Source organism: Rhinatrema bivittatum, chromosome 8 (genome assembly GCF_901001135.1).
Source record: "Rhinatrema bivittatum chromosome 8, aRhiBiv1.1, whole genome shotgun sequence".
NCBI classification, from domain to species: domain Eukaryota; kingdom Metazoa; phylum Chordata; class Amphibia; order Gymnophiona; family Rhinatrematidae; genus Rhinatrema; species Rhinatrema bivittatum.
In genome coordinates, this window is record NC_042622.1 from 218495247 (window position 1) to 218638605 (window position 143359).

At 49.8% G+C, this 143359-nt stretch overlaps 1 protein-coding gene across 4 annotated transcripts; it reads right to left on the reverse strand.

Annotated features, from left to right (window-relative positions):
- Positions 1 to 31407: 31407 nt before the first annotated feature.
- Positions 31408 to 112874, reverse strand: LOC115097458 (cold-inducible RNA-binding protein-like). Of its 4 annotated transcripts, none has more exons than XM_029613302.1 (8): positions 112753 to 112874; positions 111873 to 111978; positions 104478 to 104584; positions 82584 to 82698; positions 63806 to 63890; positions 63640 to 63701; positions 61194 to 61275; positions 31408 to 31566 (listed from the first exon to the last, which is right to left on the reverse strand). In XM_029613302.1, exons 2-7 carry the CDS (start codon positions 111976 to 111978, stop codon positions 61271 to 61273), a joined length of 480 nt encoding a protein of 159 aa, XP_029469162.1. In that variant the 5' UTR covers positions 112753 to 112874; the 3' UTR covers positions 31408 to 31566; positions 61194 to 61270. The 4 variants fall into 4 exon arrangements, with proteins under 4 accessions (XP_029469162.1, XP_029469161.1, XP_029469160.1 ...); XM_029613301.1 differs by having other exon boundaries at positions 63640 to 63704; XM_029613300.1 differs by lacking the exons at positions 31408 to 31566; positions 61194 to 61275 and adding an exon at positions 62634 to 63301.
- Positions 112875 to 143359: the final 30485 nt, after the last annotated feature.

Below are 143359 nucleotides of genomic sequence, written 5' to 3' on the forward strand. Positions count from 1 at the left end.
CGGGGGTCCGGAAGGACCTCCTGCCGTCCAATCGTGTTCGTCTATGGCCGCCGCCATTTTTCGGCGCCATTTTGGAAAATGGCGCCGGCTGAAGACAACAAGATTCAGTAGCAGGAGCCCGTTCCGGACCGCTGCCGTTCCGGACCGCCGCTGGACCCCCAGGTTATTTAAGTCATTTGGGGGGGGGGTTCGGGAGGGTGGGGGATTTAATTTAAAGGGTCGGGGGTGGGTTTTAGGGGGTTTTAGTGTGCCGGCTCACGATTCTAACGATTTATAACGATAAATCGTTAGAATCTCTATTGTATTGTGTTCCATAACGGTTTAAGACGATATTAAAATTATTGGACGATAATTTTAATCGTCCTAAAACGATTCACATCCCTACATACTACTCTATGTGTTTCCTCCGTGGCCACTCATAGGAAAGGTGTTGCGGCAGATCAAGGCACACTCGGCGGACGTTGTTCTGGTGGTGCCCGAGTGGCCACAGCGCCCGTGGTTCGCAGACCTCCTGAACCTGGCTGTAGAGGAGCCTCTCCATTTCCTGTATGTTCCAGACCTTCTGCACCAAGGACCTGTGTGTTTCGACCAGGTCGATCGCTTTTGACTAGCGGCCTGGCTTTTGAGAGGTAAAGGCTAAGATCTAAGGGCTACCCGGAACCGGCGGTCGCTACTCTATTACGCTCCCAGAAGACGTCTACTTCCTTATCTTATGTTAGGGTCTGGAAGTTGTTTGAATCATGGTGTCTGGACCAGGACATGGTTCCTACGCGAGCGACCGTGCCGGATATCCTTCTGTTCCTGCAGGACAGTTTGTCTAAGGGTCTTTCATGTAGTTGCTTGCGGGTTCAGGTGGCGGCGCTGGGTTCCTTACTTGGTTTGATTCAGGGGAAACCAGTGGCGGCTCATCCTGATGTAGCGCATTTCCTGCGAGGGTCGAAACATCTGCGGCCTCCGATTCGTCAGCCTTGTCCGTCCTGGAATTTGAATCGTGTTCTTCGGGCCTTGTGTGGCGCTCCGTTCGAGCCTATTCGCAAAACCACCTTGAAGGATTTGACACTGAAGGTAGTGTTCTTAGTGGCCATTGTTTCGGCGCGTCGGATTTCCGAGCTTCAAGCTTTGTCGTGCAGGGAGCCCTTTTTGAGGATATCTGAGTCAGGGGTATCCTTGCGTACAGTTCCATCCTTCTTACCCAAGGTGGTTTCTTCTTTCCATGTCAACCATTCGGTTGAGTTACCATCGTTCTTGCAACTCGATGATTCGGATCCTTTTGGCTAAGGACCTCCGTAAATTGTATGTGCGGCGCATCCTGTTACGTTATCTGGAGGTAACTAATGCGTTTTGGGTTTCCGATCATCTGTTCGTGCTCTGGAGTGGTCTTCGAAGGGGCAATGTGGCGTCCAAGACTACCATTGCACGATGGTTGAAAGAGGCCATCAATTCGGCGTATATGTTGCAGGGTCGGTCCCTGCCTTTGGGGCTGCGTGCCCATTCTACTCGCTCTCAGGCCACTTCTTGGGTGGAATGTCAACATATCTAGGCGGAAGAGATTTGCAGGGCGGCCACATGGAAATCTTTGCATACTTTTTCCCGGCACTAACGTTTGGATGTCAAGGCTCCCGGTGCGGGAGGGTTTGGAGAAGGTGTGCTTAGAGCGGGCCTCTCCGGATCCCATCCCAGGTGAAGTGCACTTGGGTACATCCCAGGAGTCTGGACTGATCCGGGTACGTACAGGGAAAAGAAAATTAGGTTCTTACCTTTGATAATTTTCGTTCCTGTAGTACCACGGATCAGTCCAGAGTCCCACCCAGATAAGTGCTACTATCGGGAGAGGCCATAGTGTACGCGCTGCTGTCTGTTTGATATTTTGCTCCTTTTCTGTCTGTTATCGGTATCTTGGGTTCGTTTTCCCAGTTGGGCGTTGAGAACCGGTAATGAGGATTCTGTTGGACTGGTGTTGGTCCTGGTTAGAAGGTTTGTTAGCCAGTTTGATTTGTGATTTTCCTGCTCTGACATTAAGAAATACTGCCAGACTGTAGGTGGCACCAGCCTAGATATAGGCGGAGTTTCTGTTTGTAAACTTCTGTCTCCATCTGCTAGAGGGGAAGCCAAACCCAGGAGTCTGGACTGATCCGTGGTACTACAGGAACGAAAATTATCAAAGGTAAGAACCTTTGATAATTAACCCAAGTGAGAGAAAGGGCTTTATCATTGGCTGGGCCCATACAGTTTTATATAAAACTGTTAAATAAATAAATAAATAAATAAATACTATGGAACACGATGCCCCCCGAACTCAGACTGCAGAATAATCTCAAAACTTTTAAGAAAAATCTAAAAACATGGCTGTTTAAAAAAGCCTTCACTAAAGAGTGTGGAGGGTAGAGAATGAGAGTACAAGGTAATGCAGATGAGAATGAATTTAATCAATCCTACTTTTAAGAAGTAATATTTCAAAGCGATAGTAACTCAATAATATACCTGGACTTGACCAACATTACTCAAATAATGATTTTATTTATGAAATTGTAACCGAACTTTATTGGAATTATCTTCAACTCTTGGGAGTGATGGCCTCCACCATCGACATGGTACCCTGGGAGTTTGCGCACCTGCGGCCCTTGCAGGCGTCTCTCCTTTCCCGTTGGAAACCAGTCTCGCAGGAGTATCAGGTGGTCCTACCTCTTCCACCGACTGCCAGGGAAAGCCTAGAGTGGTGGTTGGTCCCGTCGCACCTGGCTCGCGGAGTCTCGCTCGAGGTACCCAATTGGGTGGTGGTGACCACCGATGCCAGCCTCGTGGGATGGGGCGCCGTCTGCGAACGCAGCACCACGCAGGGGACATGGACACCGGCGGAGGCGAAGTGGCCGATCAATTGCCTGGAAACAAGGGCCGTGCGCCTAGCTCTTCAGCGTTTTCTTCCCTTGGTCCGGCACAGAGAGGTAAGGATTCTCTCGGACAATGCAACCACCGTGGCCTACATCAATTGACAAGGGGGAACGAGGAGCAAACATGTCTCCCTTGAGTCAACGCTTCTGATGGCGTGGGCAGAAAGTCATCTCGTCCGAATCGCGGCCTCCCACATCGTCGGGGTGGACAACATTCAGGCGGACTACCTGAGCAGTCAACAGCTGGACCCCGGAGAATGGGCGCTCTCCGACGAGGCGATGCTTCTCCTTGTCCGCCGTTGGGGGACCCCGCGCCTGGATCTGATAGCGACCCCCCTCAACGCCAAGGCGCCACGCTTTTTCAGTCGCAGAAGAGAGCGCGGCGCGGAGGGGGTGGATGCCCTAGTTCTGCCATGGCCGTCAGATCAACTGCTCTATGTCTTTCCGCCTTGGCCTCTGGTGGGAAAGGTTCTTCGCAGAATAGAACACCATCGAGGCCCTGTGATTCTCGTGGCCCCGGAGTGGCCCCGGCGGCCATGGTTCGCAGATCTTCTGCAGATGACAGTGGACGGCCCGATTCGGCTGGGTCATCTTCCTCATCTGCTGCACCAGGGTCCGATATTTTTCGAGCAGGCAGAACTCTTCTGTCTTGCGGCCTGGCTTTTGAACGGTACCGCCTCCGCCGCAGAGGCTACCCGGAGGCAGTGATCTCAACTATGCTGCGGTCCCGTAAACCTTCCACCTCCGTTGCCTATGTCCGAGTCTGGAAGGTCTTCGAGGTTTGGTGTTCCAACCAAGGGGCTTGACCCACGGAGGCGACTGTTCCATTGATTCTCCAGTTTCTACAGGATGGCCTGGATAAGGGACTCGCCTATAATTCGCTCCGTGTCTAGGTGGCAGCCCTGAACGCCCTGGTGCAGAAGGTCAGCGCTCTTCCTCTTCAGCCGGATATCGCTCGCTTACTTAAGGGGGTCAAACACCTACGAACACCAGTCAGGGACCCTTTTCCTTCCTGGAGCCTCAACCTGGTCCTACGGATGTTGTCGGGCTCACCTTTTGAACCACTTCGCGGGGCTACCATTAAGGACCTGACTCTCAAGATGGTTTTTCTCGTAGCCATCTGTTCCGTCCGCCGCATCTCGGAGCTGCAAGCTTTGTCCTGCAGGGAACCATATCTTCGATTCTCGGACTCGGGAGTCTCCCTCCGTATGGTACCATCCTTCTTTCCGAAGGTGGTGTCGTCCTTCCATTTGAATCAGACGGTGGAACTCCCGGCGTTTGCTCCAGAGGAACCAAGGTCTCTTTGTCATCTAGACTGTTGCGATTCCGGGTCGGCCCCGGAATCGCTACTCACTCTGTCGGGGTCCCGCGTTGGGCCCGCGCTCCCCGGACCTCCGGGGACCTCAGCCACCGCAGGCTCGGCGTCCCCCCGCCTCGCCCGGGCCTGCACTCGCTCCTGCCAGGCCCTCTTCGCTGCGTCGCAGCAGCCGGCGTTCCTCGGCGGCTGGCCCCGCCCCCTAGACCCGCGCGCGCATCTCTGAGCTAAATTTAAAGGGGCCAGCGCGGGAAAAGGCAGGGGAAGCCTCCGGATGACGTCAGACGCTGCAGGGTATTTATACCCTGCGGCTCAGCCAAGACATTGCCTTGCAACGAGGTTCTCAGGTCCTGCCTGCTCCCAGTTGCTCCGTTCCTGGTTCTTCTCTTCGTCTCCTGCTTCCTGACTCGGATCGGCTTCGGTGACTCCCTGGTTCCTGACTCTGCTTTGGCTTTCGACGATTCTCTGGCTTCTGATCCCGGACTGGCTTACGGCGAACCTCTGGCTTCTGACCCCGGACCGGCTTACATTGACTCTTCGGCTCTCGACCTCGGACTGGCTTACGGCGATCCATTGGTTCCTGACTCTGGACTGGCGAACGACGACCCCTTGGCACTCAACCTTGGACTTCATCAGATTCGGCCCCCGCGGGTTCTCCTAAGTCCCAGCGGCCGGGTTCCTACGGGCTCCTCCTGGGGGGACTCCGGCTTCCAGGGTGAATCTCCTAAGTCCCAGCGGCCGAACTCCTACGAGCTCCTCTCGGGGGAGGATCGGTCTCCAGGGCGAAGATCTTCCCGCTACTGGACCAGCTCCGTCGTCTCCTCTCTCCTCGCCAAAGCCCTTGGTCGCATAGGGCTTCCAGAAGTTCCTCCCTCGGCCAGGCCCGAGCCCATCTTTGCCGCCTCCCAGTCGGGGCCACTGCTGCCACCACCTACAGCAACTTCTCCTCTGGTTCCGATCGGCCCAAGGGTCCATGAGTTCAACAGATTGCAAGGCCATGGACCCGGCGGACCTCGCCGGCCTTAAGGCTATTCCGGGCATTGCCCAGAAGCTTCAGCAACAACAGTCCTGCCTCGATACCCTGATGTCCACCGTCCAACGCCTGGTGGATCGAGTTGAAGGCGTCTCCGCGGCTCGCCCTGCCGCATCCTCATCGCAAGCTTACACGGGTTCCCCAGTCCCAGTCCAGATGCCGCCGCGGTATGCAGGGGATCCGAAGACCTGTCGAGGATTCCTCAATCACTGCTACATCCGTTTTGACCTCCTTCCTGCGCAGTTCGCCACGGACCGGTCCAAAACGACCTACATCATTTCGCTCCTGGACGGGAAACCCTTGGCCTGGGCTTCTTCCCTCTGGGAGCGCCAAGACTCCCGGTTGAACAACCTTGTACTCTTCGTCAAGGCCTTCCGGAGGATTTTTGATGAGCCATCCCGGGCCTCCACGGCCGCCTCAGAGCTCCTCCAGTTGCGACAAGGTAATCGCCCCCTAGAAGAATATGCAATGGAATTTCAAACCCTGGCCACTGAACTGGCCTGGGGGGAGGACAGCCTACACGGGATATTCCTGGAGGGTCTTTCCCCTCGGCTCCAGGATGAACTCGCGGCCCGGGATCTCCCGGACGACCTCCAAGACCTCATCGAATTAGCCGGACGAGTGGATCGACGCATTCAGCGTCGTTTCCGAGAGCGAAGGTCTGTGCAGGGACCGGCCGTCCGTCGTACCACGCCACCTCGGGCCCGAGCTCCACCTCCTGTGACAGCTGTCGTCCCGCCGGAGGAACCTATGCAGTTGGGCTGAGGTCCTCTCTCGGCTGAAGAACGAAGGCGTCGACGCTCGCAGGGCCTATGCCTCTATTGTGGTGGTAAGGGGCATTTCCTGGCTCGCTGCACAGAGCGTCCGGGAAACGCCAGAACCTAGAGTCTAGCGGGGAGTTGACTCTAGGCAGTATCTCTCCGGACTCCCCATGCACTGTTCCAGCTAAACTCTGTCTTCCTGGAGGAGGGTTCGACACCCTGGCGCTGCTCGACTCTGGGTCCGGGGGGAATTTCATCCTCCGTGATCTGGCGCAACAACTGCAGCTTAAGATCCTGCCTCAAGAACCTCCCTTGCGGGTATCATCTATCCAGGGGGTTTCCCTTCCAGGGTCCATTACTACTCGTACGCGCCCTCTCCAGCTTCAGGTCGGGCTCCTTCATAAGGAGGAGATCTCTTTCCTCATCCTCGAGAGATCCATTCACCCGCTCGTCCTCGGACTGCCCTGGCTAAGGAAACACTCGCCAGTAATCGACTGGCATTCGCTTCAGATCACGTCTTGGGGACCAGCCTGCTCCCACAGTTGTCTTCCGGCTCGTCCGCTTCAGACGCTTCCACTTCTGACAGCCCCGCTAACAGTACCACCACAGTATCAGGCCTTCCGGGATGTCTTCTCTAAGGAGAAGGCTGAGCTACTTCCTGAGCATCGCCCCTTCGACTGTGCGATCGACTTACTGCCCAATACCACGCCTCCGCGTGGTAGAGTTTACCCTCTGTCCTTGCCTGAGACCAAGGCCATGTCTGCTTACATCAAGGAGAATCTAGACCGAGGATTCATAAGACCCTCCAAATCCCCCGCAGGAGCCGGCTTCTTCTTCATGGCCAAGAAGGATGGGTCCCTTCGGCCCTGTATCGACTACCGGGGCCTGAACCAGATCACCCGACGAGACCGCTATCCATTGCCCCTCATTCCGGAACTCCTGGATCGGTTACAGAGGGCTCGCATCTTCACCAAATTGGACCTTAGAGGGGCGTACAACCTCGTACGGATACGACCGGGAGACGAGTGGAAGACCGCCTTTAACACCAGGGACGGCCATTATGAGTACCTCGTCATGCCATTTGGCCTCTGCAACGCCCCGGCCGTGTTTCAGAATTTAATGAATGAGGTGTTGCGCGACCTCTTGTACACCTCAGTAATTGTCTACCTGGATGACGTCCTGATTTTCTCACAGAATCTTGAGGAACATCGCCAACATGTGCGCCAGGTGCTGCTAAAATTACGGGAGAACCGACTGTATGCCAAGCTGGAGAAATGCCAGTTCGAAGAAGAATCCTTGCCCTTCCTAGGGTACATCATCTCCTCGACTGGTTTCCGCATGGACCCCGATAAAGTTGCAGCTATCCGGAAGTGGCCACAGCCGATGGGAGTAAAGGCGCTCCAGCGCTTCTTAGGCTTCGCCAACTTTTACCGTCACTTCATCCCACAGTACTCCACCTTGGTGGCCCCCCTTACGGCCCTCACACGCAAGGGCGCCGATGCCCGAAACTGGACTCCAACCGCCGTACAAGCCTTTCAGGCTCTAAAGGAAGCTTTCCTTCAAGACACCTGTCTCCGGCACCCGGATCCCGCACGCCCGTTCGAAGTAGAGGTGGATGCCTCCAGTGTGGCTGTAGGGGCCGTCCTGTCCCAGATTTCTAGAGATGGTAAAGCCGACCATGTTCCTATTTCTCCCGGAAATTTTCGCCTGCCGAAAGGAACTGTGGTATCGGGGACAAAGAGCTACTGGCCATCAAGCTGGCCTTCGAGGAATGGCGCCAGTGGTTGGAGGGGGCCCAACACCCAATCGTAGTGTATACGGACCACAAGAACTTGGCGTACCTATCCCAAGCACAAAGACTCAAACCCCGACAGGCACGCTGGTCACTCTTTTTTAGCCGGTTCAATTTCTCCCTCCGGTACCGACCGGCGGCCAAGAATATTAGGGCGGACACCCTCTCACGCACTACAGAAATAGAAGATTCTTCTGAGACTCCTCAGTACATCCTGGATCCTGCGAAAGTCCAGTTGGCTGCCACTGAACTAGTACCCGATGGTAGGACGGTGGTTCCCCTCCGCTCGAGGAAAAAGGTGCTAGCTTGGGCGCACGACTCGCTGACAGCGGGCCACCCTGGAATCTCCCGGACTCTGGAACTACTAACCGAGTTCTATTGGTGGCCACGAGTAAAGGAGGATGTCCGCCTATATGTCCAGTCTTGTCCCACGTGCGCACAGCAGAAGCCGTTACCAGGCCGTCCCTGGGGTCTTCTCCAACCACTCCCGATACCTACGGAACCGTGGACTCACCTCTCCACGGACTTTGTGGTAGAGCTGCCCCCGTCCGAGGGGAAAACGGTGGTTTGGGTCACCATTGACCGCTTCTCGAAGATGGCCCATTTTGTGCCACTGGCCAAGTTACCTACGGCCCCGGAGTAAGCCGAGCTGTTCATCCGACACATCTTCCGCCTGCATGGCTTGCCGCAGCACATCGCCTCGGATCGAGGACCCCAATTTACGGCGAAATACTGGCGGGCGCTCTGTCGGAAATTTGGGGTTCAACTAGACTTGACCACGGCGTTTCACCCCCAGGGCAACGGCCAAGTGGAGCGCACGAACCGTACCCTGAAAGCGTTCCTTCGAGCCTTTGTAGGGGAACAGCAGGACAACTGGGCTGCTCTTCTTCCCTGGGCGGAGTTCTCTTACAACCGCCATCGACACTCCGCCACGCAACAGTCTCCCTTCAAGATGGTTTATGGAAAGGTTCCCAAGCCACCACTACCATTATCAGTCTCTACCTCCTCGCCAGCGGCGCAACTGACGGCCAGCCAGATTCAGCAGCTTTGGCACTCCACGCAAGAGAAGCTACGCCACACCGCCGCACGCTTCAAGGCTTACGCGGACAAGTCTCGGCGATCCGCTCCAGTGTTTCTGCCCGGTTCCAGAGTGTGGCTCAGTACTAGGAACATCCAGCTCCGGCTTCCATCCATGAGGCTAGCGCTTCGTTACATCGGTCCCTTCCAGGTAGCCGAACGTGTTGGCGAGGTTTCCTACCGCCTACGCCTCCCATCTACCCTCCGCATACATGACGTCTTCCATGTCTCTCTCCTCAAGCCGGTGGTCCTCTCCCGCTTTCGTCCTTTGCCACCGACGCCTACTGCTGTCACTGCTGACCCTGGGGCCACGTACACAGTTAAAGAGGTGCTGGATGTCCGGTTCCGACGTCGTCGGTGGGAATACCTCCTGTCTTGGGAAGGATATGGCCCAGAGGAGAATTCCTGGGAGCCCTCTTCCCATGTTTTGGATAAAGACCTTCTTCGCCTGTTTCATGCCGCGCACCCAGACAAGCCGCGGCCCCCCGGGAGGGGGCGTAGGAGGGGGGGTACTGTTGCGATTCCGGGTCGGCCCCGGAATCGCTACTCACTCCGTCGGGGTCTTGCGTTGGGCCCGCGCTCCCCGGACCTCCGGGGACCTCAGCCACCGCAGGCTCGGCGTCCCCCCGCCTCGCCCGGGCCTGCACTCGCTCCTGCCAGGCCCTCTTCGCTGCGTCGCAGCAGCCGGTGTTCCTCGGCGGCTGGCCCCGCCCCCTAGACCCACGCGCGCGTCTCTGAGCTAAATTTAAAGGGGCCAGCGCGGGAAAAGGCAGGGGAAGCCTCCGGATGACGTCAGACGCTGCAGGGTATTTATACCCTGCAGCTCAGCCAAGACATTGCCTTGCAACGAGGTTCTCAGGTCCTGCCTGCTCCCAGTTGCTCCGTTCCTGGTTCTTCTCTTCGTCTCCTGGTTCCTGACTCGGATCGACTTCGGTGACTCCCTGGTTCCTGACTCGGCTTTGGCTTTCGACTATTCTCTGGCTTCTGATCCCGGACTGGCTTACGGCGAACCTCTGGCTTCTGACCCCGGACCGGCTTACATTGACTCTTCGGCTCTCGACCTCGGACTGGCTTACGGCGATCCATTGGTTCCTGACTCTGGACTGGCGAACGACGACCCCTCGGCACTCAACTTTGGACTTCATCAGATTCGGCCCCCGCGGGTTCTCCTAAGTCCCAGCGGCCGGGTTCCTACGGGCTCCTCCTGGGGGGACTCCGGCTTCCAGGGTGAATCTCCTAAGTCCCAGCGGCCGAACTCCTACGAGCTCCTCTCGGGGGAGGATCGGTCTCCAGGGCGAAGATCTTCCCGCTACTGGACCAGCTCCGTCGTCTCCTCTCTCCTCGCCAAAGCCCTTGGTCGCATAGGGCTTCCAGAAGTTCCTCCCTCGGCCAGGCCCGAGCCCGTCTTTGCCGCCTCCCGGTCGGGGCCACTGCTGCCACCACCTACAGCAACTTCTCCTCTGGTTCCGATCGGCCCAAGGGTCCACGAGTTCAACATAGACGTCAAGCGTTCCCTGCTCCACTACCTGGAGGTTACGAATGACTTCCGGGTCTCCGATCATTTGTTTGTGCTCTGGTCAGGGCCGAAGAAAGGGTCCCCGGCATCGAAGACGACCATTGCGCGCTGGATAAAAGACGCCATTTCAGCGGCTTACATTGGAGCGGGTCGGAGTCCGCCTCTGGGCCTTTCAGCGCACTCTACGCGCTCTCAGGCGGCGTCCTGGGCGGAATCTCGTTCTGTCTCTTCTCAGGAAATTTGTCGTGCGGCGACGTGGAAATCGCTGCACACCTTCTCCAGACATTATCGTCTACACCTGGCGCTGGAGTCCTCCGGACACTTTGGCGATCAGGTCCTCCGAGCAGGTCTCTCAGGACCCCACCCGAATTAGGGAAGCTTGGGTACATCCCACCATCTGGACTGATCCTGGTACGTACAGGGAAAAGAAAATTATTCCTTACCTGCTAATTTTCGTTCCTGTAGTACCATGGATCAGTCCAGACGCCCACCACTCTGGGTTTTTGGCTCCTGCTCGGGTTCTTACGTGTAGCTGTCTCTCTGTCTTTCTATGTCTCTCCCATCTTACTGATTGATGTTCACAGCTCCTCACAAGTTGACTGTTTGTGGCCTCGTTGGCTGGTTATAGTTATCAATTTTCTATTCATTCCTGGTTAAGGGTTTTTGATCCAAAATGTTTTTTGCCTTTCTTGGGCTTTGCTATTCGTTATACTGAGCTCCAGCAGAGGGTGTACTGGTCTATATGGTGATGCCCTCAAACTCTGGTCTGACTCCATCTGCTGGACGGGGGACATAACCCACCGTCTGGACTGATCCATGGTACTACAGGAACGAAAATTAGCAGGTAAGGAATAATTTTCTTTTTTCTTTTGAAAATTCAGGCTTCATACCTTGTACCTGCAACCATTGCTACCTTTCACTTCAGATCCAACTCGAAATGTTAGAGAGATTTAAAGCTAAAGAAAGGGCTACCACATCCATATACATTCCTTATAAGAAACTATTTACAGTCCCACTAGTTGTTTATGCATTTCCAATTCTTCTACTTTAACTATTAGACATTCCTGTTCATACCCCAGATCAGTCCAGACAATTAAAACGTTTCAGGCACTGATACATAACCGAGAGCACCATCTGCAGTCCTTCAATATTTCTGTGTCTCCAGCAGATGGTAGAGATACAAAACCTGCAGTCTGAACTTCAGTTAAAAAAAAAAAAAAAGAAAGGAAGATAGACGGGAAAAGATAAGAAGTGAAGACTGGTGCTCCCAGAGGTGTTAGGTTCCTTCATGGGCCATCCCTCTGGTTATGCAGGGTGAGCTGGCAGGTGTTGGTAATCCATAGACAGGCTCGACCTTTGATTTCCAGGGGGAGGGAAAGCCAGGGGTCCTGGTTCCTCACTCCCCCTGAGGCCTTCTCACCTGCCCTGTTGACTGGACCAGCCGGGAGCACCCAGAAGCAGGAAAGTATACCTTCCCTTTTTCTATCTGGGTTGCTCGGTGGGTGTCTTAAAAATAAAAAAAAGGGGGGAGTGCAGGCCTTCTTTTGGCGGTCAGCTAAGCAGCGCGAGTAGCATCGGGGATAAGAAGGCAAATGCACGTGGCTCGGCTTCAGTACCCGGGCCAGCACCAGTAGCAGCGTTGTAGTTTTTTCTTCCCGCTTGGGGCTATTTTTGGCCACAGGCCGCAACGCAATTCAAGGCACCTCCCGCAGAGCGTAGGAAAGTTTATCGGGCCTGCAGCTTGAGCAATCGCTCTTCAGTGGGGCCTTGCTATGCACAGACTATGCCTCTGGAAGTGAAGGGAGCTCAGCAGGCAGAAGCTACATGCAGTCGGCAGGTCCTATCCACGAGGCCCCAGGAGGGTTGAAGGAGATGGCAGCCATTTTGCCTCCACATGGCAGGAGGTCTTAATGGATAGGGAGTTCAGAGACACCCCCCCCCCCCCCCCCCGGTCTGTTTTCTCCAGTACAACATGGGTCTGGAGAGGAGAGAGAAGAGACAGGGGAGACATGAGAGGACTTGGGAGGACAAGAAAGACAGTGAGTGTGCCGGGTTTTCCACAGATTTTGTGTTATTGTTCCATGAGGCCTATCTTGCTAAGAAAGAAGCAGCGGGTAAGCAGTCAGCCACCCAGAAGTCCCATAGTTCGGCTAAGAAGCCTCAAGCTGAGGTGTCCCCCCAGGTCAGTGGGGGCATTCTTCGCCTGCTGGGCCTGGGATGCTAGGGAGTGGAGAACTCTTTGGAAGGTTCAGAGGGAGACTCTCCTCAAGAAGATTCGCGAGATGACCTGGGTACTGATCCAGGCACTGATGGGCAGTGACCCTGATGTGGAAGACATTCCTCTCATGGACATCAACGACCCTAGGGTGGTGAGATTGTTCCGTAAGGAGAAGTTGTGACCTCTCATTCCCCAGGTGCTGGAAGAACTGGGAATCAAGGTCATGCAGGAGGATTCGGACAACGAGAGTGTGAATCCGGTATTAAACAGGCTGCATGGACTGCCAAAGCTTTCCCTTTGCCGAAGAAGGAGAAGAAGCTGATTGACCAGGAATGGGATTTTCCCAAGGCAGGTATGAAGATGGCCAGGTTGTATCCCTTGCCAGAGGACACTTTGGAGGTTTGGAAGCTTCTGAATGTGGCTGCAGCGGTGTCTGCTGTGACCAAGAAGACGACCATTCTCATGGCAAGTTCTATGGCACTAAAAGTTGTCCCAGACCGGAAGCTAGAGATCTTGTTAAAAAGGCTGTTTGAGATCTCGGCTCTGAGCTTTAGAGCTGCAGGTGCAGAAGGCGCAGAAGTTGACATTGGGGACCTCTACTGATTCCAGCCAGGAGGCTCAGTTGAAAGCGGGGGTGGCCTGTTTGGTGGATGTCCTGTATGATATGGTTCGGACTTCAGCCAGGAATATGGTGTCCGCGGTAGCCACCCGAAGTCTCCTGTGGTTACGTAATTGGTCAACAGATGTGTGCTCAAAAGCACAGCTTTGTAATCTCCCCTTTAAAGGAAAGCTGTTGTTCAAGGAGGATCTGGAAAAGCTGATGAAGCATTTGGCGGAATCATAAGGGAACAAATTGCCCGAAGATAAGAAAGCGAGCAAGACTACCTTTCTGCCGCATGCTAGCTTTCGGGAAATGAGGAGTTTTCATTCCAATAGGAGTTCTTCCGGATCCACGCAGAAGTAGGGTTCAGGAAAGCAACAGTCCTTTCGAGGGTCACGTAGACTGGACAGAGATAGCTCCGAACAGGTTTCCAGAGCTGCTAAGTCCGTCAAATGAAGGCGGGATGGTCCACTCCTCCCTGGAAGGTATCGGAGGAAGGTTGTCACATTTTTACGAGGAGTGGACCAGAATGATTTCCGATCAGTGGGTTCTGGAAGGGATAAGGGACAGCTGCACCTTAGAATTTTCGTGCCCCATCAAGGAAGCTTATGTGGTGTCCCGTTGGGCTTCGCCCATCAAGAAGACGGCAATACAGGACACATTAATAAGGCTACAGCACTTGGAAACCATTTTCCTGGTTCTTCAGGGAGAATAAGGTCAAGGAAGTTATTCAGTTTACTTCGTGGTTCCCAAGGAGGGTTCCTTTCAGCCCATGCTAGATCTACAAAAGGTCAATGCGTCCTTGTGGGTGCCATGCTTTCGGATGGAGATTCTGTGGACAGTGATTGCAGCAGTGCGCAAGGGGGAGTTTCTCACATCCTTGGATCTAACGTAAGCATATTTGCACGTTCCCATCTAAGCAGATCATCAAATGTTTCTGCGCTTCACGGTGCTAGGAGAGCATTTTCAGTTTCAAGCACTTCTCTTCAGGCTGGCAACTACACCAAGAATGTTTACGAAGGTGATGTTGGTGGTGGCAGCAGCCATCAAAATTGGAAGGGATCCTAGTTAGGGATGTGCATTCATCCAGGTCAATTAGGCAGTTTCAACGAAAGTGCCTAATTCATCCTGGATCAGGAAGCCTGAAATCCGAAGGAATTTTTCCCAAAATTTCAAGGAAAATTTCGGGAAAAATTCATTTCGGGGTTAGTGTGCACTAAACCGAAATTAGGGACTCCCCGAATTTTAAAGGCCTGAACCACGGGAAACCAAAATTTCCTGCGGCGGGCCGATAACGCAGCCGAAGCACATCCCTAATCTTAGTGCATCTGTTCCTGGACGATTGGCTCATTCGGGCGGACAGAGATGTAGTATCACTGTTCAAGCTGACGAATTACAGAGTGCATAAAGTCCCTGGACTGGGTGATAACCCTGGAGAAGAACCACCTGGAGCCATCTCAGTCAATAGAATATCTGAGGGTGAGATTCAATACCCCTTTAGGCAAGGTTTTTCTTACCCCAAAGAGGGTGGTCAATTTGCAGGCTTAAGTTGTTCAGCTGCTGAATCTGTCGGTTCCCATAGTCTGGGCTTATTTACAAATGCTAGGTTCCATGGAGTCTACCCTGGAATTGGTGCCATGGGCCTTTGTTCACATGCAACCTCTCCAAAAGGGGCTCCTGTCCTGCTGGATTCCCCCTCTCCAGGGGGAATCCAGATCCAGTCTCTCATGGTTGTTATCGTGTCTCGATTTGGAGAAAGGAGTGGATCTGTAGGTTCAGGATTGGGTGGTTGTGACCATAGATGCCAGTCTCAGTGGTTGGGGAGCAGTATGTCAGGGATCAGTGGCCCAAGGGCAGTGGTTGCTGGTGGAGATCTCCTGGTCAATCAACTGTTGTTGTGGGAACATTGGAGGCGGTCCCATCTCTGGGATTTCGTGTACCCTTGGGCCACGACACCGCCGCAGAGGAGCTCCAGCAAGCGCCGTGGCAGGCAAGGAGTGTCCAAGCATGGGCTGAAGATTCAGGAATGCTGAACCCTAGCCACTTCCGAACCTGATCGCATAAAGAGAGATCCAACAACACAATGTTGGTCTCTGGAGTAGCCCTCCAGCCACTCGAGAGCCCTTTCGGACCTGCCGCACGGGAGCAGCAAATGCGACAGGACGGACAGTGGCTGAAGGGCGAAGACATAGACGAAGACTTGAACACTGGAAACGTGAGAGCTTCACGAAGAAGACAAAGACTCAGGTTGATTGAAGAGAATTTATTGCCACATCACATGCCCTACACAGCCAAGTTGGGCTGGTCGCGGCTGGTGGTTCCCCACTCAGGTTGGTTGAAGGAGACGAAACGAGACTCAGGTTGGTTGGAGGTAGTGTGAGGCAGAACTCAGGTAGTGTGAGACGAGACTCAGATAGGTTGAAGGAGAGGATCTGAGATGGGACTCAGATAGGTTGAAGGAGAGGATCTGAGATGGGACTCAGATAGTTAAAGAGGTCTCCGGAAGGCTGAAGAGAAGGTCTGAGATGAGACTCAGAATTGGTCGAATAGGAGGACTCTGAAAGAGTCACAGTGTTCACAATACTGTGAAGGTACTGTCACACCATGCGCCCTACACAGCCAAGCCTGACTGTGTCGCGGACCATGCTGATGGTTTCCAATACAGACTGCTAAAAGATTCAGGACGAAGACTCCGATGAGACCTGCACCAAGACGCACCCTCCACAGCCAATCAAGGCCAGGCGCGGACCATGCCAAAGGAACAGGTGTAGAGCAGAGTTCATTTGTGAACGGAGGCAAGCACAATGGACTCCAAAGGACCCGGACATTACTCAGGGAAAGAAGAGAAGCTCAGAGACAGGACTCAGAGCCGGAATCACAGAGGCGGGACTTGGTGCAAGGAGGATTAAAAGACGGGATCTCTGGAGGTTGTGCTGCCGAGGACATTAACATCAAGATGCATGAAATCCGGATACTTGAAGACCTCGGAAGATGAAGATCAGGATGTGAAGACATCGGACGAGAAGACAATGGAAGGTCAGAACATCTGGAACACAGGCTTGACGAGACGAGAGATCACAGGAAGACGAAGACGAGGGATCCCACATGGAACATAGTGCCTAGGAGAAGCTGGAAGACATGACGTCCTAAGGAGGACTTGCTCCAGACATCAGGGCTGGATCATGGACATCAGGAATAGATCACGGAACATGATTCGGACATCATTGAAGACTCCTGGACCGGAAGCTGGAATGGAGGATCCAAGAACAGTCCAACTAAGGAACTGAATCTTTGCGAAGGCAAGGGAGAATTGAAGCCAGGCCAATTTTATAGGGCTGAAGAGGAGACTCCTTGATGACATCAGAGATGCGCCACTCCCTCACTGTCCCTTTAAGAAGGGAGAAGAGACATGGCTTCACCCCTTAGGAAGAAGGGGCAGGACCTTGGACAGCGATCCTGCTGAGAGGAAGACTGCAGGAGCAGGAGCTAGGCCCCGAGATGGTTGGCGACTTCCCTGCAGCAGAAGAGGGACCAAAGACGGCTCCAGACGCCAGGCAAGGCCGGGGATGATGGCCCTCTCTCCATGGAGGGTTCGAGGTAAAGTCGGTGGCCTCCGGGCCACATGGGGATGCCTGTAGGCAGCCTCCTGAATCCAGGTCAGCACCCGGACGACTCCCTGCTGCTGGGCAGTGAGAGGAACCTTGGAGGTCTCCGGACCGCGTGGGAACGCCGTCAACAGGCCCCAGAGTGCAGGGGTTGCACAAGTGCGGCTCCTGCCACGAAGGAACAGCAGCAGCGATGGTTCCCTGCCGCAGGTTGCTGCAGAGATGACTGTCGGCAACCTCTGGGCCACACGGGCTGTAACGGAGGCGGCTCCAGTCACGTGAGGATAACGTCGGCAGCCCAGGCTGCAGAAAGAGCAGTAACAGCGCAGCTCCAGCCGCACTGAAGAAACAGCAGAGCAGGGAAAAGGGGAAAAAAAAAGGTGAGATACTGCCCAAATGGGGCAGAATCGCAACAATTGTCTGGAAAACGAGAGCAGTTTGCAGGGCGATACTTGTCTTTCTTCCTCAGATTCAGGGGCGAGCGGTGCAAGTGTTCTCGGACAATGCGACGACAGTAGGCTACCATCAATCATCAGGGCAGAACGAAGAGTCATTTAGTGACTCAGGAGGTTCAGAAGCTCTTTGCCTGGGCAGAGTGACATCTAGCAATATAAGTAGCTTCGTACGTGGCAGATGTGGACAATGTGCAGGCGGATTATCTCAGCAGGCAACAACTGGACTCGGGAGAATGGATGCTGTCAGCAGATGCCTTTGCCCTCATTCGGCGCAGGTGGGGCAAGCCCCAATTCAATCTCATGGTAACTCGGAAGAATACCAAGGCAAAAATTCAGCTCCAAAAGGTATCGATGCTCTGTTACAGCCGTGGCCAGTGAGACTTCTGCTGTATGTATTTCCCCCATGTCCACTTGTAAGTAGAGTGCTACGGTGCATCGAACAACATTTAGGAAGAGTGATCCTGATGGTGTCGGAATGGCCGCGTCATCCTTGGTTTGCAGATCTGGGTCAGCTGGCAGTAGATTGTTCTGTCCAGTTATGCCACCTAAGGGAATTGCTACATCAAGGGTCCATCTTTTTGGAGCAGGCGAATCACTTCTGTCTAGTAGGGATGTGAATCGGGCTTCGGACGACTGAAAATATCGGACGATATTTTCAAAATCGTCAGAAATCGGGGGCTCCCCCAAAATGATAGGAAAACCCCACGATATTGATCATGGGGGTTCTCTTATCGTTTGGGGGGAGGGCGGGAAAAACAGCACACAAAAATAACCCCTAAACCCACCCCGACCCTTTAAAACTAATCCCTTAGCTTCCCCCTCCCTAACAACCCCCCCAAAAACTTTTTACAGGTACCTGGTGGTCCAGTGGGGGTCCCTGGAGTGATCTCCTGCTCCATGGCCATCGGCTGCCACTAATCAAAATGGCACGATGGCCCTTTGCCCTTACCATGTGACAGGGTATCCTTGCCATTGGCCAGACCCTGTCACATTTTAGGAGCACTTGTTAGGCCGGCACCATCTTGTGCTCCTACCATGTGACAGGTGCTGACCAATGGCACCGGTAGCCCCTGTGACATAGTAAGGGGGCAAAGGCTATCGGCGCCATTTTGAATACTGGCAGCCGACGGTCCGAGTGCAGGAGGTCGCTCCCGGACCCCCGCTGGACTTTTGGCAAGTCTTGTGGGGGTCAGGAGGGTCCCCCAAGACTTGCCAAAAGCCCCTGGTGGTCCAGCAGGGGTCCGGGAGCGATCTCCTGCACTCGGGCCATCGGCTGCCAGTAATCAAAATGGCACCGATAGCCTTTGCCCTTACTATGTCACAGGGGCTACCGGTGCCATTGGTCAGCACCTGTCACATGGTAGGAGCACAAGATGGTGCCGGCCATCCAGTGCTCCTACCATGTGACAGGGTCAGGCCAATGGCACGGATACCCTGTCATATGGTAAGGGCAAAGGGCCATCGGCGCCATTTTGATTAGTGGCAGCCGACGGCCCGGGAGCGGGAGATCGCTCCAATGACCCCCACTGGACCACCAGGTACCTGTAAAAAGTTTTTTTTTGGGGGGGGGGGGTTGGGAGGGTGGGGGAAGGTAAGGTATTAGTTTTAAAGGGTCGGGGTGGGTTTTTTGTTTGTCGGCTCGGGCGCAGCCGATAAACAAAACTGCGATCGGGCCCAATGAAAAAAAAAAACACATGTGAATCGGAACCGGAATCCGAACCGATTCCGATTCACATCTCTACTGTCTAGCGGCCTGGCTTTTGAGAGGCAGGGCTTCTACTTTAGGGGTATTTGGAGCCTGTGAATCCTACTCTGCTTCAGGCTAGTAGGCCTTCTCCTTCTTTGGCATATATCCGAGTCTGGAGAGTGTTGGTGTGGGGTCCATAACACTGATCCTTTGCAGGTGGATGTTGCCCAGGTTTTGGCCTTTTTGCAGGATGGCTTGTTAAAGGGTTTAGCCTATAATTCTCTCTGAGTCCAGGTAGCAGCCATGGGCTGTTTCCCAGAGAGGCATCAAGGATGGCCGCTAGCATCTCATCCGGACATAGTACGTTTTCTTACAGGAGCAAAGGATTTGCGTCCTCTGGTTCATAAGATTTGTCCATCTTGGAATCTTAATTTGATTCTTCGGGTACTGTGAGGGCCTCCTTTTGATCCATTAAGAAGGGCATCCTTGAAGGACCTCACCTTGAAAACTGTGTCCTGGTGGCGATTTGTACGGCTCGGCAAATTTTGGAGCTAAAGCAGAGATCATTTTTGTGGATTTTAGATGGAGTCTCATTGTGTGCAGTACCTTCCTTTTTACCCAAATTTGTGTTGGCGTTTCATTTTAGCTAGACAGTGGAAATACCAGGCTTTCCGTGCCTGACATCTGATTCGCCCCATGTGTAAGGGAGCTTCGCCTTTTGGATGTGCATCGGGTCCTATTGCGGTATCTCAAGGTTACAAATGACTTTCAGAAGTCACACCATCTCTTTGTTTAATTCAGTGGACCAAAGAAGGGTTGTAAAGCGACTATGCGCATGATTGCGAGATGGTTGAAGGAAGCAATTATTTCGGCCTATATCTGTATGGGTCAGTCAGTCCTGGAAGAGCTGCGGGCGCATTCTACTAGGGCTCAGGCAGCTTCCAGGGGGGAGTGTCAGTTGGTGTCTCTGAAGGAGATTTGTCAAGCAGCAACTTGGGTCTACTTTGCATACTTTTACTAAACATTACCATTTGGATATTAGGGCTCCAGAAGAGGCATCATTTGGTGAAAGTGTGCTGTGTGCGGGTCTTTCAGGTTCCCACCTAGTGTAGAAGGGTTTGGTTACATCCCACTTGTCTGGACTGATCTGGGGTATGAACAGGAAAGGAAAATTGGTTCTTATCTGATAATTTTTGTTCCGGGAATACTCCAGATCAGTCCAGACTCCCATCCCCTTGTTGTTGCAAAAGACCCTTCCCACTTCTGGATGCCCCTGGTGATGCAGAATTTGAATGAGTAATGCAGAATTTGAACAAGTTTGTACTTAGTTTAAACTATTTTGAGATTGGTAGTTTTTTCTTTACCTTAAGTTAAGTGTTCGGTTTTGTTGGGGGTTCCAACTTATTCCTCAGCTCAGTAGGGATGTGAATCGTTTTTTGACTATTTAAAATATCGTCCGATATATTTTAAATCGTCAAAAATCGTTAGAGCCGCGATACAATAACAATTCCCCCGATTTATCGTTAAAAAATCGTAAATCGGGGGGAGGGAAATGGGGAGGGCGGGAAAACCGGCACACTAAAACAACCCTAAAACCCACCCTGACCCTTTAAAATAAATCCCCCACCCTCCCAAACCCCCCCAAAATGCCTTAAATTACCTAGGGTCCAGAGGAAGGGTCCCGGTGTGATCTTTTACTCTCGGACCTCCGGTGCTTGTAGAAATGGCGCCGGCGCTACCTTTGCCTTGTCATATGACAGGTCAAAGGTAGCGCCGGCACCATTTTGTTTTTGTCCCCCGAGGTCAGGAGCGTAGGAGATCGCTCCCGGACCCCCGCTGGACCCCCAGGGACTTTTGGCCAGCTTGCGGGGGCCTCCTGACCCCCACAAGACTTGCCAAAAGTTCAGCGGGGGTCCGGGAACGACTTCCTGCATGCGAATCGTTTTTCCGTACGGAAAAACGATTCGCGGCAGGAGATCGCTCCCGGACCCCCGCTGGACCCCCAGGGACTTTTGGCCAGCTTGGGGGGGCCTCCTGACCCCCACAAGACTTGCCAAAAGTCCAGCGGGGGTCTGGAACGACCTTGTGCAGTCGAATCGTGTTGTCTACGGCCGGCGCCATTTTGCGCCGGAGAAGGTACAGAGAAGGGCAACGGAACAGCTCCCCTATGAGGAAAGGCTGAAGAGGTTAGGGTTGTTCAGCTTGGAGAAGAGATGGCTGAGGGGGGATATGACAGAGGTCTTTAAGATCATGAGAGGTCTTGAATGAGTAGATGTGAATCGATTATTTACACTTTCGAATAATAGAAGGTCTAGGGGGCATTCCATGAAGTTAGCAAGTAACACATTTAAGACTAATCGGAGAAAATTCTTTTTCACTCAACGCACAATAAAGCTCTGGAATTTGTTGCCGGAGGATGTGGCTAGTGCAGTTAGTGTAACTGGAGCAATCAACTTTGAATGCAACTCCCTGGCTGAAACACTCAGCCTTGCTAGGAAACAACACGGACACCAAGTTATTCCAGTGTCTGAGGCGGCTATAAGGCGTTCCTAGCCAAGTTCACCACTCAGCCTAGCTCTTGCTCTGCGAGAAGCCAGGTGACTCTTTTCTAATACATATATGGAAAACCAAGTTGCCCCCCCCCCCCCCCTGTGGAAGGACGCCACTTTCACCACTATGACCTTAGAGAAGTTCCCGGGCACAGTGGCCAGCTGGCAGGGCCTGAAACTGATAAGGATGTCCCAGAATAGCATACCGCAGGAACCATCGATGTTCCTGATGAATGGGAATATGTAGAAATGCCTCCATCAAATCTAGAGATGAGAGAATTTCGGGGACGCCGGAGAGAGCGGCATGAAGATGCGGCAGCAGCCATCTTCCCAAAGCTTGAGAGAGAATGAAGAAAAGTGAGGCACAGAGGTCGAAGCCGTCTGAGACCGACGAACGCAACAGTTCTTGAACCTGGGTAGTACATGTAGATGGGGACACCAGGGAGGTCGGTGGTTGTTGGCGGAGGCCGCCATTCTTCCAATGATTGACGATGCAGCAAGAAAAGAGGTGAGCATGATAGGGCGCAGACGTCTGCGACTGATGGGCGCAACAGTACCTCCCTTCTTAGGGCCCCTCCCAGGAGGTTTTGGTTTCCTAGAATGGGAAACATGGAATTAAGAACATAAGAAAATGCCATACTGGGTCAGACCAAGGGTCCATCAAGCCCAGCATCCTGTTCCAACAGTGGCCAATCCAGGCCATAAGAACCTCACAAGTACCCAAAAACTAAGTCCATTCCATGTAACCATTGCTAATGGCAGTGGCTATTCTCTAAGTGAACTTAATAGCAGGTAATGGACTTCTCCTCCAAGAACTTATCCAATCCTTTTTTAAACACAGCTATACTAACTGCACTAACCACATTCGCTGGCAACAAATTCCAGAGTTTAATTGTGCGTTGAGTAAAAAAGAACTTTCTCCGATTAGTTTTAAATGTGCCCCATGCTAACTTCATAGAGTGCCCCCTAGTCTTTCTACTATCCGAAAGAGTAAATAACCGATTCACATCTACCCGTTCTAGACCTCTCATGATTTTAAACCCCTCTATCATATCCCCCCTCAGTCGTCTCTTCTCCAAGCTGAAAAGTCCTAACCTTGTGTTAGTTGTTCCATTCCCCTTATCATTTTGGTAGCCCTTCTCTGTACCTTCTCCATCGCAATTATATCTTTTTTGAGATGCGGCGACCAGAATTGTACACAGTATTCAAGGTGCGGTCTCACCATGGAGCGATACAGAGGCATTATGACATTTTCCGTTTTATTCACCATTCCTTTTCTAATAATTCCCAACATTCTGTTTGCTTTTTTGACTGCCGCAGCACACTGCACCGACGATTTCAGTGTGTTATCCACTATGACACCTAGATCTCTTTCTTGGGTTGTAGCACCTAATATGGAACCCAACATTGTGTAATTATAGCACAGGTTATTTTTCCCTATATGCATCACCTTGCACTTATCCACATTAAATTGCATCTGCCATTTGGATACCCAATTTTCCAGTCTCACAAGGTCTTCCTGCAATTTATCACAATCTGCTTGTGATTTAACTACTCTGAACAATTTTGTGTCATCTGCAAATTTGATTATCTCACTCGTCGTATTTCTTTCCAAATCATTTATAAATATATTGAACAGTAAGGGTCCCAATACAGATCCCTGAGGCACTCCACTGTCCACTCCCTTCCACTGAGAAAATTGCCCATTTAATCCTACTCTCTGTTTCCTGTCTTTTAGCCAGTTTGCAATCCACGAAAGGACATCGCCACCTATCCCATGACTGTTTACTTTTCCTAGAAGCCTCTCATGAGGAACTTTATCAAACGCCTTCTGAAAATCGAAGTATACTGTATCTACCGGTTCACTCTTATCCACATGTTTATTAACTCCTTCAAAAAAGTGAAGCAGATTTGTGAGGCAAGACTTGCCCTGGGTAAAGCCATGCTGACTTTGTTCCATTAAACCATGTCTTTCTATATGTTCTGTGATTTTGATGTTTAGAACACTTTCCATTTTTCCTGGCACTGAAGTCAGGCTAACCGGTCTGTAGTTTCCTGGATCGCCCCTTGAGCCCTTTTTAAATATTGGGGTTACATTTGCTATCCTCCAGTCTTCAGGTACAATGGATGATTTTAATGTTAAGTTGCAAATTTTTACTAATAGGTCTGAAATTTCATTTTTTAGTTCCTTCAGAACTCTGGGGTGTATACCATCCGGTCCAGGTGATTTACTACTCATCAGTTTGTCAATCAGGCCTACCACATCTTCTAGGTTCACCGTGATTTGATTCAGTCCATCTGAATCATTACCCATGAAAACCTTCTCCATTACAGGTACCTCCCCAACATCCTCTTCACGAAAACACCGAAGCAAAGAAATCATTTAATCTTTCCGCGATGGCCTTATCTTCTCTAAGTGCCCCTTTAACCCCTCGATCATCTAACGGTCCAACTGACTCCCTCATAGGCTTTCTGCTTCGGATATATTTAAAAAAAGTTTTTACTGTGAGTTTTTGCCTCTACAGCCAACTTCTTTTCAAATTCTCTCTTAGCCTGTTTTATCAATGTCTTACATTTAACTTGCCAACGTTTATGCTTTATCCTATTTTCTTCTGTTGGATCCTTCTTCCAATTTTTGAATGAAGATCTTTTGGCTAAAATAGCTTCTTTCACCTCCCCTTTTAACCATGCCGGTAATCGTTTTGCCTTCTTTCCACCTTTCTTAATGTGTGGAATACATCTGAACTGTGCTTCTAGAATGGTATTTTTTAACAATGACCACGCCTCTTGGACATTTTTTACTTTTGTAGCTGCTCCTTTCAGTTTTTTTCTAACAATTTTTCTCATTTTATCAAAGTTTCCCTTTTGAAAGTATAGCACAAGAGCCTTGGATTTGCACACTGTTCCTTTTCCAGTCATTAAATCAAATTTGATCATATTATGATCACTATTGCCAAGCGGCCCCACCACCGTTACCTCTCTCACCAAATCCTGTGCTCCACTGAGAATTAGATCTAAAATTGCTCCCTCTCTCGTCGGTTCCTGAACCAATTGCTCCATAAAGCTATCATTTATTCCATCCAGGAACGTTATCTCTCTAGCGTGACCCGATGATACATTTACCCAGTCTATATTGGGATAATTGAAGTCTCCCATTATTACTGCTCTACCAATTTGGTTAGCTTCCCTAATTTCTCTTAGCATTTCACTGTCCATCTCACCATCTTGACCAGGTGGACGGTAGTATACCCCTATCACTGTAGTCTTCCCTGACACACAAGGGATTTCTACCCATGAAGACTCAATTTTGTATTTAGTCTCATGCAGGATGTTTATCCTGTTGGACTCTATGCCATCCCGGACATAAAGCGCCACACCTCCTCCCGAGTGCTCCTCTCTGTCATTGCGATATAATTTGTACCCCGGTATAGCACTGTCCCATTGGTTATCCTCTTTCCACCATGTCTCTGAGATGCCAATTAAGTCTGTCATCATTTACTGCTATACATTCTAATTCTCCCATCTTACTTCTTAGACTTCTGGCATTAGCATACAAACATTTCAAAGTTTGTTTTTTGTTTGTATTTTTATTCTGCTTTTTAATTGATAGGGATAAGTTAGAATTTTTTAGCTCAGGTGAGTTTTTAGTTACAGGCACTTGGACTACTTTTCTAATTATTGGAACCTCACTGTCGGGATACCCTAATTTTAATGCATCATTAGTATCCTTTAAAGATACCTCTCTCCGAACCATGCGCTGCTGAGCGACTGTCGGCTTTCCCCTTTGTTCCAGTTTAAAAGCTGCTCTGTCTCCTTTTTAAAGGTTAGCGCCAGCAGTCTGGTTCCACCCTGGTTAAGGTGGAGCCCATCCCTTCGGAAGAGACTCCCCCTTCCCCAAAAGGTTCCCCAGTTCCTAACAAAACTGAATCCCTCTTCCTTGCACCATCGTCTCATGCACAGATCAACTCCTTGTTGAGGATGTTGCTTGTAGGCTCCCAACTATTCTCCTTGGGTCCAAATCCTTCCCAGGACATGAGGTACTCCTAGCACCTTCCGTGTTTTCGCACATCCAGAATATCTTCGACCTGATAGGTGATGTCCTCTTCTGCAGAGTGAGGTTGAGGTGTCTTCTTAGAAAATTCTGATAGGATGAGTGGTTTTAGAAGAGAGATGTGGAAGGCATTGTGGATGCGAAGTGATAAAGGTAACTGTAAGCTGTAAGTGACGGGATCCAGGCGGCAGAGGACTGTGAAAGGCCCAATGTATCTGGGCGCAATTCGAGCAGAGGGCAGTTTTAGGCATATGAAGTGGATACTGAGCCATACCTTGTCTCCGGGTTGAAGCTGCGGAGCGGCTCGATGGTGTGCATTGTAAAACTTCTTAGCCTTTTGCCCAGCCTTTAGGAAGCGTTCCTTGGTGTGCTGCCAGAGTTGATGCAGTTCTTGTGCCGAAACCTGGCCTGCAGGAGAAGATACCGACAGTGATACTGGTAGAGGTGGCAGAGGTTGTTGTCCATAGACTATTTGGAAGGGTGATGACCCTGTTGAAGCTTACAGATGAAAATTCAATGCAAATTCGGCCCAGGGGAGCAACTCGGACCAATTGCTTTGCCTGGAATTAACATAAGCTCGTAGGAACTTCTTTAGCATACGATTCATCCATTCTGTTTGTCCATTTGCCTGCGGATGGTACACGCTGGCAAGATTCAGGGAGATGTCAAATTTCCTGCATAGCGCTCTCTCCAGAATTTTGTGGTGAACTGGACTATTTGGTTGGAGAGGATGTGTTTTGGCATGCGGATAAAAAGTTTCGCCAGTTCAAGAGTTGAAGGTAACCCAGGTAGTGCCATGAAATGGGCCATTTTAGAAAAGCGGTGTACTGTGACCCAGATGGTATTGTTGCTGTCGGACAGTGGCAAGTCAACGATGAAGTCTGTGGCTATATGTGTCCATGGTTTGCTTGGAGTGGGCAGTAGTTGGAGAAGGCCCCAAGGGTGACCAACTGGTGGTTTCTGTCTAGCGCAGGTAGGACACGACTCCACATAGGCCTGAACATCTTTTTTCATGGAGGACCACCAGTAATACCTTTGCAGAGTGGCTAATGTTCTGGATTGGCCAGGGTGTCATGCAAGTAGAGTCATGGGCCCATCTGTGTATTTTCTTCCCGTCGGAGCTGAGCCGCCACCACTACCATCACCTTGGTGAACGTGCGGGGGGGCCGTGGCGAGACCGAACGGAAGAGCCCTGAACTGAGTGCCTGCCCAGAATGCAAAACCTGAGGAACAGTTGATAAAACGGATGAATGCCGATATGGAGGTAAGCTTCTGTGAGATCCAAGGAGGCCAGGAATTCGCCTGGACGGACCGAGGCAATCACGGATCGAATAGTCTCCATTTTGAAGTGTGTAATGCGAAGGCATCTGTTTACCCCCTTCAAATCTAGAATTGGCCTTGACGTGCCGTCCTTCTTTGGCACGATGAAGTAAATCAAGTAACGGCCCACACCTCACTGACCGGGCGGCACGGGGGAGATCGCTCCCAAGTCTTCCAGGCGTCAAAGGGTACCCTTTACTGCTGCGCACTTTTTGGACACTTGCAGGGCGACACCAGGAACTTGTCTGTCGGGGTCCGTGCAAAATCTAACGCGTAACCGCGCTTTATCACGCTGAGGACCCACTGATCAGACGTTATTTTGGCCCATTCCTCGGAAAACAACTCCAACCTGGCTCCTACGTTTGGAACGAACGACTGGAGCTGACACGAGGGATGGACAGACCTTCTCATTGGAAGGCCTTGGACCCCGGTCCCGCCAGAGGTCCCCCCTGACGACCGAACCGTTTCCCACGAAAGGACTGCGGCCACGAGGATGACCGGGAGGAACTTGAACGGTAGGAGGGACCGGAGGACCTCTTGAGGCCGCTACTTCCTGTTTCCTCGGAAACGGGACCTACTGGGGAAAGAGGACAGAGTTCGAGACCTGTCTTCAGGCAGCTTAAACGCCCTATTTTCCCCGAGGGACAACATCAAATCATCTGTTTGCCAAACAATAGTTTCCCCTTGAACGGCAGCGCCCCGAGGTGAGCTTTGGATGACCCATCCGCCGCCCAATTGCGGAGCCAGAGGAGACGGGCCGAAACCATGGATCTGGACGACGTACGGAGGAGGTCGTAGAGGGCATCGGCACTGTACGCTATTGCCGCCTCCAAACGATCTGCCTGTGTGGCCTCCTCCTCAGAAAGGTCTACATTGGCCTGGAGGACCTGTGCCCAGTGCAAGCTGGCCCGCAGGGCAAAGTTACTGCAGATGGCTGCACAGACCCCCAATGCAGACACTTCAAAAATCTTCTTAAGCTGCAGCTCCAGCTTTCTATCCTGTATGTCCTTGAGAGCCGTGGCTCCTGTGACTGGAATCGACCGCTTCGTCACTGCGGACACCGCCACGTCTACCTTTGGCAGCCGCAAGAGCTCCAGCGCGTCCTCTGGTAACGGGTAGAGCTTATCCATGGCTTTACTGACCTTCAGTCCCAACTCTGGGGTATCCCATTCGCGGAACAAAATATCCGAAGCTGAGAAGTGGAAAGGGAAGGCCACTGCTGGCCCAGTGAGCCCCAATAAGACCGGATCCATTTTCGCTCCCGGTCGAGATACCACCGTTGGAGCCTCCACCCCCAGCTCCTGGCGGATAGCCGGGATAAGCGGGGACAATTCTTCCCTCTGAAACAGTCGGACCACGTTCGGGTCATCTCCCTCAACAGCCGCCGCTCCATCAGCCCCTTCCGGGGGTTCCTCGGACGGATCTGCCTCGTTCGGTGACGTGGAGTCGGTGTCAGTGTCTTGAGGGATGCCCCGCACCGAGCATTTCCGCTTAGGTATGACTTTCGCACTGTACTACAGGCAACTATATTATCAAAGATTGATTACTGCAATGCTTTGCTACTTGGGCTTCCTAAAACTACAATTCAACCCTTGCAAATTTTACAAAACGCAGCTGCCCACATCATCACCGACACAAGCCGCCATGAGCACATCACTCCAGCGCTTCAATCATTACACTGGCTACCCGTGGCATCCAGAATAATATATAAATCCTTGACGCTGATTCATAAAGCCACCCATAACAGAGATATGAACTGGTTCTCTGATCACCTTCAATTCAAAACATCAATCCGCCCAACCAGATTCCAGCATTTAGCTAAACTGAAGATCCCTGCACCCAACCTGACTAATCTGTCCACTACAAAAGAACGTTCTTTCATCATTGCTGGATCCAGACTATGGAACACCATGCCATCAGAATTACGACAGGAATGTTGCTACAAAAAATTTAAACAAAACTTAAAAACCTGGCTATATAAAAAAGCCAACTATTCTTGAACTGAGTCCTTTGCGTTCTAGTTTAATCCCACAGACACTCATATTCTGATATTTATTCTCATTATACAAAGTTTACATGGATTTGTATTCTTTCAGTTTTAATGTTATAATGTAAAGCAATATGCTGAATTAATGTTTGAATGTAAACCGAGGTGATGTTACTTACGTGCCCCGGTATATAAAAAACCCGTAAATAAATAATAAATAGGTGGGGCTGGGGTACCGCTCGAACCCTCTCTGGATTTCCTCTGCCGGATCCCTTCGCGGGACATAACTTTCCCGCTTTTTGTCTGCGTCTTTTATGTTTCAGGACTTGGCGCAATAAAAGCGCAAAATCCGAAGAAAATGAGGACTCTGAGTCCGAAGACGCCTCGTCCGCACTGGTCTCCACCGGGGACTCAAACCCCCCCCCCCCCCTCCAAAGGCCGTTGCTGCGGAGAAAGCGCAGGAGGCAGGCCGCCATCACCAGCAGCCTCCCACGCGACTTCCCGCCTGTAGCCAAGATGGCCGCCACTCCTGCACTGAGGGGAAAAAGCTCTGCAGACGCGGCGGCAGCGATCGCGCCACCCGGGACCGGTCCCTCACCTCCTGAAACACAGACTGAACAAATACCATTGCGGGAAAGATGTGCGCCGAGCCGCAAGTGCGGCAGACTGACCGCGAGGGAAAACAAATTACCACAAAAATTAATTAAAACTTAAAATAAAACTAAATTTAAATCCAAGTCCCTTCGAGGCGCCCCCCACCCGAAGAAATGGAGAGCTGGCACAAAGAAAAAAATTCACTTTTTTTTTTACCAAGTTTGCCGCTGTCCCCGGTCCTGAGGCTCCTGCTCCAGCAGGGGTAAGTGAACCGGGCTCCCCGGTGTCACCCCCGTTGCAGGTACTTAACCAGTCGGGTCCTCGACCCTAGCAGCAGCCTTAACCAGGGGGGGGCTGGTCCCCTCAGAACCTTCTAACCCCGCTGGGAGACAGGACAGACTGGGACCTTCTCTTCTTCCTATTACTTATTAATATTCTTTTATTTTAGTTTTTTTTTTCCTGTCAAAACCAACAGCAAAGAAACCAACCCTGACTATCTAACCCAGGGCAGGCAGAGGCTGTGACTGCACCTGCACCATCTACTGGAGACAGAGTAAGACTGAGGGGCTGTGTGAGGCATGTTACCATATATGGCTATGCCCGATAGGTCTTGCTCTGTCTCCATCTACTGGTGCGGAGTCACAACCCAGGTGTCCTGGACTGATCCTGGTACATACAGGGAATGCCATTTGTTGGAGTCAGAAATGCTGAAGGTTTACAGAGGGTGCACCAAGTTATCAGGGACCGCCCTCAGTTTTTGCTCTATCTGCTGGAACATAAGAAAATGCCATACTGGGTCAGACCAAGGGTCCATCAAGCCCAGCATCCTGTTTCCAACAATGGCCAATCCAGGCCTTAAGAACCTGGCAAGTACCCAAAAACTAAGTCTATTCCATGTTACCATTGCTAATGGCAGTGGCTATTCTCTAAGTGAATTTAATAGCAGGTAATGGACTTCTCCAAGTACTTATCCAATCCTTTTTTAAACACAGCTATACCAACTGCACTAACCATATCCTCTGGCAACAAATTCCAGAGTTTAATTGTGCGAAGGGGGACATAACCCACTGTCTGGACTGATCCTGGTACGTACAGGGAATTTTTTAAGTACCACCTGTCCAGCACCTCTGGGTCCTGAACCTATTGGGGGGAGTGAGTCTGGCTCCCTGGTATCACCCCCAGTATGTGTTGATCAAAGGGTCCTCAACCCAGAACACTCACAGCCTCTAACACCAGTGGGGGAATATTGGGGGGGGGGGGGGGGGGGGGGGGGGGGGGGGGGGAGATGATCCCCTCAGGACCTCACAACCCCGTGGGAGGCAGGAGACCGCAACCTGCAGGAACACACTGGTCTGTCTCCTGAAAACTGTCCCCATTTTATTTTTAAACTTTTGCCTAACTCAGTCTGTAGGTTTTGCACCTCCTCTGCCTGCTGGAGACAGAATACTGCCAGACTGTAGGTGGCACCATCCTAGATAGAAGTTTAGCAACAAAACTTGGCCCTGTCTCCATCCGCTAGAGGTGTGTGTGTGTGGGGGGGGGGGGGGGGGGGAAGGGAGGGGGAGTAAAAACCCAGGAGTCTTCACTGATCCAGTTACATACAGGGAATTCTTGTTATTCAAATTGAGGTGGGAATTCCTTATACTATGGTAAAATATACACACTTCACAAGATTCAGGGAGAACTTTATTCTTTGGCCAAGACCTTGAATTGTTGGGTAGAGATTTCAATTTTACTCTTTCCAACACTTGATAATTCTTCTGGGCTGTGTCAGGTTCCCCAGCTATTCTAGGGCAAAAAAACTTAAACTGCAGGACTGGAATCTTGTGGATGTCTGCAGATAGCATTATACTCTTTTCTACACCACATAATTCTTATATCAATCAGGTTGTGGGAGCTGACATTGGAAAAATATGGTCAGATCTGGCCTGACCTCTAATTTAGAGACAGAGAATGTATTGGAGGTTGAATGATACTTTATTGCCTGATAAATTATGTTCTACAACAGAAACTTTCAGAATATATATTCAGAACCATGTTGTCTATAATGTAGCACCGACTGTTCTTTGGGATTGCTTGAAGGCAGTGTATAGTGGAAGGCTGATCTCCAGGGCATCCTGCAAGACAAAGCAGAAAGAAAAAGGTTAGTGTGGCATTTAATAAAATTTCCCCATTGGAAATTCAAACAATCCTTGTCAAGACATTTTGATACAATTGAAAAAGGCTAGGGAGGACTGTAGCTCTTTATAGTATAAAACTTGGAATTAGTAAAACATTTTAAAGGGGATAAGAGAGAAATTGGCAGGAAAATTGAAAGTTTGATTTTGTGCCATTTAAGTTGTGAAAATTAAAGGAAGGAATGGCTACATAGTGACAGGTAGCCCAGAAATTAATGGAGAAATTACTTATTTGATAATTTCGTTTTCCTTAGTGTAGACAGATTGACTCAGGACCAATGGGGTATAGTGTACTCCTAATAGCAGTTGGAGACCGATCAGATTTCAATCTAACGTCAGCCCCTAGTACATATACCTCTGCAGGAAGTGCAGCTCTTCAGTATTCTCCTCGAAAAGCATTGTGGATATTTGTGTGACTGACTAATTTGATTAACTTGAATAGCTTTATAACTTGGTTAAACTTTGTAACTTGATCTGGTTGAATTTGCTATAGCTGGAGACCGCCAGTATACTCATCTGGAAAGCGTTGACACCCAGTAGGGTGTGTGTCCTAGGTGAATGAAAACATGGTTTACCCTTTAATCATTCGAAATTCCATGCACAACAGCAGCCAAGGGTGGGATGCTGAGTCCATCTGTCTACACTAAGGAAAACAAAATCAGGTAAGTTAATTTCTCCATTTCCTAGTGTGTAGCAGATGGATTCAGGACCAATGAGATGTATAAAAGCTACTCCTGAACTGGGTAGAGGCTGCCCGTGACCCACTTAGTACTGCCCTTGCAAATGCAGTGTCCTCCCGAGCCTGGACATCCAGGTGGTAGAATCTGGAGAAGGTGTGGATGGAGGACCATGTCGCTGCCCTGCAAATCTCAGCATTCTGGTTTCTGCCCAGGACACTGCCTGGGCTCTAGTAGAATGGGCCTTGACCTGTAAAGGCGGTGGCTTGCCTGCTTCTACATAGGCCGCCTTGATGACTTCCTTGATCCAGCGGGCTATGGTTGCCTGCGAGGCTGCTTCCCCTTGTCTCTTCCAGCTGTGAAGGACAAATAAGTGGTCCGTTTTTCATATGAGTTCCGACATTTCCAGGTATCTGGATAGGAGTCTGTCGATGTTGAGGTGGTGTAGACTATGAGCCTCTTCTGAATTCTTCATCCGGCGATGGTAGTGAGATGGTTTGGTTAAGATGGAAGTGTGACACCACTTTGGGAAGGAACGAAGGGACTGTGCATAGCTGGATGGTTCCCAGGGTGAGCCTGAGGAACAGCTCACGGCAGGACAGTGCTTGCAGTTCCGAAATGCAGCAGGAATGCTGTCTAAAGGTTAACAGGCGGAGGGACAGACCTCAGAGGGGCCTGAAGGAGGCTCCTGCTAGGAAATCCAAGACCAGGTTGAGATTCCAAAGAGGTACCAGCCACTTTAGTGGTGGGCAGATGTGTTTGACTCCTTTCAGGAAGTGTGAAACATCTGGGTGAGAGGCTATGCTGTCGCCCTCGCTCTTGGAGCTGTAGCATGTCAATGCGGCTACCTATACCTTGGAGTTTAGAGACCCTTCTGTAGCCCGTTCTGCAGGAATTCCAGGATCACGGGAACTTTAATTGAAAGTGGTATGATGTCGTGGTCTTTGCACCAGGCTTTGAATATTCGCCAAATCCTTATGCGTGCTCAGAGTAGGGTGTCGATTACAGCCCCTGAGTATCTGCTCTCTCAATGGCCAGGCCGTAAGAGAATGTGAGTTGGATCCTCGTGGAGGATCGGTCCTTGTTGAAGCAGGTCTGTGTGGAGGTAGTGGCAGGGGGGGTCCCTGTCAGTCTTCTCTTGTCTGCTTAGCATGGTCTTCTTGACCAGTCTGGGGCCATTAGAAGTACTAGTCCCCTGTGTAGCTGTATCTTGTGGATGATTGTGTCCAATAGGGGCCATGGCAGGAAGGCGTATAGGGTCCCCCGCCTGCGGCAGAAGTACCTGGATACTTGGGCGTTGGACCGGTTTGCCAGAAGGTCCATGTCTAGTGTCCCCCACCGGTTCACTATCATTTATTTATTTATTTATTTGCACTTTTTGTATACCGACATTCGTTAGGCAATCATCACATCGGTTGGAACGCTGCCAGCGACAGCTTACATTCTCCTGGGTCTAGACTTTCTCTGCTGAGGTAGTCCACCGTGATGTTGTCTTTCCCAGCGATGTGGACGGCTGAGATCTCCTGGAAGTTTACTTCTGCCCACATTAGAGGGTCAATTTCCAGAGACACCTGTTGGCTTCTGGTTCCCCCCAGACGGTTGATGTAGGCCACTGTCGTGGCGTTTTCCGACATTACTCTGACTGCTTTGTCTCAGAGTCTGATCGAATTGCAAGTAGGCTATTCTGACCGCCCGCGCTTCTAGGCGGTTGATGTTCTACTGCCCTTGGGCGGTTAACTCCTCGCAGTGTGCTCCCCATCCTCAGGCTGGCATCTGTGGTGAGCAGGGTCCAGGTTGGTGAAGATAGCCTTGCTCCCTGGTTCAGTTGGCTGCCCTGCAGCCACCACTGTAACTGGGTCAGGACCCTACCTGGGAGTGATAGACGAACGGCGTAGTTCTGAGATAGTGGATTTCATTGAGAGAAGTGAGTGCTGTAGGGGGGGTCTCATGTGAGCTCATGCCCATGGCACTACTTCCAGTGTGGATACCAGACTGAGGACTTGTAGGTAATCCCATGCTGTGGGGCGAGGTTTGCTCAGGATTTGTAACAGGTTCCTCAGTTTTGATCTCCTTGTGGGAGTCAGGCTGACCTTTTCTTCTGTGTCGAATCAGACTCCTAGATATTCTAGCGACTGTCGGGTCGATACAGTATCGTTCGGTCGAAGATTGCCCGTCTGTAACGTGCTCGGAGCGCACAATTCGGGCGCGTAAGGCGATCCAGTCTCCAGTTTCACGCGTCCTTAGCACTTCTTAAAACAGACGCATAACCCTTTCCGCACGGGGCATGTAAATGAACGAATTAACTGTATAATGCAGGAATTAGCTACTCCCCTCCGATACCGTAACGCGCGCTCAGATTATCTCCTTAGTAACCCTGAGCTGGTTCCCCTCTTGTGCTTGTTCTGAAAGGACTGGTTCCTGCCTGTAGGACGGGGCGCTTGATAGTTGCTTCTGTATGGGTTGAAGTGTTGTGAAGCTCTGCCTCTGGAGGCCTGGGGGAAGGATCGCTGGTTTCTTATTCCTGTCCTCCAGTAGGTGTGGCAATTGGGGGGGGGGGGACATGCCCCATTTGTGGGCCAGTTTCTCTAGTTCACTGCTGAACAGAAGGGATCCTTTGAAGGGCATTCCATTCCCTGGACAAAAGCTGAAGCAGGGTAGGGTGGGTAGGAAAAGCCCTTGTTGGCGGCTGCAATCCTGCTAAAACAGGGTCTCCCTTCTTTCCTTGAGGAGTGGTCACCGGAATGTCCGGCAGAGGGTCAATGTCTAGGCTCCTGAATAATGAACGGTATGAAAGGGTCCAACTTGTCCCTGTGGAAGATCAAGTACTCTCGGATCGTCCCCTTTTGCCTGAGCCGCTGGTAAAAACTAATCCAGGTCGGGATCCACACCTCCCACCGGTGGGTGCACCACTCGGATCCTGGATGTGCCCGATCTCCCATGCCCTGGGAATCCCCCGCTGGAGAAGAGTCCGCAAGCCTAGGGATTTTGGGAGGAGGGGGGCCTGGTGCTGGTTCCTGTGTCTGGCTCATCCAAGCCAGATTAGCACTGTGCATCAAAAGCACAAAATCCGTGGTAAACTGTGTAGCCCCCATGGGAGGCCGAGTCAGGGGGTCCCCAGCCAGAGGCAAAGTTCCCAAAGGCGGTACCGGAGTTAAATCGCTGGTAGTGTCACCAAATCACCATCCTGATCCTCAATTAAAATGGCCACTGTTCCCTCACTAAGCGGGAACGGGGCAGATTGCTGCCCCTCAAGAGCGCGAGTGAGCACGAAACTGGGCGCGTCAGTGACAGTGAGGGACCCCCCCCCCCGGAGAGGCACTTTAACACAGTCCCTTGCGCAAGAGCCTCAACCCGGGCTCCCCGCATGCACTACACTGGTACGATCGCGGCATCAGGGGTGGAGGAAGGGTGCCGCGCGGCAGACAGATCTGACAAGATGCGCTGAAAACTGCGGGAAAATAGCCCGCCGCGGCAAGGAGGCTGCCACACTATCCGACCAGAGAAAGTAATGTAACAGCGACAACAGGGGTATGGCGCTTCCCTGAGTAAACTGCCCTGAGGAAAGCACCTCTCAGGGGCAGTGGAGGCTGGACTACCAGCGTGCACCCCCAAGAGGAGAGCCAGGGATTCACCTGTAAATAAAATATACAGAACACGTACCCCACAAACAATAGAGGAAGGGATAGAGACTTCAAGAAAAGTTCAGACTGCAAGCCAGTTGCTGAGTGGCAGAAGTCTCTTTAACAATTACCAAACTTGATCCATCCAAACAAATACAAGACAAAAAGCAAAGTCCGTGAAAATAAAGGAATCTAATGGGGAACCAGAGGTTCCACACTCGCATCTGCTGGAGTCAGAAAGATACAGAGGTTTTCCAGAGGGTGCACTGGTGTATAAGGGACTGCCCTCTGAAATTTGGTCTGACTCCATCTGCTGGACTGGGCACATAACCCACTGTCTGGACTGATCCGGGTATGTACAGGAAACTGCAATGTCAGTAAAACTGTCTCTGGAATGAAGGCAGTCTGGGCTGATCTGGGTACATATAGGGAACAGCATTTGATTACATTAATCTAGATATTTATTTATTTTTGATTTTTATAAACAGACGCTCCTATATAATATACATATCGCACCGGTGTACAATGAAACAAAATTGTCGCCTCGGGGGCTTACATTTAACAAATAACAAATAAAATTTGCAAAATATGCTAGGATGCAAATTAAGAAAATTGGTTCTTACCTGAATTTTTGTTCCTGTAGTACCACAGATCAGTCCAGACTCCTGGGTTTTGCCCCCCCTCTTAGCAGATGAGGCAGAAGTTTACAAACCAAAACTCTGCCTATATCTAGGCTGGTGCCACCTACAGTCTGGCAGTATTACTTAATGTCAAAGCAGAATAATTCAAGCAAACATCTCCAACTATATAACTATTAACATAGATACCAGTTCACAACTCCCCAATTGGGGACAGAACCTGTGTCACCCATAATGGACAAAGACAGCAACATATTCTGATTGAAAATGCACAAAAAACATACCGCACTGCCTCTCTCGGCATCAGCAATACCTCCGGGCAGGACTCTGGCCTGATCTGTGGTACTACAGGAACGAAAATTCAGGTAAGAACCAATTTTCTTTTTCCTGTATGTACCCGGATCAGTCCGGGCTCCTGGGATGTAGCAGAGCTTACTTGGGATGGGATCCGGAGAGGCCCGCTCTGAGCACTCCTTCCCCAGACCCTGTTGGTCCTGGAGCCTTGACATCTAGACAATAGTGCCTGGCAAACGTATATAATGATTTCCAGATGGCCGCCCTACAAATCTCCTCCATAGAAATATGGTGACATTCTGCCCAGGACGTGGCCTGTGAACGAGTAGAATGAGCCCGAAGACCCAATGGTAGAGACCGTCCCTGGACCATATATGCCGAACTGATGGTCTCTTTCAACCAACGAGCAATGGTAGCCTTAGAAGCCATATTACCCCACCTAGGACCACTCCAGAGAACGAAGAGATGGTCAGAGACCTGGAACGCATTGGTCGCCTCCAAGTAGCGCCGCAATGTTCGCCGCACATCCAACTTAAGGAGATCCCTAGACAACGGATCTGAACTGTCTAGCTGCAAAAACGACAGCAGCTTGACCATCTGATTCACATGAAAAGAAGAAACCACCTTGGGCAGAAAAGAGGGAACTGTACGCAACGACACTTCCGTCTCAGAAATACGCCAGAAGGGCTCTCGGCACGATAAAGCCTGCAACTCAAATCCTTTGCGCCGAGACAATAGCCACCAGAAGCATCACCTTCAGCGTTAGATCCTTTAAGGTGACTCTACGAATAGGCTAAAAGGGAGCTCCACACACGCCTTAAGGACTATATTCAAATTCCATGACTGACAGGGCTGACGAAATGGGGGCCGTAAATGCTTCGCCCCCCACCCCCAAGGAAGTGCACCACATCCGGATGAACCGCCGATGCCCCTTGAATTTGACCGCACAAGGATCCCAGTGCCACTACTTGCACCTGTAATGAACTACACAAAAGGCCCTTAGTCAAACTGTCCTGCAGGAAAAGTAGGATATCCGACACGGTTGCCCGAGTAGGAAGCACGTCTCGAGTAAGGCACCATGATTCGAATACCTTCCAGACCCGCACATAAGACAACGATGTAGAGACTTTTCGGGAATGTAGAAGGGTAGCTACCACCGCATCCGAATATCCCTTTGCATGAATATTCTCCACCCCGGCAATGTGAGAGGCCGCTATGCTGTCCAGATGCTTCTCTGCCCATGCTATCAATAGCAAAGCTTCGGCCACAACGGCTTGGCTCTTGGTCCCCCCCCCCTGCCGATTGATGCAAGCCACCGTGGTCACGTTGTCCGAAAGGACTCTTGACAGCCTGACTGCGAATTATTGGGAGAAACTCTTGCAGAGCCAGCCGGACCGCTCTGGTCTCCCAAGACGCCTCCCTCGGGGACCACTAACCCTGTACCGACTTCTGTAGACAGACTGCTCCCCAACCATACAGGCTGGCATCCGTCATGATTACCGTCCAGGCCGGGATCTCCAGGGGCACTCCGTGACTCAAATTGTTTGGTGACAACCACCAATCCATGCTGTCCCGGGCCACCTGGGTCAGTGGCAGGTGAAATTCTTCTGATACTGGGTTCCACCCAGAGAGCAATGCTGACTGTAAAGGCCGCATATGAGCGAAAGCCCAGGGGACCAATTCCAGCATGGAAATCATTGATCCCAACACTTGTAAATAGTCCCAGATGATTGGTACCTGCTTGGATAACAATCTTTGAATTTGCCCCTGCAACTTGACCATTCGCTCCTGCGTTAGGGACACAGTTCAGATGGGTGTCGAACAAAGCTCCCAAAAATTCCAGCGACTTGAGGGAACTAGATGACTCTTGGAGACATCGACTATCCAACCCAGGGCATGCAACAACTGAAGCACCCTCTGAACCGCTGGCATGCAACAACTGAAGCACCCTCTGAACCACTGTTCGACAGAGTGCCTCCGACTTGGTGCCCGAATTCCTAATGCAGAGACTTCAAAAATCCTCTTGAGCTGTATTTCCAGCTTCCTATCCTGTAAATCCTTAAGCGCAGTACCTCCCGTCACCAGGATGGTGGTCTTTTTTGTGACCGCAGCCACTGCGGAATCTATCTTCGGCATGCACAACATTTCCAGGGCATCCTCCAGCAAGGGATATAGCTTATCCATTGCCTTTGTCACCTTCAGCCCCAAGCCTTAAAAAGCAAATCTGAGGCCGAAAAATGTAAGGGAAAAGCAGAAGGCGGCCCCTTAAGTCCTAAGACGAATGGGTCTGTCACCCCGAGACGTGACTCTTCCTGAGGCACCTGAATCCCAATTCCCCCAGAATTTCAGGGATAAGGGGCCCCAACTCATCCTTCCGGAATAGCTGAATTACCTTCGTGTCATCCCCTTCTGTCTGTGAACCATGGGTACCCACGGGCCCCTGATCTGTCCCCATCAACCCCCCTTGGAGGCTGGGAAGGGAGATCCTGATCCCCTTGAGGATCCTCCGGCTCATCTGTATCTGTGGAAGTATCTGGATCTCCCCTGGCTGTCCGAGGCTGGGACCTGTCCGGGCCCCCTGTAACTGGGACGGCCTGACTGCTTCCCAGGTCTAGAGTCCGGAGAGGGATTATCCAGAGGCCTTTTTTTGGCCAGCCTATGGGCCTTAAAGGCCTTGTGCATTAATAGAACAAACTCAGATCCAAATGACGAATCAGAAGATGCCCCGTCGTCATCCCCCTCAGATATGCTGACATCCACCAGCCTCGCAGGTCGGCCCCCCACAGGGACCCTGCGGAATCGAGGGCGCCTCAGCTCCAAGGCGAAAAAATGGCTGCCATTCCCGCAGAAACTGAACTAGAGGGATTCAAAATGGCACCCGTTCCCGGGCTACCCAAGAACGGAATGCCGCTGACTTGACCCCGGAGGACCCGGCCTGCGAAGGCTTACCGCCTCGAGTCCCGATTGGGGCCAAAGACCCTCCCTCACCCCGAGACACAGGAGGAGCAAAGGCTTCTCTGGACAGCCACGCCTGCGCAGACCTGCAGGCCTGACAGGCAGAACGCTGCGGCATGCTCTGCCTCAGCGAGGAAAGGAGAGAAAGAAAAAACAAACCTCCCGCGATGGAACTCTGGGGCCCCCCCCCTGGCAGGAAAAAAGGGACCCCGAGAGAACAGAAGTAAAAAAGGAAAATTAGTTCTTACCTGATAATTTTCGTTCCTGTAGTACAGGGGTCGGGAACCCATGGCTCGCGAGCCAGATATGGCTCTTTTGAGGGCTGCATCTGGCTCGCAGACACGTGTCGCCATACTTCGCGGTTCCCCGCTGACCCAGCTGCTCCCCGGTCCTCCGCCGCCCGGGCTTAAAATGCTGTCAGCCCGGGCGGAACGCGGCAGGACAGCTGGAGTCAGCGGCACCGGCGTGCTCTCTTCTCCTCCCCCCCCCCCCGCGGCCCGGAAGAGGAAGTGGAGAGCATCGGGTGCCTGCGCGGGAAGAAGAGACCACACTAGCGTAGTCTCTTCTTCCGCGCAGGCACCCGATGCTCACCACTTCCTCTTCCGGGCCGCGGGGGGGGAGGAGAAGAGAGCACGCCGACTGGAGTCATCCGGGTGCCTGCGCGGGAGTCATCGGGTGTCAGCCGGGTGCCAGCGCTGGAGTCATCGGGTGCCTGCGCGGGTCTTCCCGCGCAGGCACCCGATGCTCTCCACTTCCTCTTCCGGGCCGCGGGGGGGGGGAGGAGAAGAGAGCACGCCGACTGGAGTCATCCGGGTGCCTGCGCGGGAGTCATCGGGTGTCAGCCGGGTGCCAGCGCTGGAGTCATCGGGTGCCTGCGCGGGTCTTCCCGCGCAGGCACCCGATGACTCCAGCGGCCCGGAAGAGGAAGTGGAGAGCATCGGGTGCCTGCGCGGGAAGAAGACTGCAGCGCGGCTCGGAGGAAAATGAAAATCTTCAACCGCGGCCGATGGGACTCCGCCTTCGCCTCCGCGAGGGCTGAAAATGAAGGAGGTTAGCGTTGGGAGGTGGCTGCTGCTGCTGCCGCGAGTTCCCGGGGGGGGGGGAGAGAGAGTGAATGAGCGAGCAAGCATGTGTGTTTGAGATCCTGTGTGTGTGAGTGAGAGATTGCATGTATGTGAATGATTGAGAGCCTGTATATGTGAAAGAGAGTATGTCTGTGATTGAGATCCTGCCTGTGAGAGAGAGAGCATGAATGTAAGTTTACCATTGGGAACCTGTATGTGTAAGTTTGTAATTGAAAACCTGTTTGTTTGAAAGAGTATGTGTGTATGATTGAGATCCTTTGTGTGTGAGAGAGATCATGTGTATGTATGATTAAGAGCCTGTGTGTATAAGTAAGAGAGAGATCATGTGTGTCTGTGTCTGATTGACAGCTGATTTAGGTGATGGAGCATGTGAGTATGTGATTGAGAGCCTGTGTTTAAATGAGAGAGAGAGACCATGTGTGTCTGTGTGTGATTGAGAGCTGATTTAGGTGAGGGAGCATGTGAGTATGTGATTGAGAGCCTGTGTGTAAATGAGAGAAAGAGAGGACATGTTTGTAAGCATGTGAATGAGAGTCTGTGTGTGAGAGAAAAAGACAGCATGTATTTATGTGATTGAAAGCCTGTGTGTGTGTAAGCGTGAAAAGATAGACAGCATGTGTGTAAATGTGTAATTAAGAGCCTATATAAGTGAGAGAGAAAAAACATTTGTATATGTGAGTGACTGAGAGCATGTGTGTATAGGTGTGTCATTGAGAGCCAGTGTGAGAGAGAGCGCTGGTATGTGACTGAGAGAGGAGAAAGTTCCAAGCAAACCACCCCACCTCCTGCTAATTCAGAACAATCTCAGGACACCTGGATATCAAACGTTCCCAGGTATGCAGAGCAAAAAAATTTTTGTATCCTTATTATTTTTCATTACTGGATCTTTGTGTCTGCTATTTTGAAATATTTTGTTGGTATCTGGAAATGTTTTATATGAGTTTTTAATTATTGGATATTCCACTCATCAGCCGTTTCGAAATATGTTCTTTTTGTTAGTACAGTTTTACTGCTGATGATTTTATATTTCTTGATTTGTTTTATAAGGATGTGTGATGTTTCTTTTTTCCTTTGTTACACTGCATACAGAGACTCTGGCTTGTTGCAGTTTCCAATTCAGTTTTTGTCTGCATGCTTCTTGTTATGCGTTTTGGTCTCTTTATTCTATGTTAGGTGAGGGACAGCACGTGATTCAGGTGAGGTTTTCTGCTGGCGTGTAGTTTCTGTGTAGGACTCTATAGCAACCTGACTTGGTCCGTTTTCCTAATAGGAGATGTATTGGTGTCTTAAGGCCTGGTGTAATATTTTCAGAGACTTATTGTACTTTAAAAGTGTGATCTTACATAAAATGCACACATTTACTTGTATTTAGTTTTAAACATATTGTATGGCTCTCATGGAATTACATTTTAAAATATGTGGCGTTTATGGCTCTCTCAGCCAAAAAGGTTCCTGACCCCTGCTGTAGTACCACTGATCAGTCCAGACCATTGGTTGAGCCCCCATTCCAACAGGTGGAGACAGACCAGAGTTCTGAGGCTAGCCCATATAAGGACGGAACCCACCCTGGAACCCTCAGTATAACCACTGTCAAAGCAGAAAAGGTATAAGATCAAGCAAGTACCAGGATAAATAGTAAATTTAATTTAAACCAAACAAAACCACAACAATTGAATTAACTGTGTAACTAAACGCACTTTTATCTCTACCCCTGATCACAAAGATGCTTCCGGTGCCTAACAGTAATTCCAGAAAAATGATGCAGGAGACAAAAATAGAGAAAAAACCTGTAAGAAGGAAAAAACCAGAACACAAAATGAATTCAAGCGGACAGAACAACAAGATTGGGCGGGTGTCTGGACTGATCCGTGTTACTACAGGAACAAAAATTCAGGTAAGAACTAATTTTCCTTTCCCTGTATGGACCCGGATCAGTCCAGACCATGGGATGTCCCAAAGCTTCCCTATAGAGGGTGGGACCCAGATAGTCCCGCTTGAAGCACCTGCCGACCAAAGGCTGGAGCCTGAACATAGAGTCTGTAGTGATGAGCAAAAGTATGACGAGATTTCCATGTAGCCGCCCTACATATTTCTTGCTGCAACACCGATTGAGACTCCGCCCAAGAAGTCGCTTGAGAACGTAAAGGAGCTTTTAGGCCTTCAGGAACTGGTCGGCCCTTGCAGATATAAGCTGAAGAAATCACCTCCTTCAACCAGTGATCGTAGCCTTAGAAGCTTGCTTCCCCCTGTTGGGTCCACTCCACAGGACAAAAAGATCGGAAACCCGAAAATCATTAGTGACCTCAAGATAATGCAATAAGACTCGTTTGACGTCAAGACGAAGATCACTATTACCAGACACCGCGATATCCTCTGGTGAAAAAGTGGGGAGTTCAGACTGGTTAATATGAAAAGTTGGAACCAACTTAGGTAAGAAAGAAGGTACAGTCTTTAGGGAAACGCCCAAGTCCGAAAAACGCAAGGAAGGGTATCTACAAGATAGAGCTTGAAGCTCAGACACTCTCCTGGCTGAACAGATAGCAACCAGGAAAACAGTCTTGAGAGTGGTACGACGAAGAGGCTCAAACGGAGCCGTACAAAGAGCTCAAAGCACCAAATTCCATGAAGGACAAATAGACCGGACAGTCTGCTTTAAATGCTTAGTGCCTCTGAGAAAACGAACTACATCCGGATGAGAGGCAACCAGCCGACCTTCAATGGTGCCCAGGAGAGAACCAAGAGCTGAGACCTGAACACGCAGAGCTAACCGAAAGACCCTTGGAGAGACCACGCTGAAGAAAATTAAAACCGCAACAGAAGGTGAGCAAGTCGAAACACCCAACTCTTCAGACATTTTCAAAAACCTTCCAGACCCCAACATAAGTAAGGGATGTTGATTGTTTGCGAGCCCTGAGAAGGGTGGCAATAACTTCCTCTTTATATCCTCTGCATCTCAAACGTCTCCATTCAAAAGCCATGCTGCTAGACAGAAGCGATCCGCCTGGTCGGAAAATACGGGACCCTGTCACAGAAGATGGGGCAGATGACCGAGACGAAGAGGTCTGTCCACTGAGAAATTCACCAGGGCCGTGAACCATGGCCGTCGGGGCCACTCGGGAGCCATGAGCATGACCGGACCGCGATGGAGTTCTATTCTCCGAAGAACCTTCCCCACTAACGGCCACGGTGGGAACACGTAGAGAAGAACGTCGGAGGGCCAGGGAAGAAACAATGCGTCCAGCCCTTCTGAACAATGCTCCCTCCACCAGCTGAAGAACCGGGGAGACTTTGCGTTGGCTAGCGTTGCCATGAGGTCTAGGTGACTAGGACCCCACCTGTGCACAATTAGATCCATCGCTACGTCTGATAACTCCCACTCGCCGGGATCAAGATGTTGACTACTGAGGAAGTCGGCTTGAACATTCTCCTTTCCCGCTATGTGGGAAGCTGCCAGGTGATCCAAGTGCCTTTCTGCCCAGAGAAAAAGTTTGCTGGCTTCTAACGCCATTAGACGACTTAGAGTTCCCCCCTGTTGATTTATGTAAGCTACTGTGGTGGAATTGTCTGATAGCACCCAGACAGCTCTGTGACGAATCAGAGGAAGAAAAAAAAACAAAAAAAAAACTTGAGGGCCAGGTGAACTGCTTGGGCTTCTAGGCGATTGATGTGCCACAGAGACTGGGACAGGGACCAGAACCCTTGAGTCATTTGAGATTGGCAGCAGCTCCCCAACCGGAGAGGCTGGCATCTGTTAATATGACCCAAGAGGGAGTCAAAAGAGGCATTCCCCTGAGAATTATAGACCAATTATAGACCAATTTCTTCGCTTCCTTTACCAGCTAAGGTAATTGAGGGGATTGTGCTTCAACAACTTACTAACTTTCTTGAGAAATACGACATCTTAAGTCCCCATCAATTTGGTTTTCGGCGAGGTCTCAATACAGAGCTTCTTTTGATCTCCTTGGTCGATTCCCTCAAAAGAGGTCTCGATCGTGGTGAACAATTCATACTAGTCTCATTAGATATTACTTCAGCGTTTGATTCTATAGATCATGAAATTCTGTTGTTTCGCTTGAGAGAGTGTGGTATTACAGGAACAGTGCTTGGCTGGTTTCAGAATTATCTTTCAGATCGGTCCCAGACAATTAAATTTAACAACTATGTTTGACGCTCAGGCTTTGAAGGTTGGGGTCCCTCAAGGCTCTGCCCTTTCCGCTATGTTGTTTAACATTTATCTGGCTCCAATAACTAAGCTTTTAGCCATCATTACTGATGGCTTCAAGTTGTATGCAGATGACATACAATTTTACATCAAAGTAAAGAAATCCTGGCAGGAAACAGTAGACACTCTTACATTATGTTTAGACACAATTAATCGCTGGTTGAAACATAATAAACTACTTCTCAATATTAATAAGACGACTATGCTCTTAATTCATCGATCATTATCCATTCCCATTCAGAATTCCTTGTCTATCAATAATATCTCATACTCTCTTTTGTCTCCGATTAAGAGTTTGGGTTTCTTGCTGGATTCCAATTTATCTTTTAAACCTCAGATCAGAACGCTTATCAAAACTGGTTTTTTCAAATTGCGTTTACTTGTTGGATTACGTCATTTGCTCTACAAGAGGGATTTTCTGACTGTCGTTCGTGCACTCATATTTCCGCACATCGATTATTGTAACGGACTTTACATTGGTTTACCAAAATGTCAAATTTATTCTATTCAGTTGTTAAATTCAGCTGCTCGGTTGGTATCCAATCTAAAACGTTTTGAGAGAATTTCGCCAGTGCTTTGCCATCTTAATTGGTTACCTGTTTCGGACCGGATTTCCTTTAAAATCGGTTTAATTGTCTTTAAATTATGTAACTCCAACTCGTCACATTGGTTTAATGCCTTACTGAGAATCTATAAACCAATGAGATGCCTGAGATCTTCACAATTAAACAATTTAGAAGTCCCTTCCATTCGTCAAGCTCGTCTGTTTAGTACCCGTGAGACCTCCTTTTCAATTGCGGCACCCTCTCAATGGAATTCAATCCCTATAGAATTGAGATCTATTGAGGACGTTAAGAAATTTAAATCATCCTATAAAGAATTTCTCTTAGCCCGTGCGTTTAGGTTGTAATATATTGAATTGATTCTCATTTTGTTTCTGTATTCATGACTATTGTTTTTGAAGCGAAAATGTTATTTTATTTAGATGTGATATCATTGCATTTTTTATTATTTTATATAATTTATAATGTTTGTTTTTTTGGTCTTTGTCAAATTTTTGTGTTTTATTATGTATGTTCATTTTGTATATCGCTTAGGCCTTTTGTGTTAAGCGATTAATAAATTTTTTAAATGAAAATGAAAATGAGAAAGTGAGCCGGGGAAAACCACCATTGTAATCTGGTGATGGTAGAGTCAGAGAGAGGGAGAATCTCCTGATACTGCTCTGATATCTGCTTCCAACGGGACAACAATGCTTTCTGTAAAGGACACATATGAGCAAACCTTTTTTTCAAGTTCCTACCTTATGCCTTTAACAATTTTATTATAAATGTTCTCTATTTGACTATGGAAATATTTTTTCCTGCTTTTTCTGTTTTATGTAAACCGGTATGATTTGCATTTTAATGTAAGAATGTCGGTATATAAAAATTATAAATAAATAAATAAATAAATGCCCAGGGGACGAGATCGATCGTGGAAGCCATGTTCCCTAGAACCTGGAGGTAATACCACGCTGTGGGAAGAGGGAGAGAGACAAAAATGTTCAACTGATCTATCAGATTGATTGTCCGCCAGTCTGAAAGAAAAAAGCTTTACAGATCCAAGTGTTGAAAAATGCGCCCAAAAATTCCAGCTCTTGCGAGGGCTGAAGAGTGCTTTTGGAGTAGTTGATTATCCAACTGAGAGATGTGAGAAGGGCTAAAACTGTCTACTGCGAGCGCACAGAGAGAGACTGACTTGGCCTTTATCAACCAAATCGTCCAGGTAAGGATGGACTAAAATCCCTTCTCGAAGAGCTGCTGCAACAACTACCATGATCTTGGTAAAAGTGCGGGGGAGCAGTGGCAAGACCGAACAGGAGAGCCTGAAACTGGAAGTGCTGACCTAGAATCTGAAAACGAAGGAACTTCTGATGTTCCTGACGAATGGGGATGTGAAAATAAGCCTCCTTCAGATCTAGGGAAGCGAGAAATTCCCCGGGACGAACCGCTGCAATTACTGCTCGCAGGGTTTCCATTTTGAAACAGGGAACCTTGAGGGCTTGATTGACCCTTTTGTGATCCAGAATGGATAGAAGGAATCTTCCTTTGGGAATGAAGTAAATTGAATATTGGTTGGCGCCCCTTTCATGTACCGGAACCGGAAGGATTGCCCCCAATTTCTGAAGTTTCAACAGGGTGTGACAAACCGCAGGCCGCTTGGAACGGCTGCAAGGGGAGACTATGTAGAGATCCAGCAGGTGTCTGGCAAATTCTAACGCGTAGCCGTGTTCTATCACATCGATGACCCAGAGGTCGGAAATGATTTTGGCCCACTCCGAGAAACACAGAAAGACGCCCACCTAAGTTTCGTGCGGAGGAATGGACCGGCCGAATCTCATTGGGGTGCTGACTTAGAGGTGGTGGACTGCTGATGGCCATCTCGGAAACCTAGACGGCCACGAAAGGAATGGGACCAAGACTAACCTGGATACAACCTCCCCTGGGGAAGGATCCATGGGCCCTGTTAACATAACGGCGATTCCCCCTGAAGCGAGTGCGAGTCGGGGGGGGAAGACTTAAGACTATTTGGGAAGGTCTTCTGGCAGCTTATGGACCTTGTTCCCCCCCCCCCCCCCAAGGACTTAAGCTGTTCCAGGTCCTCACCAAAAAGCAACTTGCCCTTAAAAGGAAGAGTGCCCAAAGGAAAATTAGTTACCTGATAATTTTCATTCCTGTAGTACCAAGGATCAGTCCAGACTGCTGGGTTATGCCTCCCGTCCAGCAGATGGAGTCAGAGAAAACTGAAAAGGCACCCCCTATACACCCTGGTGCGCCCCCTGCGATCCTTCAGTATAATCAATAACAAAGCAGAATGAAATAAGAAACCATTGGCTCAAAACTGGTGACTAGATCAAGATAAATATGAACTGTTGGAAAAACGAGGAAACCAGGCTGAAAGCCATGAAATACAACCATATGAAAATAGAACAAGTGCTTGTAAAAAGGAATCTGAAAAAACAGCCGCAGGACTCTTCACCGATATGGGTGGGCGTCTGGACTGATCCTTGGTACTACAGGAACGAAAATTATCAGGTAAGAACTAATTTTCCTTTCCCTGTACGTACCAGGATCAGTCCAGACTGTTGGGAAGTACCCAAGCTGCCCTAAATGGGGTGGGACAGACAGTCCCGCGCAAAGCACCCCGCTGCCAAAGGAGTCCAGCGGAGCGTGCACGTCCAAATCAGTAATGTCTAGCAAAAGTGTGCAATGATTTCCAAGTAGCCGCCCGGCAAATCTCTTGAGGTGAGAGAAAATCACTCTCCGCCCAAGACGCCGCTTGAGAGCGCAGAGAATGGGCTTTGAGACCCTCCGGAACAGCGCGACCGACAAATGTATGTAGAAGCAATAGTCTTCTTCAACCAGCGAGCTATCGTAGCCTTAGAAGCTTTAGCTCCCTTTTTTGAACCATTCCACAATACAAAAAGATGGTCAGACAGCCGAAAAGGGTTGGTAATTTCCAAATAACGCAACAGCGCCCTGCGAACATCCAACTTTCGAAGTTCCGGTTGCCTAGACGTATCCCTGTCGTCCATTGCAAAAGCTGGTAGATCTATCGTTTGATTGACGTGAAAAGCTGAAACTACCTTCGGCAAGAAGGAAGGAACAGTACGGAGCGAAACCCCCGAATCAGAAATACGGAGAAAAGGCTCTCTGCAAGACAACGCCTGAAGCTCCGATATTCGCCTAGCCGAACAAATAGAGACGAGAAAAAACGCTTTGAGAGTGAGATCCTTGAGGGTAGACCTTCGCAATGGTTCGAACAGAGAAGTACAAAGACCACGGAGAACCAAATTGAGGCTCCAAGAGGGACAGATAGCCCGTACCGGCGGTCACAAATGTTTAACTCCCTTTAAAAACCGTGCTACGTCAGGGTGCATGGCGATGGAAACTCCCTCAAGCTTACCACGGTAACAGCCTAAGGCCGCCACCTGCACACGGAGGGAATTATAGGATAAACCCTTCTTTAGGCCCTCCTGCAAGAATGCTAGAATATGAGACACTGTAGCCTGTCGCGGCGGCACATTCAAGTCCCGGCACCAAGAGTCGAATACTTTCCATACTCTGACATAGGCAACTGAGGTAGAAGGCTTGCGAGCCTGCAGAAGAGTAGTAATGACCGAATCCGAATAACCCCTCTCAATTGCCGCCTCTCAAAAGCCAAGCCGCTAGACAAAAGCGATCGGCCTGGTCGAAAAATACTGGACCCTGCCGTAACAGACGAGGCAGATGACAGACGCAAGGGGCCGTCCACTGCCAGGTTGGCGAACCATGGTCTCCTTGGCCACTCCGGAGCCACGAGAACGACCGCCCCACGTGTGATTCGATCCGTCGCAATATTTTCCCCACTAACGGCCACGGGGGGGAACACGTAGAGGAGAACGTGAGCGGGCCAGGGAAGAACTAGAGCATCTACACCTTCCGACCCGTATTCTCGCCTGCGACTGAAGCGAGCCGCTTTGGCATTCAAATGTGTCGCCATGAGGTCCAATCGTGGAGTTCCCCACCTTTGGATGCTGAGTCTGAGTGCCTCGGGAGATAGCTCCCACTCTCCCGGATCTAGCTGTTGTCAGCTGAGGTAGTCCGCTTGAATGTTGTCGACTCCGGGGATGTGCGACGCTGCAAGACGAGACAGGTGCTTTTCCGCCCAAACCATCAATCGGTTGGCTGAGGCTACTAGTTGACTTCGTTCCGCCTTGCCGATTTATGTAAGCTACTGTGGTCGCATTGTCGGACAGGACCCGTACTGCTTGTTCTCAAATCAAAGGGAGAAAGTGTTGTAGCGCCAGGCGAACCGCTCTGGTTTCCAAACGATTTATAGACCACTTGGTTTGCGGAAGTGTCCAACGCCCCTGAGTGGACTGAGATTGACATACCGCCCCCCAACCCGTCAGACTGGCATCTGTCGTGACAATGATCCATTGAGGGGGCTCCAAATCGACACCCTGGAGCAGATGGACTGGATTCAACCACCATTGCAGGCTGGTCCTGGCCGGGCCTAGGAGCGGTAAAGGCACCTGAAAATCTTCCGACTTGGGATCCCAGCGGGATAGGAGCGCCCCTTGTAGAGGCTGCATATGCGCAAAAGCCCACGGAACCAAATCCAGAGTGGATGCCATATATCCAAGAACTTGTAAATAATCCCACGCCACCGGCAGGGGGAGAGCTAATAGACGGCGAACATGAGCTTGCAAGCGCTCCATCCGTGCCTGAGGAAGGAAAACCTTGCCCAAACCGGTATCTAACAATGCTCCCAGAAACTCCAATCTCTGGGTGGGAAGCAGCCAACTCTTGGAGTGATTGACGACCCAACCCAGAGAGTTGAGCCGGAGAAGCACCTTCTGCACTGCTTCCTCGCAGAGATGCAGTGATTTTGCTCGGATGAGCCAGTCGTCCAAATACGGATGTACGAGTACACTTTCTTTCTGGAGACTCGCGGCTACCACCATGACCTTGGTGAAAACTCGGAGCTGTCGTGAGGCGGAACGGAAGAGCACAAAACTGGAAATGGGATCCCATGATCATAAAGCGGAGGAACCTTTGATGGAACTCCTGAATTCCTATATGCAGGTAAGCCTCTGTGAGATCCAATGAAGCCAAATATTCGCCTCTGTGGACTGCTGCGATAACGGAACGCAGGGTTTCCATCCAAAATCGCGGTATCCGTAACGCCCTGTTGACCTGCTTCAGATCCAGTATCGTCTGAATGTGCCTTCCTTCTTTGGGACGATGAAGTAAATGGAATAGCGACCTGTTCTTTGCTCGGCAGGTGGTACTGGTACTATAGCTCCCAGCGCTTGTAACAGAGTTATTGTCTGTGCAATCACCTGTTTTGCTGGAGAACCGCTGGGAGAAATGAGAAACAGGTCGCACAGGGGCCGTGCAAACTCCAAAGCGTAGCCGTAATGTATGATGTCGAGAACCCACTGGTCGGTAGTAATTCTGGCCCATTCCTCTCGAAAGTGAAAGAGACGTCCCCCTACCTTCGGAACAGAGGGATGAGCCAGCGTCCCTTCATTGAGCCGTTTTAGCGGCGGCAAGGGAATGTGACGCTGTTGTACGCGCTGGCCGTCTACCACGAAAGGAAGGAGTCCATGCTTGAGAACGTGTAGTAGCTTGTCTAGTAGCATAAGAGGAGGAGCCTCTACCCGAGCGAAATTGGCACTGGCCGCGAAACCGACTGCGGAAGCTGCCCGAAGACCGAAAAGACCTAGGCCTGTCCTCTGGTAACTTGAATACCTTGTTCTCCCCTAGAGAACGAATTGCTCCAACTCGTCCCCAAATAACAGTTTACCGCGAAAGGGAAAACAGAGTTGCGCTTTAGAAGACGAGTCGGCAGCCCAGTGACGTAGCCAAAGTAGTCTTCTTGCCGATACTGCGGAAGCCATGGAGCGGGCCGAAGTGCGGAGCAGATCATAGAAGGCATCTGCAGCAAAAGCTACCGCAGATTCCATGCGGTTTGCCTGCTCTGCCTCCTCCGGAGGTAGATCTTGTGACATTAACATCTGTTGTACCCAGCGAAGGGTAGCCTGTTGTACCATGCAACTGCAAAGCGCCGCCCGTACTCCTAAGGCTGAGACTTCAAAAATTCGCTTCAGTAAAGTTTCCAATTTCCGATCCTGGAGATCCTTAAGGGCCGTACCTCCCGTTACCGGAATGGTAGTGTGTTTAGCAACAGCTGTGACAGCCGAATCTACTTTAGGCACTTTAAGCAACTCCAATGAATCTGCAGGGAGCGGGTAAAGTTTATCCATAGCCCGACTGACTCTAAGAGTGGCCTCCGGATTATCCCATTCTCGGTAAATAATCTGAGCCAGCTTATGAAATGGAAAGGCATGCGATGGTGTGCGGAGCCCGGTCAATTCTAAGTCACCCGGCAGGGAATCCGACTCAATCTGGGGTACCGGGATCCTTAGTTCTTGGAGCACATGAGTGATCAAAGGATCCAATTCTTCCTTGTGAAACAACCGGAGAATTTGAGGGTCGTCCCCTTCGACCGGGTCCACACCCCCCATGTCAGTATCTGAAACTGGAGCGGGAATGTCCTGTGAGACAGGAGCTATAGCAACATGCTGCGGAGGCTTAGGGGGGAGGGCTGGATTAGGGTTTCCCAAACCCAGGTCAGTGGGAGCTGCGGAAGGTTTGCCATGTTTATTGGGGATAGGAGCAGCCTGTTCCCATTCAGCTTCGGCTTCTAGGTAAGCCTTGTGGAGCAAAAGTACAAATTGCGAGGAAAAAGGATGAGGCCTCTTTAAGGTATCTCCCTTGGCTCCCATAGGCGGCAAAGACATGAGCCCCGATAAACCGCGGGGCCGATGGGGACTAAGATCCGGTGGAGACAGGGGTGAGAGGTCCTCTCCCTCCTTCGATGAAACTGCCCCGTGATAGAGGTCACCTAAAATGGCCGACTGCCCCAAAATGGCCATCGCCTCCGATACCGGGGGCGAGGTGTGCCATGGTCTGCCCGACGCTGAACGTGCCTCCTGCCGCGGAGATAGAGAGATCCCGGTCGTGGCTGTCCTCCGCGAGGGACCCTCCCCCCCGGGAAGGCACAGGGAACAGAGTCCCTCGCGGGAGAGCCGGCGACCCGGCTCTCCACACGCAGTACAAACCGTCCCTCTAGGCATCTCTGAAAAGAGAAAACTGCGCGAAAGGGACCGGGTGACAAGCCACCCCTTCCGGAGACCACAGTGAGTAAGCAGGCAGTGGGCTAGAGAAAAAATATACACCTCTTTTTTGGGGGTTTTTTTTTTAAGTGCCTGTAGCGCTGCCACCAGCAGCCGTGAATAAACGTCAAAAGTCAAACCTTCCTCTTTTTTTTTTTTTTTTTTTTTACTTTGGAGCCTGCTGAGGGTGTAGCATACCCGTCTGAACTTTCTTCTCCGAGGAATTAAACTTCTCAGGAGGCGGAGAGGGAGAGTGACCGGCCCACCGATTAATCCGCCCCCTCCTCTCACTGGGCTGGGCAGAAAGAAAACTCCGGGAAAGGCTCCAGTCTGGACTGATCCTGGTACGTACAGGGAACTGAGCCTTAGAAGCATCAGCAGACCAATTGCATAACCAGAGAAGACATCTGGCAGATACTGCTGAAACCATAGCTTTAGCTTGACCCGAAGCAAATCATATAGTGCATCCGCACCATAGGCTATAGCACCCTCCAAACGTTCAGCTTGCTCAGCCTCTGCAGACGGGAGGTCCTGGGTGCTGAGTAACTGCTGCATGAGACTGCTGCAAATTGTCGTCCGGACACCAAGAGCTAAGACTTCAAAAATGAGTTTCAAATAAAATTCAAGCCTATGGTCCTGTACATCCCGTAGTGCTGTAGCGCCCACTACTGGAATGGTAGTGCGCTTTGTCACAGCGGTGACAGAAGAATCACCTTAGGAATTTTTTTTTTTTTGTTACTGATAATTTTATTGAAGTTTCAGTAAAACCACAAAATATGAAACACAACAATACAAAGCTGCAAACTCAAGAGCATCATTATCTGTGCCATAAACCCCCCCCCCATCCAACATCCACGTGCTCACAAGAAAAGGCAACAGTAGCCCAATTCCTAATACAAAATCAAAGAATGGAAAAGGAGGTAAGATCAGCAGGCAATAGAAAAGAACATAAATGATATACAGCAATGCGTACGTGGTAAACTCAAAGGTCAACCCAGCTCAAGACCCCGTTTGTTGCTTCTCCCATTGAAGGTATGGAGACCAAGCGGCTTGGAATTTGGAGACATCCGCATGTAGCGCCGCCGTAACCGCCGCCAGCTGACAAGAAAGATGAACTTTATGTTGTATGATTTGCAGCGAAGGTACATCCGCTGATTTCCATGCTTGCGCAATTGCCAACCTGGTTATAATAAAAACTTGATGACAAAAATGTGTGTGTTTCTTTCGGAGGGTCAAAGGCGGGTGATGAAGGAGCATAAAACTGGCTTTGTAAAATCCAGAGGCTCCGAGAAGGGTCTCCAACCAGTGAGCCACTGCTATCCACAATTCCCGTACCTTTGGGCATTGCCACCAGATGTGAAAGAAAGTCCCCGTACAGCCACATCCCCGCCAACATTGAGCGTCCATTGAGGGGTATCGCCGATGCAGAAGTTGAGGGGTAAGGTACCAGCGTGTAATCATTTTATAACAATTTTCTTGGTAGAGGGCAGAGACAGAGCACTGGCGTGCCTGCCTATATATATTATACCAGTCTTTTGGAGTCAATGTCAGGCCCAAGTCTCGCTCCCAGTGTCCCACATGAGGAAAGGGCGTCCCAGCAGGCTCTGCCAGAAGAGCATAGAGCTTAGAGATCATCCCAGTAGTTTTATCCACTGCAGTACATAGTTGTTCAAACTGTGACTTGCCCCTGCGTATGGAATCCATCATTCTGGGGGTGCGTAGAAAGTGGAGCAATTGGTTGCCCGCTAGGAAATCGGAAGAAGGTAACCGATAAAGAGTCTGCAGTTCTGGCCAAGTCATCAGAGTCCCTCCCTGAAGCACATGTTCGATGCGAGTTATCCCTTTCTTCCGCCAGGTGTGAAACACCCCATGCTGGCGTCCCGCAGGGAATTGTAAATGATTATAGAGTCCAGTAGTATGGTAATAATAACGATCACCCGCCAGTTTCATCTTCCATCGATCCCAGAGACGTAGCATAGTGTCCAGAGCCGTTTTCAGACCCATCGGAAGCCAGGTGGAGCGCGGCTGCCAAATAAGAGCAGTCAATGGAATGCCCCCCAGAACCTGCTCCTCGAAGGCGGCCCACTGTTTAGGAGATCGGCGACTATGCACATCGGTAATCGCCTTCAGTTGGGCAGCAACATATAGCCAAAGTAAATTCGGAACTCCAAGTCCCCCGCGGTCTCGAGGCTGAAACAGCAATCGTCTTGACACCCGGGGAGGACGCTTACGCCAGATGAAATCGAAAAGTATTTTCTGCCAGGAGCGGAGTATCGCAGTAGAAATAAAGATGGGGATGGTTTGGAAAAAATACAACAAACGAGGAATAACATTCATTTTAATAATGGCCACCCTCCCCAACCATGAATATTGCCCCCTGTCCCAGAGATGGAGATCCTGTCTAATCCGTCGCAGCAGCGGCGTGTAGTTAAGTCCAAATAATTCAGAAGGATGCGCTCCGAGGTGAACCCCTAGATATTTTAACACCTTTTGGGTTACCCTAAAGGGGTATAAGCGCGCGAGCTCGCCCATGACCGCCGGGGAGGCGGTGATATTTAGAATTTCCGTTTTGTCCATGTTGACCCTAAAGCCAGACACTGCACTATAAGCCTGCAGCTCCTCCGTGACTCCAGCAATAGAAGCCAGGGGGTGTGTAAGCGTGAGGAGGACGTCGTCCGCGAATAGGGAAATCTTCATAGGATTGGGCTTCATGGGTATCCCAGTAATGGAGGGAGAGTTACGCACCCTAATCGCCAGCGGCTCCAAGAATAATGCGAACAGTAATGGTGAAAGTGGACACCCCTGACGCGTTCCCCGTTGGATCAAAAAGAGGTCCCCATATTGGCCATTAACCTTAACTCTAGCTCCCGGATTCTGATAAAGACATTGAATCCAGCGCAAGAACCCCGGGCCAAAAGACATTTTTTCCAATGTGGCAAACAGAAAATCCCAGTGTACCAAGTCGAATGCCTTCTCGGCATCAATAGCCATTAGTACCATAGGGGCTTGTGCCGTGTTGGCCAACCAAATCGCATCAATCACCTTACGGACGTTGTCAGCGGCCATCCTACGGGGTATGAAACCAACCTGGTCACTATGCACTAATAAAGGGAGTACCGTATTAAGCCTAGCGGCCAGCACTTTTGCCAAAATTTTTAAATCCATGTTGAGCAGTGAGATAGGGCGATAGGAACCGCACTGTGTGGGATCCCGACCAGGCTTTGGGATGACAGTAATGCCCGCCACATTGGAATGAGGGGGCAGGGAGGCTCCCTTCTGTAGGCCATTAAAGAAGTCAGTCAATGGACCCTCTATTTGAGTAAAACTTTTTATAATAACTGCCCGTGAAACCATCCAACCCCGGCGATTTACCAGTCTTAAGGTCCCCAACGGCCGCCTGGATCTCAATAGCCTGTATAGGAGAGTCTAAGTAAGCTTGTTGGGATTTAGTCAAGGTAGGTAGGGGAAGCAATTCAAGGTAGTGATCCACTTGAGCAGGCGTAATGGCAGGGTCCGCCTTATATAATTGGGTGTAGAACTGAGTAAAACAACGGCGGATATCCTTAGTCGCCGTCAATATAGTTCCCACCCTGTCCCGTATCTTGGCTATTAGAGTTGCGTAGGTATGCTGCTTAAGCAACCTCGCTAGAAACCTGCCCGCCTTATTGTGTCCCTCATAATATCGTTGCCTGGCCCGGAGCATAGCATGGGATATCTCCTCCGTGTCCAGCAACTGTAATTCAGTGCGCTTGTGCCGAAGGCGGGCGAGGGTAACTCGCGTGTCAAGAACGCAATGTCAGCTAGAAGAGCATTGCGCCTTGCGTCTCTAAGCTTCCGCAAGGCTGAGGAGAGTGCTATCAAGTGCCCTCTCATAACCGCCTTGGACCCCTCCCAATAGATCCCAGCATCTCCCACCGTCCCCCTATTCAGGGACAGGTAATCCCGCAAGTGAGCCGCCAGTTGTTCACTATGTCCTGGGTCTCGGAGTACTTCTTCTCTAAGTCGCCAAAATCTACATCCCGGTTCTGGGTCCCGCAGGCCAATCTTAAGCCATACCGGAGCATGGTCTGACCATGTTATGGCTCCTATATCCACGTCTAGCACCTGATTCTGAACCCCCTTATCCACTAACAGAAAATCCAGGCGAGAGTAGGTATTGTGAGGGTTAGAATAGAACGTATAAGTTCTGGCCGTGGGGTTCCTCTGCCGCCATATGTCTAAAAGACTCCATCCATGCATTATAGCCTTCAAAGAGGCGGTAGCTTTCCAGCTCCCTGCCTTACGGGGGTTGGAGGAATCCAACCTAGGGTTCCGCACTACGTTGTGGTCCCCCCCCCAGATTAGTATACCCTCTGCATACGAGGATAGTACATCCTCCATCTTTGTAAAAAATAGATGTTGATCTACATTAGGCGCATACATACTAACAATACTATATATACGGCCGTCCAACTGCATCTTCAATAAGATATAACGGCCCTCAGGGTCAGCAATATGCGATTTATATTCAAAAATGACAGACTGAGCTACCAGGATACCCACCCCCGTATATTTAGAAGTAGAGGTACTAGAAGCAAAATAACCATGGGGGTACCCAGTAAAGCACAACAGGTGTTCATGGCGCTTCCTGGTGTGCGTCTCCTGAATAAGGGCAATATCTACGCTTTGGCGTCTGAGATCTCTAAGGAGGTACTGACGCTTCATAGGGGTATTAAGTCCCTTGACATTCAGGGACCAGATCTTTAACGCCATTTGTCATACCTTTTAGAAGGATGCATACCACGCTGCTGTAATAGACCTCCATCTCCATCTCGGGCCACCCCCGCATATAAAAGGAACCAAGCTTTACCCCCAGAGCACGTGGATGAAAGAAGCCCCTCCCCTCCCCCCCCCTCCATAACCCTGTTTATCCCCCATTGGGATAACTCCAACAAAGCGGGGGTCTTAGCAACCAGCGAGAAGAGTCGCTCCCCGGCCAAAATATATATATGTAATGCCCACCTAATATGGACCAAACCCACATGCAATACAACAATGCTTACAGATCCCGTAAATGATGCAGAAAAAGAACATGTCGCCCAGTATCTGCAGTTCAAGTGTTAGTGGAAGAGATGATCAGTCCCCTCAGCCTGTAGGGCCAGTAGTGGGAGCCTTCCATGCTCCCGGCGGTGTCCGACCCTGCCTTTCCAGCCTACGTTTATTGCCCACGCGCTGCCAGCGTGGTGTCTTCGGCAAATTGGGCAGTTGCGGCCCAGCGGGCGTGGTAACCGAAGGAACAGGCAGCTGGTTCTTTGCAAATACCTCAGACGCTTCTTCGAAAGTACGGACCCGAAAAACGGCCCCCTGATATTCAAACTGAAGGCCAAAGGGAAAGGTCCATTTATATCTGATGTTCCGGTCCCGCAGGGTGCCAGTAATTGGACGAAAGTCAAAACGCTTGCGTAGCGTGGAGGCCGCAAGATCGTTGAAGAAGCTGATTTTATGTCCTTCCCAGTCCCACTCACGCTGTGTGCGAGAGCGCGCATACAACAGCTCTTTTTCTTTAAAGGACTAGAGACATACCAAAATGTCCCAGGGTTTTTCAGACGTCTTAGGCCCCAAGGTCCTGTGCACACCCTCAATGCGAAAATTAGGGCCTCCGACCGCGTGCCCCTCCCCCGCAGGTCCATTTTCCTGCATAACATAGTGGAAAATTTTTTGCACCACGGACTCACAGTTCAGGAAATTTTCTCCTTCAGGCACCCCCCGAATGCGCAGGTTATTGCGGCGGGACCGATTCTCGAGGTCCTCCACCTTGTCAGCCAGTTGTGCCTGATCTCTCATACTCAGCTGAAGCGCGTCGGCCATTTTGTGGATCGTGTCAGCATGGCCCTCCACCTTAACATCCAGCTCATCCACGCGGTTACCGAGTGCGGCTAAATCCTCACGCAGCTCGTCCATGTGCTGCATCAGGTCAGCCTTGTGCTGTTTCATGTCCGCCCGCAGTCCTATGAACCAATCCCGCATCTCCGCCCGCGACGGCAGGTCAGAGATTACTTCGGGAGCCAGGTGGTCCGCCGCGATTTCGGCGCCAAGGCCCGCCGGCGCGCCCTCCACAGACTCCGTTTCGCCCGGTCCCGGTTTCGTGTAGGTAAAACGCTTTAAATCACAACCCGGTTTCAGATTTGCCATCTCTGGGTAATGGGCGACGAGTTGCGCGAAAAGCTGCGAAATATCGGGTGCAGAAAGAGTGGGTTTGATCGCTCGCAGGTTTAGGAAGCCAGGAGCTCTCGAGCTAGGCGGCCATTCCCGCTGGTGACGTCAGCGCGCCCCCCACCTTAGGAATTTTTAACAAGTCCAGGCAGTCCTCAGGGAGCGGGTATAATTTATCCATAGCTCTTCCAACGCGAAGACCCATCTCTGGGGACTCCCATTCCCTGAGGAGCAAGCGATGCATAGGATGAAAAGAGAGTATGCGGTAAGGCCCCAAGTCCTGCCAGGACCGGGTCCACGTTTGGCGTCATCGCCACAGAACCATCTGGGGGGGGGGCATCAATTCCTGAAGAACAAAGGTAATAAGAGGCTCCAGCTCCTTCTGCTGAAATAAGCGTAGGACATGGGGATCATTGCCCTCTAAGGGGGGGCAGTAGAATCATCCTACATCAAAAGGGTCCAAAGGAGGTCCACCAGGGGAGGGGGAGCTCCCGAGACTACACGAACCCTAATAGGGCCCTGAGGGTCCAGGACAATGTCAGGGGAAGACACTGGAAAATTAGGAGGTTTGGAAAGGGGGGGGGGTGGGAACACCTCCCTCTAAACTGGCCAGGTAAGAATCATGCATTAACAGAACAAATTCTGAGGAAAAACGGGCCTGGACCGAATTGCTTACGGGGGGGGGGTGGGGGGGGGGGGGGTGTCAGAGCCAGCACCCCGAGAGCTAACCGGGCTCAAATTGGGTGGAAAAAGTTGAGAAATAGAGTCCCCTGCTCCCAGAGAAGCAGGAAGTGAATGCTCAGAAAAATCTATAAAATGGCTGCCGCTCCCACGCGATGAAAACAGCCTGGCAGCACGTCTGGGAGTCCTTCCCTGCGGTTTTATTGGCGATTCGAGAGAGGAGCCTTCACCCCCTGAAAGGCACCTAGAACAAACCCCCTCGTGGGAGAGTCAGGAGGCAGACTCTCCACAAGCAACACAAAGTGGCTGCGGCACGAGGGAGCCGCGAAACTGAGAATCAGCTGAGCTGGGAGCAGAGGAGGTAGGTGGGAGATTGAACCCCCGCTCTCTCCACAGAAATAAAAAAACTGCTGCCTTTTTTTTTTAAACAAAAGGAAGAACTGTAAGAATAAATAAATCTGAGAAATATAAAGTAAATTTTATTCAGAGTCAGGGGAATGTAACTCTTCCCTGAAAGGCACAACCGAGGAATGGGCATCTTGGGGCATGGCAGCAGAGAAAGTGGGGAGAGGGACTGGCACCACCAGTATCACCCACACAGGTCACTGGGAAGGGAACCTAGGCTGATAAATATCAAGGGGCAAAGCCACCCTAGGAACCCCAAGAGTGAGGGAGACAAGTGTCTACCCTAACACAGGCAGTCAGAGAAAATAATTCTGTCTTTTTTTTTTTTTAAATGTATATAAGAAGCAAATTAAAAAGGTACTTGCGTGAGCCTGTCCCTAAGAAAGCTTGCCCTCTGGGTTTCTTCTAACAGGGAACCAAAGGGTGAGCTGTTCCACCTGCTGGAGACAAATACTGATGGTTCTGGGTGGGTTCCGTCCTTATATGGGACAACCTCAGAACTCTGGTCTGTCTCCACCTGCTGGAACGGGGGCTCAACCAATGGTCTGACTGATCTGGGTATGTACAGGGAAATTAAAGACCTTTTTTTTTTACACAATGTTACCGGTCACTTCGGGTCCAAGTCCAACTGGGGGGAGTGAGCCGGGCACCCCTGTGTCACCCCCAGTGTAGCTAGATTGCTGGAATGAGGATCCCCCACTCTTCAGCAGCCTCTGAAACCAGGGGGGGATGGTCCCCTCAGGACCTCGCAACACCCTGGGAGGTGTAACCCGGACCAGCAGGCAAGTTTGTGGTCCTTAAAACTACCCTGAATATTTTTATTTATTTATTTTTAACTACCACCTAAAACTTAGGCCTCAGCTCTGACTAGGTTTTGCACACCCTCCACCTGCTAGGAGACAGAAGAATACTGCCAGACTGCAGGTGGCACCAGCCTAGATATAGGCAGAGTTTTGGTTTGTAAACTTCTGTCTCCATCTGCTAGAGGGGGGCAAAAACCAGGAGTCTGGATTGATCTGGGTATGTACAGTGAATACAAGTTTGTATTTTTTTTTAAACTAAAAGACAGGATACCAGCAAGAATTTTTACCTGTATGAAAAGTCTGGTCTTTAGATTTGTGTCACAATGCACAGCAAAACATTTAAGCTGAAGATCCTGGTTTATCTTCAGTCTGAAAACAGAAATACATGTTACTAAGCAGAACATTATATAATTTGCACAGCATTTCCTACATCCCCGGCTTAGAAATTTTCATCTGTACCTCCCTCCCATCTGCAAGAGATGTGTCCATGGGCAGTTTATCTGACAAACTGTAAGGCTTTCTTACAACTCTGCCCCTGAACAAGTCTATGCAACACATCCTAATCAGGATCAGAATATATTTGGCTAGTGCTTTTATTATATAAAGCCATTAAACTAAAATGCACTTGGGGGAGTCTAGTTTTACAGAATTGCTAAATAAGAACTAGAATATTGAAGTAGCAGCAAATAATGAAAATCAGAAAATAAGCACTAGATAAACCTTTTGGGGATGTAGGGGGGGGGGTTTCAACATGACACAGCCACGTATCACCCATAACTAAGCATTACTAACATTCCTAACAAAAATGATAAAGCAAGAGTCAGTCAGTACTCTTTATGCCATGAGAAAAGTTGCATACTGCCGTGGTCAAAGAGCATTTCACTGGCGCAATAGACTCAAATGAGCTCAAGAGAAGGATGCGGACATGAGCAAAAGAGTTACCTCGAATTACAGGACTATTCCCACATATGAACTAGCCAAGAGCAGCTTTCGTCTCAGAAGTTTCACTGGAGGCACAACACTTCTTTCGCCAAGGACACTGCTGTTTCCATAAGCTAGCAGAGGATTCTTAGAAGTTTAAGGCATCAACAAACCCAACTACCCAAGACCATTCTGCCTGCCCTAAGTGTTCCTGCACCATCTGCTATAAAAAGGCTGAGCTAAGCTAAATGTGTTCATCCGTAACACAGAATTTAAAGGTGATCAGGGAACATATCCTCCTTTTCTAAGTACTTCCTTGAAAGGAGCCATAATTTTATTATATCAAGCTACCTTAAAAGCCTATTCCATTTGTCCAGTTTACAATACTGATTGGCCAATCCTGTAACCATCTCTTTATGTCAAATATCCTCAACACTCCTGCTTGTGTTGTCTTGAGTCACTAGATAACATTCTTTCAACAAGAACTGCATGCTGGAACACCACTGGACAGAAAACTCTTTGCAACAATGTGCAATCTGAGTGGTGCATGATCACCCATAACATACCACCAGAACTACACCCCACAAAACAAATGTTTGATGCAGCACTGTTGATAAATTGTATTTAAGTGTTATAGCAGGATGTCTATATCCCATCTTTAGGGTAAATGTGACATGTAATGTGAAACATGAAATGGTATACTAGTGTGTAATGACTTGCTTAGCCTCAGAACCTGACTGTCCTCTAAAACATCCCTGTCAGAACATTTGTGTTGTGTAGTGAAAATGTAATTTCCAGGAGCAAAGTTAGTTTCAGACGGTCTTTTAATAGGCTCCGTGAAGCCAAAGAAAATATGAATACAGGAATTCCTTAACCAGTGTGTACAATATCAATGAATTGTTGATTTCTTGTAGTAAAAAAGGACAATACAAAAAAATATTTTCAAGTCTTAATTCTGTGTTTACATTGTACAGTAAAAATAGCTTGTTATGCAACCTGAACAATTAAGTAACATTTCTTTAGATAGAAAGGGGGCTTGCTTCTCATACACCAGGTCCACTTTACTATGCTAAAGGAATGTTAAGTCAAAAAGCTACAAACTTGTTCATAGCTGGTTCGGCTTCCAGTAAACACCCAATTAAAGATTTTTTCTATTTCAGACTGAATCAGCCCAAACATCAGGTTAAAAAATTTAAAAAAAAGAAACCAAATCTTGGCTCATAAGGGTACTGACAAAAATGAATACAGTGCTTTCCAAAAAGCAAACTGAACAGAAGCCTTAAAAAACACCAAACTGAAAAATGTATGCCATATCAGAAGTTGTCAGGCTGTGTTTTACATTAGAACAATTACTACAAAGAGTTACAAGTAGATGTACTACACAATAACGATTCAGCGCAGCTCCAAAAATCTTTACAAACACAGCCTTTGGAAGGACGATCTTGAGCCAGGAAGGATTTTTACTCGTGTGTAGCTGAGGACAAGAAGCAGGCAGAATTGTAAAGGCACTGAAGCAAAGTGACAAGTTCCAGCATTCAACTCCCCTAAGTTTTTTTTTTGTCTGAGAGGCAATTTCACTTCGTGCCTTAAATTTCCCCCTCCCAATCCATGACACATTGTCACAGTACCTGCAGGTTCTCAAACAGCTTAGATGCAAGGTGGTGATCCTACACATGCATTATAGCTAGTCTCCCAGGTAAGTGGGAAACTGTAACAAACCTAATATACAAATACTCCCAGCCTTCAGTATAAGATCACATGGATACAAAATATCCCCACCCATTTCTTATTCCCACTGAAATTTAAACTTACCGTAACTGTCATAGCTGTCTCTGTAGGAACCTCCTGAGCGATCACCATAGCTTCCCTGACTCCTGCTAAGAAAATGAAATTTCTGAGAACCTAGTTGGTGAGCAACAGAACTGCAATAGTGGTGCTCTAGGGAGCAATTAGAAACAGTATGTTAATATGTAATTACCTTCCATAATACTCTCTAGACCCACCATATCCACTGCTTCTTGATTCAAACCTACTGCTGCCACCATACCCTCTGTCTCCACCACCTAAAGAAAAAGAGATTAAGTCAGCTACTTACAGAACTCGTAACCTACTATATTACCAACATGTTCATGGCAGACAATTATTTATAAAAAGGAAAATTAGTTTACCTGATAATTTTCGTTCCTGTAGTACCAAGAATCAGTCCAGGACACCTGGGTTGTGACTCCGCACCAGTAGATGGAGACAGAGCAAGATCTGTCGGACTTAGCTACATATAGCCACGTGCCTCACACAGCCCCTCAGTCTTATGTAATGTCAAAGTAGAACAAGCTAAACAAACCCCAAAGGGTCCCAATTCAAAAACCCCAATGGGAACCAGGCTCCTCAACCGGAGAAGCAAACCAAGAAAAACCAGAAGTCAGATTAGGTGAACAATCAAATAGCGAGCGGACTCTCCGTTACTTCAGAAACATGGGTGGGATCCTGGACTGATCCTTGGTACTACAGGAACGAAAATCAGGTAAGAAACTAATTTTCCTTTCCCTGTACGTTCCAGGATCAGTCCAGGACACCTGGGATGTACCAGAGCCATCTTACCGAGGGTGGGAACCAGAGAGTCCCGCTTGGAGCACCCTCTCTCCGAAACCCCCAGAATCAATGGCCTGAACGTCCAACTGGTAATGCCTAGTGAAAGAGTGCAACGACTTCCAGGTGGCCGCCCTGCAAATCTGAGGCGAGACTTGCGAGGACTCTGTCCACGAAGCCGCGTGCGACCGTGTCGAGAGAGCCCTAAGACCCACGGGCACCGGCTTACCCCGTACCACATAAGCCGAGCCAATGGCCTCCTTGAGCCAACGTGCGATCGTAGTGCGGAAAGCCGCCCCACCTCTTTTCGGACCGGAAAACAGAACGAAGAGGTGATCAGAAACCTGGAAAGGATTAGTGACTTCCAGGTAGCGAAGGAGGACCCTCTGCACGTCTAGCTTCTGTAAATCCCTGGATTTCGGATCCGACAAGTCTGCAACAGGAAAAGCAGGAAGCTCGATAGATTGATTCAAATGAAACGGCGACACCACTTTTGGTAAGAAAGGAACCGTCCGTAAGTACACCCCTGAATCCGAGATCCTCAGGAACGGTTCCCTCAGGACAACGCCTGCAACTCCGAGACTCGCCTCGCCAAGGAACACCGTCTTCAAAGTAAGATCCTTGAGTGTTGACCGCTTGATTAGCTCAAAAGGCGACGAGCACAAGACGGAAAGTACCCAGTTGAGATTCCAGGACGGACAAGGATGGCGCAATGGCGGACGCAAATGCTTAGCCCCTCTAAGAAAACGCGCTATATCCAGGTGTAGTGCTAGAGACACCCCCTGCACTTTGCCCCTGAGGCATCCAAGTGCCGCAACCTGAACCCGTAGGGTACTACACGAGAGACCTTTGCCAGGCCAGCCTGAAGAAAAGTTAGAATATTGGAGACGGAAGCCGAAATAGGATCCAGGCTGCGCTCTACACACCAGTCAAAGACCGCCCAGACCCGGACATAAGCCAAGGACGTGGACTGCTTCCTGGCCCGCAACAACGTGGAAACCACTGCATCCGAATAACCCTCTTCAGACACTGCCTCTCAAAAAGCCATGCCGCAAGACAAAAGTGATCCGCATCCTCCAAACAAACGGGGCCTTGACGGAGGAGCCCCGCAAACCCCTGAAGACGAAGGGGAGCATCCACCGAAAGTTGTATGAGGTCCGCGAACCAGGCCACCATCATCACTGTGGACAAGTGCAGCTCTATGCGCCGAAGCACCTTGCCTATCAGCGGCCACGGCAGGAACACATACAGCAACACGTCTGTCGGCCAGGACAGAACCAATGCATCGACACCCTCGGCCCCTCATTCCTGCCTTCTGCTGTAAAACCGTGGGGCCTTCGTGTTCTGGAACGTGGCCATTAGGTCCATGTGGGGCGTCTCCCACCTTTCGCTGATGAAACGAAAGGCGTCCTCCGCCAGTTCCCATTCGTCAGGATCCAGGTGATGACGACTGAGGAAGTCCGCCTGAACATTGTCGACGCCGGCATGCTGCTGAGATGTCGCTCCGCCCAGTGCATCAAGCGTTGCGTCTCCTCTGCCACCAGTGGACTTCTCGTCCCGCCCTGGCGATTGATGTAGGCCACGGTGGTAGCATTGTCCGACAACTCGGACCGCCTGACCCCGAATCAGCGGGAGAAAGGACTGCAGCGCCAGGCTTACCGCTTTGGTTTCCAGGCGATTGATAGACCATTGAGATTGCGCCAAGGACCACCGGCCCTCCACCAACCTGCCCAGGCAGACCGCTCCCCAGCCGGAGAGACTGGCATCTGTAGTGACCACCGTCCAGTCGGGTACTAGCAGAGACACTCCGCACTTTAAATGATCCGCTTCTAGCCACCAGCGCAGACTGACTCTCACTTGAGCTGGGAGCGGCAGTGGTAGATGGAACTCTTCCGACACTGGCTTCCAGCAGGAAAGCAATGCTGATTGCAACGGACGCAGGTGGGCGAAGGCCCAGGGCACCAAAGCAAGCGTCGAGGCCATAGAACCCAAAAAAGTCAGATAATCGCAAACCAGCGGAAGTCGAAGAGACAATAACCGGCGTACCCGACTCTGAAGCTTGCACACCCGCTCCCTGGAAAGAAACACCTTGCCCTGCTTGGTGTCGAACCGGGCACCCAGGTATTCCAAAGACTGGGTGGGAACCAGATGACTTGTTGAGATTGACCACCCATCCCAGGGACCACAACAGATGAGGACCCTGTCTATCGTTTGCCGACACAGAGTCTCGGACTTGGCCCGAATCAGCCAATCGTCCAAGTAGGGGTGCACCAGAAACCCCTCCCGGAGCTGAGTCGCCACCACTACCATTACCTTCGTGAACGTGCGGGGAGTCGTGGCGAGACCGAAGGGAAGGGCCCTGAATTGATAGTGCCTGCCCAGAATGCAAAACCTGGAGGAACCGTTGATAAAACGGTTGGATGTCGATATGGAGATACGCTTCCGTGAGGTCCAGGGATGCCAGAAACTCGCCCGGGCGGACCGAGGCGATCACAGACCGAATCTCCTTTTTGAAATGGAGAATGCGAAGACATCTGTTTACCCCTTTCAGATCCAAGATTGGCTGTGCCGTCCTTCTTTGGTACAATGAAATAAATGGAGTAACGGCCCTCGCCTCGTTGACCAGGAGGTACGGGAAGTATTGCCCCTAAGCTTTCCAGGTGCCGAAGAGTACCCTCTACGGCATCGTGCTTCCGTGGACACTTGCAGGGCGACACCAGAAACTTGTCTGTCGGCGTCCTTGCAAAATCTAACGCGTAGCCTCGTCTTATCACGCTGAGGACCCACTGATCAGATGTTATTTTGGCCCATTCCTTGTAGAACAATTCCAGCTGGGCTCCTACGTTTGGGACGAGCGACTGGAGCGGACGCGAGGGACGGACCGGCCGTATCTCATTGGGAGGTCTTGGACCCCGAGCCCCCCGGGGCTCCCCCCTGTCTACCGAACCGTTTCCCTCGAAAGGACTGCGGCCAGGAAGAGGATCGGGCGGAACCCGCACGGTAGGAGGGACCAGAGGACCTCTGGGGCCGAGATTTCCTGTTTCCCCGGAACCTAGACCTACTAGGAAAAGAGGATCGAGTCCGAAACCTGTCTTCAGGCAGCTTAAAGGCCCTGTTTTCCCCGAGGGACAACATCAAATCATCTAACTCTTTGCCAAACAACAATTTTCCTTTGAACGGTAGCGCCCCTAGGTGTGCCTTGGCAGACCCATCCGCCGCCCAGTTGCGAAGCCAAAGGAGACGCCGCGCTGAAATCGCCGAAACCATGGATCTGGCTGAAGTACGAAGGAGGTCATATAGAGCATCAGCGCTATAAGCTATCGCCGCCTCCAGATGGTCTGTTTGCGTGGCCTCTGCCTCCGAGAGGTCAGCATTGGCCTGAAGAACCTGGGCCCAGCGCAGGCTCGCCCACATGGCGAAGTTACTACAGATGGCCGCATGGACCCCCAAAGCCGAAACCTCAAATCTTCTTCAGCTGCGGCTCAAGCTTCCTGTCTTGTATGTCCCTGAGGGCCGTGGCTCCTGTGACTGGAATTGTCAACCTCTTAGTCACCGCTGACACTGCCGCATCCACCCTCAGCAACCGGAGAAGCTCCAGGGCATCCTCTGGCAGTGGGTAAAGCTTATTCATGGCCTTGCTGACCTTCAGACCCAGTTCTGGCGTATCCCACTCACGGAACAAGATATCTGACGCCGCAAAGTGGAACGGGAAAGCCACGGCTGGTCCGGTGAGACCCAGGAGCACCGGATCCATGTTTGCATCAGGCTGAGATACCACCGGAGGTGCTTCCACCCCCAGCTCCTGGAGGATAGCCGGTATAAGAGGGCCCAGCTCATCCCTCCGAAATAGATGGACCACCTTAGGGACATTGCTGGCGACGGCCTGTGTGCCTTTGCCAGTACCGGGCTGAGAGGAACCGTTCCCCGTAGCACCATCGACACCACCCCCCCCGGGGGCTCTTCGGCCAAATCTCCGTCCTGCAACGAGGAATCCGAATCAGTGTCCTGCGGCACGCCTCTCAAGGGACACTTTTCCCTAGGGGGCGCGAGGGTTGTTCTGGAAACTGCTCCGGATTTTCTCTTCCGGGATCTGGAGCCTCCCCTGGATCCCTTGGCGCGAGATTTTCCCTTTCCGCGCTTGGGCTCTTGTACCTTAGGACTTTGCGCAATAAAAGCGCAAAGTCCAAGGAAAAGGAGGAGTCAGACTCCAAGAACTCACTTCCGCTGGCCTCCACCGGTGAGTCAGCCCCCCTGGGGAGGGGAGGGCCAGTTGCGGGGAGAGCGTGGGAGGCATGCCGCCATCTGCAGCCTTCCCTGCACGCGGCGGTGATCGTGCAGACCGGGACCGGCCCCGGATGGTCCCTTACCGCCGGCCACACACAGAGCAAATCCCGTCGCGCGAGAGATGCATGCGGGCCGAGCCGCATGCGCGGCAGGCCTTGAGGCATCCAGCGGGACCACGAGTCAAAAAAAAGAGAAAATTAATCAAGAAATAGACACCTGTGCCAAAACAGCCCCCCCCCCCCTGCGAAGGAACGGAGAGCCGGTGCAACAAAGAAACTTTTTTTTTTCCTGTTTACTGACTTGGTGCTGTCCTTGGTCCTGAGCTCCTGCGGGGGTGAGTGAACCGGGCTCCCTGGTGTCACCCCCAACTAGCAAGCCGGGTCCTCGACCCTAGAAGCGGCCTCTACCAGGGGGGATGGTCCCCTCAGAACCTTCCGACACCCCCTGGGAGGCAGGACAGCCGGAGGATCTTCCTGCTGCTGTTCCCCAACAACCAAATCTATCTTCCTTTTTTTTTTTTAAACTTACAAAAAAAAAAAGTAAAGAAACCTAAGCCTAACTACCAGGCCTAGCCAGAGGCTGTGACTGCACCTGCACCATCTACTGGAGAGAGAGTAAGACTGAGGGGCTGTGTGAGGCACATGGCTATATGTAGCCAAGTCCGACAGATCTTGCTCTGTCTCCATCTACTGGAGATGAGTCACAACCCAGGTGTCCTGGACTGATCCTGGGACATACAGGGAACATTCAACAAAATAATTACTAAGAAACTGAATCTTTAGAGCTCTCCAACACTTTTCTATCATAATCCAACTGGGAGAAAATTCCAGAGAATTTGGGGGAAGCTTCAAAGAAAGCTCATTCACTGGCTACCACAAGTCTCAGATTTCAGCAATGATAGTGCCAACTGCTGACCTTCAGAGCATAATGCCCTGGCAGGTGAATGCAGACTTTCCAACTTTAAGTACATAGGACATTTACTATGTTACACTAACAAGATAGGTAAAAAGCAGTTTTTCTCTGCTAATTTTCATTCCTGTAGTACCACGGATCACTTCAGACTGCTGGGTTTTGCCTCCTGTCCAGCAGATGGAGACAGAAAACTTGTAGAGCACCCCCTATTATCCTGGTGTGCTACCTGTATCTTCAGTATAAACAGTCTTAAAGCAGAAAAACCTAACATTGTAGATCAAGCAAAAGACAAACAGGTAATTGTGGAAATAAGCACAAAACTGGCTAATGAGAAAGCCAAATGTAAACAGGGTGGACTCAAGCAAAAACTGAGCGATAAGCCTCCGTAAAGGGAGGGAATCTGGACTAACCGTAGTACTACAGGAACTAAAGTTAGCAGGTAAGAACCAATTTTCCTTTCCCTGTACGTACCCGCATCGGTCCAGACTGCTGGGATGTACCAAAGCTTCCCTACAGAGGGTCCCATTCAAACACCACTACCAAAAGTTGTTTATGTCCAGAGCCTGGACATCCAAACGGTAGTGACTAGCGAAAGTGTGTAATGTCTTCCAGGTCACCGCTATGCAGATTTGTGGCGAAACCAACTGACTCAGCCCATGAAGCAGCCTGAGAACGCAACGAATACACCTTCAACCCCTCAGGGATAGGCCAGCCATGACAAATGTAAGCAGAGAAATAGCTTTTCAACCATCGGGCAATAGTTGCCTTGGATGTGTGTTGCCTCTATTGCACCATTCCACGAGACGAGCAAATGATCTGAAACACTGAAAGAATGACTTCCAGATAGTGCAAGAGAACCCTTCTGACATCCAAATGCTTCAACTCCCTAGCGTGTGGTGCTTCTGAATAGATTGAGAAAACACAGGAAATTCTACAAACTGATTTAAATAGGATGAGACCACCTTTGGTAAAAAAAAGGATGGAACTGTCCTAAGATACCAGAATCAGAAGTATGCAAAAAAGGCTCCTTGCAACAAAGGGTTTGAAGCTCTGACACCCTGCAAGATGAGCAAATAGCCACCAGCAACACAGTCTTCAGTGTGAGGTCCTTTAAGGTAGCCCACTTTAGGGGTTCAGGACCAATGCCAAAGACAGACAGGGAAGAACGTCCTGCTCTGTGCACCATGATTTGAACACCTTCCATACCCTAACAAGTCAAGGTAGAAGGCTTTCATGCTTGTAGAAGGGTAGTAATCACGTCCTTTCAAAAGGAATCTGCCTGATCGAAAAATATAGGGCCCCGACGCAGTAAACTGGGAAAATAATCTCATGGACGGTCCCCTGAGGTTAGGTTGACTAGGTCCACAAATCACAGGCACAGAGGACATTCCAGAACTAGGATTATGTTCCCTGGGTGGACCTCTATCCAGCAAAGGATCTTGCCGACCAAAGGCCACAGAGAGAAGGCATAGAGGAGTACTGTGGTCGACCCCTTTCACAACTGAAAAATAGAGGGGCCTTGGCATTCCTTTGAGTTGCCATCAAATCCAGATGGGGTAGATCCCATCTATGAACGATGTCCATTGCTTTGGGATCCATCCGCTGCAGACTCAGGTAATCCACTTGCATGTTGTCTGTGCCTGCAATATGCAATGCCGCCAGAAGGGTGAGATGCCTCTGCCCAGTCTACAAGTTGCTCTGCTTTGGCAGCCACTGGCTGACTCTTGTACCACCCTGACGGTTGATGTAGGCCACCGTCACATTGTTGGACAGCCCGATTGCACACCATCGGTAGAAACAGTTGTAGCACCAAACTGCTTGTTTCCTGGCAATTGATGGACTGCTCCCCAAAAGGAAAGACTGGCATCTGTGGTCACCACCACCCGAGGAACCTTTAGGTCTACTCCGTGATCCAAGTGCTCCAGATTCAGCCACCAGCCAAGACTGGATCTGGCGGACTGAGTGGTAATGGGACCTGCTGATTGCAACTGGCAGACAGCTCCCCAACCAAAAAGGCTGGCGCCTGTTGTCCCTACTATCCACTGAGGAGTCTCCAGGTCCATCCCCTCCTGCAAGTGACGTGGTACCAACCACCAATTCAGACTGGACCAAGCCAGCTCCAGAAGGAGTAGAGGAAGATGAAAACTCCTGACTTGGGGTCCCACCTGGAAAGCAATGCCCTTTGCAAAGGTCTTAGTTGTGCAAAAGCCCAGGGGACCATATCCAGAGTAGATGCCATAGAACCAAGAAACTAAATAATCCCATACTGTGGGTAAAGGTAGATCCAAAAGGAGACGAACTTGCGACATCAAGTTTAAGCATCCTGTGCTGCGGGAGAAAAACCTTTCCCACAGCTGTATCGAATCGTGCCCCCAAGAAACTGCAAGACCTGTGTTGGAATTAGGAGACTCTTGAAGTTGACTACCCAACCAAGGACATGAAGACTATGCAGAACCTTCTGGATTGCTAGTCTGCAAAGGGTCTGTGACTTCTCATCTGAGTGCTGCTGCAACTACCACCATCACCTTGGTAAATACTTGAGGCGCAGTTGCTAGACCAAAAGGGAGGGCCCGAAACTGATAGTGTTCGCCCAACACCATGAAACAGATATCTCTGGTGGGCCTCCTGAATCGGGATACGAAGATAAGCTTCGGTCAGATCTAAAGAGGCCAAAAATTTGTTCTTGTGGATGGCCGCAATGACGGATCTCAAGGTCTCCATGCAAAAACGAGGAACCCGAAGCGACTTGACTGCCTTCAAGTCTAGGATTGGACAAAATGATCCTTCCTTTTTGGGAAGGATGAAATAAATGGAGCAACGGCCGGTCCGATATTGGGACCGAGGGACTGGAACAATCGCTCCTAGATCCTGCAAACGATGTGAAGTTTGACGTACTAGTTGCTGTTTTAGGAGAGAACTGCACGGGGATACTAGAAAAAGATCCTGTAACGAGCGGGGAAATCCAAAGAGTAGCCTTGTTTTACAATATTGAGGACCAATTGGTCTGAGGTGATTTTGACTCATTCCTTGTGAAAACGAGAGAGACGTCCTATCTCTGGCACCAAGGAATGGGCCGGCACACCTTCATTGCGGAGATTTGGAGGATGGAAAAGATTGGGAGCTGTTAGTATGGAGAGGCCGTCTCCCATGAAAGGAATGGGCCCAAACCTGGGCCCTGGAAGGCTGTTGGCGTGTAGAAAAAGATGGCGTTCTACCAGTTTGGAACAGTCTTTGGCCCCAAAAATGGCCTCTGAAGGTACCAAAAGAATGATAGGAACGAGGTTTGTCCTCTGGTAATTTATAAACTATTATCTCCCAAGACCTTAATGAGCTGCTCCAACTCTCCCGAAGAGCAAGGTTCCTTTAAAACAGTAGTTCTCAACCCAGTCCTGGGGACCCCCCCAGCCAGTCGGGTTTTCATGATATCCGCAATGAATATGCATGAGAGAATTTGCATACACTGCCTCCATAACATGCAAATTCTCTCATGCATATTCATTGCGGATATCATGAAAACCCGACTGGCTGGGGGGGGTCCCCAGGACAGGGTTGAGAACCACTGCTTTAAAAGGAAAAGAACCCAAGAGATTTGGAAGTTGCGTCAGCCGCCCAATGGTGGAGCCAAAGAAGCCTTCTAGCCGAAACTGCAGAAGCCATTGTGCAAGAAGTACGTAATAGGTCATAACGTAGCTGTATATTAGAGATGTGAATCGGAACCAGAATCGGATCCGATTTCAGTTCCGATTCACATCTCTACTGTATATGCTACCGCCGATTCCAAACGATTGGCTTGCTCAAGTTCTGCTGAAGGTAAGTAACTGTTGAACCCACCGAAGGGTAGCCTAGCCCTCTGCATTAGACTACTGCACACCACCGCCCATACGCCTAAGGCGGATACCTCAAAGATACATTTAAGAACTTCAGGTTTTTTATCCTGAAGGTCCTTGAGAGCCGTGCCTCCTGTAACTGGAAATGTGGTGTGTTTAGTGATGGCAGAAACTGCAGAGTCCACCTGAAGGACCTTCAGCAAGTCCAGAGATTGTGGGAATGGATAGAGTTTATCCATGGCCCTAGTAACCTTAAGACCAGCCTCTGGAACATCCCATTCTCGAGTAAGCAACTGAAGAAGTTTAGGATGAAAAGGGAAAGATTTAGGTGGGGCCCTAAGCCCTGCAAGAACAGGATCTCTGGGAGTAGAGTCTGCCACTGGCTGTGGTGCTGGAATTGCAAGCTCCTCTAGGACAAAAGGAATAAGAGGATCTAACTCCTCTTTGCGAAACAACCACAGTACTTGGGGGATCATCCCCTTCCACCTGGTGCTGTTCCAAACTGGCCAAATACACATTCTGCAAAAGCAGCACAAAATCCACTGAAAAAAGGCTAGGGGGTGGAGGTCCTGAGTAAGGAATAACAGAAAGGTCCTCTGGCATTGCCCCCTAGCCTGGGGGGGGGGGGTGTTAACTGGAGTTAAACCGGTAGGGAAGGAGAAAAAACCACCCTCAATCCTCATTTGGCTGCCTAGGAGCGCTCAACTCTCTAAACAAGATGGCCACTGTTCCCATGCTAGATGGGATCGGCCCCCAGTGAGCAGTCTCGTCTGGGAGTGTAAAGCCAAATGTCCAGCCGGCCTTGAGGGACCCTCCCCTCCAGGGAGGCACCTCAAACAAATGCCTTTGCGGGAGAGCCGCATCCTGGGCTCTCTGCAGGCAGCACATCGCACTGAGCGTTGCATGGGCGGGGGGGGGGGGGGGGGGGAAGTCTGGTAATAAATGAGTAACACCCCCAGAGCAGGTAAGAACCTCTGCTTAGAAAAAGACTTGGCTTTTTACAAAAAGCAGAGGAATGTGACCTCTGCTAGCGCTGCCCCAAGGAAGACTCTCAGGGCAGGTTGGACCACCAACATTCACCCCTGGAAGACAGAGAAGCCTGGTAAGGGAAAAGTACAAAAAAAAAACCACTTACCAAATCTACTCTGAAAAATGCCAGGTAATACTGGTACCAGTTCTGCCTGCAAGTTTGGAAGGGACTGAGAAGACAATGGAGAAATTACTTACCTGATAATTTAGTTTTCCTTAGTGTAGACAGATGGACTCAGAACCAATGGGTATAGTGTACTCGTGCTAGCAGATGGAGACGGATCAGATTTCAATCTGACATCAGCCCCTAGTACATATACCCCTGCAGGAAGTGCAGATCCTCAGTATTCTTCCTTGCAAAGCATTGTGGATATATGTTTGACTGACCGATTGGTTAATTTGATTAACTTGTATAACTTCGTAACTATATAAACGTTATAACTGGATTAATTTGAACTGGTCGATTGAGTATAGCTGGAGACCGCCAGTGAGCTCAACCGGAAAGCGTCGACACCCAGCCGGGTGGAGACCTAGGTAAACGAAAAGGAGGCTTACCCTTGAATTATTTGCAATACCATGCGCGACGGCAGCCAAGTGTGGGCTGCTGAGTCCATCTGTCTACACTAAGGAAAACGAAATTATCAGGTAAGTAATTTCTCCATTTCCTAGCATGTAGCAGATGGACTCAGAACCAATGGGATGTATAAAAGCTACTTCCGAACCGGGTGGGAGGCTGCCTGTGACCCACTCAGTATTGCCCTTGCAAATGCCGTGTCCTCCCGGGCCTGAACATCCAGACGGTAGAATCTGGAGAAGGTATGGATGGAGGACCATGTCGCCGCCCTGCAAATCTCGGCGGGTGACATTCTTGTTTCTGCCCAGGATGCTGCCTGGGCTCTGGTCGAATGGGCCTTGATCTGTAGAGGTGGAGGTTTCCCTGCTTCTACGTAGGCCGCCTTGATCCATCGGGCTATGGTTGCCCGCGAGGCTGCTTCCACTAGTCTTTTCCCGCTGTGAAGGACAAAAAGGTGGTCCGTCATCCGTACGGGTTCTGACATTTCCAGGTATCTGGAAAGGATTCTGCCAACGTTGAGGTGACGCAGACTACGGGCTTCTTCCGAATTCTTCAGGGCTCCCGCCGACGGGAGCGAGATGGTCTGGTTCAGATGGAAGTGGGAGACAACTTTGGGAAGGAATGACTGTACCGTGTGCAGCTGTATGGATCCCGGAGTGAACCTGAGAAAGGGTTCATGGCAAGACAGCGCTTGTAGTTCAGATATGCGTCGCGCTGAACAAACTGCCAGTAGGAAGACAGTCTTCAGGGTCAGCTGATGGAGTGATAGCCCTCGAAGAGGTCCGAAGGTGGTTCCCGATAGGAAGTCCAAGACAAGGTTGAGATTCCACAGAGGTACCCACTTCAGGGGTTGACTAATGTGTTTTGACTCCTTTCAGGAAACGTGACACATCCGGGTGAGAGGCTAGCCTATCGCTCTCGCCCCTGGTGCCGAAGCATGCCAGTGCTGCCACCTGTACCTTGGAGTTGAGGGACAGTCCTTTTTGGAGTCCGCTCTGTAGGAACTCCAGCATCACGGGAACTTTAAGTGAACCTGTCTTGATGGAGTGATCTTCGCACCAGGCTTCAAATATTCTCCAGATCCTTATGAATGTTAAGGATGTGGAGAACTTGCGTGCTCGGAGAAGGGTGTCTATTACCGCCCGAGTATCCGTTCTTCAGGCGAGCCCTCTCAATGGCCAGACCGTAAGAGAATTGAGCTGGGTCCTCGTGGAAGATCGGACCCTGTTGTAGCAGGTCCCTGAGAGGGGGCAGGGGTAGAGGGTTAAGAACATAACATAAGAAAATGCCATACTGGGTCAGACCAAGGGTCCATCAAGCCCAGCATCCTGTTTCCAACAGTGGCCAATCCAGGCCATAAGAACCTGGCAAGTACCCAAAGACTGCTGGCAGGGTTCCCTGCCAGCAGTCTTCTCATGTCTGCATACCACGGTCTTCTTGGCCAATCTGGGGCCACCAGAAGAACTAGTCCCTTGTGTAGCTGTATCTTGTGAATGATTGCGCCCAAGAGGGGCCACAGCAAGAAGGTGTATAGTAGGGTCCCCTGTGGCCAGGCCTGCACCAGGGCATCGATCCCTTGGGATTGCAGATCCCGCTTGCGGCTGAAGTATCTGGGTACTTGGGCGTTGGTTCTGTTCGCCAGAAGGTCCATTTCTGGTGTTCCCCACCGGTTTACTATCATCCGGAAGGCTGCGGGAGACAGCTTCCATTCTCCTGGGTCTAGACTTTCTCTGCTGAGGAAGTCTGCCGTGATGTTGTCCTCACGGCGATGTGGGCGGTGGAGATCTCCTGTAGATTTGCTTCCGCCCATGCCATCAGTGGGTTTATCTCCAATGACACCTGTTGGCTTCTGGTTCCCCCTTGTCTGTTGATGTAAGCAACCGTTGTGGCATTGTCAGACATCACCCTGACCGCTTTGCCTCTGAGTCTTTGGGCGAACCGCAGGCAGGGGAGTCTGACTGCCCACGCTTCTAGGCGATTGATGTTCCATCCTGCCTCGTCTGTGTTCCACTGCCCTTGGGCGGTTAATTCCTCGCAGTGTGCTCCCCATCCCCGTAGGCTGGCATCTGTAGTTAGCAGAGTCCAGGTTGGGGATGATAGTCTTGAGCCTCTGTTCATGTGGCTGGGCTGCAGCCACCAGTGTAGTTTGGTCCGAACTGTGCCCAGGAGGGCTAAGCGTACGGTGTAGTTGTGCGACCGTGGGTTCCAACGGGACAGCAGTGAGTGTTGTAGAGACCTCATGTGGGCCCTCACCCAGGGGACCACTTCCAGTGTGGATGCCATCAGCCCTAGGGCCTGCAGGTAATCCCATGCCATGGGGCGAGGGTCGCTCATCAAGGATTGCAACCGGTTCCACAGTTTTGATCTCCTTGTGGGAGTCAGGCTGACTTTGTCTTCCTTGGTGTCGAAGTGGACCCCCAGGTACTACAACGATTGTGAGGGCTGCAGGGAACTCTTGTTTGTGTTGACCACCCATCCAAGGCTCTCCAGTAGAGACTTGACTCTGTTGGTTGATTGGATGCTTTCCTCTGGTGACTTTGCCCTGATCAGCCAGTCGTCCAAGTAAGGATGTACAAGGACTCCTTCCTGCCACAGTATTGCCGCCACTATCACTATCCCCTTGGTGAATGTCCGTGGTGCTGTGGCTAGCCCGAAGGGTAGGGCCCGGAACTGGTAGTGATGGCCCAGGATCTTGAAATGTAGGCAACGCTGGTGTTCCTGATGAATTGGGATGTGCAGGTACGCCTCTGACAGGTCCAGGGAGGTGAGGAACTCTCCCGGCTGTATTGCCTTTATTACGGATCTCAGGGTTTCCATGCGGAAGTGGGGGACCTTCAGGTATCTGTTTATGGATTTGAGGTCCAGGATTGGTCGGAACGTTCCCTCTCTTGGGAACAAGAAAATATATTTATTTATTTTATTTATTTATTGTTTTTGTTATACCGAGTTTCATGATAGGCATCACATCAACCCGGTTTACAAATAACAAGGAGTGTAAAGCATAACGTAACGTAAAAAACAATATTTTCAATAAGAACCTTGAACTTTAAATACAGTGAATCAGAAAAAGGGAGAGGGAAAGTTACAAAAAACAAGGAAAATAAACTTGGGATGGAAGGGGAGAAATTGAACAGCACAATATTTACATTTCAGCCTATTGATACATTAGAATAGCAAGTGAAAAAATAAGACTATGAAACGGTACATAGGTAATCAAATGAATAAATATGACAGTTGTGAATGGTAATAGTATGATAAATATTCAGCAGGAATTAGTGAGAGAGGGTTTGAGGTTGGTTGATTCGTGTTTACATTCCATTATTGCATACGAGTTAGTGCTAGTGAGAGGAGGTTTTATTCAAGGCTTGGAAATGCTTTTTTGAAAAGCCAAGTTTTTAGTCTTTTCCTAAATGTTAAAGAGCATGGCTCTTGTCTCAAATCAGGTGGGATCGAGTTCCAGAGAGCTGGACCTGCTGATGAGAAGGCTCTGAGACTCAAGGATTTATGTTGGTAGGTTTTGGCCTTTGGAATTTGGAGTGACTCTTTGTAGTGTTCCCTGATAGGCCTGGCGGAGGTGAATTTTTTAAGTGGTATTTGTAGGTCAAGTTGCGTGTGTTGGTTGATAGTTTTGTATATGATGTTAATGGTTTTGTACATGATTCTATAGTGGATCGGAAGCCAATGGAGGTTTTTGAGAATGGAATAATTATGGAAGAATGGAATAATTATGGAATAATGACCAGAGTTATGGCAGAGGTTCAGTAGCCTGGCCAGTGTAACTTCCACTGCTGCCTTTTTTGTGGGGGTGCGTATGAAGTCCAGGTAGTACCCTTCCCGGATGATGGCTAGGACCCACTTGTCCGAAGTTCGACCCATCTTTGGTAGAATAGGGCCAGTCTGCCCCCTACGGCTTCCCTTGGATGGGTCGGCTGATTCTCATTGCGGAGCGCGTCCGGGCCCGAGCTGTTTCCCCTCTTGTTGTGCTTGTTCCAAAAGGACTGGTTCCTGCCCGGAGGGCGGGGCACCCTGGTAGCTGCTCCTGTATGGGTTGAAGCCCTGCGAGCTTCTGCCCCTGGAAGGCTGGCGCTGGGCTCTCCTTGACTTGTCTTCCGGAAGGCGCGGTACTGGGAGATTTGCCCCATTTGCCCGCCACTTTTCTAAATCTCTGCCGAACAGAAGTGTTCCTTTGAAGGGCATCCTCGTGAGGCGTGTTTTGGAAGATGGGTCGGCCGACCAGCTTCTGAGCCAGAGCTGTCTCCTGGCCGCCACTGCCAATGATACTCCTCTGGCCGCTGTGCGTACGAGGTCTGAGGCTGCGTCCAGGATATCTCCCGGGGTGCTGTTCCTGGCCTGGGATAAGCAGGTACGTGTCACCATGGTGCAACAGGCTGCAATCTGAAGACATAGCGGCCACATCAAATGACTGTTTAAGCATGGCTTCTAGCCGCCTGTCATGCGTGTCCTTGAGTGCTGCTCCTCCCTCTACCGGAATGGTGGTGCACTTGGAGACTGCGCAGACCATAGCATCCACTCTAGGGCAAGCGAGCATGTCTTTGGTTGCTGGATCCAGGGGGTACAAGCTGGCCAAGGCCCGTCCCCCTTTAAAGGCAGACTCTGGGGTGTTCCATTCCAGGTCAATTAGCTGTTGAGCGGCTCGCAAGAGCGGGAAATGACGGGAGGTCTGTCCAAGGCCTTCCAGAAATGGGTTCTCCTCGGGATCCCCCTGGGTTTCTGAGTCCGGAATCGCCAGTTCCGCTAGGCATTGGGAGACCAGATCCGGGAGCTCCTCCCTTGTGAAGAACTGTCTCATGGTTTGGTGGGGTTCTGTCCCTGGGGGGAGTTCTTCTAGGGGTTCGACTTTCGAGATGTCCATACCCCAGAAGGTGGGACTACTTGGCAGTAAAAGCCTATGCCTAGGTCTTGAGGGGCCTGGAGCATAGGGGTCCTCCTGCGACGTATGTGGTTGGTCTGCCCGGGAATCTGTTTGCATTCGGACAAAGGTGTGAATCCCCTTGAGTTCCACCCAAGAAATAGACGAGGGGTCCACATTGAGTGGCGCTACTTCCCTGGGAGCCTCTGGCTGGGAGTCCTGCTGGGGGTTGCTAGCTCCAGGGAGCCCCCTGAAGAGCTAGTCCCCGGGCGAGACTGAGCCTGTGGTGGATCTCCCAGGGCCTCCTCGCATTGGGCGCATAAGGCATCGGCTTCCTGGCTCTGGGCGGCCCTGAGGTGGCATGCTGAGCAGAGGCCTAGGGATTTTACTTCCGTTATTGGAGGTGTCGAGGTTGCCTGGGCGTACATGTTTCGCTCCGGAGCGCCTGGCCGCGTATCTGTGCGCTTAACCCGGGATATGCGCACGGGTAGTCGAGTGCGCGTAGTCCGTGCGACCGGGACTTGCGCATGCCGCTTATGCGTCCAAGGGTTCTTGTGCATATAACTTATGCGCAGAAGTAGGTTTGTGCGCTCAGGTAGATTCTGTGCGCTCGGCCAGGCAGCGATGTGAACGGTGTGAATAAGGCCAAGATGGCGACTACCTCTGAGGGTCTCCACGTGGGAAGGCCCTTGGAAATGCCGGGGTCTGGCCCTGCTAGGGCGAATCAACCCGGTGGCGCTGGCTTCGGCTGATGGCCTGTGCTTGTCCTCAATCCTCTGAGACCGGCACAAGTAAAGATTTCTACCTTACCTTAGGTGCTTCCCGGTCTCTACCCGGGCGGTCTCTGGCTGCGGGGGGAGAGGGCAACTACCTTCATCGCCGCTTTTAAGGGTACACCCGCTACCTCTCAGCCACACCCAAACTCCTCTCGCTCGGGGGCTGTAAGTCCTCGCCACGATTCGGCTGCCAGACAGAGGCTCACCTCAGAGGTATCATGGAAATCACCTCGGGAATCTCGACTGGGGGAGGGACCAGAGGGTATCACCGCAGGAGAGCGGGACTCGTCTTCAATAGGATTTTCTTCTTTAAATTTGGTTCCAACGCTCGGAGAGCCTGCAGATAGCTCCTAACTGCTATGGAGACGGAAAATACTGAGGATCTGCATTTCCTGCAGGGTATATGTACTAGGGGCTGACGTCAGATTGAAATCTGATCCGTCTCCAACTGCTAGCACGAGTACACTATACCCATTGGTTCTGAGTCCATTTGCTACACGCTAGGAAAACCCTTTTTTTTTTTTAAACTTGATCCAGACAGAGAGAATTTAAGAAGGAATGAGAGAGAAATCTAAACTTCTATTCTGCTGTAGCTGAAATGGGAACTGCATGTTCTGCAATCTTTATCTGCTGGAGTCAGAGAAATACTGAAGTGACACAGAGGGTGCTTCAGGCTCGATACTGTAAGGCCGCGGTAGAAACAGTGCGGCAGTGTCAGGCGCACCCTTCCTCCCCGCACGCACAGTTCTCTTGACCTAGCGCCTGATACTCTCTTCTAATTGCATGCAAATGCATGCTGCGGCTGTAAAGCGTTAGGGAAGGGTTATGCCCGCGCAACCCATTTTACTGTATAGGCGCTTAATACAGCGCCTATACAGTAACCTGGGTGCGCTGGTACCTGTCATTTCAAATGACAGGCACCAGGAAGTGTAAAAAACAAAATTTTTAAATACCTGTCGGAGGGCCGCGTGGGTCCAGGCGGGCGGCGGGATCCGAGGGGCAGGTGGTCGCGTGTTAAATCTAGGCTGCGGGCAGGTGGGCGCCTGTTCCAGGCGGTGGCGGGGGGCAGGTGGACGCGTGTTAAATCTAGGCCGGGTTGCACAGGTACGCATTCATTCACTGCCAGCGATTCGGTGCTCAAGGCAGTCACATGCCGTGACGTCACGCCTTGAGCGCCAAATCACAGGGGTCGCACAGGCGCGCATTCATTCACTGTCGGTGGGGGCTGCCTCTGGCAGCCCCCACCGTTTAAGACCCGTTTAAGAGCACCTCTCATGCTTTCCTCCGACTCCCATCTGCTGGAAGGGAGCCAACCCCCTGTCTGGACTGATCCAGGTATGTACAGGAACTGGTAATTCTCTTTTTTTTTTTTAATAAGAGATCTGCTAACACCTCAAGAAAAGGTGAATACTGCAGGTTTTGCACCACCTCCTTCCTCCATCTGTTGGAGACAAATACTGAGGAGATGCAGGTAGCACACCAGAATAGGGGATGCTTTACAAGTTTCTCTATCTCCATCTGCTGGAAGGGATGCAAAACCCAGTCTCTACTAATCTGGGTACATACAAGGAACTTACACATGCAGTTCAAGAGGTAGCCAATGCAAATCTCTTAAAATAGGAGTAATATGAGATTGCAGCAGACACCTTGCTACCAACAGGGTTGCTGCATTCATTAACTGTAATGTACACACAAGGGATTTAGGTAAACTCAGATTGCAACACATTGTAAGACCACCAACACAAGAGTGAATAGTTTTAAAATCCTCAGGTAAAGCCCACTGAACTTTTCAAACGTTACCACTTTAAACAAATGCATCTGAGACAATCTACTAGACAGGCACTAGATCACTCAAGGTGACCATAGTCCTTGTCTAACTTAATAGCCAGGACCTCTACCTCTGCTTCCACGGAAGAATCCTCTGCCTCCGGAGGAGCCTCCTCTGTAGCCACGGTTCCGGTTATCTGAAGATTTGCCAGCTTGGTCAACTCTGATTTGGCGCCCATCAACCGTCTTTAGAAGGGGTGGGGGAGGAAGGACAAAAAAGAGAAAGAAAAAGAAAAAGAAGTTATTTTAAAAGCTGTCACAGGCTTAGATCTAGAATAAGCCTAGTGTAATCTCACCTATAAAATTATATAATTTCTAGGGAAGTAACTAGATCTTGGCATTGATCATACAATGAGATGCACTTCAAATGCTAGCATAAAGGAAAATTTGTTACCTTCTCATTTTCATTCCTGTAATACCACAAGTGGTTTTATGCATCCCTACCAGCAGTTAGAGGCAAAGAACAAAGCTTTGAGGCACTGCTACATACTGTGCAACCTGCAATCTCATTATTGACCTGTATCCAAGCCAAGATTAGAAACATTTCCCTCCCAGGGTGAACTAGAACAGTGGTCCCCAACCTTTTTTGCACCAGGGACCGGCTTCAAGCAAGACCATTTTTCCATGGCCTGGCAGGGCGGGGTTATGGAGGGGGTTTGATTTTAGTGCACACTTATGTAATTATGACATTTATAATGTGAATGTGACTCAACTCACCATAGGTTCTCACATGCATGGCACACTGACCCATGATCGTCATGGGGCTAGATGTAAAAGTACAGTTTGTATCCTCAGGAACCCCCCTGACCCACAAAAATGGATGTAAAGCAGAATTATGACATTCCCCATACAACTCACCCTACAAAGAAAGATATTCTGGTTCTGGTGACATCTCAGTAACAGCAACTCAAACTCCTACTTCCAGGCTCAATAGCCCTACTTATGAAAAGACAGCAGTTTACCACCAATGCATGTCCTCTTGAGAAAACACAACAAATAAGACCGATACAAATGCTTACATGCTAGCAAAATCTCATCTTGGTAACAGACACAGAACCGACCTAACATACTCCCAGGATCTGTAGTAATGCACAAACTAATCCGCACACAGTTACACCTGTATTATGGAATACACTCAAACAGGAGCAACCCTATCTATGAAAAGGCAACACTACAAATATTAAATCAGGTCCTAAAAACAAATACACCTCTTATTAGGAAAACGGAACTAGCAAGCAGCTATAGATCCCCACACAGAAATAATTGTAAAACTATACTAATAAGCAGAATAAATGTTTCAAAACAGCTTTGAACAGAACATCCAACAATTAAAAACTCATAAAACTATTAAACATTCTCCAAACACCAATAAAATATTTCAAAAAAGCAGACATCACACAATTAAAATGGCAGTCAAGAAAAATAAACTTTAAAAGCCACCTTTACTTACCCCCTCCAGCAGCTCTCCTACTCCCCTTCCCTGCAGGCCGTGGCACTCACCAGAAGCAGCAGTAGAAGCTAAGCTCTATACTTATGGTCCTCTTCCTTAGTGCCCATGTCTCTTACACACACACCATACCAGTCATGCCCCCATGACCAGTTTCTGTCTCACACACCAATCATCTCCCAAACAGTCTTTGGCACACACACACACACACACACCAGTCACCTTCCTGAACAGTTTCTCATGCCATACACACACACAGGCTTCCCACTCCCATGTTCTACTTATACATATATGGGCTTCACTCATAACAACTTTCTCTGTCTCTCACACACACACACACACGCACCAGTCTCACTCCCATGCTTGTTCTCTCCACATGCACAGGCTTCTCATTCCCATAATCACTTTCTTCTCTCACACACACTCACCAGTCTCTCACTCCCATGTTCTCTTTCAGATATACAGGCTTCTCCCTCCCATGATGTGTCTCACACCCCCAGGTTTCTCACTCCCATGCTCACTCTTCACGGGCACAAGCTTCTCATTCCCATAATCACTTTCTCTGTTACACACACACCAGTCTCTCTCATTTACATGCTCACTCTCCACGTGCACAGGCTTCTCATTCCCTGAATCACATTCTCTCACATTCACACACACCAGTCTCTCTCACACACACCATCACCTTACCAAGCAGTCTCTCTCTCTCATGCATGCACACTCACCCAGGTTTCTCACTCCCATGCTTTCTTTCACCCCCACAACACCAGGCTTCTTACACCCATGCTTTCCCACATACCCAGACTTCTCACTTCCATGCTTTCTCACGCACACATCCAGTCACCTCCCTGAGCAATCACTTTCATTGTCTCACACACATCAGCTCTCTGACCAGTCACACACAGGCTGGCTGCTTCTCTCTCTCTCTCACTTCCTCTCCCCACCCCGGAGCACAAATGGGAGCTGCAGCAGCCCCCGCAGGCCAAGAAGGAAGAATCCCATCGGCCGCGGGAGGCTCATGCTGCAGACTCCTTTCTCGATTACCGGCTGCTTCAATTGCTCGGGGGCCGATGCTACAGCCGCCGCTGCTACTTTCACGCGGCACGGCTCTTTCTTCCCGCGCACCGCTCCGTGTATCACTTCCTGTTCCGGGTCATGGGAGGGGGGCAGGTGCGGGAAGAAGAAAAGGCCAGCCGCAGGTGCCACAGCTTCCTCTAACACTGCTGCTGTTCCCACTGGGCTTGAACGTGCTGACAGCCCGGCGGCAACGGCAGCGGGAGAGAGCGGGAGCGCGCGCGACACACCTGCCGGTGCCGTGGACCGGCAAAAAACTCCCACGGCCCGGTCCTTGGGGACCCCTGAACTAGAAAACCCAGAGTTGGTTTCCCCTGAACTGGAAACCTACAGAACTCCAGCCCCAACAACCTCTTAACTGCTTAACTCAAACTTAACTGTCGCAATTGGCAAGGAAAACAATAGCTAGCAGATAAATACCAGGAAAATCAGTCTTGGCAGTAGCAATGGGGTGGGTCTCTGGACTGATTATGGTATTACAGGAACAAAAAATTAGCAGGTACAAAGCTATTTTCCTTTCCTGAACATACCCAGATCAGTGGGATGTACCAAAGCAACCCTACACTGGGCAGGAACCCAAAAGACTACTTTTGGTGAAAATGTTGAGCAGGTATCGTCCTGTGCTTGAACATCTAATTGGTAATGCTTGGTAAAAAAAAGTATGAAATGAGGATCACACTGCAGCTCCCCCAGAACAGACAGTACCCAAAGGGTGCTTGTGCTCTAGTTGAAAGGAAAATTAGTTTCTTACCTGATAATTTTCGTTCCTGTAGTACCTAGGATCAGTCCAGACTGCTGGGTTATGCCTCCCGTCCAGCAGATGGAGTCAGAGAAAAGCTGAAAAGCACCCTCTAGATATACTGGTGTGCCACCTGCGATCCCTCAGTATAAAGAATATCAAAGCAGAATGAATCATAGAAACATCCACTCCTGCTGAATAGTAAACTCATTTAACTCAACCAATGACTAGATCAAGTAGGCCTAGTGCTCTGAAAACACAAACTTGTCTCCCTATATGAAAATAGAAAACCCTGTATAGCTTGCCTGAAACTACGCAACACCACGTATTCCGATACTCTGCAGCTGCAGGAACTATAAGGAGACAAAGGAACAGAAAGAAATACGAGCGGACTCTCCAGTAGCAAACAGACTTGGGCGGGCGTCTGGACTGATCCTAGGTATTACAGGAACAAAAATTCCGGTAAGAAACTAATTTCTTTCCCTGTACATACCAGGATCAGTTCAGACTGCTGGGATGGGACCCAGAGAGTCCTGCTTGAGTCACAGTGCTACCAAAAGAATCCGCCGACTGATCACGGATATCTAACTGATAATGTCGAGCGAATGTATGCAAGGACTTCCAAGTGGCTGCCCTGCAAATCTCTTGGGGAGACACAAACTGAGTTTCAGCCCATGATGCTGCCTGAGAACGAAGAGAGTGAGCCTTAAGCCCATCCGGTACAAGCCGTCCACACCCAATGTGGAAGCAATCTCGCTTTTCAACAAGCGGGTGACAGTCTTGGAAGCCTGAAGACCCTTCTTGGGCCCATGCCACAAAAATAGATGATCCGACCGCCAAAAATCATTAGTCACCTCCAAGTACCGCAGAAGTGCCTGAACATCCAAACGCCTCAGATCCCGACCTTGAGAAGAGCGGATATCCTCAGAGAAGGCAGGTAATTCCACCACCTGATTGACGTGGAAGGCCGAAACCACCTTAGGCAAGAAAGATGGTACCGTGTGCAGGGAGACCTCGGATTCAGATATATGCAAAAACGGCTCCCTGCACGACAATGCCTGATGTTCTGAAACGCGACGTGCTGAAGAAATAGCCACTAGAAATACTGTCTTGAGAGTTAAATCCTTCAAAGTGGCTCTCTTGATAGGTTCAAATGGAGAAGCGCAGAGACCGCGGAGAACCAAATTCAAGCTCCAGGATGAACAGGGGGGATGCAAATTCCTAACCCCGCATAAAAAACGAGCAACGTCCGGGTGGCAGCAAGAGAAGAACCATCAATCCTTCCCCTCAGACAGCCCAGGGCTGCTACCTGCACGAGAAGCAAACTGTAAGCTAAGCCCTTTTTCAAACTGTCCTGCAAAAACATGAGAATATGCTCCAGAGGCCCTCCGTGGTGACAGCTTTAACCTACTGCACCAAGAATCAAAGACCTTCCAAACTAGCATAGGCGAGAGACAGAGGCCTTGCTTGCCCTGAGAAGAGTAGAAATCACCACTTCCGGGTAACCCTTCTTTCTCAGTTGTCTCCGCTCATAAGCCAAGCCACTAGACATAAGCGATCCGCCAGATGGAAAGATACTGGGCCTTGACTCAGAAGATTCAGGAGATGACCGAGATGCAATGGACTGTCCACCACCAGATTGACCAGATCCGCAAACTACGGCCTTCTTGGCCACTCCGGGGCCACTAGAATTACCAGACTCCGGTGAGATTCGATGCATCTTAACACCTTTCCCACTAGGGGCCACGGGGGAACACAAAGGAGGATGCGTGGAGGCCATGGAAGTACCAGCGCATCCACCCTTTCTGATCCGTGTTCCCTCCTTCGACTGAAGAAGCGAGCTGCTTTGGTGTTTTGCCAAGTCGCCATTAAATCCAAGCGTGGTGTCCAACATCGAGTTATGAGTTGCATCGCCTCGGCCAACAGTTCCCACTCTCCTAGATCCAGGTGTTGTCGACTGAGAAAATATGCCTGAACATTGTCCACGCCTGCGATGTGTGAGACCGCGATGCAGGTCAGATTGCGTTCCGCCCAGGCCATTAACAAAGTCGCTTCGGCAGCCACCGGGCGACTTTTGCCTCCTTGCCTGTTTATGTCACGGTGGTTGCGTTGTCTGATAGAATTCCCGATGGTGCACCATCAGGAGGAGTTGACAGAAGGCCAGACGAACTGCCCGGGTCTCCAAGCGATTGATGGACCATCGTCCCTGCACTGCTCGGGACCGACAGACCACCCCCCAGCCGGATAGACTGGCATCCGTCATAACAATGATCCAAGGTGGAGGTTCCAAGTCCACCCCCTGAAGGAGATGGTCAGGTATTAACCACCAACTGAGACTGGACCGTGCCGGCTCCAGCAAGAGCATGTTGTAGTCCTCTGACTTGGGATCCCAGTGGGAAAGCAGTGACCCCTGCAAAGGGCGCATATGAGCAAAGGCCCAAGGGACCATTTCCAGAGTAGAAGCCATATGCCCGAGTACCTGTAAATAATCCCAGGCTGTAGGCAATGGCAGTTCCAACAGGTTCTGCACCTGAGCCATTAAATTGACCACTCATTGTCATGGAAGAAACACTTTGCCCACTGAGGTATGGAATCGGGCTCCCAGAAACTCCAGGTGTTGAGCTGGGGTTAGATGGCTCTTCGGGAAGTTGATCACTCAACCTAGCGCCTGTAGTTGCTCCACCACTGACTGAACCGCTAGCTTGCACAGAGCTTCCAACTTGGCCCTTATGAGCCAATCGTCCAGATAGGGATGCACTAGTATCCCTTGGTGGCAAAGAGAAGCCGCGACCACCACCAATACTTTGGTGAAAATTCTGGGGGCTGTCACCTAACTGAACGGCAGGGTGCAAAACTGATAATGGTCCCTCAGAACCATGAACCTCAGAAATCTGATGGTGCTCCTGGATTCCAGTGTGGAGATATACCTCGGTTAGATACAAAGAAGCCAAAAATTCTTCCTTGTGGACGGCCGCAATGACAGATCTCAGCGTCTCCATGCGAAAAAGCGGAACGCACAAAGCTCTGTTGACCTGTTTCAAGTCCAAGATCGGTCGGAATGTTCTTTCCTTCTTTGGAACCATGAAGTAAATGGAATACCAACCAGTCCAACTCTCGGCAGGTGGGACTGGGACCACCGCTCCCAGCACCCGTAAACGGTCCAACATCTGCGCAATAACTTGTGCTTTGCCAGGGGGCCGCAAGGGGACACAAGAAAGATCTCAGAGCGGGCGAGCAAAATCCAAAACGTAACCGTGACTTATGTTGAGGACCCACTGGTCTGATGTTATCTTGACCCATTCCTCCCAAAACAGGGACAGGCGACCCCCCGATTAAAGGAACGGAGAAATGGGCCGGCGCTGCTTCATTGTGCCATCTTATTGGGGGTAAAGGCATGCGATGCCACTGAACGTTGAGGCAGTCTGCCACGAAAGGAGTACGTCCAAGCCTGTGACCGAATCGCCTGTTTTGTCTGTGCGGAGGAAACACCCCTCCCCGCACAGAACCATCGTTGACCACGAAAACGGCCTCTGAAATTCCCAAAAGTGCGAAACTGCTTGGGCTTGTCCTCTGGCAACTTGTAGACCTTAGTGTCACCCAAGTCCTTAATGAGCTGCTCCAGCTAGTCTCCGAACCACCATTTCCCCTTAAAGGGGGAAGGAACCTAATATGGACTTGGAGGAAGCATCTGCAGACCAGTGACGAAGCCATATCAAGCGCCTTGCAGATACTGCCGAGGACATAGTGCGGGCAGAAGTCCGAAGGAGATAATATAAGGCGTTTGCAGTATATGCAACTGCAGATTCCATGCGGTTCGCCTGCTCCGCCTCTTCAGGCGGTAGGTCCTGGGCCGTAAGCAATTGCTGTACCCAAAGAAGTGTAGCCCTCTGCATGAGGCTGCTACAGACCGCGGCCCGGATACCTAATGCAGAAACTTCAAAAATGCGCTTCAACAAAACCTCCAGCTTCCTATCCTGGAGATCCTTAAGCGCTGCTCCCCGTCACGGGAATAGTAGTATGTTTAATGACAGCCGTAACCGCCGAGTCCACTTTGGGTAGCTTGAGAAGATCTAATGACTCAGCCAGGAGGGAGTACAGCTTCTCTATAGCCCTGCTAACCCTTAATGAGACCTCTGGAAAATCCCATTCCCTAGATACTATCTGAAATAATTTTGGATGAAATGGGGAAGATCTGAGGGGGTCCCTTAATTCCTGCCAAAACAAAATCTCCTGGGGAAACATCTGTTTCCAGTGGGGGGCGGGGGCCAGAATCTCAAGGTCTTTCAAGACCTGTGGGATTAAGGGATCCAGCTCGTCCTTACCAAAGGAACTGAGGATCTGGGGGTCATCCCCTTCAACCGGGACATTTCCCTCTAAATCACCCCCTACATCTTGAATCAAGGGGTCTAGGAATGGGACAGCTGGCTCTGCATCCCCCGGATTTACTGGCAGACTGGGACAATGAACCCCTGCATTCCCAGCGCCTGCAGCGGACTTGAGAGACTTTAGGGGGAGAGGGACCTGCATCCTCCCAGCCAGCCTCTGCCTCTAGGAAGGCTTGATGCATCAGCAGAACAAACCGAAGAAAATGGCACGTGCCTTTTTAAAGCAGTCTCCGCGGGTCGGGGGTTTATGCGCTGTGGAATCACCATCTCACTGTGGGCTGAGGGTGGGAGGAGAATCAGGAGGGAAATCCCCTCCGACACTGCATCCTTGCTTCTTGGCATGGGAAAGATGGCTGCGAAAGGGGGGACCCGCGGGCAGCTCTCAGCCTCAGAGAGGGTTCCTCGCCTCCGGGAGGGCAACGGGAGCAGAGACCCTCTGGAGAGAGCCACGCCCCCGACTCCCTACAGGCCAATGCTCGTGGAATAGCAGCCCGAAGCTGCTAGAGCAGGAAAACAAAAGCGCATGAAAACAGCAGAGCTGTGACAGAGGTAAAATAAAAGACACGCCGGGTGACCAGGCCACCCCCTCTGGAGTCCCAGGACCCTAGCATGGCAGGCCGGGGCCAACAAAGTGATCAAACAGCCTGCCTCCAACAGGACTTACTGTATGCTTTTTTTTGTTTTTTTATAAAAGTAAAATCAGATCCCTGCTTCTTTCCTGTGATAGTTGAGCCCCCTTCAGAGGTGAAACACCCCTGGAATATACATTCGGGGGGAGTGACCGGCCCACCGGTGAATACTCCCCCTGGTCCCAAGGGATCACTATCTCCGGGAAATAGGCCTTAGGGCCCTGCCAAGCATGTGAAAAGAAAGGACAGAAACCAAACCTATCCACTGATCTAACTACCTTAAACAAAAGAAATTGATCTAGTCAAAGGTCAGCAAAAAGTCAAACCTGAATAACCAAACTCAAATTTAGAAAAGATCAGGACCGCAGGTTATGCCTCTCAATCTGGAGTCAGAGATATACTGAGGGATCGCAGGTGGCACACCAGTATATCTAGGGGGTGCTTTTCAGCTTCTCTGACTCCATCTGCTGGACAGGAGGCATAACCCAGCAGTCTGGACTGATCCTAGTATGTACAGGGAATGAGCTTTAAGCGATGGTGCAACCCTTACAGATATAGGTTGAACAAATAGCCTCTGAACTAATGGGCCAAAGTAGCTTTCTATGCTTTCGCCCCTTTCTTCGCTCTGACCAGCACAGATGGTCTGATCCAAAGAAAGTTGGTAATCTTCAAACATAACAGGCAACAGCAATTGTCTAGAAGTCAGATCTCTACCCTCTGCCTCTTCACGACCACTCTGGAAACCCTGGTAATTCGACTAATTCACATGGCAGGTAGAAACCACTTGGCAAAAAAAAAAAACCCACCCACACACACTAAGTTGAGGTTCCAATGTGGACACCTTTTGAATCTGAGGTCTCACATGTTTCACCCCCTTGAGGAAATGGATGACATCTGGATGAGAGACCAACAGCTTGCACTGCACCTTGCTGCTGAGTCAACCCAAAGCAGAAACATGAACCTGAAGCAAACTATAAGCCAAACCCTTGGACAAGTCCTGCTGCAGAAAGGACAAAATATGTGCAACAGATGCCAGAGGATCCAGCTGCTGCACACTAGGACTCAAACCTTCCAAACCCCGACATAAGATATTGAAGTAGAAGAGCATCCAGCCTGGAGAAGGGTAGAAATAACTGGCTCCAAACCACCTCTCAAAAGCCAAGCTGCAAGACAAAAGTAATCCTCCCAATCCAAAAATATGGGACCTTGCTGCAGTAATCCCTGCAAATGAACCAGCTGAGGTGGTTAGTCCACAAGCCACAGATGCAGCCACTCCAGCACCACAAACTGGATGCACTTCTAAGTGCCTTTCTTCAGTGCTGCCACCACAACCACCATAATTTTGGAGAATGTTCTGGGGCGATGGACAGGCCGAAAGTCACTCGGAACGACTGCCTAGTACCACTAAGCATAGGTAACTGTTGGTCTTATCAGATTGGAATGATGGTAGACCTATAAGAGGTCCAGGAAGGTTAAGAACTCTCCTGGTAGTACTGCCATGACAGAGCAAGGAGTTTCCATGCAGAAACGAATTATAAGAAAATGTTTTACATGCTAATTTTCGTTCCTGTAGTACCATGGATCAGTCCAGACGGTGGATTATGTCCCCTGTCCAGCAGGTGGAGTCAGACCAAAACTTCAGAGGGAGGTACCACCTAAGCCTGCACCCCCTCTATGCCTCTTCAGTATATAAACTATCAAAGCCATAGAAGAGAGAAAACTGAGGGATCAAGTAAACCAAGTTAGAGGAAACACTAAATCCTGAAATCGAAATAGTAAAATGCAACTGGTGAAACAATGGCAACTTGCTAAACAGAACTGTAAGAAACTGCTCCACAGGAGAATAGCACACAACTAGGAGAGTCACAGACATAAGAAAAAATAGAGTAGATCCCCTGAGAAAAAACCCAACTAATCTGAGGGAGGTCTTCTGGACTGATCCATGGTACTACAGGAACTACAGGTAAGGAATAATTTTCTTTTCCCTGTACATACTAGGATCAGCCTAGACTGTGGGATGTACCAAAGCTGCCCTACTGAGGGTGGGCCATAGATAGCCCTGCTTGAATGACTGTCGCCAAACGAACCAGAAGTCAACAACGGAACGTCCAGACTGTTGTGTCGAGCAAAAGTATGTAGCGACTTCCAAGTAGCCACCCTGCAAATTTCCTGCGATGAAACCGAAAGGCTCTCCGCCCAGGATGTCACCTGAGCACGTAGAGAATGAGCCCTGACCCACATCAGGGGATTTCTTTCCTGTGCCAGTATGTTGCCGCGATGGCCTCCTTCAGCCAGCAAGCGATCGTCACCTTAGATGCCAGGTGCCCTCTTAGGTCCCGACCAGAGAACAAAAAGATTATCTGAAAGCCAAAACTCACTGGTAGCCTCTAGGTACCGCAGCAAGCAGTGCTTAACATCAAGCTTGCAGAGGTCTCGAGACTCAGCCGCTGAGGAGGGCAGTTCCATCATCTGATTCAGGTGAAAGGATGAAACCACTTTGGGCAGGAATGAGAGTACTGTGCGCAAAGTGACCCCCGAGTCGGTGAAATGAAGATACGGTTTCCCTGCAGGACAACACTTAGTTCATAGACCTGACGGGCTGAAGATATGGCCACCAGGAAGACAGTCTTGAGAGTGAGGTCCTTGAGCGTAGCCGTCTGTAGAACCAGACTGAGGCTCCAAGAGGGACAAGGGTGTTGGAATGGAGGCTTCAAATGCTTTGCCCCCTTAAGGAAACAGACGACATCCGGATGCGAGGAGAGAGGAAGTTCCGTCCCCTGGCGAAGCAAGGCTCTTAAGGCCACGATATGTACTCTGAGTTGTAAGCCAAACCCTTTTCCAATCCTGCCTGAACAAACAGGAGAATCTGGTACATGGACATGTGTGCTGGTTGTGTAGCCTGAGCCGTGCACCATGTCTCGAAGACACTCCACACCCGGACGTAGGCAGAGGTGGACTTTTCGTGCATGCAGGAGGGTCAAGATCACAGCCTCCGGGTAACCACAGTCTCAACTTGCGCCTCTCAAAAGCCAAGCCGCAAGACAAGCGAGCTGCCTAGTCGAAAAATATTGGCCCTTAACGAAGGAGGCGAGGAAGATGTCTGAGACGCAGGGGCCCGTCCTTTGCCAGGTTGAGGAGATCTTGGAACCATGGCTGGAGAGGCCACTCCGGAGCCATTAGAATTACTGTGCCAGGGTGGTTCTCGATCCTTCGTAGGACCCTGCCCACTAGAGGCCAGGGAGGAAAACACAGAAGATGGCGGGGCCACGACAACACCAGTGCATCGATGCCCTCTGCGCAGTGTTCTCTTCTGCAACTGAAGAAGTGAGGGGCCTTGGCATTGTGGGCCGTCACCATGCTTCAGAACCTGGAGCAGACAAGATGGTTGCCGCACCCGCGCAGAGATGGGACAGGCCTCTGCCTGCGAGCTGCCTGATCGCTCCTCGAGCCACGAGGCAGGGGAAAAAACCCCGCCAAGAAATCGGCCTCTGCGAAGGCCCCCCCCTTGCAACACGACCCACCTGACATTAAAAGCGTGTGAAAAAATGAAAGGCAGCTGGGTGAAGTAATCCACCCCCTCCAGAGGCTCGAGAGACTACGGCAGGCTAGGGCTGAAGAAAAGGTCTGAATACCCTTTTAAATGTACCCTTTTTTTTTGAAAGGGCCACCAAGCAAGGGAACACCTCCCTGATACTTTAGCACAAGCTAGCATCCACCAGAGGAATTTTATCGTCTCTGGGCTGGTATAGAAGGGGGAGGAGTGACCAGCCCACCGGTAAATACTTCCCCCAGCTCACCAGGTAGGGACACAATCTCTGGGTAAAAAGACTAAGGACACTATCAGTACACTTGCCTTCCCTGACTATTTATATTGATATATATATTTTTTTTAATCAAGATTGATCTAGCCAAAGGTCTAAGGGATATCTCAAATGCCAAACCTTTCCCAATGTACAGGATTATCATGGAATTTGACAAGGAACAGGACCGGCAGGTTATGCTTTCCATCATCTGCTGGAGCCAGAGAAATACTGAAGGATTGCAGGTGGCACACTGGTATATCTAAAGTGTGCTTTTCAGCTTCTCTGGCTCCATCTGCTGGAAGGGAGACATAACCCAGCAGTCTGGACTGATCCTGATACATACAGGGAAGAGGGAATTACCCTCACTGCCATGCTCTGTTCTACACCCGCTCCCTTTTCAGGGGGTTAAGTCCAAACTGGGTCAGCTACTGGACAGAGGCTGTCTCAGCCACTCCCTTTCCCAGGAGCTAAGTCCACGCCAGGACAGAAGCTTACTTCTGAGGGATCTCTGAAGTCACCTCAGGAAACTGACTGGGGGAGGGACCCTTAGGTATCACCACAGGAGAACGGGGCTCATATTGGAGGTATGTTTTTCTTTGTTTCTTATTTAAATTTGGAGTTTGGTTTTCTAATGCTGTGCAAGCGTGTGTGAAGTCCCGAACTGCTATGGAGACAGAAAAAACTGGAGTGCAGCGCCTCGTGCATGGGTATATGTAGTGCTGACGTCAGATTGAAATCTGACTGTCTCCAACTGCTATCAGGAGCACACTATACCCATTGGTCCTGAGTCCATCTGCTACATGCTAGGAAAAAAGAAAATTATTACTTACCTGCTAATTTTCGTTCCTGTAGTACCATGGATCAGTCCAGACCGTGGGTTATGTCCCCATTCCAGCAGATGGAGTCAGCCAAAGCTTTGAGGGGGCGTCACCATAAGTACTACTACCCCCTCTGCAGGAGTTCAGTATCGAGTATATCAAAGCCCGAGTAAACAAACAAACCCCCGTATTGGATCAAGTTTAAAGTGAACGGCAACAAACAGCCGCATAACCAAAGAATGAACTGTAACCCTCCCACCAATGGTTAGGAGGACATGAATACAGCGTGCCAACCCCAAAAGGGACTGCGAAACACAGTGAGAACTGAGAAATCGTGAAAAACAGGAATGATCACTATCGCCCCATAGAAGACAGCTGAGCAGGATTACAACCCAAATGCGGTGGGCGTCTGGACTGATCCATGGTACTACAGGAACGAAAATTAGCAGGTAAGTAATAATTTTCTTTTCCCTGTACGTACCTGGATCAGTCCAGACCGTGGGATGTACCCAAGCTTCCCTAAACCGGGTGGGGTCCTGCGAGGCCTGCTCGGAGAACCTGCTCGCCAAAATGCCCAGAGACAGAAGAGGCGAGGTGTAGACGATAGTGTCTCGAGAACGTATGTAGCGACTTCCAGGTGGCCACACGACAGATTTCCTGTGGGGAGACTGAACGAGTCTCCGCCCAGGAAGCCGCCTGAGAACGCGTAGAATGCGCTACGATGCCGGGCGGGGGAGTCCGCCCCGCCCCAATGTAAGAAGCGGCAATGCTGGCTTTCAGCCATCGAGCCACGGTAGTCTTTGAGGCCTGGGAACCCTTCCGAGGACCGGACCAAAGTACGAAGAGATGGTCGGAAGTCCGGAACTCATTCGTAGCCTCCAGATAGATACGCAGAGTGCGCTTGACATCCAGAAGTCGGAGAGCCCTCGGTTCAGACGACAAGAAAGACGGCAGTTCCACCGTCTGATTCACATGGAACGCAGACACCACCTTCGGAAGGAAGGAGGGAACAGTGCGGAGCGAAACTCCGGAGTCAGAGAAGCGGAGATAGGGTTCTCTACACGACAGGGCCTGCAGTTCCGAGATGCGTCGAGCGGAGCAAATGGCCACCAGAAACACTGTCTTGAGAGTGAGGTCCTTAATCGTCGCATTGCGCAATGGTTCGAACGGAGGTTCCAACAGAGCGGAGCACGAGGTTAAGACTCCAAGCGGGACAAGGTTCCCGGACAGGAGGTCGCAAGTGCTTGACACCCTTGAGGAAACGCATAATATCCGGGTGCTGAAGCAGGGAGCCCCCGTCGCGCAGGAGCGACCCAAGGGCAGCCACCTGAACTCTTAGTGAATTATAGGCGAGCCCCTTGTCTACCCCCGCTTGTAGAAACTGAAGGATCTGAGGAACCGAAGCCTTTGTGGGTCTCGTGTTCTGGTCGGTGCACCACAGTTCGAAAACCTTCCAGACCCGAACGTAGGTCGCCGACGTCGAAGTCTTCCTGGAACGCAAGAGCGTTGACACTACTGCCTCCTGGTAACCTCGGCGGCGGAGACGTTGCCTCTCAAAAGCCAGGCCGCAAGACAGAAGAGTTCTGCCTGGTCGAAAAATGCCGGGCCCTGATGCAGGAGGCGAGGGAGATGTCCCAGGCGGATGGGGCCGTCGATCACCAGTTGGAGAAGGTCCGCAAACCAGGGTCTCCGTGGCCATTCTGGTGCGACGAAGATCACGAGTCCCCGATGAGCTTCTATTCTGCGGAGTAGTCTTCCCACCAGAGGCCATGGCGGGAACGCGTAGAGAAGAAGATGGTCTGGCCACGGGAGCACCAGAGCATCCACACCTTCTGCTCCTCGCTCTCTTCGACAACTGAAGAAACGGGGAGCCTTTGCGTTTTGTGCGGACGCCATTAGATCCATGTGGGGAGTTCCCCACCGGCGAACAAGTAGCTGCATCGCCTCGGAGAGGGACCATTCCCCGGGGTCCAGGCGCTGGCGACTGAGGAAATCCGCCTGAACGTTGTCCACGCCCGCGATGTGCGAGGCCGCCAGATGGACCAGATGTCGTTCCGCCCACTGCATCAGCATGGCTGCTTCGAGCGCGACCTGCGAGTGCCGCCCTGCCGGTTGATGTAGGCCACCGTGGTCGCGTTGTCAGATAGGACCCGAACCTCCCGATTCCGTAGGAGTGGTAGGAAGTGGCGCAAAGCTAGTCTGACCGCCCTGGTCTCCAGACAATTGATGGACCACGTTCCCTGCGCAGAGCTGCGTTCGCAGACCGCCCCCCAGCCTACGAGACTGGCATCGGTGGTGACCACCACCCAATGTGGGAGATCGAGGGACACGCCGCGAGCCAGATTCTCCGGATCCATCCACCAGCTGAAGCTGTTCCTGGCCACCTGTGGAAGGGGAAGGAGCACCTGGTAGTCCTGCGAGAGAGGTTTCCAGCGGGATAGAAGCGCCCTTTGGAGGGGCCGGAGGTGAGCAAACGCCCACGGGACCATGTCGATGGTGGAGCCCATCACCCCCAGGAGCTGCAGGTAGTCCCATGAGGTGGGAACTGGTAATGCAGAGAACCGCTGTATGTGTTCCCGCAAGGCAAGCGCCTTGTCCTGTCGTAGAAAGACCGCGCTCAGACGAGTGTCGAAAGTCGCCCCCAAAAAATCCAAGCGCTGTGAGGGTATGAGGGAACTCTTGGAGAAGTTCACTACCCATCCCAGGGACTGCAGGAACTATTACCCTGGACACCGCCGCCTGACCAAGTGTGAAAGATTTCGCTCGAATGAGCCAATCGTCCAGGTAAGGATGAACCAGAATACCCTCCTTCCGAAGGGCGGCCGCCACGACCACCATGATCTTGGTGAAGGTGCGCGGTGCCGTCGCCAATCCAAACGGGAGCGCTACAAACTGGAAGTGTTGGTCCAGAATCTTGAACCGGAGAAGACGATGATGCTCCCGACGGATGGGGATATGAAGGTAGGCCTCAGTCAGGTCCAAGGAGGCCAGGAACTCCCCTCGATGCACTGCCGCAATCACCGAGCGCAGTGTTTCCATCCGGAATCGGACCACCCGGAGGGATTTGTTGACTTCCTTCAAGTCCAGGATGGGTCTGTGGGAGCCGTCCTTCTTTGGAACCACGAAGTAGATGGAATAATGGCCCAAGCCCACCTCTCCGGAGGGCACGGGCACAATGGCTCCTATCTCCCGAAGACGGTTCAGTGTTGACTGCACCGCCCTTCGCTTGGAGGCTGAGCCACAGGGGGAGAAGATGAACCTTCCCTGCGGGGCGCGGACAAATTCCAACGCGTAGCCGTGTTCTATGGTATCCAGGACCCACTGGTCCGAAGTGATCCACGCCCACTCCTTGTAGAACGCCAGCCGCCCTCCAATCCTGGGGACGGTGGAGTGGGCGAGCCGAACATCATTGGGAGGACTTAGGAGAGGGCTGCCCTGATCCGGAGGCGGGACGCGCGGGCCTGCGCCCACGAAAGGAGCGCGACCAGGGCTGTGACCTGGTGGCGGAGGACCTGGGGGCCGCCGGCCTGTAATTCCTGTAGCGCCGTTGCGCCCTGGTTCGTGAAGACGAGAACGCCCTGGAGGGCCGGTACCTGTCCTCCGGCAGACGATGGACCGCGTTCTCCCCCAGGGACTTGATGAGCTGGTCCAAGTCCTCCCCGAACAGGAACTTACCCCTGAAAGGCAGGGACCCCAGGCTCGACTTGCAGGACGTATCCGCCGCCCAGTTGCGGAGCCATAGGAGCCGACGTGCCGCCATTACCGAGACCATTGATCAAGCCAGGACCCGAAACAGGTCGTAGGAGGCATCAGCCCCATACGCCACCGCAGCTTCCAGCCGATCCGCCTGGGCGGCCTCTCCGGCCGGCAGAACCTGAGAGGTGAGAAGCTGTTGCACCCAGAGGAGGCTCGCCCTCTGCGCTAGTGAGCTGCACATCACCGCCCGCATCCCCAGCGTGGAGACCTCGAAGACCCTCTTGAGGAAAACTTCCAGCTTGCGATCCTGCGTATCCCGTAAGGCTGCGCCACCCGTGACAGGTATGGTCGTCCTCTTCGTGACTGCCGACACCGCGGAGTCCACTTTCGGTACCTTGATGAGATCCAGAAAATCCTCCGGCAGCGGATACAGCTTTTCCATAGCACGACTGACCTTGAGGGAAGCCTCGGGAGCATCCCATTCCCTAGTGAGGAGCTGCAGGAATGACTCGTGGATGGGGAACGCCCGAGCCCTCGGACGAAGGGCTGCCAGCACCGGGTCACCTTTCTTAGCCGAAGTGACGACAGTGGGCGCTACGGGAGCTGGTGGATCCGGCGGTGGATCGAGGTCTAACTCCTGGATGATTTGCGGGATAAGCTCCTCCAGCTCTTCCCGCTGGAAGAGACGCAGCGTGCGCGGGTCGTCCCACTCAGCCGAGGAGTCCCCTTGCGCCAAATCCACCAGGTCCGGCCCCGGGGACGCTGGGCCCGGCCCCCCGCCTCCGACTCCCACGGGAAGCCAGTTGCGGGCGGGAGGCTGGGGGGCCCCCACTCCCGCCGGGACGGGGGGGGCCTGAGGGGGAGACGAGGGCCACGGGACCTTAGCGGGGGGCAGACCCGCGGGGGCGTCCAGGCCCTGTAGATATGCAGTGTGCATCAGCAGTATAAATTCCGGGGAAAACCCCGGCCTACCCGAGGGGGCCCCGGAGGGGGGGGGACCCCGTGGGACCCCTGTCCACCAGATCCGGTTCCGGCAACAAGCTCGGGGGGAACCCTCGGGGGAATCCCTGTCCTCCCGCGCTGCCTGAGTCCCCTCAGGGCGCAGGGAATGCAATATGGCCGCCGTTCCCGCCAAGAATGGGGGAGGGGCCGGCCCGCACCGCCCGGGCAAGCCTGCCAAAAAGGAAAAATCGTCCCGGGACCGCGACGTGCCTTCCCCCCCCCCGGGGAGGCACCGAGCGCAGATCCCTTCGCGCAAAATGCGCGATCCCGGTTCGCCGCAGGCCGAACAACGCGACGGCCGCGGCATCGGGAGCGCTAGCGAAAACGGAGCCGGCAGGCAAAAAAAAATAAATCAGAAAGCCGCGGTGGGGGGCCGAGAGGAGAGACGCCGGTGCGGGGGGCCCGATCGGCCTGCACTGCCCGCCGGCTGAAAAACGGCGCCACGGGGGGCCTTCCTGGCCTCACAACCTGCCGAAGAGCTCCCTGCTCCAGCCCACGAGGAGCCGGCAAGATGGCCGCGGGAGAGGGAGAAAACGCTGGGAGGCCGGTCCCACCGGCCGCCGCGTCCAAATAAGCTGCAAAAGAAAAATACAGCAAAAAACCAATACAACTTACCCCGGTGTACAACAGACTAGTCGCCGGGAAAGGAGAGAGAGAGACAGAGAGACAGCACCAAAAGGAAGCCACGCCTCTCCAATTAAACCAATTAACTTTAAAAAAAAAAAAAAAAAAAAAACAAACTTGATCCAAAACAACTAAATATAACAGACAGAGAAGAAAAAAAAACCCAATCAAGGGAACAATGGTTACAGGTAATCGGGAGGAAGCCCAGATTCCCCTACTCGCATCTGCTGGAGTCAGAAGATACTGAACTCCTGCAGAGGGGGTAGTAGTACTTATGGTGACGCCCCCTCAAAGCTTTGGCTGACTCCATCTGCTGGAATGGGGACAAAACCTCTGCAGATGATTCAAAATGCGGCAGCAAGATTGTTAACCAGTACCAGCCGCTACGATCACATATCACCAATTCTCAGGAACCTACACTGGTTACCAGTAAATTACAGAATTCTATACAAATCAATCACCTTAATCCATAAAACCATCCATCATCAACTTCAACTTGACCTGGAAATACCTTTAAAACTCTACTCTTCTATCAGACCAACTAGAGACATTTACAAGGGCACTCTTAATGTTCCCCCCACTAAAGTCACACGCCTCGCTACGACCAAAGACAGAGCCTTTTCGATAGCAGGCCCATCGAACCTCAGACTGGAGCTATGCCTTTTAACTTTCAGAAAAAGACTTAAAACCTGGCTCTTTCAACAAGCCTTCCCTGAACCACCAGACAATCACTAGTTGGCCTTCATTCCTACCCGGTCTGGCACTCCGTTTCTCAAAGAAAAAAATAAATGGACTCTGAGACATTCAGGTTAAAGCACCGTCTTTAAGTTTCTAACTTGTACACTCTTTGGTAAAATTTATTTTACCGGCCTATCTTCTTTCCAGCTTGTTGCAAGCTTCCAAGTTCTCTCCCCCCTGTTGATTGTAACTTTGACTTATTCCTACTTATTGTTATCTTTCGTTTACGTGAATCTGTTACTCTAGTTTTTCCCTTTGTTAAATTGTAAACCGATCCGATATTATTTATTTATTTATTTTAGATTTTTATATACCGGTGTTCCTATATGAAATAAAGATCACATCGGTTTACATTGAAACAGAACATGAAAATTGCCAAAAGGCATTACATAGAACAAGGTTATGAAACTTGGAACAGTGTATATAAGTTCAAAATTTAACAATAACGTTGTAACATTGATGACCAAAAGATAAAGGAGAAAAAAAAAAAAAAAAAGACTTAAACAATTAAGTTGACAGGTCTTATTGAGCATAAAAATTATAACGTATAAGTGAGAAAGTCTCAAGTGTCCTGCAGCAAGAGATTAGATACCGAAGTAGGTAGTGGTATGGAAAATGGGGGTTTGTGAAGAAGATATGTTCTTGCTGGTTGGAGGGGAAAAAATGATGATCATGGTCCTGGAAAAGCTTGGCTAAAGAGCCAGGTTTTAAGTTTTTTTTTGAATGAAGAGTGGCAGAACTCAAGCCGAATGTCTGGTGGGAGCGCATTCCATTGAATGGGGCCTGCTGTAGATATGGCACGTTTATGATGCGAGGATTTTGTTGAAGGTACATAGAGTGTGCCTTTATATGCTCCTCTGATGGGTCTAGAGGAGGAGTGAGGGCGTAGTTGGTTACATAATTGAAGAGGAGAGATATTGTGAATGGATTTATGAATTACGGTGAGTACTTTATATAGGATCCTTTGCTTTATAGGCAGCCAGTGGAGGAGCTTGAGAATGGGGGTGATGTGATCTCTTTTATTCGTATTGGTAAGGATTCTGGCTGCAGAGTTCTGTAGCATTTGGAGGGGTTTGATGGATGAATATGGAAGGCCAAAGAGAAGCGAATTGCAATAGTCGACTTTTGATAGAATAATGGCTTGTAGGACCATCCGAAAATCGTTGAAATAAAGAAGAGGCTTCAATTTTTTTAAGACTTGTAACTTATAAAAACAGTCTTTGGTGGTTGTGCTTATGAATTTTTTAAAATTGAGCTGATTGTCTAGCATGATACCTAGATCTCGAACATGTGGTGAGTGATTTAATATGGGAGTGGATGAGTTGAGTAGGTCAGCTGGGTTTAGAAGTTTGATGTTGATGTCTTGATTGATGATTAGGATCTCAGTTTTGTTGTTGTTAAGAATGAGGCAAAGGCTGGAGAGAAGATGATTGATCTGTTGCAAACAATTGTTCCAGTGAGCCAAGGTTTTTTTGTAAGGATTCTGAGATTGGGATGAGTATCTGGATGTCATCCGCGTAGAGATAGTGAGTTAGGTTTAGTTTAGTAAGTAGATGACAGAGGTAAGAGGTAAATGTTGAAGAGGGTAGGGGAAAGGGAGGAACCCTGAGGGACCCCCCGGTTGGAAGGGATCGGTTGTGATTCTTTGTTGTTAATCTTTACTTTGAATTGTCTATTTGCTAGGAAGGATTTGAACCAGCTGAAGACTGTTCCTTTAATGCCTATATCTGCCAGACATTTTAATAGAGATGAATGGTTGACAGTGTCAAAGGCTGCAGAGAGATCTAGTAGTATCAAAAGATGTGGTTGTTTTTTGTCCATATTAGATAGAATAGAATCGGTAAGAGAGATAAGGAGAGATTCAGTGCTTAACGATTTCCGAAAGCCATACTGGGAAGATACAAGAATGTTGTTTTCTTCCAAATATTCAGATAGTTGTTTATTGACTATCTTTTCCATAATTTTGGCGATCAATGGCAGATTAGCTATTGGGCGGAAGTTAGCTGGATCTGTGGTTGGAAGGTTAGGTTTTTTAAGTAGAGGTTTGAGAATGGCTAATTTAAGTTGGTCAGGAACTAGACCCTGGGTAATTTACTATGAAGGTCGGTATAAAAAACTGTTAAATAAATAAATAAATAAATAACCCACGGTCTGGACTGATCCAGGTACATACAGGGAACTAAATTTTATTAATTTTATAAATTTTATTAATATTCTGTCAGATAATAAAATGCATCCAATCTTTGCTGTCTAGCTTAAGTTTTCCACTCCATGCATTCTTTTAAAATGCTCTTGTTCTCTGCCTTATTTTTCCTTCAAGTGGATATTTTAATACCCTTCCTTTTTGCTCTTCAAGTTTTTACTGCTCTTAATTTCTCCTCCTCTCTCCTGGATCCCCTCTCTTCCCCCATCTATCAACTAGTCCTTGCCGTCATGTTTTCATCCAGTATATTCTCCCTAGCCCATCCCAGCTTCGATCTTTGCTTCTCTTAACCCTCCAAACTCTCTCCATGCCACCCAAGAGCCTCTCCCTGCTCTGAAAGGTGAGCATACCATCCTTTCCCCGCCCCCAAGTTCACACATACCCTCCCCAGTTCCCAATCCCAGAGCACCCTGGCCTTCAACTAATCTTGCTCACTCAGCAGGAGCAGCACTTAAAATCCTGACCTGTGTGGGTCCAGTCTTACTGACATAAGCTACATGAATTCCATACATCTTGACAGCTGGTGAAAGTGCAACAGGAGTGGAGAAGATAAGCCAAGTTCTACATTGCTTAGACAATGGGCAAGCTCAATTGTGTGCTGTCACCTTCCTGGGAGCTGCTACCCTGTACAAATGTATAGTGGGTCATGCTAGCCCTGGAAATAAGAGCACCAATATAAACAGTGGTAACTTCTGCATTGGGGAGAGGCAGGGGCCTGGCTAGTATTAACAGCCCTGAACAGAGAAACCATTGGTTTATCACTCTTCCCTGCCCTCACAGAGGATTTACCAAACCCACCCAACTCACCTTTCCATTCATGGCCATTATAGCATCCTTGGCATCCGCTGGATTCTCAAAGGTGACAAAACCAAATCCTCGAGACCTCTGAGTCTCTCTGTCCTTGACCACAATAACTGAAAGGAAAATACGTTGGCTCAACATCAAATAAGTCTATTTTTGGGCACCTTCCCAAATCTTCCCACAGGGAACGGCAGCAACACATCTACCTCCCTGGCACACCCTCCTTGTATATAAATCCACACCGTTTTACATAAGTTTTTTTTACATACCCCACTTGTTACTTCTCTTGTTCCTTTTTGAATTATGCTTTACTTTCTCCTGCTCGTTTTCTAGTCACAACTACTTGTTATTGCCCCCTCTCCCCCTGCCCTGTTTTATGTACTCTGCTTTCCTAGCTTTTTTAGTTGCAATGTAAACCAGTACGATGTTTGTTTACTAATGTCGGTATAAAAAAAAAAAAGCACCAAATAAAATAAATCTATTGCCAATCTGCATCTCAGAGACTAGCAAATAACGAAGCTAGGAAAAAAGTCCAAGAGGCAGTGAAAGAATTAAGAAAAAAAAAAAAAAAAGAGGGCTGCAAATAAACATGAACCAAATTAACAGGTCGATACACCAAGGCCGCGTTAGAAAGAGTGCGGCAGTCCCGGGCGCACCCTCGTTCCCCGCACGCACAGTCCTGCTCACATACCGCTCGATGCAAATTGCTTGCAAATGCAAGCCGCGTCTGCGAAGCATTAGGCCCGCAAAAGAAAATTATTACTTACCTGCTAATTTTCGTTCCTGTAGTACCATGGATCAGTCCAGACCGTGGGTTATGTCCCCAATCCAGCAGATGGAGTCAGCCAAAGCTTTGAGGGGGCGTCACCATAAGTAGAACTACCCCCTCTGCAGGAGTTCAGTATCGAGTATATCAAAGCCCGAGTAGAAAAACCGAACCCCCTCATTGAATCAAGTTTATAGAAATCGGCAACAACCAGCCATGTAACTGTAGTAACAAACTAACAGTGAGCGTCCTACAACGTGTAGGAGGCTGCAGAGACAACAAGTCAACTTGTGAGGAGCTGGGACAACAGTGAAAAACTGACAAGTGGTGAAGTACAGATACCCTTACCGTTCCCACGAGCAAGGTGGAGCAGGATTAGAAAACCCAACAGTGGTGGGCGTCTGGACTGATCCATGGTACTACAGGAACGAAAATTAGCAGGTAAGTAATAATTTTCTTTTCCCTGTACGTATCTGGATCAGTCCAGACCGTGGGATGTACCCAAGCTTCCCTAAATCGGGTGGGGTCCTGCGAGGCCTGCTCGGAGAACCTGTTCACCAAAATGTCCCGTGGCTGAAGAGGCGAGGTGTAGGCGATAATGCCTCGCGAACGTATGCAACGACTTCCAGGTAGCCGCCCGACAGATCTCCTGGGGTGAGACCGAGCGAACCTCCGCCCAGGAGGCCGCCTGAGACCTTGTAGAATGCGCTACAATGCCGGGCGGAGGCGTCCGCCCCGCCCCAACATAGGAAGCGGCAATACCCGCCTTCAGCCATCTTGCAACTGTTGTCTTGGAGGCCTGGGAGCCTTTCTTCGGACCGGACCAAAGGACAAACAGATGATCGGAAGTCCGGAACTTGTTGGTAGCCTCCAGATAGAAACGCAGCGTGCGTTGGACATCCAAGAATCGAAGAGACTTCGGCTCGGAGGCGGAGAAGGACGGCAACTCCACCGTCTGGTTCACATGAAAGGCAGAGACCACCTTCGGTAGGAAGGAAGGGACGGTCCGAATCGAAACTCCAGAGTCGGAGAAACGGAGGTAGGGCTCCCTGCACGACAGAGCCTGTAGCTCTGATATACGCCGAGCGGAACAGATTGCCACCAAAAATACCGCCTTGAGGGTGAGATCCTTAAGTGTCGCGGTGCGCAAAGGCTCGAACGGAGGCCCCGACAGGGCACGAAGCACCAGGTTGAGACTCCAGGAGGGACAAGGATCCCGTAGCGGAGGCCGTAGATGTTTGACACCCTTGAGGAAACGGGCAATGTCCGTGTGCTGCAAGAGAGCTCCCCCATCACGCAACAGCGAACCAAGAGCGGCCACTTGAACCCTCAACGAGTTGTAGGCTAGTCCCTTGTCCACCCCGGCTTGTAGGAACTGAAGGATCTGAGGGACCGAAGCCGTTGTGGGACTGGTGTCCTGGCTGGCACACCACAGCTCGAACACCTTCCAGACTCGAACGTAGGCCACCGACGTGGACATCTTGCGCGCCCGCAGCAGCGTAGATATTACCGCCTCCGGGTACCCCCTGCGCCGGAGGAGTCGCCTCTCAAAAGCCAGGCCGCAAGACAGAAGAGTTCTGCCTGCTCGAAAAATACCGGGCCCTGGTGTAAGAGGAAGGGGAGGTGCCCCAGCCTGATCGGGCCGTCGACCACCAGCTGCAGCAGGTCCGCGAACCAGGGTCGCCTGGGCCATTCCGGGGCGACGAAGATCACAGCCCCCCCGATGTCCTTCTATTCTGCGGAGCATCCGTCCCACTAGGGGCCACAGTGGAAATGCGTAGAGCAGCAGATGTGCCGGCCATGGGAGCGCCAGGGCGTCCACCCCCTCCGCCCCGCGTTCTCTTCGCCGGCTGAAGAAGCGGGGAGCCTTGGCGTTTAGAGCGGATGCCATCAGGTCTAGGTGGGGGGCCCCCCACCGATGGACGAGGAGTTGCATCGCCTCGGACAGAGACCACTCCCCGGGATCCAGCCGTTGGCGACTGAGGAAGTCCGCTTGAACATTGTCCACTCCGGCGATGTGTGACGCTGCTAACCGGACGAGATGACGCTCCGCCCATTGCATGAGCAGCGCTGCTTCCAGCGCGACCTGTGGGCTGCGCATGCCTCCTTGGCGATTGATGTAGGCCACGGTGGTCACGTTGTCCGATAGCACTCTGACTTCCCGGTTTCGGAGGAGCGGGAGAAAATGCCGCAGGGCGAGTCTGACCGCCCTGGTCTCCAGACGGTTGATGGACCATGTCGCCTCCACCGCCGACCACGTTCCTTGCGTGGCGCTGCGATCGCAGACCGCGCCCCAGCCCCGCTAGACTGGCATCGGTGGTTACCACCACCCAATCCGGTAGGTCGAGGGACACGCCTCGGGCTAGGTTGACCGGATCCAACCACCAGCCCAGACTGTCCCTGGCCTTCTGAGGGAGTGGAAGAATCATCTGGTAGTCCTGCGAGACGGCTTTCCAACGGGAGAGGAGCGCCCACTGTAAGGGCCGGAAATGCGCAAACGCCCAGGGGACCATATCGATGGTGGACCCCATCACCCCCAGGAGTTGCAGGTAGTCCCAGGAGGTGGGCTCCGGTAACGCAGAGAATCGTCATATGTGATCCCGCAAAGAGAACGCTTTATCCTGTCGCAGGAAGACCTTGCCCAGTCGGGTGTCGAAGGTCGCCCCCAAGAAATCCAAGCGCTGTGAGGGCACGAGGGAGCTCTTGGAAAAGTTCACCACCCATCCCAGGGAATGCAGGAACTGTACCACCCTGGACACGGCTGCCTGGCCTTGGGTGAACAACTTCGCGCGAATGAGCCAATCGTCTAGATAGGGATGAACCAGGATACCCTCCCTCCGGAGAGCCGCAGCCACGACTATCATGATCTTGGTGAAGGTGCGTGGTGCCGTCGCCAGCCCGAACGGGAGAGCTATGAACTGGAAGTGCTGGTCCAGGATCTTGAATCGAAGGAGACGATGATGATCCGGGCGGATGGGGATGTGTAAGTAAGCCTCCGTGAGGTCCAAGGAGGCGAGGAACTCCCCCCGATGCACCGCTGCAATCACCGACCGCAGCGTTTCCATGCGAAAGCGGAGCACTCGGAGGGACTTGTTGACCTCCTTGAGGTCCAGAATGGGCCGAAACGATCCGTCCTTCTTTGGCACAACGAAGTAGATGGAATAGTGGCCCAAGCCCACCTCTCCGAAGGGCACGGGCGCAATAGCGCCTATCTCCTGAAGCCTGTTCAGCGTTGACTGCACCGCTTGCCGCTTGAGAGCCGAGCCACAAGGGGAAAATACGAAACGAATCTTCGGTGGTCGGACAAATTCCAATGCGTAACCTTGCTTTACGGTGTCCAAGACCCACTGGTCTGAGGTAATCCGCGCCCACTCCCTGTAGAAGAACTTCAGCCGCCCCCCGATCCTGGGGACGGTGGAGTGGGCGAACCTGGCATCATTGCGAGGACTTGGGGGAGGGGTTTCCTGTCCCGAGAGCGGGGCGCGCGGGCCTGCGGCCGCGAAAGGAGCGCGACCAGGGCTGGGACCGGGAAGCGGCCGGCCTGGAGCCCCCCGGCCTGTAGTTCCTGTAATGCCGTTGCGCTCTGGCTCTAGTCCGGGACGCAGCGAACGCCCGGGAAGGACGATATCTATCCTCCGGGAGGCGGTGAACCGCATTTTCCCCCAGCGACTTGATGAGCTGATCCAGATCCTCCCCAAAGAGGAACTTACCCCTGAAAGGCAGGGAGCCCAGACTCGATTTGGAAGACGTATCTGCCGCCCAGTTGCGAAGCCACAGCAGCCGTCTGGCCGCCACCACCGAGACCATAGACCTTGCCAGGACGCGAAACAGGTCATACGAGGCATCCGCCCCGTACGCCACTGCAGCTTCTAACCTATCCGCCTGGGCGGCCTCCGCCGCTGGCAGATCCTGGGAGGTGAGAAGTTGTTGAACCCACAGGAGGCTTGCCCGCTGGGCGAGGGAACTGCACATCGCTGCTCTCATACCCAGCGCGGAGACCTCGAAGACTCTCTTCAGGAAGATCTCCAATTTGCGATCTTGCGTATCCCGCAAGGCCGTGCCACCTGTCACCGGTATTGTCGTCCTCTTCGTAACCGCCGAGACTGCGGAGTCAACTCTCGGAACCTTGATGAGATCCAGGAAATCTTGCGGTAGCGGGTACAGCCGTTCCATGGCACGACCCACCTTCAGAGACGCTTCAGGGGTATCCCATTCCCTCGTGAGAAGCTGCAGGAACGATTCGTGAATGGGAAAAGCCCGCGCCCTCGGGCGCAGGGCCGCCAGGACTGGATCTCCTTTCTTCGAGGATGTGACCACCGCCGGCGCTACTGGAGCGGGCGGGTCCGGCGGCAGATCCAGATCCAGCTCCTGAATGATGCGTGGTATGAGCTCGTCCAGCTCTTCCCTCTGGAAGAGGCGCAGCGTACGTGGGTCGTCCCCCTCCGTCGTGGCGTCCCCTTGCCCCAGATCCGTGAAGTCCGGGTCCAGGTCCACTGGGTCCGGCGTCGCTCCCCCTGTCGCTGGCGAAACCCGGGCACGTGCGGGAAGACGAGGGGCCCCCGCCGCAATGGGAGGGGCCTGAGCCGAAGGCGAGGTCCGGCATAGCTTGGCAGGGGGGGGGTCCACCGGCGCATCCAGACCCTGCAGGTATGCCGTGTGCATAAGCAGGACAAACTCCGGGGAAAACCCCGGTCTCGCCACGGGGGCTCTGGGAGGGGGGCCAATCCGCGCTCCTCCTGCCCCTGCGGGCCTTGCTCCGGCCGCAAGGTCGGGGGCGAATCCGGTTCCGACTCCCTGTCGTTCGGCCTCTCCTGAGGTCCCTCGGGGCGCCGGGTGTTCAAGATGGCCGCCGTTCCCGCCAGGACTGGGGGAGGGGCCCGCCCACGGCGTCCGGGCAGAGGCGCGAGGAAAGAAAAATCGGTGAGGTGAGGTGTGAGGTGCCTTCCCCCCCGGGAAGGCACCGGGCACAGATGCCCCCACGGGAGATGCGGGACCCCGGTTCACCACAGGCCGCGCAGCGCGTGGGCCGCGGCATCGGATCGCCGAAAAAAAACCGCGAAAAACGAAACGCCACAGAGAAAGGCAAAAAGTGAGCCTCGGGGTCCCACGAGCCGAAACGCCGCCGCCGCGGGGGGGGGGGGGGGGCCCGATGGCCTGCACTGCCCGCCGACGTGAGGAACAAGAAGCCGCGGGGGGGCCCTCCTGGCCGCACTACCCGCCGAAAAAAAGGTGCCTGCCTGCCTGCCTTCTCGAGCCGCCCACGAGGCGCTCAAGATGGCCGGTCAGTGTGGCAAGGGCGGAGAGGCCGGTGCTGCCGGCATCCGCGAGGTACCAGAGGTTTTTGGGGAGCTAAAAAGCAAAAGGCACATAAACTTACCCCGTCCGTAGAATAGGAAAAAGAGAGGACACACACAGAGGGTAAGCCACGCCTCCCCAAAGTTGAACCCCTTAATTAGTTAATTAACTTAATCAATCCTTTTTTTTTTTTTTTTTTCAAGACCAAGGTAAAGGCAAGAGCTTATGCTGAATTGGGAGCACTCCAAATTCCCTACTCGCATCTGCTGGAGTCAGAAAATACTGAACTCCTGCAGAGGGGGTAGTTCTACTTATGGTGACGCCCCCTCAAAGCTTTGGCTGACTCCATCTGCTGGATTGGGGACATAACCCACGGTCTGGACTAATCCAGGTACGTACAGGGAACCCATTTTACTGTATAGGCGCTTAATACAGCGCCTATACAGTATCCTGACATTTGAAATGACAGGTACCAGGAAGTGGATGGTTTCCCCCCTCCCGAAGCAAGGCGCAGGGCGAAAACTAAAATTTATCCGGGCGGCGGCGGGAGCAGCCTCCAGCAGCCCCCGCCGGCAGTGAATGAATGCACGCCTGTGTACGCCCGTGCAATTTCGGTGCTCAAGGCGTGACATCACGACGCTTGACGTCACGGCATATGACTGCCTTGAACGCCGAAATTGCACGGTCGTACAGAGGCGTGCATTCATTCACTGCCGGCGGGGGCTGCAAGAGGCCGCTGGCTCCCTCCGCCTGGATGAACGCACGCCCACCCACCCGGATAAACGCGCGTGGAGATGGGGGATTCGGAAACTGACATCTAGGTATGTGTAGGATAGAGATAGATATCTATATCACAACTTTACCAAAAGCGGGACTCACTGCAAAATGTTTGTATATATGGATCTAGCATTATTGTTTTAAGTTAATTTAAGGAATCGCATGTGTAGTGCAATGATTTGAGGGAAAGTTTGCCGTCTACCATTGCCCCTGCCTGTAACGCAGGAGTAGGGGTAGGCGGTAAGTTAGCAGGTTAAACGCAGGGCAAAACGGCAGGGTAAAATAGCGATAGTCGGGGCACGCGTCACTATATTGGAAGGAATAGCTAATTCGATCATTTACATCTGATATACATGCCGTGTGCGGAAGGGGTTACGGGTCGGTTTCAAGAAGCGCTAAGGACGCGTGAAACTGGAGACTGTATCGCAGGATCGCCTTACGCGTCCGAATTGTGCGCCCACAGCGAGTTAGACGGGGACTCTCCAGCCGCACTTTACAGTATCGATCTGTAAATTGGAACAAGTTTCCAAGATATTTTCCCAACTTTATATGGTAATCCTCACCATCCAATATTTCGCCATATTTCTTGAATGACTGCTTCAGGCATGCCTCATCAGTACTGAAGTTCAGGCCGCCTACAAACAGCTTCGCATCATCATCACACGACATCTGGGAACAAAGCATAGGAGACTGGGCGCAAAACACACACTCTGTGACGCGCCCCAGGGCAAGAACACCCCCTTCTCACAGCAATCCTTCGTCCCCAGGCAAGATTTCTCTCTCAGTACCCTTTTTCACGCTCCTCTTAATTCATCCCCGAATGGGCCTAGTCTACGACTACAGGTCCTTGCAAATTACTCCCACCCAAACAGTAATAGGGAAGAGGAATAGCCTAGTGGTTAGAGCAGTGGACTATGAACCACGAGACCAAGGTTCAAGTCACCTTACCCTATATTGCATCAGGTACAAAAGCTTAGATTGTAAGCCCCTGAATGTCGATAAATAAATAATAGCCCATATCCGTGCAACAATCCCGGCAAATACTATCGCCTCCTCCCACCACCCCATTCCCTCAGAAGTTAAAATTCCTTTCCCACCTTAGCTACCCCCACAGCCCGTTCCCGCTTCCCCAACGCAGAGGCCACCACCGAACTCAGGCTCGACGCGATAATCGGAATAAGAAGGAACGGTCTATAATCGTAACTCGGCTCGCACCCATTACCCGCTGCGTCACCATCCGGGTCCTCAGCGCAGCAGTCGCCATTTTAGGCCTCATCTCTATAACCCAGGTGCAGAGGCGCCATTTTCTGAACAGCGCCTAGAGCTGCAGTGTTTCCAGCTCGTCTATCGCCAGGCGCTAACCTATACTCCCACCTTGTAGGGCACGAAATAAAGGGCCTATAATAGGAACTATAAAATCCGCGCTTAGCCCCAAGATCTTACCGTGACTAAAGCCCAGAACAAAAGAACCAATCCTTCCAACTTCAGAAACGGCGGGAAATAGAGAGAAACAGAGGGAGAGGCTTCTTATATAGCCTTACTCAGCCCGCCCATCTTATTAATATTAATAGAGCGACACCTCCCCTTCCTCAGCCGTACAGCCAATCAAGCATCCAAATTGCTTGGGCAATGGGCACGCCTCAGGTCCTCTTCGTCGCCGGTCGCGACCCATTCGCTAATAGATTGAGCAGCAGCAAATAGTTTTTAAAATTCCCAAATGAAATGCTGCAGACCTCAACTGTAGTGTGCACCTAATACAGGTATCTCACAATGTGTAAGGTTTAATAACACCCCAGCAGCTTGGGGAGCATTCTGAGTTGTTGCAAAAGGTGTTTTTTTTTTATGGCTTAGTAGTACTCGCGTGATCAATCTCATTCGCATTTGGCGGAATATACGTCTGTACTATATACATGATTAAATAAAATTATTGTATGTCATCCTTGGGATGGGTTCTTGCATATTTACTTATATACTTTGGTCGATAGAAGTTGTTTTTTTTTTTACAACAATCCGCAGCAACACAAATGCACTTTTCTCACTTTTTACTTTGGCTTTATTGTCAACAGCATTCCCACTTTCTTTTTTTTCAAACACTCTCTCGAAAAGTGTAGCCATCCCCTAGGCCCTCTTATCACTGACCGTGGATTTGGTGACGGCAGTGCTACAATGTCGTCCTCCACGAGGGCGGGTTCCAGAGCAATGATTTTGTTAGGTCGACTTATCAGCATTGTCTATATATCACTTTCAAAGTTGTTTTTCTTCCTTTCACTCCGATCCTTTTACCACCTCCACAACTATTTTCTAATAAAGTACTTCCTTAGTTTTGCTTTATATTGTCTACTAGCGGTACCCCGCCACGGGTTGCAGTGGCAGAGTCAGGTTCTTTTCCCTCCCTTCCCCTTCCCCTTGCTCATTTACCTCAGTCACTCATCCTCCTCCCCCTTGGTCATTCATCCCCCCCCCCTTCCTTCCCCTGTCCCCACTCCAACTCTCTCCCCTCACACTCACCTCTCCCCTCATTCTCCCTCCCCTGACACTCACCTCCCCCCTCATTCTCCCTCCCCTCACTGTCACCTCCCCCCCCGCCTACTGCCTACCCTTCAGATCAGAAAACTTTTGTCTTTCTATTTCTGTGGGAACCCCCCACCCAAAAAAAACCCCAACCCAATCCCAACCCTTTAAATCAAATAATAACCCCCCACCCTCCTGCCCCCTCCAAGACCTGGGAAATTAAAATTGTTGGTGCTACATGTGGTCTATCCCTGGGCGTCTGTGCATGTTATGTAGCCAAATAGGGGAGTGCCTAACCAAATTTGCACTCCCAAATTTGTTTTGTGGACTGGAGAGGGCTATTTTGGTGCGTTCCCGAGATCGTGCACATTTAGTGTATGTATTTGTGTGTGAACCTCCCCCTTCCCCCAAAAAACAACCCTATGAGAAACATTCTCTTAAACTAACCCCCCCACACTCTCCTGCCCCCCCCTCCCCCAGCCCTGCGAAAAACAGTAGCCCACCCCCTCTGCCCCCCCAGAGTTGCCGAATGAATGAAACCTGCCCCCCCTCGTGACCCCTCCCCAAGATGTTCGCAATAAATTCATTACCACCCTCCAGACCCCCCGAGACCTGATAAAAATGACAGCCGGTGGAGCACTGAAACGGGTTCCGACGGACCTTTGCCCTTACTATGTCAGTGGGGTGGAGCAATGGCAGCGGTAGGTCCTCTGACATAGTAAGGGCAAAGGGCCGCCAGCTGCCAGTCCTGAAAATGGCGCCGAGGGGCCTTCGCCCTTACTACATCACGTGGGCTACTGCCGCCATTGGTGTCCCCGAGTGGCATAGTAAGGGAAAGGGCCGTCGGTGCCATGTTGATTGCTGGCAGCCGACGGCCATAGTGCAGGAGATGTGTCCCGGACCGGTCCTGGCCCCCCGCTGGAGCCTCCCGGACTTCTGTTAGGTTTTGTGTGTGTTGTGAGGACCTGGGAAGTAAATAAATTTGGTCAATTGTGACCCAGATGGTATTATTGCCATTGTATAAAGGCAAATCAACGACAAAGTCCATGGCTATGTGTGTCCACAGTTCACTAGGAGTAGGCAGTGGCTGAAGAAGTCCCCAGGGACGACCGGCCGGAGGTTTCTGTCTTGCGCAGGTAGGACATGACTCCACATAGGCTCATACATCTTCTTCATTGAGGGCCACCAGTAGTATCTTTGTAAGGTGGTGAGTGTTCTGGATTGTCCAGGATGGCCTGCAAGCAGAGAATCATGGGCCCATCTGAGGATCTTCTTCCGGAGAGACTGAGGTGCCACTGCCTTTCTGGCTGGAACCGTGTGCGTAGCTGAGAGAAGTACTATCTTGGTAGCATCAATGATATGACGTGGTGTGTCCGGGACATCCTCCGGAACAAAGGAACAGGAGAGAGCGTCTGCCCAGGTATTTTTGTCCGCTGGACGATACTTCAATAAGAAATCAAATCGATTAAAAAAATAGGGACCAGCGCGCTTGTCTGTGGTTCAAGCGTTGATAGTGATAAGTGTGCCTGAACAGAAAACCAACATGGAGAAAGGCAACTGACCCAGAATCCTCTGCTTTCTTAGCCTGTCTTGGTTGTATGAACTCTAAGTGACTTACAGCTCGATACTGTAAGGTGCGGTTGGAGATTAACTCGCTGTGGGCACACAATTGGGACGCGTAAGGCGATCCTGCGATACAGTCTCCAGTTTCACGCGTCCTTAGCGCTTCTTGAAACCGACCCGTAACCTTTCCCGCACGCAGCATGTAAATGATATGTAAATGAACGAATTAGCTATTTAATGAACGAATTAGCTATTCCCTCCGATACTGTGACGCGCGCTCCGACTATCGCTTTTTTTCCCTGCCGATTTGCCGCGCGTTTAACCTGTTAGTTTACCGCCTACCCCTACCCCTGCGTTAGAGGCAGGAGTAAGGGTAGGCGGCAAACTTTCCCCCAGCCCCCGCTCACCTGCCCTGGCCGCGTCCATGGGTGCCGGTCTCCGGGGTAGCCCCAGTCCTCTCCCTCCTCCCGAAGCAAAAAAAAAGCGAAAAAAAAAATCCAATGCGGCCCCACTTCGGCAGCTCCCCTTCGGCAGCCCCCCTTTGGCGGAGACGGCAGTGTAAAGCGAGGCGGACCTTTGGCGGAGACGGCACTGTAAAGCGAGACAGACCGCGGCGCAAGGAGAGGAGGAGAGAAGACGCAACTTACTCCAGCCAACCCTCCTCCGGACAGCGGCTCCTCTGCCTCCCAGCTGCCGGCGAAGATAGACGTCACGCCTTGAGGTCAAATTGCACGAGGGGCCTATCCGTTCAGGCGTCTATCTTCGCCGGCAGCTGGGAGGCAGAGGAGCCGCTGTCCGGAGGAGGGCTGGCTGGAGTAAGTTGCGTCTTCTCTCTCCTCCCCTCCTTGTGCCGCAGTCTGTCTCGCTTTACAGTGCCGTCTCCGCCGAAGGTCCGTCTTGCTTTACACTGCCGTCTCCGCCGAAGGGGGGCTGCGAAGGGGAGCTGCCGAAGTGGGGGCTGGCTGGAGTAAGTTGCGTCTTCTCTCCTCCTCTCCTTGCGCCGCGGTCCGTCTCGCTTACAGTGCCGTCTCTGCCGAAGGTCCGCCGCAGTCCATCTCGTTTTATATTGCCGTCTCCGCCGATGGGGGGACGAAGGGGGGGCTGCAAGAAGATGGGGGGGGGGGGCCGCAGTTCGTCTCGCCGATGCTTTACATTGCCAGTTCTCTCTCTCCTCCTCCCGAAGCAAGGCTGCTTTACGCACCTTGATTCAGGAGGAGGGGAGATAGAACTGGCAATCCCGAGCGTAGGAGAACCGTCCACTTCCTGGTACCTGTCATTTCAGATGTCATTTGAAATGACAGATACCAGCGTGGCCGTGAAGCGTTAGGCCCGTGCACCCCGGATACTGTATAGGCGCTCTATACAGTAAAATGGGTTGCGCGGGCCTAACGCTTCAGGGATGCTTCCTAGACGCAGCTTGCATTTGCAAGCTATTTGCATACGGGATCGAGCGGTAGGCGAACTGCACTGTGTGTGCGGCAACCGCGGGTGCACCCGGCACTGCCGCACTGTTTCTACCGCGGCCTTAGAGTATCGACCTGTTATTGAACCTGACTTGCAGAAATTTCAGAGACACCTGGATAGCATTTGAAGCTGACGTCACTTATAATGCCTAATTATAGGGTCATAAAAAGGAGAAGGCAAAAAGGAGAGGACTTCAGGTTATACTGTCACAATAAGAGGCACTATTCTCAGGAGTATCTGTAAACACAATCTCAAATGTGTTAATTGCCCTGACCAGCAAGATTCTAACAGAACAAAGGACTATCTAGAGAGTGATGGTAAATGGGCCCTACCTGGGAGAAGTAATCAGGACAGTTTAGGGATAATCACATCATGCTGTTGACAAGACAACCAATGTAAATTATTCTTTAGGTAGTCACGTAACTCTAGAATCTTCTAACCCAGTACAATATTGTATGTTATCTATAAAAGAAGGATCACTTCCTGTATGCAATGAGATGCTGGTAGTCAGTTCGTCAGAGAATGGCATCAGCATTTCCCAAGAATACTTATATTGATCAATAAAAAATTATACTTTCTACAAAAATCTAAGGAGCAGATTTTAATACCTACATGCGGGTGTAGATTTATGCGCGCAACCCGACACGCACAAATCTACGCTCGATTTTATAATATGCACGTGCAGCCAATATTTTAAAAAGGCTCCAGGGGCGATCCGGGTAACTATAGACCAGTGAGCCTGACTTCAATGCTGGGAAACAAGCTTTTTATAAAGACAAAGAGAAGGAAAAAAACAGTTGAGAGATAAGGACGCACCAAGCAAGCAGTTGTTATTTTTAACCTACAAATGCATATTAATGTTAGATTTGAACTGCTTAACAGTTTATTAACCAACATATAGGCTTAACGTAAACACATAGTTTATCGTACTAAAATATGTTACCGTACTATGATGGCACATGTTCAATTTGTAATCTATACCACTTATAATTTTCTTTATCGTGCCTTTCTGTAAACCGTTGTGATGGTTTTCCAACTTAACAACGGTATAGAAGAATTTTTAAATAAATAAAATAAATAAACTATTCTCAAGATCAAAACTGTAGAGCATATAGAAAGATATGGTTTAATGGAACCCAGTCAACATTGATTTACCCAAGGTAAGTCTTGCCTAACAAATCTGCTTCATTTTTTTGAAGGAGTTAATAAACATGTGGATAAAGGAGAACCGGTAGATGGAGTGTATTTGGATTTTCAGAAGGCGTTTGACAAAGTCCCTCATGAGAGGCTTCTAAGAAAACTAAAAAGTCATGGGTTAGAAGGCGATGTCCTTTCATGGATTACAAACTGGTTAAAAGACAAGAAACAGAGAGTAGGATTAAATGGTCAATTTTCTCAGTGGAAAAGGGTAAACAGTAGAGTGCCTCAGGGATCTGTACTTGGACCGGTGCTTTTCAATATATTTATAAATGATCTGGAAAGGAATACGATGAGTGAGGATATCAAATTTGCAGATGATATAAAATTATTCAGAGTAGTTAAATCACAAGCGGATTGTGATACATTACAGGAGGACCTTGCAAGACTGGAAGATTGGGCATCCAAATGGCAGATGAAATTTAATGTGGACAAGTATAAGGTGTTGCATATAGGGAAAAATAATCCTTGATGTAGTTACATGATGTTAGGTTCCATATTAGGAGCTACCACCCAGGAAAAAGATCTAGGCATCATAGTGGATAATACTTTAAAATCGTCGGTGCAATGTGCTGCAGCAGTCAAAAAAAACAAACAGAATGTTAGGAATTATTAGGAAGTGAATGGTTAATAAAACGGAAAATGTCATAATGCCTCTATATCACTCCATGGTGAGACCGCACCTTGAATACTGTGTACAATTCTGGTCGCCACATCTCAAAAAAGATATAGTTGCAATGTAGAAGGTACAGAGAAGGGCAACCAAAATGATAAGGGGATGGAACAGCTCCCCTATGAGGAAAGGCTGAAGAGGTTTAGAGCTGTTGTGGAGTCTCAGTTTAGTGGACCCTTGGCCAACCTGCTGGAGACTAGGAAGAGGTGGGCAATGTCTCTGATGAACAGCGGGCCGGGAGGCAGATGTTCAGGTGGGACGTAGATGCTGTTCACCCTGGAAGCTGGTGCTCCCCCAGGAGGAGCCCGTAGAAGCCCAACTGCTGGGACTTAGGTGGCTTCACCCTTGGAAGCCGAAGCCCCCCCCGGGAGGAGCCCATAGGGGCCCGGCCGCTGGGACTTAGGTGGGTTGTGGATCAGGACAGGTAACTGGAACCAGACTAGGGCAGTAGTGATACTGTAACTGGGTACAGATTCTGGAACCAGGCAGGAACTGTAGCGAGACTCGGGTACTGGAACCAGGCAGGAATTGTAGCAGGCTCGGGTACTGGAACCAGGCTGGAACTGTAGCAGGACTTGGGTACTGGAACCAGGCAGGAACTGTAGCAGGACTCGGGTACTGGAACCAGGCAGGAACTGTAGCAGGCAGGCAGGAACCAGGCAGGTACTGTAGCAGGCAGGCAGGAACCAAGCAGGTACTGAAGCAGGAACGGAGTGACGTAGCCAAGTGGGTCACTCTGGGGCACAACGCAACAGGAAACCAGAATGCTAACCCGTTGCAAGGCAAGGGCTGGATGGCTGCGGCCGGCTTATCAAGGCCACGGCGTCTGACGTCAGGAATTGGGCGGAGTCTGTACTGGCGGGAAACAGGCTACAAAGGCGCCCAAGTGGCACACGCGCACGCCTAAGGACAGGGCGTCCACCGGAACCTTCCCAGCGGTGCTGCCCCAGCGGGGGCGCCGCCAAACAGGCCGCAGGCCAGGATTCCGGAGGCGGGAGCAGGTCCGGGAATCAAGAGGTAAGGGCTTGGCCGCGGTGCTTGCGACCAGGACCGCAACAAGGGCTGTTCAGCTTGGAGAAGAGAAGGCTGAGGGAGGATATGATAGAGGTCTTTAATATCAATAGAAGTCTTGAACGAGTAGATGTGAATCGGTTATTTACACTTTTGAATAATAGAAGGACTAGGGGGCATTCCATGAAGTTAGCAAGTAGCACATTTAAGATTAATCGGAGAAAATTCTTTTTCACTCAACACACAGTAAAGCTCTGAAATTTATTGCCAGAGGATGTGGTTAGTGCAGTTAGTGTATCTGGGTTCAAAAATGGTTTGGATAAGTTCTTGGAGGAGAAGTCCATCAACGGCTATTAATCAAGTTTACTTAGGGACTAGCCACTGCTATTAATTGCATCAGCAGTATGGGATCTTTTTAGTGTTTGGGTAATTGCCAGGTTCTTGTGGCCTGGTTTGGCCTCTGTTGGAAACAGGATGCTGGGCTTGATGGACCCTTGATCTGATCCAGCATGGCATGTTCTTATGATCTTAAGTTGCGCCTGCCTCTGGGCAGGCGTAGGTTGCGCGCGCCGTCTGAGTGCCAGCACGCGATCCCCCGGCCTAGAGGCCCTACGGAAGCCTCTGGCCACGCCCCCGGACTGCCCACGCCCGCCCCGCCCCTTTTTTCAAGCCCCGGTACATACGCGTGTCCCAGGGCTTGCGCGCGTTGCCGGGCCTATGCAAAATAGGGTCGACGTGCATAGGGCTTTGAAAATCTGCCCCTAAGTGTTCTTGTATCCATGGATATATAAGCGTCATAAAGAATGGCATGGCACTTAACATTATGGCGCCCGAACAGGGACAAGGTGGCTGAGGCTACCTATTGTACAGTCTTATGTCTGAATCTGCCCGACAGGCTCAGACCTAACGCTGCTACTCGGACTTTAATTGGCTCTTGTCCGAAGGATGTTTTGCTTATTGCATAGTAATTCCCAGGAAAAAGTAGTACCTGGAAGACAGAAGAGAGTGCCCCCACTTTTGATAGGGGATGACAGATTGTGAGTATTTAATAATCAACTTGTAAGTATAATTTTTAAGTTAGTAAGTAACACATTTTTTTTGGACAATTGTAAATAAAAGTGCACTATTTATTTTGATCCGCAGTGGAGACGCCCATTTGTAGACTATTAGACTTAATGAAACCTTATTAAGAGTGATTTTGGTTTATTTGTCTGTATATCTATATAAATAAAAATGATAAATAGTTTGGACAAAATCGCTAATCTCAGAAACCACTGAACCGATTGCTTTCAAATTTGGACACAACCTTCATTTCGCATACAGGAAGGTTCCTCTGTACTTACATTGCAGATATTTATTTATTTATTTAACATTTTTTATATACCGAGGTTCTAGAGATAAAATCACTAAGCACTTCGGTTTACAGACAACAGTTGAAATGACTGACGAGAGTCTTACAAAGAACAGGAGATAAGAACTGGGATATAAACAATTAAATTTGTAAAGACTTAAAATCCTTAAGTAACAGAGTTAGTATAAATTGGTAGTTAATACATGTAACAGGCGATTAAATGAGACTAGAATATTATGAGATTAAGTCTATGGTTGTGCAGCAGGTATATAGGAATGATTACGTCTGTATTAGTCATAGGCTAGGGTGACAGGTAAAATAGGTTTAAAGAGTTTTTCGAGAAAACAGCGACATCTGCAGGACGTAAGTGCCATCTGTTACACCTTACACTAACACACGCTACACTAATCATTTCACCAGTCCAGGTCCACGTTTCACTTCCATTTTAACACATTCGCGCACTTTTTTCGCCAGAAGATAACTATTTCCTTTACAGATAAAATACACCCACCACCCGCCTCACACCCCCACACACATGCCAAATTTATTTACTTCCCAGGCCCTCACAACACACACAAAACCTGACAGAAGTCCGGGAGGCTCCAGCAGGGGGCCAGGATCGGTCCGGGACACATCTCCTGCACTACGGCCGTCGGCTGCCAGCAATCAACATGGCACCGACGGCCCTTTCCCTTACTATGCCACTCGGGGACACCAATGGCGGCAGTAGCCCACGTGACGTAGTAAGGGCGAGGGCCCCTCGGCGCCATTTTCAGGACTGGCAGCCGGCGGCCCTTTGCCCTTGCTATGTCAGAGGACCTACCGCTGCCATTGCTCCACCCCACTGACATAGTAAGGGCAAAGGTCCGTCGGAACCCGTTTCAGTGCTCGCAGCCGACGGACCAACGGCAATACATCGCTCCCGGACCACTCCTGAACGCCCGCTCCACCGACTGACATTTTTATCAGGTCTCGGGGGTCTGGAGGGTGGGGGGTGGAATGAATTTACTGCGAACATCTTGGGGAGGGGTCACAAGGGGGGGGGGAAGGTTTCATTCATTCAGCAACTCTGGGGGGGGGCAGGGGGGTGGGCTACTGTTTTTCGCAGGGCTGGGGGAGGGGGGCAGGAGAGTGTGGGGTGATTAGTTTAAGAGAACATTTCTCATAGGGTTGTTTTTTGGGGGAAGGGGGAGGTTCATACACAAATACATATGCTAAACTTGCACGATCTCGGGAATGCACCAAAATAGCCCTCCCCAGACCACAAAACAAATTTGGGAGTGCAAATTTGGTTAGGCACTCCCCTATTTGGCTACATAACGCGCAAAGACGCCCAGGAACAGACCACATGTAGCACCAAACAATTTTAATTTCCCAGGTCTTGGGGGGGGCGGCAGGAGAGTGGGGGGTTATTATTTGATTTAAAGTGTTGGGATTGGGTTGGGGGTTTTTTTGGGTGGGGGGTTCCCACAGAAATAGAAAGACAAAAGTTTTCTGATCTGAAGGGTAGGCAGTAGGCGGGGGGAGGTGACAGTGAGGGGAGGGAGAATGAGGGGGGAGGTGAGTGTCAGGGGAGGGAGAATGAGGGGAGAGGTGAGTGTGAGGGGAGAGAGTTGGAGTGGGGACAGGGGAGGGAAGGGGGGGTGAGTGACCAAGGAGGAGGAGGATGAGTGGCTGAGGTAAATGAGCAAGGGGAAGGGGGAGGGAGGGAAAAGAACCTGACTCTGCCACTGCAACCCGTGGCGGGGTACCGCTAGTTTGTTAATAAATTTGTACTGGAAACAAACCATACAAGGAGGTTTAAAAATAGCGACAGTTAGTCCGTGGCTGTAAGCCCTTGCTCTGCTTGCAAGGCTGAGGGATTATTTATTTATTTATTTATTTAACAGTTTTATATAGCGACCTTCATAGTAAATAATCATATCGGATCGGTTTACATTTAACAAGGGGTATAACTGGAGTAACAATTCAAGTGAGCGAAGATAACAATAGGTAGGAATAAGTCAAAGTTACAATCAACAGGTATTAGATTATTAGATTATTATTATTATTATTAGATTATTAGATTATTAGAGGAACATACAAAAGAAAAGGTTTTTGGAAAAGTATAGTTTGAAATCTGGTTTTCTCTTTTTGTCTGATTGCTGCCCAGGGTGCAACGCATTGTAGTGAATGGGGTCTAATTACAATTGTCATGGAAGTTTTAGAACTTGAAAGGGCATGGGAGCTGGAGAGTTAACTTTGTTGGCAGATAAAGAGAAGGTGGGAGGTAAGTAAAGCTCCAGGTTATTCCTATGCGCAGTTGGACTCAGTGGGGAGAACGGGTTTACATGATTTGTTTTTGTTTGAAAGGTATAAGCAGACTAACGAGGAATTAAAGTTGTGGAGAAATGTTACAGAAAGTGAATTTAATTTAGTAGATTCTTTAAGAAAGGTTCATTTCGTCAGCTTTCTCTGGATGACTAACACTTGAATTTGCAAGAGAAAAAATCCAAAATTGCTAGACACTTACGAAATATCAATATATAAGAAAAGGTCTAGCACAAGTGTGGGTAAGGATTGTGTGAAAGCATCTGGGGAGAATCTCATATAGTGCCTTTATGAGGCTACTGGTGCCTGTCGGGCTACTGTTGTTCCATCCCCACCAGTACAGGTGTTGGATGTATTATAATCATTGGTTGCCCCAGAGCTGTTGGTCAGATATGTGCTGGTGTATAGGGATGTGAATCGTTTTCGAACGATTAAAATTATCGTCAGATAATTTTAAAATCGTCCTAAATCGTTAGAGTGCACGATACAATACAAATGCCCCCGATTTATCGTCAGGGGCATTTGTATTGTATCGTTAAATAGGGCACGGGAATTATTTGGGGGAGGGCGGGAAAACTGGCACACCAAAACAACCCCTAAACCCACCCCGACCCTTTAAAACCAATTCCTTACCCTCCCCTACCCTCCCGAACCCCCCCAAAATGTTAAATTACCTGGTGGTCCAGTGGGGGGAGGGGGTCCCGGCGCGATCTCCCACTCTTGGGCCATCGGCGCCATTTTGGCTGCCAGTAATTAAAATGGCGCCGATGGCCCGATAAAAAAAAACAACCCACCCGACCCTTTAAATCGACTTCCACCCTCCCGACCCCCCCAAAACCTTTTAAAATTACCTGGTGGTCCAGGGGGGCCTCGGGGGGCCTCAGGGAGAGATCCAGGGGGGCCTCGGGGAGAGGAGAGATCCAGGGGGGCCTCGGGGAGAGATTTCCCGTTCCCAGGCATCAGCTGTTCTAAAAAAAATGGCGCCGATGCCCCTTTGCCCTTACCATGTGACAGGGTATCCGTGCCATTGGCTGGCCCCTGTCACATGGTAGGAGCACTGGATGGCCGGCGCCATCTTTAAAGATGGCGCCGGCCATTTTTACTCATCAGCCCCTATTATACTATACTCTATAATAGGGCTAAAAAAAAAATTAGCGATGTGAATTGGAATCGGAAACGATTCCAATTCACATATCTTAACGATCAGATTCCCCCCCCCCCCCCCCAGGCGAATCTGATCGTTAGACGATCTGGCACCACGATTCACATCTCTACTGGTGTATAAAAAACTTGTTTTACCAGACTGTTGTATTATGCTCTCTGTTGTAACGCCAAGATCATAGTTGAGAGAAACTTCGTGCTGTTGGTGTAACAATCCCGATACTGCAATATTTCGAAAATTAATTCTTCGTCAGGGAATCACTTGTAAGCACATGAATCTCAGCAATGTCATAAATACTTGATTTATAGTGGTCAATAGTGCGTCTGTGATAAGAATTCTTTGTGCGGTATGCGGTCTAAATCTGCACATCCGGCTGTTTTTGACATTGACAGTAGCCCGACAGGCACCAGTAGCCTCATAAAAGCACTATTATAAGGTTCTCCCCAGATGCTTTCACACAATCCTTACCCACTTGTGCTAGACTTTTTCATATATATATATTAACATTGAATTTGGGCAGAAACTACTAAGGTATGGTCTGTTTAAACATGGGTAAATAATGCATGTGAGATATTTCAGGAACGTAAATGGCTTTGAGGCTCTCTTGTCCCTTTTCTCTGCATATAATATATGTTTGGGTCCTGAATCAGACTGGCATGTCTATTAGATATCTGTGTGTAATGAAATACTATAGATACTGCTTGCCGATTCAGTAAAGTCTGCGGGAGAGCGAACGAACGCCCGCTCTCCCGACGCGCGCACAGGCCACTCGCCTGTGCGCGCGATTCTCTATTTAAATGAGGCCCGGCGGTAGAAACGGGAGCGGCGGCTGTCAGCCCCTGTCATATGGTAGGAGCAATGGATGGCAGGCACCATCTAAATGGTCCCTGTCATATGGTAGGAGCAATGGCGCCGGCCGTCCATTGCTTCTACCATGTGACAGGGGCAGGCCAATGGCACTGATAGCCCCTGTCACATGGTAAGGGCAAAGGGCCATCGGGGCCATTTTGATTAGTGGCAGCCGACGGCCCAAGAGCGAGAGATTGCTCCCGTGCCCCCCACTGGACCACCAGGTAATTTAAAAAAGTTTTGGGGGGGTCGGGAAGGTGGGGGAAGCTAAAGGATGTGTTTTAAAGGGTCGGGGTGGGTTTTTTTGTTTATCGGCTCGGGTGCAGCCGATAAAAAAAACGATCGGACCACACGCAAAAAATTTCCCGATAGTCCCTGAACCTGGAATCGGAACCGATTCCGATTCACATCTCTATTACCTAAAGGGTACAGCAAAGGTTAGATAATGTATTAGGGCTGGAAAATAAGCTGTGGTCAGAAACGTTTCTCAATATTTGTCATTATAGTGATTTGCATGTTAGAAAAACAAGTAAAAGAGCTGAGGATTTAACTAAACTCCAAATAAATTATATTCTATGCAGATGGAGGAATTAAATAAGCGAAAAGAGGAAGAGAAATGTAAAGTTTCTCTAGAAAAAAGAGCTGTTGAGAAAGTATCTGGGATAACTGGGGTTACAGGGGTTTCAGATGATGTTGACTATGGAATAAGTGGGGGTGATGCTTGGTATCCCCAGAATCAATTAATAGGTGCAGTAATTTATTTTATTTATTTATTTATTTATTTCAGATTTTTATATACCGGCATTCGAGACAGCAGTCACATCGTGCTGGTTCACATAAAACAGGGGTGCATAGTAAACATAACTATAACAATGGTGTTGAAAAGGCAGTTACATATAACAGGGTGATAAGAACTTGGCTGAGAAGGAAGAGAAAGGAAAAGTTATTAAATTATAATTATACCTAGAGGGATGGTAAGAAGCAGAAGGAGAATGGCAGAGGTGTTTGATAACCCTTCACATTGCCATTGATGCAAACCCTTGAATTGGCATTGGCATCGATGGCCATCAATGGAATTGACTTGGCATCGATGGACATCAATGGAATCGACCCTGGTATCGATGCCCATTGATGGAATCAACCTTGCATCGATGCCCATCGATGGAATGGACCTGGCATCGATGGGCATCGATGGCATCAATAAAATGTATTTTATTGTATTTAATTTGAAGATATTCAGTTTCCTGTACCCCAGTTATTTGTATCCCCTGTTCCTTGTATCGCTCCCGTGCGACATTCAGTTTCATTGTAAACTGGTGTGAGTTGTATTTTTTACATGAACGTCGGTATAAAAAAAGCTAAAAATAAATAAATAAATAAATAAAATGAAGGATGGCATCGATGGACGTGCCCTGGGCGACGGTGGCATCGACCCGGGCATGGATGGCACTGACGAGACAAGGTGAACATCGATGGCATCCATCCGGGCAATGATGGCACCAATGAAACCCAAGGAAAAATCAGTACCATGGATGAAAAACATGGATGGCACTGATAGAAACGATGCAGGGACCGATGGCATCAGTGCACCGCGGGGGGAGGGGTACCGATGGCATCTAAGAATCCAGGATGGTCTGAAGGGAGTACCAATGGTAGCGATGGGGCATCGACTGTGCGACGGTACCGAGGAATTGAAGGACTTGAATCGAAAGGGGCCCTGGCAGCAATGGAAACCATGGAAGTCCCGTGTCCCACTAGCGCTAATAACCAGGCAGAGTGTCACAGAGGGACATTCGCAGGCTATGTGTGGCTAACTGAAAACATATAGGGAAAACATATAGGGAAAAATAACCCATGCTATGATTACACAATGTTGGGTTCCATACTAAGTGCTACAACCCAAGAAAGAGATCTAGGTGTCATAGTGGATAACACATTGAAATCGTCGGTTCAGTGTGCTGCGGCAGTCAAAAAAGCAAACAGAATGTTGGGAATTATTAGAAAGGGAATGGTGAATAAAATGAAAATGTCATAATGCCTCTGTATCGCTCCATGGTGAGACCGCACAGTGAATACTGTGTACAATTCTGGTCGCCGCATCTCAAAAAAGATATAATTGCGATGGAGAAGGTACAGAGAAGGGCTACCAAAATGATAAGGGGAATGGAACAGCTCCCCTATGAGGAAAGACTAAAGAGGTTAGGACTTTTCAGCTTGGAGAAGAGATGACTGAGGGGGGATATGATAGAGATGTTTAAAATCATGAGAGGTCTAGAACGGGTAGATATGAATCGGTTATTTACTCTTTCGGATACCGTAGTAGAAAGACTAGGGGGCACTCCATGAAGTTAGCATGGGGCACATTTAAAACTAATCGGAGAAAGAAACTATGTTACAATTTATTATGTTAATCGTATGCTTTTGCTCTCTACTCTCCCACCCTGTAAATCCCTGTTCATTGTAACTTTATCTTCCTAGTTAATCGGTTACCCCTTGTTTCAATGTAAACCGGTACAATAAGACACTAGTCTTGAGTATCGGTATATCAAAAAGTATTTAAATAAATAAATAAATAAACAGATAAATAAAATACTCAACACACAATTAAACTCTGGAATTTGTTGCCAGAGGATGTGGTTAGTGCAGTTAGTATAGCTGTGTTTAAAAAGGATTGGATAAGTTCTTGGAGGAGAAGTCCATTACCTGCTATTAAATTCACTTAGAGAATAGCCACTGCCATTAGCAATGGTAGCATGGAATAGACTTAGTTTTTTGGGTACTTGCCAGGTTCTTTATGGCCTGGATTGACCACTGTTGGAAAACAGGATGCTGGGCTTGATGGATCCTTGGTCTGACCCAGTATGGCATTTTCTTATGTTCTTATAGGGAGAGGGAAGGCCACAGTCGGTTGGCAGGCCAGGAAGGTGACAGGAATCGACCGAAAAAACAGGGCATAGTACTCACCGAGCGTCAAATAAACATACACAAAGGGAGACCCATGCAGGGAAAAGTGTTAGTGAAGTAAAAAGCAAGTTTGCTTACCGTAAACGTTGTTTCCGTAGATAGCAGGATGAATTAGCCATGCTGTCATGGGATCTGTCAATCAGGTCCGGGAGGCGGAGCTTGTCAAAGCAGAGATTAGAGTTTTGCCCTCTGCAGCTGCGCGTGTGTTCCCGCACAGGAAAGTAACGGAATCTCCTCAGTCTGTGATTAAACTGTAGTATAGTCGAAGACTATGTGACTGCCAAGGAGGAGGGTGGGTCAGCATGGCTAATTCATCCTGCTATCTACGGAAACACCGTTTATGGTAAGCAAACTTGCTTTTTCCCGTCGATAGCAGGGCTGAATTAGCCATGCTGTCATGGGAGTCCCAAGCTCCCGATCACGTTGTTTATGATTACGATGTGCAAACGGCTATCGGTATTTAAAAAATGTTAAAATAAATAAATATATATTTGTACGTGATGTTTGACAGTGTGGCGGTCACCGTGGATTTGAGGATAGAGATTGTAGGATTGCTTGCCCTATCTTCGCATCAGTGGCTGCCTGTTGATCAAGGCAGTAGTGAGATGTGAAGGTATGAAGCGATGACAATGTAGCTGCCTTGCAAATGTCTATGGGTCGCACGTTCTTTAGGTGTGCCAATGAGGCTGCTACTGCTCTTACTTGGTGAGCTTTAGGCTCTGAATGTAATTGTAGTTTCTGTTTGTCGTAACAGAATTTGATGCACTGCGCTATCCAGCTGGAGATGGTGCATTTAGCCACTGGTAATCCAGGTGCCTTTGGGTCAAAGGAGACAAAGAGTTGAGAAACACGGGAGTCCGAGTTTGTCTTTTCTTTGTAGTATGCTAAAGCTCTTTTACAATCTAGTGTGTGCAGTAGTTTTTCCCTATCATTTGCATGACATTTAGGGAAAAAGGTGGGTAATTCCATGGTCTGATTGAGATGGAACTGAGAAACCACTTTAGGTAGGAAGGATGGGTGAGTTCGGAGAACCACCTTTTGGTGATGAAACTGTAAATATGGAGAATAATGGACCAAGGCCTGTAATTCACTAACTCTTTGTGCCGATGTTACTGCAACCAGGAATACAACTTTCCATGTGAGGTATTTAATATGTGCCGATTCCATGGGTTCAAACGGGAAAAGCATGAGCTATTCCAGAACTGTGTTGAGGTTCCATGGAACTGGAGGTTTGGAGATTGGAGGACGAAGGTGAGTTAACCCCTTGATGAAACGAGATAGTAAGGGGTGATTGGATAAAGGAATATTGTTAACTGGCCTATGATATGCCCCTATGGCGCTGAGATGAACTCTGATGGATGATGTTGCTAGACCAGCTGTGTATAGTGTATGTAGATAATTTATGAGCAACTCAGGTGAGCAGTCCAATGGTGGTACACCTTTGGAAATGCACCAGGTAGAGTAACGTTTCCATTTATAGCTATAATTCTTCATGTGCTGAAGTGGAAGCTCCCTGTTCTGTTAAAAGGAGCCTCTCAATCTCCACGCTGTCAAGTGGAGAGATTAGTGTTGCGGGTGTAGAAGCATCCCTTGATCTTGGCAGAGAAGATCTTGGCGATTCGGTAACCGAATTGGATCCATGATGGATAGTTGAAGGAAATTGTACCATGGTTGCCTCAGCCAGGCCGGGGCGATGTGTATCAGTTGAGCTTTGTCTGCTATGCACTTTTGAATTGTCCTTGTTATGAGTGGTATGGGAGGAAAGGCGTACAGGAGGCCTGTCGTCCACGGAATGAGGAAGGCATCTTGAGCGATCCTGAATTGGCTTGGTCTTATCGAGCAGAATTTGGGAACTTGAGCATTGATCTCCATTGCAAAGAGATCTATCAAAGGTGTCCCCCACTGCATGAATATGTCTTGGGCTATTTCTGTATTGAGTGCCCATTTGTGAGGATGAAAGGTGCCGCTTAGCCTGTCCGCTCTTGTATTTGCCATGCCTGGTAGGTAAGTTGCTTTCAGATATATGCAATTTCTGTGAGCGTGTTCGAATATTTGCAGGGTTTCCTTGCAAAGGGACCATGAACCGGACCCTCCTTGCTTGTTGATGTAAAACATTGCCACTTGATTGTCCATGTAGATCATGACCCTGCGGCCCTTCAGATGGTCTTGGAACACTTGTAATGCATTCTGAATCGCTCTGAGTTCCAATAAATTTATTTGTAGGTTCTGTTCCGAGATTTTCCATAACCCTTGTGTTTCGTAAATCTCGAGGGGTGCACCCCAGCCCTTGTGAGATGCATCTGTGGTTAAGACTGCGTTGTGGGGAGGGGAACTGAACAATGCTCCCTTGGACAGGGTGGAGTCTAGGAGCCACCATGTTATGTCCTTTCTCATCTTGGAGGTCAATGATACCTTCTGTGTCAATGGTTGCAAGTGTTGTTTCCATTGACGTTTCAAGCCCCATTGCAGGCGTCTCATGTGTAGCCTGGTGTTGGGAACTGTGAAAATATCCACTGCCATGTGGCCTAGGACTACTAAAATTTGTCTCGCCGAAGGTCTCTGAGTATGGTTCAATCCATGTAGAAGGTGACGGAAGTTTGATATTCTATCGTTTTGTAGGTATGCCCGGTTGCAAGTGGTGTCCAGGCATGCTCCTATGAATTGTAGATGTTGTGTCTGTTGTAGGTGTGATTTTTGAAAATTGATCACCAATCCTAACTCCTGCAAGCATTGTATCACCCGATGGAGGTGATCGAGTCAGATGTTTGGAGTTGGGGCGATTATGAGCCAATCGTCCAGATATGGAAAGATGGTTATACCTTGTTGTCTGAGATGAGCCACCACCACAACCATGCATTTGGTGAAAACCCTGGGTGCAGCTGATAGTCCAAAAGGGAGAACTTTGTACTGGTAGTGTTGATGCTTGTAGTGAAAGCATAGGTAACACCACGAGGATGGATGGATTGGAATGTGTATGTAAGCATCCTTCAGATCGATGGAACACATCCAATCATTGGTTTGAATCAGAGGAAGGATTGATTTCAACGATACCATTTTGAACTTCTCTTTGGTGAGAAATTTGTTTAATTCCCTTAGGTCTAGTATGGGACGAAGGCCACCCGACTTCTTGGGTATGAGGAAGTATGGGGAATAAAATCCTACTGATTGGGTCCCCGGGGAAATTTGTCGAATTGCTTGTTGTTTGCGAAGCAAAGCAATTTCCTCCCCCAGTTGTGGTTGGAATCTGTGAATCTTGAGAGTGGAAAGATGAGGTAATATGGGTTTTGTGACAATCTGGAGTTGGTAACCGTGTCATACTATCTCCAAAACCCATTGATCGGATGTTATCCTCTCTCAAGCTGCCAGGCAAGAATGAATCCTGCCGGGTGGTGCTTGATGCTGTGATGGTGGCTGGGTAACTAAAAAGATGGAGTCGATTTTACTGCAGTAGTCGGCTGTTGTGCCTGCTGTCTCTGGTTATGTGCTTTACCTCTACGTTGGTTGGAGGTATTTTGTTGTGGAGCAGGACGCTGGTAAGAAGGGTATGTCTGTGTACGAAAGGACTGGTAAGACCTATAAGGTCTCCTGGCATATGATTGCCTACGAGTAGATCCCATATAACGACGCATGGTCGAATAGTGAGGTTGTGATGTTAATGATTGTACTGCTAGAGCGTCTTCCTTCAGTTTACCTACTGTATCCTGAAATCGTTCTCCGAACAGGTTGTCTCCTGTACATGGGAGGTTTGTTAGTTTCTCGTGTAAATCTTCACGTATCGAACTTGAGCGTAACCATGCTAGTCTTCGGGCTGCAATGGCTGTTGCAGATGCCCTAGAAGATGTTTCATATGCTTCATAGATCGACCTCAAAAGGTGTCAAGAACACTCTTCCATGTCATAAAGAGGTGGAGGTATCTGATCTGCAGTCGAAGACAACATACCTTTTATAGCTTGTATGCACTCATATAGGTATTGTACCATGTAGAATTGATGGTGCATAATTCGAGCATTCAACATTGAATTATGGTATATTTTCCTGCCAAACTCATTCAAATATTTGCTGTCTTTGCCTGGTGGGTATGAGGAATGCGACTTCGTTTTCTTAAATCTTTGCATCGCCGATTCTACTACAATTGAAGCATGAGGTAATTGTGGTATAGAGTACGGTGATGTTTTCCTCATATGGAATTTTATATCCATCTTCCTGGAAACTGCTGAGATTGCGTAATGTGTTTCCCAGGATTTCTGTAAGACGGAATGCAAGAGTTCTTGTGGTGGAAGAGATGTTGGTTCTCCTGGAGTATCAAAAATCTTTAGGAGACCAAGGGTTTCTGATCTAGGGTCTGTCTCTTTTTGGACCTCTAGATGCAGTATTGTACCTAATTTTCCCAGAAATTTTGGGTATGTAAGGTCTTCCAGAGGGTAGTATGGCTCCTGAGGTTGTTCCTGCGGATCCGATGGGAATCCCATGGATGATGATGGGGATGTTTGTGGTGAAGGAGAATCAAAAGATGTATCCTGTTTATAATTCGGTGAAGTTGGTCGGTTTACTATGGGAGATGTTGTAGGCTCCACTGACGGTTCTCTATCAGTCTGTGTCTTATGTTCCGGAGAACTGACAGAGGGAAGATTAGACTTTTTGAATGATGACTGAAGTGTTTCATAAAATCCTGCTAAGGATTGGGACAATTGATAAAATGCCTCTTTTGTATGGGGGGACATTATTGTACAATTATCTGGCTCCTGTGACTCACATGCTTTAGGTTGCATTGGAGTGGTTTGAGGTAATGTACTAGATACTCTATGGTTTTTCTGTTTCTTTTCATATATTATGTCCATCGAATCCCCTGAAGCTGTAGAAGCATTAGAGGAAACCACTTGTATTATCTCTCTGTGGGAGAAGGTATTTGAAGTTGGTACATGAGATGATTTAGAAGTCGAAGGACTTACTTCCCATGTTGCACTCCTCTTTGCCGACTTTCCGTTGTGGGAGTGCCGAGAGTGCTTATGATAATAGTGTGACAATGAGTCTCTATGACTTTTATGTGAAGACGGTGATCGCTTTCTACGTTTTATTGTAAACTCTGTCGAAGTAGCTCTCGAAGAGAGGGAAGTATCCGAACGAGGTGGGGTTATCGATGGAGAGGTGGAGTAAGACTTCTGTGAGCGTCCACGTCGTCGCTTTAACCCATGTTGTATTACATGAGATGGGTGGTCTAATGTTTTGTGCACTGATTTGGACTTGTGCGCAGATGTAGACTTGTGCGCATTTCTTGTTGGCTCCATGCGCACAAGAGTTATAGGCGCCGATGTCTCTGGCGCTGTGCGCATAGATGTCTTCGGCGCCGTGTGCACAGATGTCATCGGCGTCATGCACGCGGACGTCGTCGGCGCCTTGCGCGCAGACGTCTTCTGCGCCGTGCATGCAGAGTCCTTCGGCGCCATGCACACAAGTGTCTTCGGCGCCATGTGCGCAGCAGTCTTGTGCGCCGATACTTCTTCAGATGTGTTATGCATCGTTGTTTTATGCGCATAAGGCATCTTAGGCGCAGAAGTTCTAGGCGCCGAGATTTTTGTCGCCAGTGTTTCCTGCGCCGGCGATTCTGGCTCTATGGATTGTTTTAAAATCCGATGGCCTTTGCCGGCTCGCCAAGTCCTTATCTCCAAGATTGGAGGACTGAGGATCCCATGATGATGCCCTCTTTTTTGAGGGAGCCGGTAAATAATAGTGGGGCCAGGTGACGAATGAGCCTCTGATGGATCCGGTGAGGCAAAAAGTTCCTGAAGCCTGTAGGCCCGTTGTTTCAGGGCTCTCGGAGACATCCTTGAACAAATTCACAATCCTCAAGATTGTGATCTGGCCCCAGGCATCGGTAACATTGGTCATGGCCATCTGTGACCGACATTACTTTGCCGCAAATACAGGGTTTAAACCCCGATTTTGACATGTTTAATTAATTAACGCTGAGGAGAAGAACAGCTCCGCATGCGGAAAGAACAGACTGAGGAGATTCCATTATTTCCTGCACGGGAACACACGTGCAGCTGCAGAGAGCAAAACTCTAATCTCTGCTATGACAAGCTCCGCCTCCCGGAACCTGATTGACAGATTCCATGACAGCATGGCTAATTCAGCCCTGCTATCGACGGGAAAAGTTTAAGTATTTCTGTGAGGAAAAAGTATTAGAATTTCTCACAGAGCTCCTACCGCTATGCTTACTGCAGAGCAGAAAAAAAGAAGACTGAGGGAGACACCTGTTGCTCACAGGGATAATTGCAGGCTGAGCATGCTCAGTGCACTCAGTGTGCCAGTGTCAGTCAAAGCTTTATAGAAACTTTGACAGAAAAGTTTTCCGAGCAGGGATCCATCCTGTGATGCCCATATGTGAGGACTACCATCCTGCTTGTCCTGTGAGAAAGTGGTATACAGTCTTAGATTTGGCTAATGCATACTACTGTGTGCCTTTGCTCGTGTTCCTGCTTGCTTGTTCCTAGTCTCGTTCCAGGATCCTTCTGTTCCAATTCCGTTCCTGCTTGTACCTGCTTCCTTGCCCTGCTTGTTCCTGTCTTTGTTGTTCGTCTCCCTGGTCTTACCTCAGACTGACTTTCTGGTAAAGATCTCAGCTTGTTCCTGACCTGCCTGCCTGCCGCCTGCCAAAGACCTCAGTCTGCTCTTCGACCTTGCCTGTCCTCTGGATCTTGACCCTTGCTTCGTTGACCACTCCTCAGACTGTTTCTTGGACTTTGACCCTGTTCGCCTGACCTTGCTTGATTCTGGCTCTGCCTCTAGCCTTGTCCTCACCATCTCTATTCTGGTTCGCATCTCCTCCAACCTGAGCATGTGCTTTAACAACAGCTTACTGACCTTTCGCTTACTGGACCTTTCGCTTACTGGACCTTTCCTGCCTTGAGTGTGATCTTGGATCCCCAGAGAGACAGCCACAGCCCCGACCTCCTATTGCTGAGCCCAAACACTAGCAGTATTGCTGCAGAAGTCATTGCTGGAGCACAGGACCCACAGGACCTACACCCAACACCCACACCCACCCCCTCTAAGGAACTACAAACCTAAAAATGTTACTCAGCACAACCGCATACACTTTCTTACCTCAATTATTGTTGTTCTGCGCCTACACAATCTTGTATATAACCTGTGTACACATCAATTGTCCTTGTACCCCTGTACATAGCTTCTCCTTTTTGTATATAACCTGTGTACACATCAATTGTCCCTTGTACCCCTGTACATAGCTTCTCCTTTTGTATCCACTCCATCCCCCTTCCCCTTCCTTAGTCTCGTCTACCCCCTCCCCTCCCTCCCCTTAGTTATTTATTTTACCTTTCTAGTTACTTACTATGTTACTTTGTTTGTTACACAATGTTCCTTGTAAAGGCTTTGCCTACATATTTTCGGTTGTAAGTTATCTGTAAACCGGCACGATGTGCAAACGGTTGCCGGTATATAAAACAAAATAAAATAAATAAATAAATAAAGGTTATCTGGGGCAACAAAGGAACAGGATCACCAGTTTTGAGCCCCCCCACAGGCCTACGCACCAACCCCCTGCTAGTCTGCTTCATCCATAGGGGCTGGCACAATCGGGTACCTGACGACCCCTCCGGGAGGAATGCTCCTGCATTGAATCTCCGATTTTTATTTATTTTTAAACTCCAGACTGCAGGTTTTTGCACCTCTGCCATCTGCTGGAGACAGAGAAATACTGGCATACTAGGTTTTTTCAGTCTGAGGCCTCATTTTTAAATTCATGTTAGTTAAGTTTATCTTTTATCTTTTATTTTACTCATTTTACTATATTTTATTTTGTTATTTATTTATTTTATTTAGCATTTTTTCTATACCGACCTTCATGGTTAAATACCATGTTAGTATTATATATATTGTATTTTATGATTTATGCTGTATTATTTATTGTTCAGAGTCTGAGATAGTCTAAATATAAACCATTCATGATAGAATACTGAATGTCAGTATATTAAAATTTATAAATAAATAAATAGATAAGAAAAGCTTTACCGATGCTGCTACTTATCTATCTCCATCTGCTCATAGGGAGGAAAACCTTGGACTGATGAAGGGTATGAACAGGAACACCAGTTACAGGTAAACAACTTTGCTTATCCTTCTCTTTATTGAGGACCATGGTTCTCGTAGTGCAGCCACTGTAAGCACTGCCTTCATTGCATCCTCAGCCAACCCAGGCTGCAGAAAAACTGATACATGAATCAAGAGACCTTCCAACATGGCAGTGCAGAGCACTGCCTCTGAGCTCCATACCAGCCCATCACCTAAAAGGTGTCTATTCATCACAAGATATATTGCTGGTTGATCAGAAGCCATAAAAAATGCTCTACACAGCTGTCAGTGGCAATGCTCTCTGCATTGTCATGTGGCAGGACCTGGGTTTAATTCAGAGATCAGCTGCAGCTGAGAATGCTGCAGCAGCACTTTTCAAAGTCCCAGGGTGAAGATAGTGTGTCACAGACCAGCAACACCTTGCGGCCAGATTTAGAACTGAATTGCACAGGTCCTGGCAGAGGACCTGCTGTACAAAGACTGGACTAAAGTTGAAAGTTGTTATAAAGCCAGTATATATTCTAGATAGCCTCTATTCTCCCCCCATGCCTTTCTTATTGGAAATTGCCAACTTTGCTTCTATAAAACACTCACCCAGTTGGGGAAATAGTCTGATAGTTACCCCCACCATCAAAATTTAGTGGAGCTAGGTTCATTTGTTTCAAGTTTATGAGATACTGGGGGAGAGAAGAGGCAACAAAACCCTTTGCCCCACTCGTGTCCCCCTCCCTGTCCCTCCATCAACCACTACTTTTAAAAAGCAGAAAACTGTTGCCAGCCCGAACCCTACCTCCAAAATTTGGTGGAATAGGTCCAGACATTTCAAAGCTGGGGAGGGGGCAGCTTAACCAGCTGAGATATACAAAAAACTGGCGTATTGCAGCACACATGTAGGAGCCGATAAACATCTGCTGAGATGAACCAAGGCTAAAGAGGAAAAAAAATCCCCATGTAGTTGCATGTCTCCTCCCTTTGGATCTCTTTGACATGAAGGATGCATACACCTGTCCAGTTTCTCCGGTCATCAAATCAGTTTCTCCTAGATGTTCCCTCCACAAAGTCAGCTCAATTATGCAAAACACGTGAGCCTGAATTTTTTTTTGGCCCCAATGTCTGGAATTTTCTACTTGCCTCTTTTAAGTCTCACTAGAGATCCTAAGCTGTTTAAAAAAAAATGCCTTAACATACATTTATTTTCTGAAGTCTGCATCAATTTCATGAGGTTCAGGCTTTTTCAGTTTACTTTATAAAACTTCTGGAATTTTTTTGTAACTCACCCCAGTAGCAAGCTGATGGTTCGTCTGTGTACATTTTATTGTGCCCTGCCCCACTGGTTTTGGAGGAGTGGGTTATAAATAATAATTTAAAAAGATGGTTCTAATTGAATGAAGCCAAAAAATTTGGACTGCTGGGGTAATAAAATTGCTCTAAAAGCAGCTCTCAAAAGGATGCTGCAAAATGATAAGACTCTGGAGCATCATCAGAGAAAGGGTAGAGCATACATGAACAGCCTTCCAATAGCAGTGCTGAAGAGAAACAGCAAGGGCATTAAAAAAAACACAAAACAATCTTGGGCAAATCTCAAAACACCATTATTTTGAACTAAGAGGAAAACCAGAGCTGAAGAGGGAGGGGGTCTGCTATACACAAGCAATGAAACTAGGCAGACTAGATGGGCTTTAGTTTGTATTTACCATCATATTTATACATAGAAATGCAAACTTATTAGTGAGACAGCAATATTGCAGGTACTGTAAATCCTCATGTTCATCAAGCACCCTCTCCCAATAAAAAGGCTTGCACTTATGAGAGGCCAGTTCTGGGTGTTCTGTTTTGACCATTGTTTCACATTTGGACTTTGAGTATCTTTTCCCCCAACTATATACTACTTTCCTCACTAGTATAGAAGTATACTCTTTCGGTCTGGGGTGCTGATATACTGACATTAGGGAAAAAGCACAAGTCTGCTTCTTCGGCCAAATCCCATAACAAAGCACTTTCAAGCAGCATTGTCTGACTTAGCAAGAAGGCTGTTAACCATATAAAAATGTCTAACCTATAAACTACTACGTGTAACAATTGCTTTATTTTTTTATTGTAAATACTACTACCCTTAACATAGGTACTACCATTAGAAACTTGCTGAAGAGGATGAAATGATGTCATCATCCCTAATGGACACCTGAATTCAGTGCTCCTCACCGAGACAAAATCCAAATTTTATCACTGGCACCCAAGGTCAGCTAAGCTTTCAACTAGTGGTAGTGCTTTTATAAAGAATAACATATCCCACAAATGAAAAACTATGGGCTTAAAGCAATTTCCCTACATGTGATGGTGTTGATGTGGAGGACTCAGGAGGCTACAATGGTCAGGAAGCAATACCAGGTGAGTCAACACTGGCTCCGGCCTATTCAGTAGGAAATAATCCGACCAGAGAAGAGTTTCATCAATGGTTCTGTCAAATTTGAGCTGACATTAAGGCCAATAAGCAAGATTTATTAACCATGATGGCTGAACTACGCCAGGAAATCATGGAGGCTGGTAGACATGGGGAAAAACTGACATGTGGCTGGAAGCACATGTTGGTACGCTAGACAATTTAAATGCAAAATATACTGATATGCAAGTAGAACAGTCGACACTTATCAGAGAACTCGAAGACTTAGAAAATCACAGTCACCAATGTGATCTACATTCCAGAGGGGTACCAAAGACATTTATTATTCAGAGACTATGTACCGACGTTTTAAGAGAAAATGAAGGAGCAAAGGAAAAAGAGCCCACCATGGAAACTGAATATGCTCACAGGTCTCTGGGACATAGATTTGGAAATCAGCCAAGAGACAAAGTTGTATGTTTCATAGCTATTTAATGAAAGAATGCATTTGTTCATGCACAAGAAAGATGGCGTCTTAGCACTGGATCATGATCCTAGCTGATCGTTCTTCTGGCACTTTACAAAAGTGGCAAGAGTTTTGAGAGATTACCACAGCTCTGTGTAGGGAATGATATTGTCATCAATGGTTTTCCCCTTTGGAATAGCTTTTACATATCAATGGTAAGACAACTACAGAACAAAAAATACAAGGCTGATGTTGCAATCAGGGAAGCAGGTTTATAATGCAGGTCACTGCTCCAAGGCCTAACCTGCCAGCTTCAACATGGGATAACAGGCCTTGAAGGCAGAGTAGAAAAAGGCAGCAGGGTGTCTTCAGAGACAGACAGGAAGTCAGATGACAACAGCTGCAACAATGACTTGAAGATTAAAATTAAAACCTACTAGTAATGTGTTTCCTCTCATTATTTCGCTTATACAGACAATTGCTATATAGATGGCTATGAGCATCATTATGGACAATGCATCTATAGAGGTAGCTTTTGTTCTCCAAATTACATTTTGTAGTACTCTCTGTATAGTTTTGCTACTTGTTTCAAGCTATTTGTTGTTAAGACCAGTGAATTCTGAATGCTATATTTTTTAATCAGTCTCTCAGGGGGCCGGGGGGAGAATTAGTCACATATTCCTCCAGTTGTAGGTGTTGATCTGCAGATGGGTATGGGCTGATCAGAAAAAATGGTAGGGCATTGGAGTCATTTTTGTTACTTTTGCCGAGGTTGTATATAGAGTTTAGGCTGTATGGATTCAGAGTTTTCACCCAGACACAAACTAGTTTGAAGGCCACAGGCCAACCTCTGAGTGAACTCCTGTTTACTGTCTTGCACTGTGAAATGTTTATGAACAGGCAAGTCTGTTTATTTAGTTATTCCACTAAGTCTATGATAAGAAAGCTAGCAATTATCTTATACTAAAGCCTGAGAGAGAGTGAAGACCAAATAGCTGTACCTGAAATCTGGTAAGAACTCAGAGGGAGGGAACACCTCTGCTTTCACAAGCATTTGTAGTGCATAAAGAGACAGCAAGAGAGGGGAGAGAACCCCCCCACCCAAAAAAAAACCTAACCCAATCCCAACCCTTTAAATCAAATAATAACCCCCCCTCCTGCCCCCCCCCCCCCCCAAGACCTGGGAAATTAAAATTGTTGGTTCTACATGTGGTCTGTCCCTGGGCGTCTGTGCGCGATATGTAGCCAAATAGGGGAGTGCCTAACCAAATTTGCACTCCCAAATTTGTTTTGTGGTCTGGGGAGGGCTATTTTTGTGCGTTCCCGAGATCGTGCAAGTTTAGTATATGTATTTGTGTGTGAACCTCCCCCTTCCCCCCAAATAAACAACACTATGAGAAACGTTCTCTTAAACTAACCACCCCACACTCTCCTGCCTCCTTCCCCCACCCCTGCAAAAAACAGTAGCCCCCCTCCCCCCCCCCCAAGAGTTGCCGAATGAATGAAACCTGCCCCCCCCCGTGACCCCTCCCAAGATGTTCGCAATAAATTCATTACCACCTCCCACCCTCCAGACCCCCCTGAGACCTGATAAAAATGTCAGTCGGTGGAGCGGGCGTTCAGGAGTGGTCCGTCGGCTGCGAGCACTGAAACGGGTTCCGACAGACCTTTGCCCTTACTATGTCAGTGGGGTGGAGCAATGGCAGCGGTAGGTCCTCTGACATAGTAAGGGCAAAGGGCCGCTGGCTGCCAGTCCTGAAAATGGCGCCGAGGGGCCCTCACTCTTACTATGTTACGTGGGATACTGCCGCCATTGGTGTCCCCGAGTGGCATAGTAAGGGAAAGGGCCATCGGCACCATGTTGATTGCTGGCAGCTGACGGCCGTAGTGCAGGAGATGTGTCCTGGACTGGTCCTGGCCCCCCACTGGAGCCTCCCGGACTTCTGTCAGGTTTTGTGTGTGTTGTGAGGGCCTGGGAAGTAAATAAATTTGGCATGTGTGTGGGGGGTGAGGGGAAGGTGGTGGGTGTATTTTATCTGTAAAGGAAATAGTTATCTTCCGGCGAAAAAAGTGCACAAATGTGTTAAAATGGAAGTGAAACGTGGACCTGGACTGGTGAAATGATTAGTGTAGCGTGTGTTAGTGTAAGGTGCAACAGATGGCGCTTACGTCCAGCAGATGTCGCTGTTTTCTCGAAAAAATCTTTAAACCTATTTTACCTGTCACAGGTGTGACATATCTGTAATGTAAGTACAGAAGAACCTTCCTGTATGCGAAATGAAGGTTGTGTCCACATTTGAAAGCAATCGGTTCAGTGGTTTCTGAGATTAGCGATTTGTCCAAACTATTTAACATTTTTATTTATATAGAAGATTAGCTCCCCAGGTCAGAGCCCCTGGCAAGATACCAGTATGCATGGTCTGAACCCATAACAGACAGGCCGATACAGTAAGGAGCGGTAGGAAGAGCTGCGTTAGTGCCGGGCGCACCCGCGTTTGCCGCACGCACAGTCCGGCTTACCTACTGCTCGATACAGTATTAAAATCGCATGCAAATTCAAGCCGCGTCCAACGCGCGTCCCATGAAGCACATCCATTTACTGTATAGGCACTTATATACAGCGCCTATACAGTATCCTGGGTGCGCTGGTACCTGTCATTTCAAATGACATTTGAAATGCCCTTGCGACTCGACATGTAAAGTGTAACTTACTTTTCTTGCAGCCCTCCTCCGGGCTCCCCTGCCTCCCGGGAGCAGCCGGCAGCGAAAGCGGCCCCCCGCCGGTGAAGATGGATGCCTGTACGGGCCCTCTGCCACGATCGCTCCCGGGCGAATTCTTTACTAAAGCGCGGCCTCTCCTCCGAAGCTTCTTCGCTCTTCCGCCGTGACATCAATTTGGGTGCTCAACCCAGCAAAGCGCACGAACGTTCGTAAACGTTTAGTAAAGAATTCGCCCGGGAGCGATCGTGGCAGAGGGCCCGTGCAGGCATCCATCTTCGCCGCCGGCTGCCCCCGGGAGGCAGGGAGCAGGCACCCATGGACGCGGCCAGGGCAGGTGAGCGAGGGCTGGGGGAAAGTTTGCCGCCTACCCTTACCCCTGCCTCTAATGCAGGGGTAAGGGTAGGCAGTAAGTTAGCAGGTTAAACGCGGGGCAAAACTGCAGGTTCAAAAAACGATAATCGGGGCGCGTGTTACTGTATGGGAGGGAATAGCTAATCTGATCGTTTACATCTCATATACATGTCGCGGGCGGAAGGCGTTTCCCGTTGATTTAAAGAGGCGGTAAGAATGGGTTGAAGGGGATAGTGAATCGTGGGTTGGACTAATGCGGCCAAATTGTGAGTAGAAAGCGGGTTATAAGCAGGGTAACCGCGGCCGCACTTTACTGTATTGACCTGAGAGTTAGTATAGAACAGATTTTAGGGACAAGATTGAATTGGAAGGCTGGATGGAAAAGGGTTCTGGATAGAGGATATTTATTGATAAACCCAATTATTATATGGAGCTTACACTTGCTATTTTGGAGCCTTTCAGAGTTGTGGTTGCTGAAAATTAAACACACGGTAAGGGTTTGTCCAATTATAGGATTTTTTTTCTGTAAATGTAAAGGGATTGAATATCAGTTAAGAGAACTTTTCTCCATAGTGTCTCCATAGCTTTCCTCCAGGAAACTTGCCTGAAGAAAAGTTTATGAATATGTTATGGTCTCAGCTGAATTTCCATTCAGATATTTTGCTCTGGCTTCCAACAAAGGGAAATATGTAGGTGTTGGCATACTGATTTCCAAGAATTTTGTATTCCAATTCAAAAAGTTACATGGATATATTTCTTGTTATTCAAATTGAGGTTGGGTGGGGGTGTGCATTCTTTATAGTATGGTTAAATATACACACTTCACAAGATTCAGGGAGAATTTGATTCCTTGGCTAAGACCTTGAATCGTTGGGTAGAGGGGCATTTAATTTTGGGCAGAGATTTCAATATTACTCTTTACAATGCTTGATAATTCATCTGGGGTGAGTCAAGTTCCCCAGCTATATAGGGCTAAACTTAAA

Bases quoted from the DNA above. Each gene is read 5' to 3' on its own strand.
- LOC115097458 (XM_029613299.1), bottom strand. From the start codon at position 111,978: ATGTCGTGTGATGATGATGCGAAGCTGTTTGTAGGCGGCCTGAACTTC. The intron at 63,891-82,583 runs GTAGAGGTCCTG...CTTTTTCTTTAG, and splicing joins ATTCTTCCGTGGAAGCAGAG to GTGGTGGAGACAGAGGGTAT. The intron at 63,705-63,805 runs GTAATTACATAT...TCATTTTCTTAG, and splicing joins TCTAGAGAGTATTATGGAAG to CAGGAGTCAGGGAAGCTATG.